The sequence below is a fragment of the Rhinolophus ferrumequinum genome, chromosome 21, assembly GCF_004115265.2.
Source record: "Rhinolophus ferrumequinum isolate MPI-CBG mRhiFer1 chromosome 21, mRhiFer1_v1.p, whole genome shotgun sequence".
In the NCBI taxonomy this organism is placed as follows: domain Eukaryota; kingdom Metazoa; phylum Chordata; class Mammalia; order Chiroptera; family Rhinolophidae; genus Rhinolophus; species Rhinolophus ferrumequinum.
The window spans coordinates 50,603,033-50,725,918 of NC_046304.1; the positions used below are offsets into that span (position 1 = coordinate 50,603,033).

A 122,886-nucleotide genomic window follows, 5' to 3' on the forward strand; every position below is an offset into this window, starting at 1 on the left:
TCAACCACATTTTTATTGAGCACCTGCTATGTGCCAGTCACTGTACTACCCTGTTTTCCCAAAAATAAGACCTAGCTGGACAATCAGCTCTAATGCATCTTTTGGAGCAAAAATTAATATAAAACCGGGTCTTATATAAGACCTGGTATATTATATTATATTATATTATATTATATTATATTATATTATATATTTATTATATATTTATTATATTTTATACTATATTATATTATATTACATTACATTATATTTATTATATAAGACCCGGTCTTATATTATAGTAAAATAAGACCGGGTCTTATATTAATTTCTGCTCTAAAAGACGCATTAGACCTGATTGTCCAGCTAGGTCTTATTTTCAGGGAAACATGGTAGGTGCTGGGATTAAAAAGACCCATCCTCAGGGTTCACAGTGCAAAAAGGAAGAAAAACCCCTAAACAGGTCGTTTCAAACCAATACAGTAGCTTGAAGCTGCACGATTGGGCAGGGGCACTGCCAGCGATCGGGTGTTGGCATTGTTGGCAGGTGGGGCTGGAGAAATGGATCGACTTGGGCTGTGGAGCAACGTGAGAGGCTCCAGTCTGAACACACATTTATCAGCGGCACTTGAAAGATTGAACGCGGGGGACTGGAGGGGTCAGATTTGCGAACCAGCGTTTCAAGAACAACTGTGACAATTCGAGTGCCTACTCCATGCCAGGGTGGTGCTCGCCTCTTGATGGGTATTACACGGTAAGGTTTAAGTAGCTCTCCTGAGAACACTCAGGGACCCAGTCTTTGCTGGGATCTCTCTCTGGATACACGTGGGTGTTGATGGGGAGGCTGCGGGGACCGAGTGAATGGCAGACCTGGCTTCGGGCAGTTCTTGGGCCCATCTCTCGCGCTGGCACAGGAAGGAGATAGGCAGGCGGTGCGCCCAGCCATCGCGTAGACCCACTGCCCGGGGTCTGGAGAAGGGAGGACAGCGATCCCGGCAGGGGGCTAAGAGGCCACCCCATGCCAGGGCACGAGTCTGGAGCTTGGAGGGGTGGGAAGGCGCCGCGCCGGGGCTTGACTGGAGTGAGAAGCAACGGCTCCTCCCCTGCCCCGCCGCGGTCCGTCGGGGCGCTGGGCTGGGCGCCGCGGGAGCCGCAGCCTTTTCCGGGGGGCGGGCCCGGCGGCGCTCCGGCTCCTGCCCCGACAGGTGCGCGCCGCGTGCAGGAATGCGACCAGCCTGACTCACCAGCGCCTCCTTCCTACCTGCCGCCGCCCCATAAAGCGGTCCACTCCCCTCCCCGCCGCCCGCCCCCACTGCAGCCCGCCCTCCCGACAGTCCGGTTCGCCGCGCCCCTGCAGCCCAGCCGCCGAACAGAGTTCAGCGCGGGGAGGGCGCGGGTCCGCGCCGAGGTAGGTGCAGCCTCTCAGCCTGCAGGCGCCGGGGACACGGGCGCAGAGCGGGAGGGCAGTAGCAGGTCGTCGGGCCGCACCACGCTCGCCCCTCCAGGTCCCAGAGCAGCCAGGGGTAGGTGCCCATTCTGGGACCTGGGAGGGAGGAGAAGTTGAGTGCCCACCCCAGCCTGGTCCACTATGCAGGGGAGCCGGTTGGGAGGGCCGGCTGGCTTTTGTTTCCCGGTTCTTCACTTTCCTGAAGGCTGGCGGACTCTAGCCCCTCTGCCTGTGTTGCCCAGGGCAGGTGCCCAGCCTGCCAGGGTGTGCCCAAGGGGCAGCTGGGGGCAAAGGGGCAGAGAACTGGAGAAGGCTCTTGGCTGTCAGACCTCTGGGCTAGAGGAGGGCAGCAGGGAGAGAGGCCTGGGTGTTGGGTGGGTGTTGGGGAGAAGTGGGCAGAAACCAGCTGCAGCTGGTAGGCGTACTGGGCTGGGCCTCTCGGGTTTGTAAAGACGGTGGAACAGCCCCATAGAGGCAAAGGCCCTTCCTGTTGGACTGGACAGGGCCTCTTTTATGCGGTGCACAGTCCAGCTGGGGTCTAGGGAGTCCCTGACTCTCCTCTTTTGGCCAAGCACATGCCTGCCCTCCCCACAAAGCCAGCTCAGGACACCCTTCCTCCAGGAAGCTCATCCAACAGCCCTGGGGACTGTGCCCACCACTGTAATCTGCTCGAGTGCCTGCCCCTTTTCCCACCCACTCGGCCCCTGGGTGGTCCTCTGATTGTGGCTCTAGGTGACTTTCTCCGGCAGTGGCTGGACTCCTCCTCCCACTATGGCCTTGCCATACCCTGAGCCTGAGGACTGAGCACAAGTGCCATGGTTGTTACTGCCTCTAACAGAGCTGGAAGTGAAGGCTGAGGGTCTCCACCCTGGGGGTTGAGGGGAGAAAGGAGAGCTTAAGGGACAACGGGGAAGAAGTGCCTGTCTCCTTGACCCTGATTTCCGTGGGAGAGAGCAGCCGAGGGAGCAGAAGATGGGAAAGCAGAGAGAGAGCTGTGGTGGGCAGGTACAGGGCTAAGCTGGGGTCCCGTGGGTTGGGAGGGGCGGTGGGTGTGGGGAGAGCCTCTGAGTGTGTGGGTGCATGTCCCTGTGTGCTGAAAGTGACAGCATTCAGGGTGGCAGTCACATACTCCCGGGACCGGGCTGGTACATAAAAAGGCCCAACAACCTGGTGGGGCCCAGGGTGGCCTAGAGAGTGCCCCGTCCAGCCCTCCCTGACCACATCTTCCGATAAACCCACCACCGTCTTACGTGAAATCTCATTTTTTTAACATCGACAACTACTTTTACAACTTTTTAAACACAATTTGAGTGCATAGCTAGCCTGCTGTCATTTTATAGCCTTTGAGGATAACATGGAGTTTAAATGGGGGTCCATTTAAATGGGGGTTTAGACTGCTGGGGTCCCATCCAGGCTCCCCCACTGCTGGCTACGGGATGGGGAAGCCTGGCAGCTTTGTGCCTTGTCTCCTCATCTGGGGAGTGGGGATAATGCAACCTCTCCCACTGGGTCTCTGTGCAGAGTAGATAACAGTCAAGTACATGAAGTGCTGGGCTCGTGCCGCTGTGTGCCCAGTCTGTGGGCACCAGAGGATGAGTAAGAGCCAGCTCAGCCCTGCAGTGCCTGTACCTGTGTGTGTAATGGTGCCTCAGGGAGGCCCAAGTCTGCAGCCGTATTGTGTAGCATGTGGGTGTGGTGCCTATGCCCCAGGCTGCAGGAAAGTCATTTCCCCCAAGGAGCGCTCCCTCCGCTGGCTCAGGGCTCCCTTATCCCAGCTGGCTCTGCCTGTGGGTGTGTTGGAGCGGCCAGTGGCCTCCTGGGGACTGCATGCATGGGAGGGAGGGAGGTTATGCCTTTCTGCCCCCCCCACCATGGGCCTCCCCAGCGTGCTAGGGGCCTCAGGGGACTGTCCCTGCCCCACGAGCCCAGGATTGAGAAAGGATGGGGGGGGGTGGAGGTGGGAGGCAGGGGGTATAGTGTGGTCTTGGATCACTGGGGGACTAGCCCTAGAGAAAGAGGCCAGGCTAACTTCCCACAGCTCTGCAGGCCTGCTGGCTCTGGCCAGTCCCTTTTCCCGAGGCAGCAGGCTGCCCATCTTTTAAAAGGCCTCAAGGATACTAGTGTCTGCCCTGAAGACCACTGATGAGCTGAGATAGTTTAATAGTGACCCCAAGGCAAATGGTGCTCCTGGGGTGGCTGGTACAGTGTATGTGTGTTTGGGAGCGGTGGGGGTGGAGAGGGGATTGTAATCTAGCTCCAAGCTAACTTTTGAAAGGGTGAACTGCCCAGAGGCCTCGAAAACTCAACTCTGGGGCAGGCAGAGATGGGGGTACGGCAGGGAACCCCACCTCTGATGGGCCAGGCAGCCATTGAGGAACCTGCCTCCTCCTGCCACAAGCCCCATATATGGAGAGGGACCCCTCTCCTCCTGGCTGCACCACCCTCACCAGAGGGCAAGTGGGCCAGGAGAGGGAGGGGTCAGGAAGGTAGAGCCAGGCCCTCTAGAGGTGGCCCCTCTATTGGGTGGCCGTACCCTGCCAAGACTGACCCAGGCCCACTGGGGTCTGAAGGGCAAAGGCAGAAACAGCCCTGCCCTCAGGGACCCAGCACAGAGACCTGGCACCAGGATAAGCTCCAAGCCCAGAGTCTTCAAAGGCAAGAGGGTAGGACCCTCCCTGGGCAGGCTGCAGGCCTGCAGGCGTGTAGCCACTCCAGGGATGGCAAGGAAGGGGGCAGTGGAAAAGAGGAGTCAGAGGCCCTGGGCACTGCCACTCGCAGGCCGGGTGGCCTTGAAATATCATGGGAGCGCTCAGAGCCTCACTTTCCACACCTGTGCAATGGGAATGGTAGCCTCTTCTGTGGAGCTCTGACAGGGACCCAGTGAGCTGATGGCACAGATCAGAGCTGTGGAGGTGTCGTGTGTTAATTATTACTGTTATACAGGACGAAGAGGATGGCAGGGCCACATCCCAGCCCATGGACCAGGCTGCTGCTGGCAACCCTGCTGAGTGTCAGCTTCCCCGGGGACATGGGTGAGTCTGGCACGCCCCTGCAGCACCCCTCCTGGTGGGGGCACACCTTCAAGGCACTGCCCTCACATGGGGACTTTTCACAGGGTGTCTCGCCCAGATACTCACTCAGCTATTCAACAAACCGACCACTGCACACAGTGAGGGCTGGGGATCCATGAGCCTGACAACACCAGGGGGTGGCGACTTGGTCTAGAAGAGAGAGGACACCCACCCAGAGCAAAGCACTCGTAGGATGTGCTGAAGCCTCAAAAACACAGTCAGAAAGTTTTGTAGGAACTCGGAGGAGAGAGAGAGAGAGATAGACCGGTGACTCATCACCTGCTCTCCAGGTGCCTGTGGTTGGCAAATGGCTGGAGCCAGCGCCTACCCATGTGGCCTGTCGGCTGGGGCCACGTTGATAGCGTGAAATAGACTGGGGGGGGCGCTATTTACACCCTGGAGACGAGCAAATGCTGCAGGTCAGGGCTTCTGCTGTCTCACCAGAGCCATTGTTAAATGGTGACAAGGAGCCATTGCCTGGAGCCCAGGAGACCACCCCCTGTGCACACTGGGTGCACACAGTAGGTCCTTCCTATAGTTTTACCTGAACAGAACCGGGGGGAATCCCAGTAACCTTTGGGGAAGCTCTGGAGTTTTACCTCATGTATATATACATACGACCTACTGTGTGCCAGGCCTTGGGTTAGGTACTAGGGACACAGCAATAAACAGAACAGACACAGTCCCCTTTACTCTGGAGGAGTGGGCAAGAGGGACCACCAGGGTGTCCCCGCCAGCAGATGGGCCAGTGCCTCTGTCTCAGCCCCCACCATCCTTCCCTCTGCACTCGGGTGGGAAGTTCCAGGTTTGAGCGCTGACTTTGCCCGTTTCTGGCTGTCCGACCTGGGGCCTTTGTTTCCTCCTCTGTGAACGGGGAGAGACGCCCCGCCTCTCAAGTGAGGATGCTGGTGGGGAAGGGCTCGGTCTTGGTGAGGTCTGTCTCAGTGGTCTGCCCGTCCCTCAGCAAACCGCTGCAAGAAGGCCCAGGTAAAGAGCTGCACCGAGTGCATCCGTGTGGACAAGGATTGCTCCTACTGCACCGATGAGGTGAGCTGCTGCCGGCTGGCCTGCCGTCGTTAGCCGGCACCATCTCCCCAACCTGGGTGCCCGCGTCACCACACCCTACCCCGGCTCTGGCCAAGTCCAATGAGCCATACCCTCTGCCCAGCCTCAGGGAATAAATCCAGGGTTGGGACAGCCAGGGGACAGGCTGCTCCCCTTGACCCCGTCTCCTTCTGGCCAGATGTTCAAGGAACGGCGCTGCAACACCCAGGCAGAGCTGCTGGCTGCGGGCTGCCGGCCGGAGAGCGTGGTAGTCATGGAGAGCAGCTTCGAGATCACAGAGGTGCCCGGAACTGGGGTCACGGGAAGTGGGCCGTCCATGCTCAATGCTGGCTATCTATGAGGGTCCATTGTGTCCCCAGCTGGGCTGAGAGGCTCCCCGTCAGGTCTCTGGAGTGACCCTGAAGCCAGCTGTCCCTCTCCCCTGGTCACAGGAGACCGCGATCGACACCACCTTTCGACGCAGCCAGGTGTCCCCGCAGGCGTTGCAGGTCCGCCTGCGGCCGGGCGAGGAACGGCACTTTGAGCTGGAGGTATTCGAACCACTGGAGAGCCCCGTGGACCTGTACATCCTCATGGACTTCTCCAACTCCATGTCTGATGATCTGGACAACCTCAAGCAGATGGGACAGCACCTGGGTACAGCGGGGCCAGCATGGAGGACAGAGGGGCAGGGTGGCCTCACCCAGCTGCTGGGCACCTGCTCAGGAGGCCAGGGCTCAGGACAGCTGCACCCAGCCCACAAGGAAGGACTGGACATCAGAACCGCCCCCTCAGTAGTCCCCACATTTTCAGGGCGGGGTCCTCAAGGTCTGGGACTTCAGAGAAGGCTACCTTCTCCAGCTTGCTCCGTGCCTGACTCTGGCTTCCCCCAAGTCCCGTTTCCCTCATCTGTAAATAGGGACAAGGGCTACTGTGAGCATGAATTGATACCCAGCATGCAAGGCGTTGACAATGGTTCCCCCCACCCTTCCTCCTTGCCCAGCCAGCCCTGGTCCCCCGTGTTGATGTGGGGATGTCCGGGCTGAGCGGCTCCCTCTTTTTTCTGTTAACACCCAGCCGAGGTCCTGAGCCATCTCACCAGAGACTATACTATTGGATTTGGCAAGTTTGTGGACAAAGTCAGCGTCCCTCAGACAGACATGAGGCCTGAGAAGTGAGTGACGGGGTGGGCAGGGGTCCTGGCCGTGTGGCCCACCTCCTCTCCACCCAGGCACTTCCAAGTCTTTTGGCTGAAATGAGCCAAGGGGGTGGCTTCCCAGAGAGGGAGGGCACGGGGGAATGTGGGGTCTTCTCCCCCTGAGTCTCTCTCTCCTTCCCACTTCTGCCCAGACTAAAGGAGCCCTGGCCCAACAGTGAACCTCCCTTCTCCTTCAAGAATGTCATCAGCCTGACAGACGATGTTGACGAGTTCCGGAGGAAACTGCAAGGAGAGCGGATCTCAGGCAACCTGGACGCACCCGAAGGTGGTTTTGATGCCATCCTACAGACGGCCGTGTGCACGGTGAGTGCCAAGGAGGAGCCTCCCAGCCTAAACGAGGGCTGTGCTTCTCCACAAGGGCACGAGCCACCCGCTGGCCTACTCTGGGGTCAGGCAGAGGCCCCCACCCCGCTGAGACAGGCTCCAACACTCTGGGTGGCTCTCAATTACAGTCCGGGTTTAGATGTGCCAGGAGCCACGGTCCCGCAGCCCGAGCATTCACAGCCTGCTTTTTTGCACTGGCCATCGAGGCCGACACGAGTCCTGCACGTCTGGAATCTTCAGTGTCCTGAGGCCAGCCTCCCACCCAATGTCTCCATTAATGCCAGTCTCCCAGAACCCATAAGCTGCTCAGTCTCCAACTGAGCAGGGTAGCTGAAGAGGGTACTTCTTTTTATGTACGCATCAATTTTTTCATTTTGAAAATAATAGCCCCGTATAACAATTTGGAAAACAAAGAACAGAAATTGCACATCATATCCCGCTGATAGTCAACCAGCATATTTTGTTCCCTTTTCCTTATTTTATGTAGCTGGAGACTGAAACTTGCTTTTTTGTTTTCACTTAACGCTATCCTAAGCGTTTTCTCTTTTGTAAGACACTGTTTTCAAAATCACCCCGCATATTTCCTAACAAATTGCCACGTACTGCTGTACTTTATTTAACAGCATTTTCCTTTAAAGTGACATGCGATACATTTTCCTGTGCCGTTAAAATAGTCTCGAGGGTGCTTCAGACCTTGTGAGGACAGTCAGATGGTTCAGCCCTTGCGTGGTGCCCACTTTGTGCACAGAGCTGCGTCCATTTCCCGTTGCCCATCACTGGTTTCCGGTTTTCACTGTCATCACTCCTGTGCTGTCGGTTACGTGCGTCATTCATGATGGTGGCATGCTGTTCGCGCTGTGGCCTAGCAGAGCCCCATGTTGGGACCCACGTCCGCTGCCCACATGACACTGCAGTGCATGTCGTCAGCAGGCAGCCTGCTCAGTAGGCATCCGCTCCTTACTGTCCCCAGGGTGACATCGGCTGGCGCCCTGATAGCACCCACCTGCTGGTGTTCTCCACTGAGTCGGCTTTCCACTACGAGGCTGACGGTGCCAACGTGCTGGCCGGCATCTTGAATCGCAATGACGAGAGGTGCCACCTGGACGCCACAGGCACCTACACTCAGTACAGGGCACAGGATTACCCGTCGGTGCCCACGCTGGTGCGCCTGCTTGGCAAACACAACATTATCCCCATCTTTGCTGTCACCAACTACTCCTACAGCTACTACGAGGTATGTGGCGGTGGCCTGGGCCTCACTGAGCGAAGGGAAGGCGGGTGAGGGGGGTCCATGGAGCTTCTCAGACACCCTTCCTCCCTTCCTTCCCTCCTTCTCCCATCTTCCGTACGCCCTCCCTCATTCCCCCGCTTCCTCTCAAAACCTCCAGGGTGTGCCCTGGTGAGGAGGGGAGGTGATGTGTCCATCAGCCAACCCAGGTGACGGCTAAGAGGGCAGGCTCTGGAATCACCAGCAGGTTCCAGGCCTTAGCGGCCCCATCTGCAAAGTGGGGATAAGCCCAGAGCTGTGGTCTGGATTCAACGAGATGATACTTGTCAAGGCTTAGCCTGGGGCCTGGCATTCTCTCCTGCAGAAGCTGCACACGTATTTCCCTGTGTCCTCGCTGGGGGTGCTGCAGGAGGATTCGTCCAACATCGTGGAGCTGCTGCAGGAGGCGTTCAATGTGAGGGGCAGTGCAGGCTCAAGTCTGCGTCCTTCCGGGGCAGGGCTGGAGAGGAGGCCGAACGGGCAAAGGATGTCTCAAGTCAGGGTTGACTAACAGGATAGGCCAGTGAGGAAGGGTCCCTGGGGCCCTGGGGAGCCCAGCTGGGCCGGGCCCCAGGCTCCTGTGGGCTCCGCCATGTTGACCCCACACCCAGTCCTCCATGCAGGTGGGGGTGGAGCGCAGCCAGGCCAGGCCAGAGTGGATGAGCCCAGCCTCCCCCAGACCACTGATCACCTGCCCTCCTTTAGCGCATTCGCTCCAACCTGGACATCCGGGCCCTGGACAGCCCCCGCGGCCTGCGGACAGAGGTCACCTCCAAGATGTTCCAGAAGACGAAGACTGGGTCCTTTCACATCCGGAGAGGGGAAGTGGTACGCCTCCATGGGGGCCCCGGTGCAGGGAGGGCAGGAACAGCCCTGTGAGAGGGGATCTGTCTGAACAGAGGTGAAGAGTGTGGCCTCCAGAGTCAGACAGGCCTGGATGTGAAGGCGTCTGGGTCCGCCCCGTGGATGAGCTGGCACTTTCCTCGCTTGTCCATAATCTCAGCTGCACAGCAGGATTAATGTACATGGAGCTCAGAGCGTTGCTCCAATGAGTGATTGGGCCCAAGCAGGCTGTTACTGTCATTGTTATGATTAAGTAACTGTGCCGGGAAGAAGGACGCTTTCAGCCCTGAGGAAGGGCAGGCAGAGAGCCGATGTCAGGGACCAGGCACATCCTGAAGCTTGACGGTCAAGGGCCTTCAGGCACAACGGCCCCCCTGGTTGCCTGGCGGGCCGGCCTGGGCTGACAGTGGGGTCTCCGCAGGGCACCTACCAAGTCCAGCTGCGGGCCATCGAGGACGTGGACGGGATGCACGTGTGCCAGCTGCCAGAAGACGACAAGAAGGGCAACATCCATCTGAAGCCTTCCTTCTCCGATGGCCTCAGGATGGACGTGGGCATCCTCTGTGACGTGTGCTCCTGTGAGCTGGTACGACACGGCCCCCCTGGATGGGAGGGAAGAGCTGAGCCATCCAACCCAAGCCCTGAGTAGGGAAGCAGAGCCTCCTGTGGCCACCTGTCCCTCGCAAGGTGCCCTGACAGGCCCCCCCATACACCCTACCATGTTTTTGTTTTAGCAAAAAGAAGTGCAGTCACCTCACTGCCACTTCCATGGAGACTTCATGTGTGGACACTGTGTATGCAATGAGGGCTGGTGAGTGTGCAGTACCCAGCAGGGCAGCGGGGCTGGCCCTGGGCACACCCTGGATGCCCGGCTGAGGGTGGGTGGTGGGCCATAGAAAGCGCTAGAAGAGGGCCACGTCCAGTTGTTAGGTGGATCCAGTTCAAAGCACTTTGAAATACATAGATACACAGACTATCACAGGAAAGACATACACGAATCGGGACAGTGGTGGCCGTCAGGGTGTGGGGATTGGGTGTTGGGGGACAGGCACAGGAGGGAGACTGACTCTTCACTCCATCCCTTTTGTACCTTTGGTGTTCTGAACCATGTGCACATATAATCTAATCAGAAATGAGCTCATAAATGAAGTGTAGTAGGGCTTTTAAAACTTCAAGATATTGAACAAGCCTGTCATGAGGAAGCGACAAGGGAGGGTGTCCCAGGGGACTGAGGTTTGAGTCAGCTCAGCCACTGCTGTCTGCATGACTTGGACCCACCGTGGGCCTCTCAGCGCCTCAGTTTCCTCATCTGTAAAATGAGATGGTAAAAGCCCCAGCCTTCTCCCAGGCTGTAGGGAAGTAAGTGGTTCCTCCCTCAGGAGTGGCAAAAACTGCAACTGCTCCACCGGCTCGCTGAGTGACACACAGCCCTGCCTGCGGGAGGGCGAGGACAAGCCATGCTCGGGGCGTGGCGAGTGCCAGTGTGGGCAATGCGTGTGCTATGGTGAAGGCCGCTACGAGGGTCAGTTCTGCGAGTACGACAACTTCCAGTGTCCCCGTACCTCTGGGTTCCTGTGCAATGGTGAGTTCAGCAGCCATGGCGGCCAGTGCTGGCGGTGTGGGACAGTGAGGGTGGCCTGGGTGCCCAGCCCCTGTTCTGCCCTACTGGTCTCTGGTCAGGATCCAGGTGGGGAGCGCCAGGCTGTGAGTCAGAATCCCCAAGTTTAGCCCCAGCCCTCCTCTGGACTCCCTGAGTGCTCCCCCAACTCCAGCCCCAACCTGGACCTCTCTCCCTCTCTATAAACTTGATGCCCAAGGCCAGCGTGACATTCCGTTTGTGTTTAGGACCCTGACTTCCCTGAGGTCCACCAGTCTGTGTCCACCTCCCTTCTTCACTCTCCTATCTCATTAGGGTGGGTACCACCCAGCTCCACCCTCAGGGGTTGGTGGCATATGGCATGGCGATCTTTCCTCTCTCAGAAGATGCTACATTTCTAGCAGGTGTGGCCTGAAGTTACATGTCCTCTGTAGCCCACCCAAGGCCTAACACAGTGTGGCCCAAGCCATGGGCACAATATCAGCCAAAGCTTCTGAGCTGGGCAGGAGTCATAGGACTGAAACAGGGGCCACATGGAAGGATTGAATGGTTGAATGGAGGAGGATGAATGAAAATCCACTCATCAAATACTTATTAAGCCTCAACTGTATATTTGCCACTGGGGGTCGAGCCCCTGCTTTTCTACCCTTTTGTCCATTCTTGCTTTTGTCAGACATCTCTCCTTTTCAACTATCCATCCCAAAGCGTGCTCGGAGAAATAAAAGGAAAAGCCAGTACATCTGGAGAAAGGCACACATTTGGCACAGGCAGGGCTTCAAGAGAAGAGGGGAGGGAGATGCTGGCAGGGGAAGGAGGCAAGGCCAGAGCACGAGGGGTTTGGCTTCCAGTCCAGGAAGCATCCAGTTCTAGTCTAGTTCAAACTTTTTCTTAAAGGGCCAGGAAATAAATGCCTTCAGGTTTGTGGTCTCTGTCACAACAACTCAGCTCTGCATTGTAGCAGAAAGCAGCATAGATAATACGGAAACAAATGAGTGTGAGTGTGGCTATGTTCCAAGAAAACTTTTGCAAAAACAGGTAGCGAGGTGGATTGGCCTGTGGGCCACTTAATCTAGTCTATGAATATTGGATTTTATCCTTTGGGCAAAAGGGAGTCGTTGGAGGTTTTGATTTTATTTTCTAGCTATTTGTACATTAACTTTTGTATCCAGCCACCTTGCTAAACTCACTTATGAAATCTAATAATTTACCTGGAGATTTTTCTTGATATTTTGTGACATGTTCTTGATACTTGCAAATAATGACAGTTTTAATTCTTACTTTCCAGTCCTCCTGTGTTTTATTTCTTTTTCTTACCTTATTACATTGGCCAAGACTCACTAGTGGTTCTTAAACAGGGGAGCCACATGACTGGATTTGTGTTTTGAGATGGTCACTCTGGCTGCAGAGAGGAAAGTAGAAGGTGGGATGGAGTGGGGACAGGTGGAGGGAAGGAAATGCCAAGAAATAGAGGAAGCGATGGCTCTGCCCCTGGCTGGAGACACCCCAGCTCCCGAGGCTCAGCTCCCCACGCCCTCCCGGCAGGTGCGCAGCCTGGACTGCAGGTCTGAATGAGCTCTCCTCTCCTGTTCCTCCTCTTCTCTGCAGACCGGGGACGCTGCTCCATGGGCCAGTGTGTGTGTGAGCCTGGCTGGACGGGCTTGAGCTGTGACTGTCCTCTCAGCAATGCTACCTGCATCGACAGCAATGGGGTAGGTCTGGGCGTGAGGCAGGCAGTACGCGGTGGCAGAGGGCGCCCCAGTCAGGATCACCTACCTTCTCAGGCAGGGATGGGGGTGCAGCTAGCTCACTCGAGCTTCTTCTTGCTTTAGGGCATCTGTAATGGGCGTGGCCACTGCAAGTGTGGCCGCTGCCAATGCAACCAGCAGTCCCTTTACACGGACACTATCTGCGAGATCAACTACTCGGCGGTGAGACCAGGATGGCTGGGGCGTGGGCATGGGAACCCTGGGCACAGGGCGAGGTGGACAGGAGGGAATGAGCCTGGTGCCACAGGAGCGAGCTGGGCAAGGGTGTGAGGTTGGGGGAGTGGGCCTGACAGAGGCCCACCCAGCACAGTGCCCGTCTGTCCCTCCTCTCCCACCAGGTCCGTCTGGGCCTCTGTGAGGACCTGCGCTCCTGCGTGCAGTGCCAGGCCTGGGGCACTGGTGAGAAGAAGGGGCGCACATGCGAGGAGTGCAGTTTCAAGGTCAAGGTGGTGGATGAGCTTAAGAAAGGTATGGATCAGGCGCCAAGGCCCAGGGGTGCTGAGAGCCTAGGCAGGAGGGAATCCAGGAAGGTAGGGGTGTCTCTCACATGGGCAGGGGGTATAGAGCAGGGCAGGCAGCTCGTAATCCAAGTTAAGAAAGATAACGCAGTCCAGACAGAGGTTCTAGACCTGGGAGGGGTCACAGAATCCAGGCAGGGGGCACATGGTGTGGCTGGGGCACACAGACCTGGGCAGAGGGCACAGCTGATTATGGACCAAAGAGTCTGGGGTGGGGGCACCAGGCTTGGGGACATAGCTGGGCAGGGACAGGAAAGGGGCACATACTTGGGCCATGAGGCTACACAGCCTCCTCTCTTCTAGGTCAGATCAATTTTCTAGAAGCCCAGCTCCTGAGTGATGCTCAGGAAGCGTGGGGGCGGGGGGCACAGGTTTGCAGCCTTTGAGCTCCTGGGCGGGGCGGGGCAGGGCCCATCCCTGTGTCAAGGGACTTGCATTCTTCCCCAGGGAGGTGCCTCCTGTCCTGCAGTGGGTGGGGTGGGCCCCAGAGGAGGGGACACCTCACCGGGCCCTGGGGTGCTGCGGGGTGTGGGGACTGCCCCGTTGACTGTCTGTGGGTTCAGCGGAGGAGGTGGTGGAGTACTGCTCCTTCCGGGATGAGGACGACGACTGCAACTACAGCTACACCGTGGAGGGTGATGGCGCGCCCGGGCCCAACAGCACCGTCCTCGTGCACAGGAAGAAGGGTGAGCTGGTGGCCCGTGGCCGGTGTGGGGGCCGCTCAGACCCTGGGGGGGATTGGGCATGGCCTTCCTCCTGCTCTCCCTCTTCCCTCCTAGACTGCCCTCCCGCCTCCTTCTGGTGGCTCATCCCCCTGCTCATCTTCCTGCTGCTGCTCCTGGCACTGCTGCTCCTGCTCTGCTGGAAGTACTGTGCCTGCTGCAAGGTGACAGCTCCCCCAAGGTCCCCACCACAGTCCCCCACCTCCCCACCAGGGTCCCCGTAGGTGGCAGAGGCCAGGCAAATCCACATCTTCTGCCCAGCTCTAGTGCCTTCCCCACCCCAGCCCCTCACCTCTGCCAACCATGAGCGAGCGGCTGGCTACCTGGGAGCACCTAGCCTGGCGTGAACCACACGCAAAGGGCCATGGGAGCCAACAGGGAAGGAAGGACACAGGAAAGCATGGAGGGGGGCATTGCATGGGCAGAAGCATCGCTCTGTAGTAACCTCCAGCATTGAGGGATATTAGCATGTGTTGCAGAGAAAGAGGTCTGTGATCAAATACATTTGATCTCCGGACTTCTGCAGGACTTCTCAGAGCCTTTGATCTACTTGTATGCATAGTGAAACTATAAGAGGAGCATGGGGAATGCAGTGCTTCTCAAATGGGTTTGATCACAGAACCTTTACAAAGCATCTGGCAGGACCGACCGTGCATCCCACGGCACAAATTTTGGGAACCCTCTGTGCCCATCACCCTCTTACCCACCCTGTTTGCCCCACACCTGGATCCTTACAAGTGCCTGGATATCCTGGTGTCTGGGGGAGGCACTGTGGCTTCTCTGGACCATTGGAGTGGGTAGGGGTGCTGACTGGAGGGGCTTACCTGGACTGGGAGGCTGTCCCAGCCCTCATCCTCACCTCTTGTCCCCTAGGCCTGCCTGGCACTTCTCCCTTGCTGTAACCGAGGTATGGGCCCAGCATTGGCAGAGGTGGTGAGGCTCTGATCACTCTTTCCCCCAGTTAGGGTGGAGGGGAAGTGAGGGCTGAGTCTGGAATTGAGGCGGGAGGCCCCGGGGTCCCACCTGAAGGGGTGTGGCTGGGAGGGCCCCATGCTGAGAACCCTGTCCCACAGGTCACATGGTGGGCTTCAAGGAAGACCACTACATGCTGCGGGAGAACCTGATGGCCTCGGACCACCTGGACACGCCCATGCTGCGCAGTGGGAACCTCAAGGGGCGTGACACGGTCCGCTGGAAGATCACCAACAACGTGCAGCGGCCTGGCTTTGCCACTCACGCTGCCAGCACCAACCCGACAGAGCTGGGTGAGGGCCAGGGCTGGGCACTGCGGTCTTGGCGGTGCCCTTGGGGCCTTGGGCATGCTCACTGCTGTTCCATCTTCTGGGATCACACCGTTTCTATTTTCTCTGGGTGTTGGGTGCAGGCACAGGTCTGGCCACCTTCTGTCTTACCTGATGGCTACAGGCCTCAGGTCCCCAGCCAGCTGCTTGTCCCCCATCCTAGCATGGCTCCTGGAGGGGGCTTCCGTGGTGACCGCTGTGCAGGGGCCTGACCACCCCCATCCCTGCCTGCCTTTAGTGCCCTATGGGCTGTCCCTGCGCCTCGCCCGCCTTTGCACCGAGAACCTGCTGAAGCCTGACACTCGAGAATGTGACCAGCTGCGCCAGGAGGTGGAGGAGAATGTAAGGGCCAAAGAAGCCGTTCCCCGGGCAGCCGGCATCTCTGGGCACGGGTGTGATACCAGTGGGTGGGAAAGTAATGGGAAAGCAGCTGCGGAACCTGGGTTTTCCGGGTAGGAAAGAGGCGCATCCTTGGACTTGTGCCTGGCATGGAGTCGTCCTGGGACCTGTTCCCTGTGAATGTTTCCTGAAGGGGACGAGGCCATGGGCATGCCCCCAGCCAACCCTGAGGGGTCCTCTGGGCCTGGATGGCTCTGGGTAGAGGCTCACCCAGGGCCCCGTTTCATGACCCTCCCTTGCCTGGCAGCTGAACGAGGTGTACAGACAGATCACAGGCGCACACAAGCTCCAGCAGACTAAGTTCCGGTAGGTCCTGGGTGCCCGGGATTGTGTGGGGGAGCTGCCCCAGGGACCGTCTGGCTCACGGGCCCCTCTTTGTGTCCCCACAGGCAGCAGCCCAATGCCGGGAAAAAGTGAGTTGAAGACACACAGGTTGGACAGCCCCAGCCTCAGCCACCTGCCCCATCTGCCCCCTACTCCACCCCCTCCTGCCCCATCTGCAAACCCTGGGAAGGGAGGGCCACATGTGTCTATCACGGGTATAGGACCTCCATTCAAGAAACAGTGATGTGACGCCCTCACTATGAGCCAGCCCCTGTACAAACAGGGAGACCACAGGGACCCGAACAGACGACCCAGGATCAGGGTGGCCCTGTGCCTGGCTCCATCCCTCCTCCAGGGTCCAGCAGGTCACACACCGCTTTCAGTTCCTACCCTGAGTCCTGGCCCTTCAGGGGGAGAGTGAGTGGGGCCTCCGTGCGCAGAGGACAGAACCATGCCATAACGAGTACAGCTCTCACTGAGCTCGCCACTGTCAGTAAGAGCCATGGAGAACGGCATCTAGAGGGCTGACGCTAGGCCAGGCCTTGTTCTCAGGGCTTCACGTGCATGGCTCTCTTATCAACCTTCTCATCAACCCAGTGAGGGAGGTGCCATGGCTGTTCCCGTTTTATAAATGAGGAAGCCACGGCTCAGAGAGCTGAAGTGACTTGCTCAAGGTTACCTGACCAAGATATAGGGCCAGGATTTGAACCCAGACCGTCTGGTTCAGCACCCACACCCTTCGTCTTTGCTGTCTTACATCTACTCCTTGTATCCCCAGCCCTTCTCGGTAAGGTGGGTGAAGGTAGCCCATTTCACAGATGAGGACACTGAGGCTCAGGGGGGTGCAGGGGCTTGCCTGAGGCCACAGGGTAAGGTGGTAGGACCAGCATGGGCCTCCGTGACTGCCTGGTTCTGAAGACCATGCACTTTTTACTGCCCTGCATCTTGTCCCTTGATGGGGAGAGGACAGGCCAGAGGTGGATAGGGACGAGTGCCAGCCTTCCAGCCAGCCTGACACCTCCCCACCTGCCCCGCCCCCCACCCCCACCCCAGGCAGGACCACACCATCGTGGACACAGTGCTGATGGCACCACGCTCGGCCAAGCAGCCCTTGCTGAAGCTGACAGAGAAGCATGTGGCACAGGGGACCTTCCATGAGCTCAAGGTGGCCCCCGGCTACTATACCCTCATTTCGGACCAAGGTAGGTGGGTAGGCTCCCCGCGTGGCACCCCATGTGGCCAATGCCCCACGTCTGACCACCTCCCAACGCCCACCCAGACGCCCGGGGCATGGTGGAGTTCCAGGAGGGCGTGGAGCTGGTGGACGTGCGGGTGCCCCTCTTTATCCGGCCTGAGGATGACGATGAGAAGCAGCTGCTGGTAGAGGCCATCGATGTGCCCATGGGCACTGCCACCCTTGGCCGCCGCCTGGTAAACATCACCATCATTAAGGAGCAAGGTCAGTCAGGGTGGGGGAGCAGGGGGCACAAAAGGGGCTCTGGGGCCCCTCGCTCCTCCAGGGATCCAAGTGGAAGTGGGGCCTGACTATGTGGCTTAGGCAGGTCACTTAACCTCTCTGAGCCTTGGTTTCTCCATCTGTAAAATGCGTATCAGGCTCTTGTGAGGCGTACGTGGCTGTACTGCTCTGCACACTGCCTGGTACCAAGGACTCCATGTGGCAGCTTCTGTTATAATCACAGGGTGCCAGGTCCTTCTGGAGCCAACCCACATCCTTCCCTGAGCTCACCTTCATGGCCGTTGAACTGAGGGGATTGAACGGCCCTCCTTAGGGTGCCAGGACAATCAGAGCAGGAAGGAACTGGGGGTTCATTTTGTCTGAACCTATCTATAGGGTAGGCAAGGCGTTGCACCATGGACACCCCAGCTGCCCTCCCTACCTGCTCCTTGGACTCAGGGCCCCCTCTCGGGTTGTACCCCTGACTAGCCTCCTTTCTCTGCCCTGACACTGTTCCAGGCCCCTGAACTTTTTCTGGAAGAATTATCCATCCCTTTCCTCTGCCCTGCCCAGAGAGTGGTGGGGTGAGGGTGACAAGCCAACTCCTGCGTTCTGGGCTGGACTGGGCCGGAGGGAGGGAGGGAGTTGAGCAGGGACGGAGGCTAGGACCCTACTGACTGTTGCCCCGGCCCCCTGCAGCCAGCGGGATAGTGTCCTTTGAGCAGTCCGAGTATTTGGTCAGTGGCGAGGAGCAAGTAGCCCGCATTCCCATTGTCCGACGCATCCTGGACAACGGCAAGTCCCAGGTCTCCTACCGTACGCAAGACAACACCGCAAAGGGCAACCGGGTAAGGCTCCAGCACAGGGCTGGAAGCACATCCCAGGGGCCCCGTGGGAGCAGGACATGGCAGCTGCCTGAGTCCTGGATGCTGGTGGCGGCTCTAGCTGGCCTCCCAAGGACATGTCCACCTGTGCCTCCCTCCCCGTGGCAGGGGTGTCTTGCTCACCAAAAGTGCCAGGGACACCCTGGGTGCCCCATCGCTGCCAGGGACTGAGGCCAGAGACATGTCCAGACCACTCATGTCCCCATTCCAACAAACCCTTCATAGAGAAATGTACTCTCCCTTCTACCCCAGTCTGGGGGCTTTGGGCTTCTTGAGGTGGGATCGCAGCCCCCATGTGCCCAGGGAGATGCCCCAACAGCTGTCACTGTTTTCCTGGCAGGCCCTACCTGGCCCAGGCTCACAGTTAGCCTTTCAGGGCAGAGGGTGATGTCCGCCTGGGCCGGTGTCCCCTTTATCACTGGGTCTGTCTCAGGGAGCAGCCAAATCCAGGTGGTGGATGTGCTTGGTTCAGCTTACAAGTTTGTTTGCCTGTTTTTCTGAATTTATTACCAACATTTAAAAACTAAAACTATTCATATAAAAAATTCACTCGAAAAGTAATAAAGTCTAGTCTCACCGAGCCCACAGGCCCCTTCAGCAAACACAGAAGAAAGCATGGGCCCAGCAGGCCCGAGCAGTTGGCCCTACCTGAGTCTTCTTTATACTGGTATGAAAGCTCTCATTACTGCTCCAATACTCCCAATAAAAATTCCAAAGAAGAATTTTATGTCCAGAAATTTCACTGAATGGGCCCTGTTATACGAGAGAGTCTGGCTATCCTATTATGCTTTTATAAAGATGCTTTGGTGGTATTTAACAATTTTTAAAATATTTTTATTATTTCCCAACTTTTTATTTTGAGAAACTTCAAACCTACTGAAAAATGGAGAAACTAATCAAAGTAGCACCCATTTACCCTTTACGTAGCTTCACCAATTGTTAATATTTGATTTTTCTCTATATATGGATGTAGGTATACATGCATGATATAGATACAGATATATCTGTAGATCTATAGCTCTAAATCTATGACTGTAGAGAGAAAGGGAGAGAGTTTTATTTAGTTCTGTTTGCTGAACTATTCAGAGTTGTAGACTCCTGTACATCCTAAACACTTCAACAGGCACCTGCTAACAAGGTCAGTCTACAAAACAACAACATAATCACCAAAGTTAAACTTCACATTGCACTAGTACCTAATAATTAGTCCATATTCAGATCTCCCCATGGCCACATGTCCCGATATGTCCTTGATAGCTTTTTTACCCCCAATCCAGGAGCCAAAGATCAGGCATTGCGTTTTGCTGTCATGTCTTTAGTCTCCTTTAATCCAGAAAAATTCCTTGGCTTTGTCTTTTATGACTTTGACATTTTTGAAGCGCCCCCCCCCGCCCCCAGCCCCACTCCCGTGGCTGCTTTTCTCACACTTGTTGTCTCACTTTCTGGGTTTTGTAGCGTTTGAATTTGCGCGGTGTTAACTACAGGCCTAACTAGCTGTGTCTGGAATTGAAATGTTAGTTTGGAGCGCCACCTAGTGGCTATGTGTGAGAGAAGGATTTCCCACACACACCCCCACGTTTCAGTTGATCCACTGCACACAGGTACACACAGACACTCTCATGCCGGGACACTCAGGGAAGCTCTGGGGCATTGAAAGTAGAAAGCTGGAGCTGATAGAAGTGCCTCACCCAGGAGGCAGGACCTGGGCCTGGCTGGATCCTAGACTTCAGAGCCATAGGGTGGGGGACAGACAGCTCCTCCGGCTCCCAGAGGGGCCTGCAAATCCCAGCTCCCCCAGAATGAGAACCTGCCTGTGTGGGACTCTCCAGATCTGCCGTGCACCCATCTCTCTCTGAGCCTTGGTTCAAATCCCAGCTCCACCACAACTACCTGTGTGAACTTGGGCAAGTTTCTTCACCTCTGTGGGCCTCAGTTCCTCCTCTACAAAATGGGGCCAGTAATAGCTCTGCCTCACGTTGCTGGGAGGATTACATTTGTAAAGTGACACACAGGAGGTGCTATATAAACTTGAACCACTTTGTGTCCACGTGGGCCAGTCTGTGTGTGATGGGCTCTGCAGGGTCCCTGAGGTTGGGTGGAGCGTGTGGCCGTGACTCGTTTCCCCAGGCCTGGTCTGACCCCTGCCCACTCCCAGGACTACATCCCTGCGGAGGGCGAGCTGCTGTTCCAGCCTGGGGAGACCTGGAAGGAACTACAGGTGAAGCTCCTGGAGCTGCAGGAGATGGACTCTCTCCTGCGAGGCCGCCAGACCCGCCGCTTCCACGTCCAACTCAGCAACCCCAAGTTCGGGGCGCGCCTGGGCCAGCCCCACTCGGCCACTGTCATCATCGGGGACCGAGGTGGGCAGAGCGTGGGGTCAGTTTAAGCAGGTGGGGAGGGAGGGCTGGGGCCTTCTCAAAGAAGGCTGCCTGTCTCAGCAAGTAAAAATGCAGAACGCTCAGTTCAATTTTAATTTCAGATAAACAACAAACACATTTGCACTATAAGTATGTCCCGTGCAATATTTGGGATATACTTATACTTTACAAAGTATTTATTGTTTATTTGAAGTTCCAATTGAACTAGGTGTCCTGCATTTTATCTGACACCCGTACTTTCACCCAGAGAGGCTGGGGTCATGCTGTGGCCACGCTGAGGGTGCCGCGAATCCCACCAGTAGGCCTTAGCCCTTTGACTTCAGCCTCAATTTCAACTAAAATGCAGGTGTTTCCGGAAGGGGTGAAACAGTTAGTTCTTATGGGTCCTTAGTCCCCAGTGTGGTGGTGTCCGTGAGCCCACCCCCAGAGGAGACTTGCAGGGGAGATGGGAGAGGCGAGAGGAATCTGGGGGGTGGAGCAATGTCCTCATGTGGAACATGCCAAGAGAGAAAGGGGGCAGACCACCTCCTCATTCCTCCAGAAACCCTCCAGGGCCCTCCACCAAGCTCGGCAGGATGGAGCACCAGTGGAGGCACCAGCCCCGAGGTGTCGGTTGAGTGCTGAGGAAGGATGGAGTCTTGCGTGTTTAACTCGGTCTCTGGCGCCCCCTGGTGGTCACGATGGGTTCCTGCCCCCCTCAAAAGAGGGGTTCTCTGAGCTGGCTGTCCTACCCTGACTTGCCCCACTACAGATGAGTTGGACAAGAACTTCACAGGCCAGACCCTGTCACCAATCCCACACGCTCGCGGTGACCTGAGTGCCCCACAGAACCCCAATGCCAAGGCTGCAGGCTCCCGGAAGATTCACTTCAACTGGCTGCCCCCTCCTGGCAAACCGTCAGGGTACAGGGTAAGGTGGGGGGTGATAAAGGTGCTGGATGGTGAGGGCTGGTACCCACTGGGGAGCTGGCCTTTCGAGGCCAGAGGGCCCTGAGGGAGAGCAGGCATACTTGGCCCTAGTGGGCTGAGCACGAGTGGACAGGGGAACCCCCATCTGTCCCCAGGGAATTTTCAGAGGGGAGTTTTCAGATGTTTGCTCTCCTTCCTGGAATGTGACCCCTCCCTCCACCCAGGAGACTCCCCTGTCCCCCTTACTGTGCCCAACCCCTACTGTGTGAACTTGGCTGGTCACTCAACCTTTTGCAGCCTCCATGTCTCATCTGTGCAAAAGGGGACAATAAGGACAGGAGGTCAGTGGAGGGACAGACAGCTCTGGTGTTTGCCCACTCCCTGTTGACCAGTCCCTCCCCTGGGAGCAGGTAAAGTACTGGATCCAGGGTGACTCTGAATCCGAAGCCCACCTGCTTGACAGCAAGGTGCCCTCGGTGGAGCTCACCAACCTGTACCCATATTGCGACTATGAGATGAAGGTGTGTGCCTATGGAGCACAGGGCGAGGGCCCCTACAGCTCCCTGGTGTCCTGCCGCACCCACCAGGAAGGTGAGGCCTCCCATGACCACCCATCTGTCTCCCAGCTACCCTGATGCCAGTGTGCCTAGCCCTGCCCCCTACCTCCCAGAACTCCACCCTCTCTCTGCCACTGACAGTTCTCTTCCTGCACCCCCATCTCAGTACCCAGTGAGCCGGGGCGTCTGGCTTTCAACGTTGTCTCCTCCACCGTGACCCAGGTGAGCTGGGCTGAGCCAGCGGAGACCAACGGCGAGATCACAGCCTATGAGGTGTGCTACGGCCTGGTCAATGAGGACAACCGTAAGAACCTGCATCCCTCCTTCAGCCTGGAAGGGGAGGGAGGCCACATTGTCCGGTCAGGGGATGAGCCCCACACGTCTGGTTGCCTGAGGCATCGTTAGGCTCGTGGGCCGGTTTGGGCCAGGTTGCGTTCCAAGGCCAGACTTCTAGGGCCCGTGCAGCTGGAAGGCCTGAGGTTATGCATGTGCATTGGGGTCACATGTGCAATGGGGTACCTTCCCATACAGGTAACCAGAGTGGCTCATTGTTACGCTGTTCTCTTAGAGCCAGAGTAGAGTTGCCAATTGAACGAAAGCAGAGGACACCCTGAATTTCAGATAAACAATTTTTTTTAGTACATTTCATGCCATGTTTTATCCGGCAGCCCTAGACCAGAGCACCTGGCAGAACTGTTATTTCTCCCCAGTCCTGGAAGGGAGGGAAGGGTAGGTGGCCCCTGCCAATTGTCAAGATGAGAAAGTATTGGAAGGAAGTTGGTCCCTTCTTACCTGGTGCAGGAACCTCCTCCTCGCACCCTCACCTCTGCTTGCTTAGTCCCAGGATGGAGAGCTCACCACCCTCATACAACCCTATGGCCCCTCAGTGGGTCAGGCTCAGCACTCCCAGGTCGTCCAGCAGGGCAGAGGGCTTTCGACTAGCCAGGCAAAGCAAGCACAACATTCTCAGCGGCGACATCACGTCCTTGGCTCATTCCAATTTTACATCACCTGGTCTATGCATGGGCCACTATTGGGACATCAGTGACCCTACCTTTAATCCCAGGAGTGACACATATCCCAATGAAAGTTCATCCCTGATGGTTTGAACCGTGACTTCAGCCTTCCCGGGCCAAGGGCAGCAACACTTTGGTGTCCTCTTCCCTTCTCCCACTAGATGACAGAGATGGTAAGGGGTGGGTTAAGGGCAGCCCCCATCTCGCAGTAAGAGATCCCCCCCAGGCTGACAGACCTCCATCACCAATTCTTTTGAGCACAGTCATTTTCTGGGGGTGGACATCAAGCTTATCGGGTGTCATTTTCCAGAACCCTCCTTTGGATCTCTTTGGAAACTGGGACGTTTTCTGGTCTCCCAGGTCTCCCAGTCTTTCAATATGGCAAAGCCCATCTCATCCTATCTGGGCCCAGGGACTGTAAACCGCTCAGAGCAGCTGGGGGTGTCTTCCTCCTTCCTCCCAGGGCTGTGTGTCCACTCTCCTAGGTGTGAGTGGAAAAGAGCTGCTTGGCCTTCACTCTTTGCTAATGTGACCCGGTGGCCCTCCTGCATCACCTCCACTCTGCCCTGACACTCGTAAGCGCTCACAAGCCTCGGCCGTTCCTGAAATACAGTTCCCCTGTGCTTTGCCATGTGACCACAGGACAGCTGGATGAGACAGTTCTCATGTCTCCACCTTCACTTTCTCAACAGAACATCTGAGTTTGGTTGTGGATAGTGAAGCATAGGCCACGAGAGTGCCCTTGCCACTGGAGCAAGCCTCTCCCAGAGGCACCTTAGACACAGGACCATTTACCAATCAGTAGAGGTGACACTGGGGCCACCTGGAGTCTAGTCCTGGCTCTGCCACTTAACTTAGCCATGAGCCCTTTGGAGAGTTGGTGACACTTCTCTTTATCAGTCACGCCCAGGTTCTCAGGGCTTGGCAGGCTGCAGGATTTCAATAGCTGCTCGCTCCCTGCCTTGTTCCCCTGACCCCCCTGGGTGCCATTCAGGGGCTGAGCGGCAGTCCTAAGTCGGAGGCAGGGCTGGGACCAGGCCAGAACCTGGATCACTGCTCTGAAGCACTCTCCTTGCCCCAGGACCCATCGGGCCCATGAAGAAGGTGCTGGTGGACGGGCCCAAGAGGCGAATGCTGCTCATTGAGAACCTGCGGGAGTCCCAGCCGTACCGCTACACAGTGAAAGCGCGCAACGGGGCAGGCTGGGGGCCCGAGAGGGAGGCCATCATCAACCTGGCCACCCAGCCCAAGCGGCCCATGTCCAGTGAGTGGTGGGCGGGGAGACTCGGGGCAGACAGGGAGGACAGGAGGCCGAGGCTGGGGCCCTGGCTCACCCCTGCCCACCCCTGCAGTCCCCATCATCCCGGACATCCCCATTGTGGACGCCCAGAGTGGGGGAGACTACGAAAGCTTCCTCATGTACAGTGATGACGTTCTGCGCTCTCCAGCTGGCAGCCAGAGGCCTAGCGTCTCTGACGACACAGGTGAGTGGGTTTGGATCCCCAAGAGGCAGGTGTGGGTCCTGGGTAGGGAGTGGGGCTGTCACTGGTGTCCAGAGAGAACAAAGGGGCCAGTGACCATTGGGCATGAAGGTAAAGACTAAAAGTCCCCTCCCAGCCCCAGACACTGTGCTGGTTCTGGATACACAGGGGACAAAGCCTACATGGCACACATGCAATCATGGACATATCTGTGCATGAGGACAGGGAGACAGACATGTGCTGGGGGCACATGGCTCACAGGTTCGTGCACGCGTGCGCGGGCTCATGTCCATGAGCCCATGTGGAGACAGCGTTTGACCGGAAGGCTCAACAGCTGTGCCATGGGGTCAGGATCCGCAGGCTGCCTCCCAGGGGCAGGGCTACGTGGGAGGAGGCAGGCATGGCCCACGAGCCCCAGAGCAGCCACTGGCCGTTCCTCCTCCCTCTGCGACTCCCGGCATGATGTGACTCTGCCCCTCCGGGCCCCCTCCCTGCAAAGAGTGCTTGCAAGGGACTCCCAGCTACTCAGTTTTAGCTCCACTGTGGGAATTCGGAGGAAGTGCTCACTGGCTCTGCCTGTTTTCTGATCTGTAAAATGGATGCCAGTCACACAATGCCAGGAGTGAAAAGCTTCCAGGATCTGTATTTTTTTTCCCATCCTTGTCTATGCCTTAGGCCATGGTGAACACACACCTGCCCTCACAGGGCTGAGCCTGGGCTTAAGGAACCCAAGTCCAAGGGTCTTGAGGAGTTTGAGGGTCTGAGGTAAAGAGCGGCTGGTATGACTCAGGTGCCCCAGCTCAGCTGCTACGCACATCACCTGTGATGCACTCTGGCTTCTGGAACTGTCCCTGGGCGGCAGGCGCGGGAGAGCTCACTTTCTCCATTACACAGACGGGAAACTGAGGCTCAGAGCAGGGAGCCCTCACAGCTGGTGATAGAGCCAGGGCTACACCTGGTCTCCTGGCTGCTCCAGGAGTCCTTCCTCACCAGCTGTCCTTCAGGCTGCACTGGCTCAACTGGGGGGCTCTTCTGCGCGCAGGCTGAGGGTCTCGCCTGTCGCCGAGTGCCCGGTCCCTGCAGTGCACCCCTTGCCGCCCCCCCACCTGGATCTCTCAGCCCAAGGACGGCTCACGTCGTCGTAGTGCCGCCGGCCTCCGCCCCGCCGGGCCCCGCCCGCAGCCTCCCGCAGCCGCCGGCGGTGCCAATGCGCCCTTCGTTGTTCCCAAGGCAGCGGCTGGAAGTTCGAGCCCCTTTTGGGGGAGGAGCTGGACCTACGGCGCATCACGTGGCGGCTGCCCCCGGAGCTCATCCCGCGCCTGTCGGCCAGCAGCGGGCGCTCCTCCGACGCCATCGAGCCGACCCGCAGTCCCCCGGACGACAGCGCTGACGGGGGCGCGGGGGTAGCAGTGGGGGAGGGAGGCGGCCTGGCCCGCGGTGCTACGCCCGGGCCCCCCGGAGGTGACCGGCCCAGACCGGCGCGCCCTGACCCCGCACCCACCTAGGCTCACTCGTTTGCTGCCCCAGGGTCCCAGCCTGAGCTCACTGTGACTAGGCTGCTCGTTAAGGCCCCCTGCCTGGCCAGAGGACGCACAGTGGTGCGGAGGCAGACCACCTGAGCCAAGGGACCTCCAGGGCAGGCGACTGATCTCTCCCCAAAGCAGGACTGCCCCTGGGGGCAGTAACCTCCATTACGATGCCTGCCCAGCTGGGCGCATACAACTTCGTGAGTCTGTTGTGTCTAGCGGGCAGGCCCTGCCTGCTACCCAAGGAGATCCCTCAAAGAGCTCAGGGGACCCGAGGGCAGGCATTTGGGTTCTCCCCAAGGCAGGGCTGACTGCAAGGGCAGTGAGTCTCCAGCTGGGGTCAGAGGTATTTGAACTGTACATAGTGGCTGCCAGGCCAGAGGATGTGAGCTGCAGAAGCCTGTGTGGCCCCTTGGACTCCTCTAGGGGCGTTGGGCCTGTCTCTGGTGGGCTGAGGGAGGCTGATTGCATTTATGCCACAGCCCCTAGAGGGTAGGAAATCCCGGAATTCCCAGGGCCACAGCCTGCCTGCCCCGAGGGGCTCCGGGTCTGGTACTGGCCTGTCCAGGTAACCCTGCTCTCCCCTACAGAGCACTTGGTAAACGGGCGGATGGACTTTGCTTTCCCGGGCAGCGCCAACTCCCTACACAGGATGACCACAGCCAACGCAGCCTATGGCACCCACCTGAGCCCGCACCTGGCCCACCGAGTGCTGAGCACGTCCTCCACCCTCACGCGGGACTACCACTCGCTGACCCGCACAGAACACTCGGGCACGCTGCCCAGGGACTACTCCACCCTCACCTCCCTCTCCTCCCACAGTGAGTACCCACCACCCACTCTGCCTCTCCCGCTGACCCTTTCTCTCTTCCAGCTCCTGGAGGCTTGGGCTGCTGGCCCGCCGTCCCCCCTGCCCAGCCTCCCAACACACCCATTTCCTGCCCCCTCAATTCCTGTTTTGTCCCACCCTAGGCCTCCCTCCCATCTGGGAAGACGGGAGGAGCAGGCTTCCGCTGTCCTGGGCCCTGGGGTCCTGGAGTCGGGCTCAGATGAAGGGGTTCCCCCCCTCCAGAGACTCACGAGACTCTATAATACTGGCTGGACAGCCAGCAGCGCCCTCTTGGGGCCCAGGTAGTACAAGGTGGCCATCCAGTGTCTCCACAGCTGTCCTGCTCCATCTGTCATCTATCACCCACTGCAGCCACTGCCCACGACCACCGCCTTCCCTTCCATTCCATCCACATCAGCGCTGACGCCTAATGCAGCCTCTGCCTTTCCAGGGGTGTTGGGCTGGGGTTGGGGCAGGAGGGGCCAGGCCAGCTGAGAAGGGGTGGGGCACTGGCCGACTCATGGTGCTTGCCCTCTCTTGGCACAGGCAGGGCCCATACCTACTCTGAGGAAGTGCGGAGGGTTCTGGGTGGCCTGGCCAGGGTGTTGCAGGTTGAGTGAGCTGCTCCGCTGGTAGTCAGTGTCGATGTGACATCTGAGGGAGGTCAGGCATAGAACTAGGACTCCTGCCCAGGGACCCCTGACTTGGGCTGACTGTGGCCTCCTTTCTCCAGGCTCCCGCTTGGCTGCAGGTGTGCCCAACACACCCACCCGCCTGGTGTTCTCAGCCTTGGGGCCCACATCTCTGAAAGTGAGCTGGCAGGAGCCGCAGTGTGAGCAGGCGCTGCAAGGCTACAGCGTGGAGTACCAGCTGCTGAATGGCGGTGAGACACAGCTGCAGGCAGGCTGTAGGAACGCAACCCTGCAAGGCCTGGCCCCACTTGTGACACACAGGGCCACCCAGCTGTGTGAAGAACCCACCCAAGTCCCTTGGACACTAATGCCCCCCACCCAGCCTCTCTGGGAGGGTCTCACTTCCATGCCCCCCACTGCCCTGCGTTGCCTCCTCTCTCCTGAGTCCTCAGCCATCTCCTGGGCCTCTGTCCAGGTCATTCCCTCTGCTAGATTTTGCCTAACAAGGCCTCACTGGCCTAGGAACCCAGGGCCTCTGCTGTCCTAGGAGATGCCTTTGTGGGAATTGGCCAGTGGCACTTCTCTAGGTACACACACTCGCAGTGGCATGACCTTGGGCCCATAAACGGCCAGAACATAGAACACAGGTGGGACTTCAGGCTCCACTCATCCCTTGTACAGTGTACAACTTAAACATCCAATTATATGATACTAGGCTGAGCCTAAACCACAGCTCAACTTGGGTGGGTGATGCCCAGGTCTTGGTGGCAGCCTGGGGAAAGAGCAGGGGCAGGCAGGGGCAGGAATGATGCTAATCCCTATCCCCTCTCCAGGAGAGGTGCATCGGTTCAACATCCCGAACCCCAGCCAGACTTCAATGGTGGTGGAAGACCTTCTACCCAACCATTCCTATGTGTTCCGTGTGCGGGCCCAGAGTCAGGAAGGCTGGGGTCCAGAGCGAGAGGGTGTCATCACCATTGAATCCCAGGTGCACCCCCAGAGCCCACTCTGCCCCCTACCAGGTGAGTTGCCTCCCCCAGCCCCTATGGCTGTCCCCCAACCCCCCCCCCCCATTTCCCCACTGATACTCCTCTGTGCTGCCCCTAGGCTCCGCCTTCACTCTGAGCACACCCAGTGCCCCAGGCCCACTGGTGTTCACTGCCCTGAGCCCGGATTCGCTGCAGCTGAGTTGGGAGCGGCCACGCAGGCCTGATGGGGATATCCTGGGCTACCTGGTGACCTGTGAGATGGTCCACGGAGGAGGTGCCGCCTGCCACAGGGTCAGGGGTGGCCAGGGGAGGGATAGAGAGGGAGCCACAGAGGCTAAAGGCATCTTCTCTGCCCAGAGCCGGCAACGACATTCCTGGTGGATGGTGACAGCCCTGAGAGCCGGCTGATGGTGCCAGGCCTCAGCGAGAACATTCCCTACAAGTTCAAGGTGCAGGCCAAGACCACCCAAGGCTTCGGGCCAGAGCGTGAGGGTATCATCACCATTGAGTCCCAGGATAGAGGTAAGGTGCCTGGCCCCTGCTTCGCCCCCACCCCTTCTCTGGCCACACCTTCTCCTGGCACCATCCCCTGACTGGCTCCTCTGCGCACTCCAGGCCACTTCCCACAGGTGGGTAGCCACCTTGGGCTCTTACAGCACCCACTGTCAGGAGAGTACAGCAGCGTCACCACCACGCACACCAACACCACCGAGCCCTTCCTGATAGGTGAGTTGCTGGGCGGGGTGGTCTCCTGGCTCTCCCAGGGGAGCAGAGCTAACGGGGTAGTGGGGCCGGGTCCTTCAACACCTCTTCCTCTGTAGATGGACTCACCCTAGGATCCCAGCGTCTGGAAGCAGGTGGCTCCCTCACCCGGCACGTGACCCAGGAGTTTATGAGCCACACACTGACCACCAGTGGGACCCTCAACACCAAGGTGGACCAACAGTTCTTCCAGACCTGAGCCCCCACGCCTGCCAGGCTGTGTCCTGGAACCTGCGTCCCCACCCCACCTCCCCTCCCTGGTGCTGCCTCAGCTACACCGTCCTTAGACCCCTGGTGGCCCCGCCCATCCACATACTGGTCACAAGGCCAGCGCCTGGCCACAAGGCAGGGAGTGGGTGTCCTCTATGAGTCATGAAGTGGGCAGAGGTCCCGGAAGGCCCTTCTGGCTGTTCCCCCATCCCGTCTAAGCCTATTTGTAACCAAAGAGCTAGGACCAGCATAGCAAGGACCCAGCTTAGTTCTGCACTTAATAAACTATTTCGCTACCACTTGGCCCTGCCCTGTCCATTCTGGGGCCTGCTCAGAGCAGGAAAGTGGTTCTGACACCCACCATGAGAGGCAGGCACCTATCAGTGATCCAAGGCACAAGTTTATTGAACACCCAGAGATGGAGGGCAGACGCCCGAGGCGTGGAGCTTCCTGACTTGGTGCCTGGCAGGCCCTGTGCCTGCCATGTGCGTCCGAGGGAAGCACCTCACAAGTGTAGCACCTTGGCACCGTCAGCTGCCTGGGAGAGGTAGAAGGTGGCAGTACCATTGTACTGTGCCTAGGGAGAGGCGGGTGGCGTCTGAGCACTGCAGGGCCCTGGGAACGTTTCTCCCACTCCCCCAGGCTCTGACAGTCGCCCACCTGTATGTGCTGCATGGCTTGAGAAGCAGTGGAGGCCTCCAGCAGGGTCACTGTGCAGCCACCAAAGCCGCCACCCGTCATGCGGCTGCCATAAACCCCAGGTGCAGATAGCGCAGCCTCCACCAGCTGGTCCAGCTCAGGGCAGCTCACTTCGTAGTCATCCCTGCAGAGGAGACAGGAATGGTGGGCATGGAACCAGCCCCGCCTGGCCCTGGGGACAGCCTGTGCCTGAGGTGCCCTGGCCCAGGGGGCCTCACCTGAGCGAGTGGTGACTCTCCACCATGAGGCGGCCAAAGGCTCTGTAGTCACCCCGGCTCAGGGCAGCCGCTGCCTGGGCCGTGCGCCGGATCTCTCCTACGACGTGCCGTGCCCGCCTGAAACCCTCCTTGCTCACTAGCTCTCTGCCAGCTGGAGAATAAAGGAGTCAGCAGGCCTGCCATCACCCCACCTCTGCGTCCCTGCAGGGATGGGGCACCATAGTTCCAAGGTGGTGGCCCTCGGGATGGGAGGCTGGCGGGGAGGGGCATGGGGGAGCCTCCAGTCAGCGACCTGCCTCTGACAAAGCTGTAGGTAGAACCTTGGGCTGGTGACTAAGCTTTCATTACCTCCCCTCTTTGTCAAGTGGGACACCCACCTCATTCAAAGTGCCATAAGGACCAAGCGCGCTAACATCTGTAGAGCTCCTAGCAGGGCGCCCGGCATACAGGGGGGTGCTCAATAACCAGCAGTTGAAGCCCCGACTCTTGATTTCCAAGGTGAGTGGGACACCATGCTGCCTTCAGGAGGCCACCACACAGCAGGAGGGAGAAGAAATCCTGTTTATGCTGGAACCATGGAGCCTCCAAGGGCTGGGGCTCCGGAGTGGGCGAAGGAAAGAGCCCAGGCCAAGGTCAGGAGGCAGGGCTCAGGGCATTCCAAGAACCAGGCTGCCCCACCAGCTAACGTTGAGGGGGATGGGCAAACTGCAGCCGTGAGCACGAGGACACCTTGCTACTTGATTCCCTGTGTCACAGAGGTTTGGGAGGGACGGAGCTGAGCTCTAGCAGGCAAGTGAGTGCCTTGGGCAGAAGGCCCAGGCTGGGAGAGGTGGGCTCGAGGAGCCCAGCCTTCAGCTGTTAAACAGAGACCAAAGGAAGGAAAGGAAGAGACAGAGGTCAGAGACAAGAGTGGGAGGGGGAACAGTGAAGACTCAGGTGATAAGGGTGAGGAAATAACAAACAAGAGGAAACCAAGAGACGCCTGTGGGGGCAAGGATGACGGGTTCCAGTGGGCCAGAAGGATCCTGGACCCCAGGTGGAAACGGGGGGGGCGGAGGGGGAGGGGGCTGCAGCCTCAAATCTGAGTCCTTAGTGGGGCACTGGTGGCAGGTGCCGTGCACTGAGGACAAAGCCTGGGGAAGACACAGGCAGAGAAACAGGACGGTGAATGAGCAGATCCGGCCACTGATGAGGAGGGGAATGTCATCTATAGAACCCCTGGGAGTTATGGCCCCATAGGAGAGGGACAGGCAGATTCAAGGGACTAAGAAATGAGTGGAGATGAGAAAGTGAGAGCAATAAGATTAGTACCCTTCCAAGACTGGGCGGAGAATCTTCCAATTGTAATGGAGAGGAAGGGAAGAAAACGGGCCATGTTTCAAAGTACAAGGGGAAGAGCCAGGCAAAGGCCAGGAAGGAGGGAAGGTGTAAGTGTGTGGGGGCTGCTCGGAGAAGGCAGGTGGGAGCCCCACCCCCAGCAGTGACACGGAAGGACTGAGGTAGACAGGAGGGATGGCAAGTGTTCAAATGCTGAAACCTCGGCCAAGGTCACCTGCAGATTGCAGGCAGGGCTGCTCTGAATGTGACAGTTCACCAAGGACAAGATGGTCCCTTGGGGCTGGCCAGTGTCCCTGAAATGGGCACACCCACACTGCCAGGAAGGGCACAACTCCCAACAGCAGCAGCATGGTCTGGGGGTCAAGATTGTGGGCTTCTGGGGCCTGCGTTCAAGTGTCAGCACTACCACTTGCTGCAGACTCCCCATTAAAAAAACAAAAAACAAACTAGTATTCTGCTCTATAGAGCTGTTAGAGAATTACATTCATTAATATTTATACGACCTTCAAACTGCTAAACAGACTACCTTCCTGACCATGTGTAGCAGGGACCTTAAAAACACATGTATCTTTTTACACGAATCCTACTAAAAATCTAATCCCGAGAACATAAGAGAAAGCAGAGACTTATGTATAAAACGTTCATCAGTGTTAGGTGTGATTATCAGAAAGTAAATTACCACGCACCTGTATGCTGAAATACTACGTAACTTTTAAAAGTCATGTTGATGGGTCTTTCATGGCATAGGAGAATGTTAAGTTTAAAAAAAAAAAAAGGCAAGTGACAATGTTGTATATACTCCACTTTGAAAATACAGACGTAAGTAAATCCTGGGACTATGCTAAAATGCTAATGGTAGCTATCTCTGGGTAGTGGCCTTGTAGTTTATTATTTTCTTCTTCGTACTTTTCTGTATTTTCCAGAAGTACAGTGGAAATGTACTTCTTATTAGAACATACAATATTAAGATTTCAAGCAGCCCTGCTGAGGTTGGAGCCGTAGGTTATAGTGTTTGGGCGAGTGGGCCGAGCTTGGCAGAGGTCTCTGGAGATGAGGCCCTGGCAGCCCCTGCAGGGTGCCCAACTACCTCCAGGAAAGGGCACACCCAGCCAGCTCTCACCCTCCAGCTCTTCCAGCTGCACCTCCCGAAGGCTCTCCTTGCCCAGCGCCCGGGCCACTTCTTCGCACTGGCGTCGCCGTAGGGGGTACTCGCTGGAGCCCAGTGAGTGGCGGACGTTGGAGTTGGTGATTAGGACAGCCAGCTTGGGGTCCGACAGTGGCACCAAGCTTGTCTCTAGGGACCTGATATGGAGTTGGAATGGGGTGATGATGAGGCCAACTGTCTGCTTGTCATGCCCGGCAGTGGGCATACTCCCCAGAAGCTCCTGATTATGAGCAGGAAGGTACAAGGGGAGCCCCTAACCTGCAGTCAATGAGTAGTGCACAGTCCTTCTGCGCCAGCAGTGCGATGAGCTGGTCCATGATGCCACAGGGCACCCCTGCGAAACTGTGTTCAGCCCGCTGACATACCTGGGCCCGGGCGGCTACTGCCCCCGAGTCTGTGGCACAGGACGAGATGGGGAGGTTGGGGCCCAGGAGGGGGCACAAGGGCTGTGTGGGTGGAAGCAATGGTAGCTCCAACAACACTCCAGGGAGATTCCCCACCCCCTCCCGAAGCCACGACAGAGGAAGAAGCTCTGATCAAAGGAGACCTCAGGGAAGGAGGGTTGGGTTGAGCGCTGGGATTTAGGAGGTACCTGGGCAGAGCTGCTGCAGGAAGGTGTACGTGGCCACTTCCAGGGCTGCCGAACTGGACAGCCCACCCCCCAAGGGCACAGAGCTGACCACCACTGCACTGAAGCCAGGGAGGGGGGCAGCTGCAGGGGAAACAATGGGTGATCTTAAGTTGGGCTGTGTGGAAAGATGGGCACAGGAAGGGCACATATTTCGGTACGAAGGGAAGCAACTGCCTGGTGGCTGCCTCCAGGGATAGGTCTCAATTATCAAAGGCCACCAACCTGCTGGGCGAAGGGGCCCACCGCCCTCCATCCTTCTATCCTGAGGTTCCTGGGACATAGTCTTCCTAATTCTCCTCCTGGTTTAGGGCTCTGGAAGCCAACAGTTAGGGTTTCAATTCTGGCTCCTCCAATCATGTAATGGGCAATGCAGGGCAAGTTCTAGAGCCTCTCAGGGCATCAGTTTCCTCATCTGTACAATGGAGATGCTCTACCCTAGCCCACAGTGGATTAGATGAGCTAATGGGCTTACTGGCTGACAGGTGGTGCTCCTGGCACCAGCAGGAACTTGACCCAGGCCAGGCCCCATACCTGGGTAGTGTTGAATCACACCCTTGACATAGTTGGCCCAGCGGGGGGTCCCGGGCTCCAGTGACCGCTGGGCTGTGGGCAATGGGAACTGCAGCCGCCGGGGCTCGTCAGCGTCCTCAGAGGTGGTGAGGAGGGAAACAAGGCCATCTGCCCGGGGGCTGCCCACTAGCACAGTCACCAGCTCCAGAGCCTGGCAGGAGACAAGGAGTATGCAAAGCTTCCACCAGCTAAGAGATGGAGGAGTCCCCTCCAATACTAAAGTTCTGAAGAATGCGGGGCCTGGGACAGACAGGAGGGTGACCTCCAGGCTCAAGAGGAAAGGAATGAGAGTGTCTCAGGAAAGAGCCAGAGTGCTGAGCTGGCCTTGGGGGCTAAGGCCCTGCCCCCTGGGTTTTCAGGGGCGGGACCAGTGCAGAGAGTGCAGACCTGGACTCTGCCCTGAGCATGGGCTCCCAGCTGTGGGACACGGGAGAGAGTGAGTCAAAAGGAAAACAGAATCAGAGAGGTTCCATCTAAAGCCTTCCCAATGTGGGGCGAGCCGGATCCACTCACTTGCCAAGTTGCACAGTGGGATGGAAAGAACCCCAGGCTGAGAGCTGGGAGGCCTGACTCAAGTTGCAGCCCAACCAAGCACCAGATGACAAGCTGTGTGACCTTGAGCAGCTCACTGGCCTCCTCTGGGCCTCAGTTTCCCTCTCTGTAAATTCAACGGGCTGGGCGAGGAAACAGGGCTCATTCTCCCGGGGTCTGTGGGGCCTCACGGAGGTCTGAGCCCCAAGTGCCTCCTTCCGCATGCTGCACGCGGGCGGGCGGGAGAGGGAGAGGGGGAACATTTGAGATGGTTTCCAGGTTGCTAGCCAGGATCAGCAGTCCACCGAGGGCGAGGGCGGGCTTGAACGAAGAGGCGTAGGCACACCCCCTCCCAGCCCACTTCCTCGAGGATTCCTGCTTCCTCCCTTCCTATGTGGGTAATGCCCCGTCCCAGGGTCTCTCCCACGTGCTTGTCCCCCAAACTCCGCGGGAGTTGAAGTTCGGTGCGGCCTGCCCAAGAGTCCACGCGAAAACAAGGCACTTCCCCGCGCCCCTCACGCCTGCCCTTCCGGCGGGGCGGCCGGGGCCCCAGGAGAGGCTCGGGGTCCCTCCCAGCCCCTCACCATGGGCAGCACCAGGCCCTGGTTGTAGTCCGTGTGCTCCCCGATGAGGTTGACGCGGCCCGGCGCTGACACCGCCAGCTCCGGCTCGGCCCCGAACTCCTCCCGGAAGGCCCTCCGGGCCTCGGCCAGCAGCTCCCCGACCTGGGGTTGTCTCGAAGCGGCCATGACGCTCGCCCTGCAGCTCCGCTGGCGCAGCCGGGTCGGCGCGGGATGCTCGGGGCGGGGCTGCGGCGGGTGGCGTGCATTCCTGCACTCGCCGCCCTGCCCGGCCGTCCGTGCGCGCCCCCGCCCCGGCCCCGCTGGCCCCGCCCCGGCCCCGCTGGCCCCGCCCCGGCCCGCCCCGCCCGCAGCCTGGGTCCGGGTCCGGGTCCGGGGCGCTGGGCGCGGGGCGCGAGGCGCGAGGCGCGAGCCGGGCGGCGCACTTTGGGAAAGGCCGCCGGGCGCCCATTGGAGTGGGTAGGGCCCCGAGCGGTATTGGCCGGACTGGGAGGTCTGAGCTGCGTTTTGTGGCCCTGTGCCCCTCTCTGTGCCCACACCCACCAGCCAGCCATCCACCCACCCACAGCCAGAGCGACCAGGCTGGCGTCGTTAACCTGGGTGTCCAAAGAAATCTCCTAGGTCCTAGAGTCCTGCAGCTGTGAGAGGTCACCAGCCCCTCTAAGAGAGTGGACTGGCACTCAGTATAAATAGCGATAAAGCCAAGTTGGTGGTGACAAGGGAGTCGCTTTCTACAGGCTCCTGGGGTGGACGCGATGTCACAGCTCCTAGCAATGCAGGACTGAAGGAGGGTGGCAATGGACAGCAGTGGGCCCAGCCCCTCCTGATAGGACCTACGCAGTTGCTAAGGTAGGTTAGGCTGTTGGCCCCAGCAGGGTTTGCTTAGGGCTGAAGGGAATGGCAAATGGCAGAGGAATAAGAGGGTGATAGCTAAGGATATCAATATCAGTTCTCTTTGTGGTGAGGAAAATGCTCTAAGATTGACTGTGGTGATGGCTGCACAGTCCTGAGCCCAAATCTCTGCCCTTACTAATGTGTGATCTCAGGCAGATGACTGGACCTCTCTGAGCCTCAGTTTCTCACCTGTGAAATGGGGCTAGTGATTCCTCCCAATAGACTTATAAAAGGAACTAAACGAGATCATATCCGTTGAGCGCCCAGCCCAGTACCTGGCACTTAGTAAGCACAGGATAAATTTTGCTATCATTATCAGTCATCCATAAATTCAACAGACATTAGTGGACTCTGCTGAATGCAATTGGCCAGACAGATAAAAGCTTCAGGCACTCATGTTGTGGTTGGGAGGCAGACACACTCTGGCCCCTCCAACTTTGACAGATGTTGGCACGGAGGAGTAAAGAGCTTTCTGGGTGAGAGAGGAGGAATCCTGACTGCTGAAAAGCTCACACAAGTGTTTTTTATCTCCGTTGTTTAATTTTGATTGAAAACACATCCATTTGACCCATCTTCATTCTTTGTATAATTTCAGTTCTTGGAGAACCTGGATTTATTTGAACTAAAAGGAAAGTGCTCCCGTTTGTTCAAGATGGACTCTGAAACATTGATTTTATCTGGGAGATGTGTTTACACTGAGGTAGGCTCAGTTTTTTAATCCCATGTAGCATATTACATGAAGTTTGTTCAGAAGAAAGCGTACCTTAACCTTTGACTCTCCCTCCCATTTCCTGGCCAGATGTCACAGGATTGGGAGGAGGTGGCACCTTAATGGGGACACTGCACCCCAAGATCTGTGCTCTGTTCTGCCGGCTGAAAAACTCACTTGTATCAGCACTGCAGAGCCACCTGTCACATGGGACTGAGACATCATGATAGCATTCCCAGTAATATCCACCACAGGGCCAAATTATCCAATGTAGGGAGTATCACCCATGCCAGCCAGGTGCCCGGTAGCCTAGGTAGGCCTAGAAGTCACCAAGGCACCTTTGTCCAGGCCATGGTTAAACCTGGCCCACCACTGACGACAAGCACTCCAGAAACACCTCTTCTCTCCCAGAGTCTGTGTCTGCCTCTGCACCCAATTCTTAGCCCTTGGACCCTCCCTGCTAGATTCGGTCTTCCTTCAGATGATGGAGGTCTGCACGCTGCATGCAGCTCTGGCTTCACCATTGCAATCAGGATCTGGTTCCCTAATGGGACTTGGGGCTCCATCTCCCAAGCAAATATCTGCAGACACGGTCTCTGAAAGTGTTTGCTCTCAGCAAATGACCCACCCTGTCACCCATTCTGGGAAGTTCTTTTTGTTGTCGTTGCCAGAGGGTTAACCTATCTCCTAATTTGGGCCCCCTTTGCCTTTCTGGAATATTAATGATTACAGCTTAAGAGGTGTTGGTAATACTAGTCTGGAGTTTGTGGCAGCCCTGGTGCCAGGCTGGTACACAGCCCGTGGGACAGTGCTAATTGTTTACTACCAGAGTCTGTTCTGATTGGCCTCTGACTTCTGTTGTCAAATATTTTAAAGATCACCAGACTTTACGCAGATTACTTCATTGAATCCTTACCAGCCTATCGGGTAGGCACTGTTTTTATTCCCATTTTATAGATGAGGAAAAGAAGCCCATATGGGTTAAGAAACTCATCTGAGTGGCAGAGCTGGGCCTTGAACCTGGGTCTGTCTGACCCCTCAGCCCATTCTCTCAGCCACCACCCTGTCCCCACGAGCACCCTGACCCACTACAGCCTCTGCTTACTAAAAGCGTTAAGATCTAAACCTCAGCCTCTTAATAAAGAACAGGAGGGACAGCCCCACTTCCTACGTGGAACACTCCCAGTTTGGAAGCCAGGCCGGTAACCAAAGCTCTTGGGAACAGGACTGGCCACCTGTGCCAGCAGATCCAGCCAGCTGTGCTGTGGGGCTGCCAGGACCATTCGGGTTGGTCAGCAAACATGTCTGGAGCCTCTGCCATGTGCCAGGCACAACTCCAGAGGCAGGCAAGATTCAGGCCTTGCCTTTGGAACACCAGGAGTTTTTTTTGTCCCTCCCTGGCCTCAGATGCCCCTGCTAAAAGGGATCAGCTGCAGGACATGTCTTTATTTGGTTCCCCCACCATGTCCCTGATGTTTCTGCCCTCTAGGCTGACCACCACCCTCTCAATGGCCAGGGAGCAAATCCAGATCTACAAGACGCAGCTGTCAGCTCAGGGCTGTGGCTCTCTTCCTGCACTTCCACTGGGCACTGCAGCTGGCCCAGGCCACCAGGCCACTGAGATTGAGCAAGAGGACTGAGACTGGCCAAAGACAGGGTGCTGGGAGGGAGAGGACTATAGGCTGCAGGAGGACCCTCAGCCCTGTGATGCCTGGGCCTCGGACCCCCTACTGTCCTCTCTGCTGACACTCTTGGCTCTGCGCTAGGAGATGAGGAGCTTATGGGAAAGGTCCTGGGGCCCAATATGTCCAACAGAAGGGGTGGGAAGGGAGTAGGGGTTAGTAGAGCCCAGGCACCACCTCCATGGGGACGTGCGCAGTCGCTCACATACCCCTCAGGTAAAGGCCACCTGCCCTAAGCCTGTAGCTCACTGGCCTCTTCCCAGAGCCTTGTTACCGGTCCTGGTGTGTCTGAGATGGACTTCTCCTTTTCTGCTCACCGCCATTTCACTGTGTATATTCCCAGAACTGCAGTTTCCTGAACAAGAGAGAAGGCCCCAGACCCTGGCATCTGACCAACTGTGCCCCTCTGCGCCCCTTCCCAGGTCATGTGTGGCATTATAGCCCCTCCAGGAGCCACACCTCACGCAGTCCCCTCCTCCTCTTGCTTCCCTGGTAAGGGGGTCACTGCAGAACATCTTAGCTTCCTCTATGGGGAAGAGCAATGGGGTAGGTGGGGGTGGGGGTGAAAGGTCCTTTGCTCGGGGCAGAAGGCTAAGAGGTGCGGCTCCGGGATGTGTCTGACCAACAATCCTGGCCCTGCCCGACACCGGGCATGGTGCTCAGATGAGGACACCAGGACAGGCTCGGGGCACATCACATAGAAGTCCTATGATGCTGCTTGGAGCCATGGTGGTGTCAGGGAGGGATCCCTCACTGCCAGGGGCTGCTGGGCAGTCAGCAGGACCACAGGGAGCAGGCCCCTCACAAGAGGGGAGTCATGGCCTCGGGCCCCTCCTCTCAGCACAGACTCTCTGTTTATAAATTGAAGCCATCCCAGCTGCCCCTTAGCCCTCAGCCTTGCGGATTTCCCTAGACCTGCTGACGAAAGGGTCAGGGAGCCAAAAAGTCAGCCACCTGGCCCAAAATGGCACTTAGCCTTCTCCCTGGGGGTGCCGCTGGATTTGGGTTAATCTGGGCAGGGGCCTGGTCCTTCCCCTCTTCCTTCCTTCCTCCCTTCCTTCCTCTAGCTGTACCCTCCAGAGAGCAACCGGAAGCCCAACTGTTTGTGCCAAATTTGCTGGCCAGAGCCCAGGTCCATTTGGATGGAGTGGCCCAGCTTGGTGACATCCCTGAGGAATGCCCAGAGGGGTAGATGAGACCACCATGGGAGTGGGGGAAGAAGCTGTGGGTCCCAGGAAAGGTGCAGCCAGCTCAGCTATGGTCGCAGATCAGTGCCTGGGATGGGCTGAGGGAAGTGGGCTACGATGGCTCGGTGAGGTGACTGGGAAGTATTCCCAACCCAAGGAATGGGGAGTGTGGGAACAGAGCCAGGAGTGCAGTTTCCAGGCTCTCGGCCTCACGTGGAAAGGTGCTGGCTCAGGTAGTAAATGGCCATCAACTGTGATTGGATGGCCATCAGCTGTGCAGCTGTGGCTAGTTGGCCGTCAGCTGTAACCAGTGAGCCATTGGCCACTAACATAACTGCCGTGGCTACGCTAGCAGCAAATGGGGGCTAGCAAGGGCGGGTTGCAGTTAGCACGGCAGGTTGCAGAGTGCAGAGAAGTGGACGGCAGGTTGCAGATCGTGTGGCTCCTGCTTTCTGTGTCTCCAACCCAGCCGCCAGCGAGATGATAGTGGTATGACTCCCCTATCTATGGTTCCGTGGGTGTTCCTTTTTGGCCTCATCGTATCCTGTGTTCTTATGTGAGGAGCGGGACCAGAGACCCCGCATGACTCCCTGCATGACAGGGAGGTATGGCTGGGGACCAGATGCCCCAGGAGACCAAGGCTTTCATGCCTGGTGGGCCACACCACTGCCAGTGATACCAGCACTGCACAAGGATGTGGTGAAAACCGAGCACCTCCCCTTGTCTGTGGCAGATGAGGTTGGTTGTAGGCCTGAGGCTCTGATCTCTGGCCCTCGGTTGTTGCTCCCAAACACCGGCTGGCCCCATCCTGCAGAAACTGAAGGGCAAGCCCGAGTTTCCTGCTGACCCGATGGCACAGTTGACAGGACCATGAACACCCTCTGTTGCCCTGCTGCCCTGCCTGAAGGTGACACGTAAGGGGCCTGCTTTCCAACTGCTGCATAGACCCCAGCCCTAATGCCTGACACCAAGCAAAGGCCGTGCCTGCAAGGAGTGTGGGGACAGAGTCCCAGAGAGCAGTTTCCAGGCTCTCGGCCTCAAGTGGAAAGGTGCTGGCTCGGGTAACAGATGGGCCATCAGCTGAGACTAGTTGGCCGTCAGCTGTAACCAGTGAGCCATTGGCCACTGATATAACTGCCGTGGCTGAGCTAGCAAGTGCGGATTGCAATTAGCAAGGGGTTGGTTACCAGAGAAGTGGACGGCAGATTGTGGATCGTGTGGCTCCTGCTTCCTGTGTCTTCAACCCAGCCGCCAGTGAGCCGATACTGGTATGACTCCCCCATATATGGCTCTGTTGGTGTTCCTTTTTGGCCTCACCATGTCCTGCTTTTTGGTGCGGGGAGCGAGACCAGAGACCCTGCATGACAAACAGCCAGGTAGGGACAGCCCCAGTGGTGTCCACTGTTGGGGAAAGCTGAGGAATGATTGAGGAAATGAGTGGGAGTGTCAATTTCCAGTCTAGCCGGTCAGCTCAGAGCCTGTTTCCTCACACTGACATAGGTTAGGCGGCGGCAGAGGTCCCTGGCTGGGGGCGAAGAAGCAGTGGGTGAGGCCTGTCTCGGGGACTAGGGTGCTCCTTGCTGGCCAATCCCAGTTCTGTTCTCCTTCCCTCTGTGGATGTGTGATGGGGACCGAATGAATTTTTTTTTTGAATTGGGGAATATTGGGGAACAGTGAGTTTTTTTCCAGGACCCGTCAGCTCCAAGTCGTTTTCAATCTAGTTGTGGAGGGTGCAGCTCACTGGCCCATGTGGGTATTGAGCTGGCAACCCTGTTGTTCAGAGCTCACGCTCTAACCAATTGAGCCATCTGGCTGCCCCTAAGTCGTTTTCAATCTAGTTGTGGGGAGCTCAGCTCAGCTCCAGGTCAAGTCATTGTTTTCAGTCTGGTTGTGGAGGGCGCAGATCACTGGCCCATGTGAGAATCGAACTGGCAATGTTTTGTTTTGTTTTGTTTTTCACTTTTGGTACATTATGTATACAAGTAATTTTTTTAAAAAATGAACCAATCTTGAGGGTGCAGCTCACAGTGGCTCATGTGGGGGATCAAACCGGCAACCTTGGTGTTATTAGCACTATGCTCTAACCAACTGAGCTAACCAGCCTGAATCTTTTGTACAAGGACAGATCGATCCCAGGGAATAAACTGGGTTTGAAGTGCTTGCCTCTCTATACCTTTTATACCTTATATTTTGTTATTTGGAGAGAATTTGTCTTGTCCCTTAAATCATCTGGTCCACATACCAGTTCTCAGATGAAGCAGGGAGATTGAGACCCAGAAACATGGGCCCAGGGAGTCCACAATTACAACCGACTGCGTAATAGAGGAAGATGAAAAAGTGTGGAGGGCAGCGGGGCCGCCTCATCTGGCGTGGACTTGGCCTCTGGCCAGCAATTCCACAAACACATGGCCCTTCAACTACTTTCCCAAAGGTACAGCTGGGGGCTCCATCCACAAGGGTGATGGCTCGATTCAGTCTCCTGGGAGCCAGCCAGCCATCAGGACCTCAGGCAGTTCCAGCTCTCCTCTACTTACCTGGCTGGCCAACACTGGTCTGACCTAATCGGGACAGTTGACAGTGAAGAGAGGGACTATTAATATGCAGGTTCAACAGGCAAAAATTGACAATGTCCCCACCGAACTGTGACACATACTACTTTAAGGATGGGTTATGTCCCACCCCCTCACCCCCAGCTGAGTCAGAAGGCAAGGTTTTTCTGGACATTTCCCAAGAAATTTTGTGAAATGTTATCAAATAAAGACCATTAACAAGATGAGAAAGTCTCAACTTCAAAAACTTTATTTTTGTCTCATTTATCAAGGGCACAGGATACCTTCATCAGCTTTTGCTTTCCCCCTTGCAGACTCTCCCTCCCATCACCTATACCAAGGGATATCCTGTGTAGGCAGCTTCCTAGAACCAAAAAAATGTCTGCCTTCCAGGTTAAGTGTGCTCAAGTCAAGTCTGAAAGTACAAGTTACACTAAGCAACAGATTGCAAGCTGCCCCCAAAATTCAACAACCTTCTATATCAGGACACAGACAAGGGGAGAAGATTGAAGTGTCACCCACTTGGGTTACCACAGATAGTAACTCAACAGTAACTCAAGCTGCCTCATAACCATAGCTGCCTCATAACCATAGCTAAGTTTCTACTTATGTTCACGAGTGCCACACTCGAGCACAGAACACTCCAATGCCTAGGATTTCAACTTCCTTCAGAAACCTATGAGGAAGTTGTCAAATTGGTTAATTGTTCCAGAACTGGTTATATGATGGACCTTTTAGAAACACCCCCTAAGGCTCACTAAATTACCAAGACTTCCAAGCCTACTCTAGCTTGCCTCTTTTCACAAGCCCTTTAAATTTGAAACTAATCCTATCACACACACACACACAAAAAAAAACATCAGGGCATGTCTTTCTACACTGCAGCTTCAGATATACAAGATGCTTTTTACCTGACTGGTGGCTCTTGTGCCCATGTCCTGCTGACATTCATGTATTATGCTTTACTGCTGGCCATTGTTGGTCAAGAAAACTAGTTTTCTTACTGAAAAGGCAGCTTAGACCAATGAGTTCTTTACCTCTGGGCTTGTGTTAAAACAACTTGCTGTAGAGATCTATGAACATACTTCAAAACGTAGTTCATGGAACACATCTCAAATTCGAGCCCTAGAATTTTGAAAAAATTTACTTTCCTTGGCATATGTTGTTCTTTAAACAAATTTTTATTCCTTGACAATATGGGGGAGGGGGAAGCATATTAATACCAATCATGGCATTTTTAGAAGACGGCCTTTTTACATGCTTTCTGTAACTATTTTTGCAAATAAAAGATTCATCTACCAAACAAAACCTAAATAAGCTAAACTCAAACGTTAGGATACAAAGAACCTAGATAATGGATTAAAGATTTGTACATTCAATTTAGGTTTTTGACACTTATAGTTGGATAAACAAGTTTATTTGTAAATTTAGTCAACATACATAATTGACCTAGAAACTTCAATAGAAGGATAAATTTAAAAACCACTTGAAGACCATCTCTATAAAGTGATTTTCCCAGAACCATATATATACCAGATGTAACCTAACTGGATGCCATCTTAACTGGCAGAGGTTCAATAAGCTGGAGCTGTGTGCCCCTCCCCCACCACAAGTTTACTCTAAGGGTTATTATAATACAAACTCCACAAGGAAAAGAACTTAGGTATTGTTTCCTCTTGGTAGAGAAACTCAACCTAGTTATGAGACCAACCACAACACAAAGAAAAGCTGCACTAACTAGTTCAGAATATTAGTAACAGGTGATGCTGGTGTGAATAACTTGTAGTATTATATTCTAGAGCCCTTATAAATAAAATTCCCCCATTAGTGTTTGCATTATCAGCTAGAGGGTTAGTTAACACGTGGTAGAATGAGGACTTATGCAAGGTATAATGCGCAAAGCATTTTACTACTATGAAAACAAGCGCAGCCTAGTTAGGAGAAAACCAACTGGACTCTAAATTACACACACCTTAATGACAAGACTCCCCACCACATGTGAATGTAAAACATTTAATTTAAAAATGTTGACACTACAATATATAAAATAGCTATTATAAATGCACATAGTGTATTCTATAGCTGCCAGGTTTACTTTTTTTTTTTTTTTTTAAGGAAACTGTAAGTTACACTGTGGTTAAGACTTGTATCTTCACCCTTGAAAAAGCCCACATTCTATCACAGTGATGCATGGTCAGACTTAACAGCCCCAATTGTTAAAACACTTGGATCAAGTCATAACCAGTTTTATTGCAAAAGGACCCTGTACACATTTATCAATTCTAGTACCTTAATATCTACCCAACAAGTCATTAACATACAGAAACATGCATCATGAGAAGCAAGAAGTATCACCCATCCCTTCTGCATATCAGCAACTTGTCACTCCTGAGCAACAGCGCTCACATCACTGAGGTCTGTGAACAGTCACTTTTCGCATTCATCCTGAGTGAAAGATGGAATGACTTAAGTACAAATGCAACATATTATAAACAATTTCTTACAAAAAAAGTCACAAATTAAACCAAAGTATTTTACAGAATTTACTACAAAACACCGTAAAAACTGCCTTCACTTAAGCTCTCTCCCCCCGTATCCGGCGAGCCAACTGGATGTCTTTGGGCATGATGGTGACTCTCTTAGCGTGGATGGCACACAGGTTAGTATCTTCAAATAAACCCACCAGGTACGCTTCGCTAGCTTCCTGTTGAGGACAAGAGCCACACTATTAAACTCTTCGAGAAGAGAAACCAGCCACGAGCCCTCCTGCCCCTACCAGGGCCTTTGTCGTCTTACCTGAAGCGCACCGATGGCGGCACTCTGAAACCTCAAGTCCGTTTTGAAATCCTGGGCGATCTCCCTCACCAATCTCTGGAAAGGCAGCTTCCGGATCAGAAGCTCGGTCGATTTCTGGTAACGACGGATTTCTCGAAGCGCAACGGTCCCGGGCCTGTGCGAGCAGGAGGGTGTAAACGGACACCAGTTAACTGACAGCGCCGGCACCCTACCAAGAACCCTAGAATTCCCGCACGGCCCAGCGCCGCCGAGTCATTGTTTCCCTACAGCCTTGCCTACCTGTAGCGATGAGGCTTTTTCACCCCGCCGGTAGAGGGAGCGCTTTTCCTGGCAGCTTTGGTAGCCAGCTGTTTGCGGGGCGCTTTCCCACCAGTGGATTTACGAGCAGTCTGCTTGGTTCGGGCCATTTTCTTTCACCTAAGGAACACATCCATTACTCCCAGGCCGCGGCACTCGCCTGGGAAGGGGGGGCGCCAGTCCCGGAGCCCCTGCCTGGCCGCCTCCTCGCACCCCACCTCGCCGCGGCAGATGGCCGAGGCCGCCGCCGCCTCCTCCCCCTCCCCTAATGACTCAGGCTGCGAGTAGCAGCAGCCTCCCCTGGGAGGGGGGGCGCGGGGAGGAGTCACTTCTCCTCCTCGACGGGCGGAGTCCCGGCTGCCCGGAAACCCAGCGTCGGGACCTCTGAATCACCAGCGGGAAAGAGAGGGAGACGAGGTTCAGGAACTAAGCCCCAAGGGAAAACCTCCCGGCCCCACACCCACCGCCAGCTGCCCAAGCAGCCCGCACTAACCCGCACTCGGCCCTCAACGGCCGCGGCCCGCGGCCATCAACGGCTGGCGGAGCCTCACGTCACGAATAAACCCATGAACACTTACCCAACGCCGAAGTCTTAGGCCGCTTATCCTGCTGCCGCGCCGCTTCTGCCGCCCAACGGAGAGCCGCAGTCGCAGATGAAAACAAAGAAACTACTCCGACGAACGACCAAACCGCTCTGCTCCAAACCCCCCCCAATGTCTCCGTTTTTATACCCACGCTTCACGCTGCGTGTCTGCGTCACAGGGCCCTCATTTGCATACACCAACGACTTTTCCTATTGGCGGGAGCTTTCGCCGGCGCGTTGACATCCCCCGACACAAAGGCCGTGCTTCGGCCCCGTTCCCTGATTGGTGAATATCTAGGCCGCTGATTGGCTCTTAAAGTGGCCTAACTATTGGATGAAAGCAAAGAGAAATGGGCGAATCAGAGTTTAACACTAAACGGCTCTTCTGATTGGATGAAATGGAACTATGTTTGGATCCTTCCCTTGGTTCCAAAGCTCTACAATAGAAAGTCAATGCAAATGAACTGCATTGGTCCCTATCAGGACTAAAGAGTCTGGATGGGCAAAAGCCCAATATTCTTTGCATCAAGCAATGCAATCAATGGAGGAGAGGTTACTTTAATGAAACTTTGGTAAATATTTTCCAATGTAAAATAAAAATGTGTTCCCTGTGATTATTTACTTTTCATTAACATTTGGATAGTTTTAATTCGTTTTATGTTGTTGTTTTTCCCAAGTTTTATTCAAGAGAGCTCACACAAAATATATCAGATGAGTTTTCACTCGTTTCAAAATTTTGGTAGTTATGTATGCAGTGTAAATGAGAATTAGAATTCAGTAAATCAGGTGATATTACCAGATATTTTATTTATCATGCATATATATTTTAACCAAAAAGCAGTTCTTTTGTCTGGTAGGGTGGGGAGGGGTAAATACTAGCTACAAATGCCAATAAAGTATTTTATAAGTACCATTTTGTATGTTCTTAGGCCATCACAAAATGCTTTGTGATTTCACTATGTTTAGAGTTAAACAAATAGTAACATACCAAGCAACATGTTTTTGGATTATGTAATTCAACTGAATGAAACGACTACAGCCAAAATGGGAATAGTCCTATGACAGCATTTTCATGTCCATAAAGAGTAAAGGAAAGACAATTACATTTAATATGTGCCTTGGTGTTTAACGGTATATCCTGGAGGTACTACTGAAGAAACAGGACAAATATATAAAAATGGTAATCCCTATCCTTGCCTAAATAAAGGTCTTGGGTGAGTTGGAATATTCAGTACTCTAGTGACTCAGGTATATAAAATACCAAAACAAGCTTAAGGTTAAGACCAGCCAAACAAAGCTCAGAAATTGAAATAAAGCCTTGGACATTCTACTCCATAGTTCTTATTCTGGATTCACTGAATACTTTAAATTATTAAAATCTTTTTATTTTAGCAAAACCAATTACATATAGATTTCAACTCAGAAAACTATTACACCTAAATACAAATACCTAAAAAATTTACTTGTGACACCAAGTCTTCTCTCAGTATCAGTAGTTAGTAAAAAACGCACAATTTGAAAAAGCAGTTACAGTGTTGGCCCAATCTCTAGTACCAAATTACTCTATTTCAGCCCTTTCGATCATAACACTCACAATATGTATTAATGATCATATATTTAAACTTTTATGTGATAATTTAATCAACTTTAATTTCTGCCTCCTCAGAGTTTAGGTTAGGGTAAAGATTAAGCTTTCTAGTTCACTCATGCCATGCTGAGAAGAGAAAACAAGATGGAAGTTCTTGCCCTGTTCTCAAAACCTGTGAAAAGTGAAGAAACAAGGCACGCTTACATCCCACATAGGAGACTGTCAAGTACTCTGGATGTAACCAGAAAAAAATACCATCATCTTTTTTCCACTGTTCAAATGGCCTGGAGAAGGAATGGGCTCCTTGAAACACCCCCTTTGTGTTCCAAGGCTTTTCTAGGAGATCCAGAACTTTGTCCCATGCTTCCTAGAAGAGAGACAGTTATTTTTTTCTGTTTTGCTAATTATTAGAGAGGAACTAAAACTGCTCCAAGAGAAACTAGGTAGGATTTACGTTCACCCATTTAAGGACAATTCGTGAAAAGTTTGTCCCTCTTACCAGGCAGTCACACAGGTTAGTTTTTCTTTGTCCTATAAATTGGTGCAGGGGAAGAAAAGCAACAACAGGAAATGAAGAACTGCAAATGTTTATACAATCAAAACCATGCAGAATGTGATGTAGGCTACTGTCCTAGTTCCTATTCTGTCACAGACTTGCTGAGTAACTGTACAAGTTACTTAACCTCTCTGAGTTTCATTTTCCTCTTTTGTCAATTAAGCAGTTTGGATGACATCATCTCCCAATTCTACTAGTACACACTTAATTCTGAAGCTCATGATATACACTTATTTAAAATTTAGCACTATGAACTGTGTATCTTCATTCACATCACACTCCAGTATTTTGGGTTGAACATATAAGCCAATTATTTGGATTTAATAATACGATCAAAATAATACACTGCAACTTTTGTCTTTTTTCTAATTTTTCATCTTCCAATGCCCCTAGTGGTTAAACATTTGGCCTGTTTGAAAAATACAAATTTCTTAACTTTGTAGGCTATTTTGGCTTCTGATGTAAGGTTACTGGGAACTAAATAAAATAAGTATCATTCTTAAACATGAACAATTTTCCATTCACCCCACACTCCCTCACTCACGAAATTATTTGGAATGTGTTTCTTTAATGAGATTATCACTATTTAACATAATCCCATCTAATAAAATACAAATCAGTCTTAAAAACAAGGGATTTAAATAGATTAAATATGGAGAACAAAGTTAAATGGCAAACGTTAAAATATGAAGAACTTTGTAAAGCTCACAGATTCAAATGCCTAGGTCTGGGGGAACTGGCTTATTTTACAAAGGCCACAAAGTGAAAAACAGCCCCACTGGTGGGAAGCTGGTAGGGGTGATACTTTTCCAAATAGAAAGGGTGCCGTTCAGAGCAGGAAACTGGAGTGAATTATAAATCGCGCCCCCTACTCAAACCCAGGCTCTTCCACTGGACACTATGTGATGTTTCTCAACACCTCTGCAACCTGCCAGTGTACCTGAGACTATTCTAGACGGAGATTAAATTCGTCCTTGGCCCCTAATGTACTGGAAACAAGTTGGTCAGGCCAGGTGTCGAGTTGAGAAGAGAACCAAATCGTGGAGTTCCAGGTTTCAGGGTTCTTAAAGGTTTAGGGAGCGCCCCAGCAAAGACGCGGGAACAGAGTATTGTGTCGTGTAGCTCTTCTTTAGCAAAGCTTTCTCAAGCTGACTTCCAGCAGGCACTTTCCTTCATGTCTCTGAGGTTAGTCCCACTGCAGGAATAAGGAGGATGCTGGCGCATTCCAGGTGCCTGCAGCACAAAGACCCAGAGCCAGGAACGGGCGATATAGATCCTTAAGCACTGCTCGGGGCCGGCATCAGAACCGAGCCCAAGCTATACCAAGTCTGGAGGCGAGGTAATTATTACACTGTTGGCAGTAAAATTATACTTGGAACTGTTTCACAGAAGTCGTCAAGGCCTACCTAGCTCTGGGCCCCATCTACTCCAGGGGCTCCAGTTTCAAGGAAAGGTACCTCTACGAGACTGAAACGCGTTGGTAAAAAAAAGAAACGCAGCCGGACTGCAATTCCCAGAAGCCGTCGCGGGTCCTCAGCATCCGGGACATCGTCTGCAACGATCCCTGGGCATTGTGGTCCGTTCCTTTGGCAGCAACCCTCTGCCGACGGTAAAATTCCAGCCGAACCGGGAACCACAACTCCCAGCAACCCTTGCTGCCGTGCGGGGGGTCTTCACGTTCTCGTGGCGCGGCGCAGGCGCACTGGGTCCTCGGCGCGGACCGCGCAGACTGAATAATAAAAGGGGAGCGGCGAAGAGGCAGGAAGACAGGACCATGTCGAAGGGCCCCGGGCCCGGCGGCTCCGCAGCTTCCTCGGCGCCCCCGGCCGCTACCGCTCAGGTGCTGCAGGCACAGCCCGAGAAACCGCAGCACTACACGTACGTAGAGCCCCCCCCGCCGCGCGCGCACGCCTGACGTCAGCGGCCAGCGTGAGTCACGCGCGCAGTGAGAGCGCGAGGCGGCTTCTCCCTCCCCCCCCTTTTTCCTCCGGCCCGGCCCAGACCGGTTCCAACCTGCTGGGGCCGGTCCCGACTGCTTTCAGCTGCCACCCGTTTCTGGTCGGGTGGTGAGGCGGGAAACGCGGTCGCCGCCGCCGAGTGGGGAAGGCAGGAGTGCGGAGTGCACACATCCTAGGCCAGGGCTTCAAGGCCTGACTGTTCCTCAGATCATAAACCACAGTACCAGGCTCTTGCGGGTCGATAAGCAGGCCAAGGCACGACCAGGATGAGTTCCTTAGGGGCCAGCCCTGCAACCTCCTAGGAGTGACGTTTAGCGTGAAGTCTAGTACGTCGATCCCTGTACTGTGCCGAGGAGGCCTTTTGTGTCCCCAAGGCCCGTGTGTTGTCCACAGAGGCTAGTCTTGCTTAAGTCACCTAAACTGTTGACCCAGCCCGACTCGGGGACCCCGCGCATGAAGGAATGAGTCTGTCCTCAGGCCCAACTTAAATGTGGTATCAGAGAGCGAGCTCCAAATGCTGACACTACGAGAACCCATTAAGATGGAAAACCACTTCCTGGGAATCTATTTGTGTCTAAGTGCCTCTGTCTTTTTTCTCTCTATTTCCTTTCAAGGCACATTAAGCAATTACCTAGTGCTAGGTGCTTTGGGAGAAAGGCACAGGAAAAGAGGCGGGCCCTCTTGTTAAGCAAAATGTTGGTTTCCATTTTCCCTGATGCTCCTTGAGGGCCTCTCATCCCCATGGGCTCCTGAGTGATGTGCATGTTTAGAAAGATCCCCAAGTGACCTCCGGCTTGCTGGAGGTTTGGAACCTAGTGGGGTTGAACAACGCCTAAGACCCACACAGTACGGCTGCCTGGTGAACCGAGAGCAGGAAGCTGGAGTAGAAAGAACTGAAAGTAGACAAGGAGGAGCTCTTGTCTGTCACTCACAGAAGTAAGACCCCCTGGGAAACCGCTCTGGGATTGGGGAACATCACTTTTAGGAATTGTATTGGTTTCTTTGTGAGATTATCTGCTATTGGTAGAAATGATTTGAAGCTTTTTCTTGACTACAGTCAGACTTATGTTAACTTGCTGGTCCTTTCTTACTGGAGTTCTTTCTGCAATCCTCCCATTGTTTTGGTGAGATGGTCTTACCTCAGTTGAATGGTGCCGTCAAGCAACAGTATGGCCTTGATTTGGAAATCTGCAAACTTCACATAATTGGAACTTCTTCATAATCTCTGGTTGCTCGGGTGCCGTTTTTCAGTAAAATACCTGTAACATTTTGAGTAATGGGAGTCTCAGTTTCAGCAACCTCTGTTTCTATCTTGTGTTGTCATTGAGTATACTAATGAATCTATATCAGAAAGACTTGCTGATCATTTTGGAAATGAGAGATGAAAAGGCAACAGCTGTGTAAATGTTAGTATCTGAGTCTTTGTCCACTTGATGCTCATTTGTTGAAAATCTGTCTTTTCATTCCTTAAGGGGTAAGTGTAAAATAACCAGTCTTGGCTCCTTGAGATGGCTCATCGAAGTTTGATTGGGTAGTTGGAAGTTATAGGTGTTCCCATCTCTTCATTTTCTGTTATCTTTTCATTTGTGTGTGTGTGTGTTGTGTGTGTATCGATGTTAATATCTCCAAAAATCAGAGATAGAAATCAGTTGTCTTCCTTGGTAGATTTATGGGCATTCAGTAGCTGTGATGATTTGGAAAACTTCATTCCCTTGTCATCTCAGGTCTGAGGAGCAGGGAGCGTGAGGGCACATGATGGCACCAGTACACCTGTTGGCTCTGATTTTTTTTTTTTTAAGGTGAACCCATTTATTGCTTTTGGGAGTTAGGAGACAAGAGCATTTTAATGTTGATTTCAATATTTGTTATAAAATTTTGAGCTGCCCAGCATTTTTTCATTCTCCCTTGCAGCGTGAATTTTCAGAATTTGTTCCAATCTGAATATTGCCTCATCTATTGTATTGATCCAATTCTTGAATACAGATACAGACCCCCTTTTTTTGAATGTTTGTATTTTTTTACCTGTCAAGATTTTTTTATCTTTTAAAACTTTCTTATACATTAATTACATTAATTTTGTGTATTTTTTTTTGTGGCTGATACTATTTGAGAGTATGTGACATGCAATAATCTTTGCAATAATCGGGAAGAAATTTGCATTAAAGTTGTCCCACTCATAATGGCAGACAATCTTGGCAAACACAGTTGAATCCACCAGAAGCAAAAATTGCCTTCCTGTTGTATGCTTGCCTTCTTCCCTTTGTTCTTGTCCCACAACTAAAGGCCTAGAGTTTGAGCCCTCCTTGTCCTAAACCAAGAGGATTATCCATAACATAGTTTGAAGGATAATTATTTTGTTGGTGTTTTTTTTTCCTAATCTCTTGAATGATCTCAATTTAAGGGAAACTTTGAAATAATCCTTTCAGCAAGCACTTATGCTAGACCTGAGAAATCCAACCCTGAAAACAATTATATCAAATTTCCTCTGTTGAACAGCTCCAAGTACGTGATTAGCACTCTAAAATGACAATGTACATGTATGTATTAGTACTCTTCCAACACAAGAACCATGTGACCTCTTGCTAGGTAATTTGTCTTTTTATTTGACAAAGACTAAATTTCATCCAGCTTTATTCAGAACAAGTCAATCATATATACTAAAGAGTTTTATAAAAATAGATTTAAGAATGGGAAATTTTGGAGCGATTGCATTCTGAAATATATCTACACATTTAGCTAACTTTGGGCTTTTTGTTGTATAACAATTATGTTATTATTTTGACCCTATAAGAACCTCAAAGACATTAAATCATTTTTGGATTCCTTTACCTGCAGTTTATTCTCAAACTTCTTAATGTCCTTGTATTAAAGGAAAATGAAATCCTAGTTTAGTGAAGGTTTCTTGGAGTTTTCTGGCCAGTGGGTGGTTTCTTATAAGTAGAGAGAGGATAAATACTTTATAGTGTCATTTTAATTTAAGATTCTTTCTTGGACATCTTTAAGCAAGGATAATGTAACAGTACTTCCATAGATAACAATTTTGAGGCAAATTTGTTAGTTTATACATAGTAGAAATGTCATGAACTTAACTTGGTTGCATCTGATTATGTTTTAGAAAATCCAGGAGATGAACATGTATTTAAATTATTATTGCAGTAAAATTGTAAATACACTAATAGAGTACAACTTGTTATACAACAGAAGTTACTGGAAGCGTTGCTTAGAAACTTCAGCAAGAATGAGTTAAGTTACCAATAAACATTTCTGGGTCTTGTTTACTTGTTTATCAAGTAGAACTAATTTCTTACAGGACCAAAATTAAGAGCTCATTGTGGCCTTCAATCAAGCCCACAAAACCCCCATTAATAAGTGTTAAGTGCCCATGCTAAGGGTAGACTCAAGCTTAGTATCTAGTTGATATTTGCTATAATCTAAATTAATGATTAAAGTGAAGATTTGCTTAATGGTTAAGTTTTTTTGTTTTAATCCAGCTATGTTAGATACTAAAGAAGGCTTCCCCACAATCCATATGCATCTGCTTTGACTGGTGGTTTCTATCAACCTACAAAGACTGACTTATTGGTGAGGGCAGCTGGACAACTCTGAGATCAACTTAGAGAAATCCATCTTGGGCACACTCTATAAAGGAGCTCCTTCTCTGGAAATAGCACCCCAGATAAGTGCACAAAAGCAAGACACCCTCGTGGACCTACTTCCTCCCGCTTTCAACACCCTGATGCCTGAAGGTGAGGTCTCCTTCCTGTGTGTCTTAGAAGCCATGAGCTCACTTAGGTAAAGAGAGCCCTGCAACAGCCAGAGCACCACACATATGCAGGCTTTCCTGCCAGACCTTTGCCTAAAAGGTTATTTTTCTCATTCGGAGAGACTCTAGGTCAGAAGAGTGTTAAAAGTAAGGTTGCATTTATAGCTACATTACTTTAAATAGTGGACTGGTTTAGGATTATTTTCCCAAATGGGGCAATATTTGCTTAATGATTAAGTTTTTCATTTTGTTTTTTTTTTTAATCCAGCTATACTTGATACTAAAGGAGGTTTTCGCACATGTGCATCTTCTGTATTTTGAAATTGCAACTATGGACAGTTATGGCTAATCCTAGTAGATTGTCTTCCCTTCTTTTAACATCTTGGATGAATTTGGGGCACACTAATGTGTTATGTGAAGATGGATGTTGAATGTAAGTTTCTCTGCCATTCTTAGCCAATATATAAAAATTACATTAGCCTAATTGCTAAAAATGCCAAAAGTTTGGGTTCAGTATCCTTCTGGGCAATGTAGCTTTCTTGTTTTCTTACTATGTAGATACCCTGCAGATTCACCCCAGCCAACCATCTTAAAATACCTGCCTGGGCAACAGAGATATCTGTGGAGAAACTTTGGGTAAAATCAGTGCATATGATAATAGGTATGGGAGATATTTATGGTGTGATGGAAATGTTCTGGAATTAGTGATAATGGTTATACAACATGGTAAATATACTACAAACATTGAAATGTATACTTTAAAATGGTGAATTTTTATGTTGTGTAAATTACATCTCAATTTTTTAAACAAAAGAGTTGAAAAAGATCAGTGCCTGAGTCTGTACTACTGGAGAGGCTTTAGAGCACATGGCCTCTCAGGGCTTGGCAGCATGGATCAGTCCGGGAAAGCCTGCAGTTTGTGACAAGCTCCTTGGCACCCTTTCCCCAGCCTTCTCTATGGCTTAGTCCCTGTGTATCCATTCTAGGGATCCCCCCCGTGTTGTATGTCTCTGGAGATGCTTTTGAGATGAGTGAATACTCAGCAAGTTTGAGACTCCTAGTTGTTGGTAGTTGTACTTTAAATTGTCTCTTAATTGACAGCCATTATAAGGAACAAGCATATTTTTCCCAATGCCTTTGTAAAATGAATTGTATTTACTTCCTAGGGTGGGTGGGAGGTAGAAGAGAAGGTTGCTGTTCTGCTAAAATGTAATCGATTCCATTCTTCAGATATTGTGACGATTGTTTTAATGTTCACATGGGCATTTAAAGCTAGGCCATGTGTTTTAGACATTTAAAATGATGTCAGTGACTATAATATTTTAGTTCAAATAATCACAACAAACTTTTTATTATTTCTCTATAAAATCCCTCAACTTTCACCCCTTTTTTCTTTGCCAGTGTGTAGAATTTGACAGCAGTATCAAGAGCTGATGAGGAGGAGAAGATGGAAAGGAGTCTAGCGACTTAAAAAAAAATCTCATAGCGTTCTCTGTGAGGTGACCTTTTTCCTGTTGGTGGCTCAATTTATTTAGGAAATAAAGAAGATACTAAGGCCTGTGACAGTATCATCATGTCATATCTGAGCTTATTGAAATGTTTCCTCCCTTTTCTCATTCTTTATATCACAGTTTGCTTTTTGTGTTCTCAAGTTGACTCATTTGTTTCCTATTAATATGTGAAACACCATATGGCCACCATAAGTCCTAACAAAATGATTTATCCTGAGGAAGGGGAAGGCCCATATCCCCACCTTCCTGTGAAATTTTGGCCTATTCACAAAACTATCCCCATTGAAGAGAGGTAGTTATGCTTACTTAGAAAAGAAGAGGTTGGTACAAACCTTTAGTGTGATATTTTATGACGTAAAAGTTTTGATAGTAGTTTTTATATCTGAGCTTTCATTAGTTTTGGTAAGAACATTACTATATCTTTTTGATGTCACTTTTAGTGCTAAGAGGTGCCAGGCATTTTTAGCCTGCCACTTTAGGATTTGTGTAAATCAAACCTATCCAAACGTAACAAATTAGAAACCCATACTTGCATTTTCTTTTTAAAGAAATACTTGTATTTTTTTTAAAAAAACCCCAAAAAACAAACTTAAATTGTATTATTGAACCAAGAGTTCTTTATAATAAATACATAAAATGAATATTAAATATCCGGTAGAGCATGTTAAAGTTAACATTTCTTTTTTTATTTTTAGTAACTTATTTTGTGGTATTGTAATTATGGCCTGTCAAAAACTTCCTGACATATTTTGAACAGCTTCCAGAGTCACTTACTTGCTGCTACTCTTGTTTTCCCTTTAGCTCAATTAAGAAAAGCATAGTTAACAGTCAGCAAGGTGTTTAAGAGCACTGACTCCAGGGCCAGGCTGTCTGGGTTGGAAGCCCAGCTCCGCCACTTACTAGCTGTGGGACGTGAGCAAGTGACTTCCCTCTTTGTGTGTCACTTTCCCGAGGATATGGATAGTACCTGTCCCGTGAGGTCGTTATGAGGATTGAGTGAGTTAATAGACTACATAAAGTGCTGAAAACAGTGCCTGGCACTTAGCACAGGGTGAGTACTGTTCTTACCAGTATTTGAGCAAAGCCCAAGTTCCTGCTTTCAGTTGCATTGCTGCTTCCTTCACCAGCCGCGATCAAATGCCTACTTTAGCTACATCCACACCACAGCAGATTCTTCAGTGCATAGGGCACACGTGGGTCAGTATTGTCTTCAGAGAGCGCTCCTCTCTGCCTTGGCCATTTGCATTTTTACTCCAGTCGCCATTCTTCATAGAGCCTCCATCAGACTGCCAGGATATTACATGATGGAGTTGGGCTCTAAACGGATCCACTCTTCCAGGGCCGACGACTTTGTTGTACAGAAAACAGTGTACAAAATAACACATCGATTTACATGTAATACTAAACTGTTTCATCACATTGGAGGCCATCTGTGTACGGAAGAACTTTGACTCAAGTCAAGGTGTTACCTAATTCAGGGAGGAATGAACCAGAGTTTCAGTATTCCTCACATATTCTCCAAAATCAGTGACGTGAGTGATGCCTCCATGAACTTTCTGTCCTCAGTTTTATCAGCTCCAGGATCCTTAGGTCAAGGGGACAATTATAGAAAGAAGGAACCGGGGACACATAGGATTGCTTAGGCACCAACATTCGACCGTTCATGACTCCCATTAGTTCTTGAGGCCAGGACAGCTCACAGGTGTCCGACTTCTCAGTGAAGAGTGGGCTGAAATCATCTGCCAGCGAGTGGCTCCCCCACCTTAAAGCAGTTGCTTACTTAAGTGCTTGTAGCACTTGTAATGTGGGTTCCTGTGCATGTATCTGTGTGTTAGGATAGAGTCATTGTTATTTCGGAGGCTATACTGGCCTTACTATGTCTGCTCTTTGGCTAAAAGCCAGTTATGGGATCAAGGCCTGCCTTAAAGATTCAGACACACTCAGAAATTCACTAGATACTTATTTGCTTTCCTTTTCTGCCAGAATTTTCTAAGCCAGGACCACTTCAGAAGATTTGGAAGCCAAATCTCTGTAGCTGTATATCACTTTATCAGAATTGTCCAAATATCTGCCAACCACCAAGTGTAGCTTTAATTTGGCCTTGTTTTTTAAAAGTCGTTGTTTGGGAACTCCCACTGGTGTGGTTATTACTACAACGTTATTTAGTTTCTGGGTTACGTGTGATGTCAAATCAGAATATGAATGTCCTTATAAACATTGAATTTAGAACTGCTAGCAGTTTACCTAAAGCTCTTCAAAAATGAGAAAAGATTTTTAGCCAATTGTAAGAGATACACACACACACACACGTACACACTTTGATAAGTAATTTAGTATTCTTAATCTGCTTATCTGCTCTTATAATCTCCTTAAAGTTAAAAATATATTTTATTCTCAAACTTAAAAATGAAGTCTTTGATAAGCCATGAAATACAAGCCCTCTGATTAAATTTCTTTTTAGGAGTTACGTATGGGGAAGGAAAGTCGCCAGTAGGGTTAAGATGAATATGGGAAACAGTAGATTACAGATAAGTGTCATTAGAGCCTTTGGATCCTACAACATAATGGTCAACAATGACTGGGTTTTTTGGGGATTTTTTTTGTTTTGTTTTCCTTTGCTAGTTGCAGCATCCTATCACATCATAGTTAGATTTCAATAAAGACTAAGAACAGGACCACTTATTTTCATTTTAAGAGTCTGTTTCCATGATAAAAAGTGTATACTGCTTGAAAAAAATGAAATTTAATTTTTATAAGATTAGCTGTAATAAAGATGAATATTGGTGGTTATTAGGGATATGGGCACATCTGTCATGTTGCCAGATCTCTGCGCCCCTTGCGTGAGACTGGTGAGCGGCAGGGTCCCCAGGAGTGGGTTTCTCCGCGTGGCCTGTGACCCCCTGGCTCTGGGGCATCCAGGGTGAGTGTCTTCTGTTGGCTCAGTCCGTCGCCTCCTTTGGGGGCTCACATATTGCTCCTCACTATGTATATGGGATTCATCTAGTCCTGAGCAAGCCTGGAGCTGTAGTACCCTCTCTTCCTGGTGCTTCTCCAGAGGCCATCGTTGTCATGCCTGTTTGCCTTTTTATTCACATCTGACCATGCTACACGTGTCCAAATCAGTTTACAATCATAAAGAGGGTGACATTCTAATAGCCATCCACTTCACAAAAAGATTCACCACAGTTCACTTTTAACTTAGGGAACTCTCCTGCCTGATTAGCAACATACATCTTTCACATAATTTTGAATCAGGATAGGTTCCCTGTCAAGTTGTCATGAATATTGTGGATTCCTTTCCTAACAATTTGTTTTTTAAATTCTAAAGGTAATGAATCACAGTTACAGTAAAGAAAAACCAAAATAACCCCTAAAGTCAGTAATACTGGATTTTTTTTCTTCTGCATATAGTTGACCAACTTGTAGTTCAGCTACATATCCTTATATTTTTTTCTTTGATTTAATATATCATAAGTTTGTACCCAGCTTTCGCCAAGTAGTGACTGTAATACTTCTTAGTTGGAGGAAAGAAAAGAATACGTGTCTAGTGATCTGCACACATTCTGAGCAGCAGTTACAGAGCAAGCCATCCCACCTGTCAGCAAGTGAGGCTGGAGACCTCAAATTGACTGTCCCGGGTGAGGGACAAGGCTATGCCGCCTGGGGGGAAGGTAGCTGGAGAAGTTACTGCTTGCTTTTTTAAGTGTGTTTTTCCAGGACCCATCAGCTCCAAGTCAAGTAGTTGTTTCAATCTAGTTGTGGAGGGTGCAGCTCACAGTGGCCCATGTGGGGATTGAACCAGCAACCTTGTTAAGAGCACCACGCTCTAACCAGCTGAGCTAACCGGCCACCCCCAAGTTACTGCTTTCTTAATTGCCAGGAAAAGCATCATAGTCAGAGATCAGAGTTCCTTCTCTGTTTTTCTGGGTTCAAGTGCATAGCTGCTGTGGACCAGGCTAGCTAGCACCACTTGGGATGCTTTATGCTTTTTCTTTTTCTTTCAAGACAGACATGTCTTGAACACCTGCTACGAGCCGGCTCTTCAGGGGAACATAAATGAATAGACATGGCTACTTACAAAGCAGTTAAAGTCAACTGTGGTGGGGGCCATTCCAGCTGTATTCACACGGTGCAGTGGAAGCATGGAAGAGGGGACTGCGCAGGGTCAGGGAACCCCCATGCAGAGAATAAGCCAGAAGGCTGATCAAGACACAGGGAGCAACATCAAAAATATGGAGGTGTGAGAGGAGGCTGTGGCATGTTTGGGAATACCAGCTCTTCAGAGCAGAGGTTGGCACACTACAGCCTCTGTGCCACATCTAGCCTGCCGCATGCTTTTGTATGGCCCATGACCTAAGAAGGGTTTTTACATTTTTAATTATTGAAAAAGAATGTCATGACACATGAAAGTTACAGAAAATTCAAATTTCAGCATCCATAAATAAAGCTTTTGGAACCCAAGCCCATTGATTTACATATTTCTATGGATGCTCTTACACTAACTGCAGAGTTCAGTAGTTGTGACAGGGACCCTACGTGGCACTGGCATCGCTATGCATTCCTGATCAGTGCACTACAAATTGCAGTGACACACTTATAACTTGCAGTGTTTCCACAGCTCTCTGTATCAGCATACCACAATGTTCTATTTATTTTTTATTACCAATACCAACTTATGCCAAAACGAGTGGAAGAGAAAAATGGACTTGGAATGTCATGTTTTTAGGGCACAGTGGAGTGTGGATTATTTTGTTACCTAGTTAGATGGCAAAACTATCTTTAAAAAGAAACTGCCAAAAGAATCTATCGACATTACCAGATTAAGCAGTCACAGTATTCCCAACTCATAGGAAGGCAATAGTCAGAAGAATTAGAGAATTTTAAAGGTACAGTTTCATCAAAGAATTTCTTCACAAAAATGAGGCTACAACTCGCAGTAAGTTTCTGAGTGGCTCATTTATTAGCTGAGCAATGAAAGCCGTTTACCCATACTGAATTAAACTTGTTGATTGCAGCAGCTGAAATGTGTCCAGAAAAAGCAAACTTGTCTAAGAGTGTTAGCCTTTTGGCAAGAACAATTACTCCAAATGTTGAAGTCTTTGGGAGCAACATCAGTAGTCAATTAAAAAACAAAGCAAATGACTTCGTGTGGTTTTCCTTAGCTCTTGATGAGTCAACAGATGCTATTGGTGCTGTCCAGTTGTCTATTAATGGAGTTGCTGCCATGTGTGAAGTGACGGAAGAATTAGCCTCTGTGAATAGTCTGCTCAAAACTACAGCTGAGAATATGTTCCCCAAAAGTTAAGGAAACACTGATTGAGGACAACCTGAAGTATAATCTGCTACTATGTGTTCCAACTGATGAGTGAGAATATGTGTGGAGCAGAAAAGGATTTAATTGGACAAATTTACAAAGCTTAGGAAAATGTAAAGTGTTTAAAGTCATTGTATTATTCAGCAGCAGGTACTTTGCAGAAGATACTTGAGTCTATCATGTTACTGAACCATTAGGATCAGTGCTGAACTCCACTCCCTCTTGCGGACTAATCATCGATTTCATGAATTTTTGTTAGAAATAGAAGCTGAATATTCTGTCCAACAGCAGTTTGGTGGCTTAGCAATGGTAAAGTTTTCTTGTAATTTTTTGAGTTGAGGGCTGAGGTTGAAACTTTTCTGAATGAGAAGAGTCATTCTTGGCCACATTGAACAGTGAATGGCTTTGAAAATTAGCTTTTGCTGCAGACTTCATAATGTTTCTCAATAAATTCACCCTAACATTACAAGGCAAAACATCGCTTGTATGCAAACCTTACATTGCCATAAAATCATTTTGACAACTGATGTTGTTTGAATTATAAGTCATGTCAAACTACCTTAAACACTTCCTGTGCTGTCCAAAGTTAAAACAAAGGTTAGGTCTCCATTCTTTTTTTATTTTTTTTAATTAATTAATTTTTTTTTAATTGAGGAACAGTGTGTTTCTAAGACCCATCAGCTCCAAGTCATTGTCCTTCAATCTAGTTGTGGAGGTCGCAGCTCAGCTCCATGTCCAGTCGCCGTTTTCAGTCTTAATTGCAGGGGGCACAGTCCACCATCCCATGCGGGAATTGAACCGGCAACCTGGTTAAGATCTCGAGCTCTAACCAACTGAGCCATCCGGCCGCCCCAGGTCTCCATTCTTAACACACATTTACCGTGGATATGATTTCCAGACACAAACTACAGTTCTAGCAGTGATTTTGCATCTTGATAGGAATGCAAAGGAAATTTGCATATTTCAAAATCCATTTATCTGTGCCACTAAGGAGTTTACACCAACCCTTCAAAGGGAAGTGGTTTAAAGGTAAATATCAAGATTCTTAAATGTCTTCTAAGAGACAAATATGCTCAGTCATGTTTGTGGAATGATAACTATTTATTTGGCAGTACCTAAAGTTACGCATATGTGAAAAGACATTTTCAAAGATTAAATACATAAAATCTTATAGAATTAGCATTAATAGATGGACATTAGTAATTTTGATGAAAGGGAACCTCAACCTGGCAAATGTTATCCCCCCCAAATCCATCCTTAGTAGTAGACCTGTATTACAAAAAATTGTAGCCAATTATTATTATATTTGGAATTTCATCAATAAAAAATTTGTGGAAATTTGTTTTCTCTCTTGTTATGTAAGTACCTACATAAAATAGCCTCAATCTCGTCTCGTGGCCCTCAAAATCGAAAATAGTTTGCTGACCCTGCTCTAGGATTTATGTTGTTGGGGAGGAGAGCAGGTCAGTGGCAGCAGTCAGTAAGGCCCTGCTAAACACTTCTAGCTAAACACTTCTAGAAGCCTCGGGGAACTAGATACGGATTAGCATCAGCTACTGCATCCCCATTGCCTCTACACTTACATAGTTTTTCTGTCAGGCAGTCTCTCATACTTTTCTGTTTATTTAGGTTGTTCAAATTCTTACACTCCTCCCCAGAAGAGAATGAATCAGCCAAACTGACAAATCTGTTAAGTGAGATAATTTGGAATAGGATTTACAGTTTAGCTGGGAATTCAGCTGGTAGCCGCTGAGCACTTGATTTAACACCTTGTGAGTGATGTAATTGCGTTGTTAATTTAACCCTTTCTGTGTCATCACTGTTGGTTTAGTGGGGCAAATGATTGGATTTAGATTTCAAGTCTGATTTTTGCTGTGTTTTAGAATTTTGGAAAATAAAGATAATCCAATAAATATTGAAAGTATAATTTGATTTTTAAAAACTGGATACGCGTATTTGATTTTAAAAGTTTTTAGAGAAAAGTATTCATCGTTTTGTAAAGCAATTTTGCAGTGTGATACATTTTGATGCCGTCTGTAAAAATACTGGGAGAAAATTTACCAAAAGGCTAATAACATTATTAGTGGTGGTATTAAGGGTGATTTTGTCCTTTTATCCATTTTCGAATTGTTTTTGTAAGTGGGCATGTTACTTTCATAATCATGTTTTACATTTATAAATAAACCATTAATAGGATAATTCATTTGATGTCCTAAAAAGGAGTGAAACATGGTTTTGATTTAAAGTCTTGCCCCAGTGAGGCAAGAATGAAGAGCTGCCCCTCAGTCAAGGTGACGCTCTGACCAATTGCAGTGTCCCTCCAAGCTTTGCCCAGCGCTTCTACTGGTCCAAGGTGTGGCTTCTCTGACAGATCATATTTGCTCAGGGCCTGAGTGGTTTCTTGACTCAGCCTGGTCACAGCAGGTCACTGAGGTCTCTTAATGCAAAGCTGGTCTAGGTTCATGGCTTTTACTTTTGAGTGGACGTATTCCTAGGAGAAGGGAATATGAAGAATTTAGTCCTATAGCCCTGTGCCCTCCCAGATCTTGGAGAGGATAGTTGTCAGTCTTCCCTCCTCGGTTAGACCCCAGGACTTCTTGGGTTTCCTGAGAGCACGTGGAATTGAACAGTGAATCTTAACCTATTTAGTTTCTTCGATCTTGTTCTTTCAAACCTTTAAAATGGAAAGATGGATTGGAGCTTAACGGAGACAGTTGTGCATTTCCATCAAAGACTTATGTTTCATTTCAACCCATGAAAATAGAAACAAGTGATTTCTAAGTGGTGGTCTCCCTGCCTCTGGGCACTGCATTGCCGGTTTGCACAGATTGTTGTGGGAAAGGGAGAAGAGAAATTCTAACCAAACATTTTGGTTCCTAGGTAGTGAATGGTAAGTTTCATTAATGACTTAAGCAAAAGTTAGAAATGTCTCATCTGTTTATAGTTGAGCGTGGGCTCTGCCTGCCTAGATAGGGCCATTTGTCTCCTCTCATGAGGGGCTTTTCTGCAGGACGGTCTGCCACATCTGCTGAGTTACAAGTTTCCTGCGCTGTGGTGCTTTTCGCAAGGGAATAGAATTTGGCTTTCAGCTATCAGTGCTCTGCCTGCTGGCAGCATCATGAAACTATTGTTTTGTGGACTTTGCCCTTTCTGTGACGCTTTTATTTCTTGTTATAGTCATTCAGCAAACTTTGTCACTGTACTGAGTTCTTACCCGCTTGCTATCAAGGACTTTATAAATCTAGTAGTAGAGAACAATGTACACATTATTGATATGCATTGCAGGCTGTAAGAAATGTCTAGAGAAAGTGCTGTAAAGACTTAGAGATGATAGCTTTTAGCTGGGGATAAGGGCAGGAGGGGAAGGAAGAGGTCAAGGAAGGCTTCATGGAGGTGGTGGCATCAAAAGACTCATTATCATTGAATTCAGCCTTGAAAGATTTCTACAAGTAAGGAAGGGCACATGAGCAAAGGTAGGGAGGGAAGTTAAAGCTCTATTTGCAAGACACCAAGGACTCCAGTTTTACTGGCTGGAATGGAAAGGAACCCAGGGAAATGAGGCTGGAAAAGTACACTGGGCCTGATGTGTAGGGCCTAGAATGCCACACTGAATAGTTGGTGCTTACCAGTGGCTACTGGAGGAAGCTAAAGGCTTTTAAGAAAGTGAGAATTGGGTTTAGGAAGAATAGTGAGCACTGTGCAGCATGAACCGGACAGGGGAGAGGCTGGAAACAAGATCAGTTTATCAAAAGGAACCACGTCCCTGACCTGTGGCAGTGGGAATGGAAATGAAGAGACTCAAAATGGGGTAATTTGTTGCCTCCGTGTCTGGCCTTTTCTGTGGCACCCCTGCCATCGCATGTGGCACTATGGACATGGCTCCTCCAAGGAAGCTGGCTCGCCAGGACTTCTCTTTCTCCAAGAGGACAGACTGCAAAGTCAGGATGACCACATCCCAGAGTTCTGACTGCCTCCTGGGTTTTCCCTGAGGCGCTGACGCCAAGCAGACAGGCACCACTCTTAGGGTTGCCATATATAGCAGATAAAAACACAGGATGCCAGTTAGATTGGAATTTCAGATAAATCACGAATAACATTTTAGTGTAAGTATGTCCCATGGAATCTTTGGTTTATCTGAAGTTCTAGTTTACCTGGATGTCCTATATTTAATCTGACAATCCTAACTACTCATTCTGCTCCTGGGTTTAGCTTCCTGCTCTCCCAATTTCCCACCTGAGTGAGTCCCCTAGTGGGTCCAGAGTCAGGCAGAGCGTGTGCTGCCTAGGAGGGATCAGTGTAGTTTGGGGGATGGCTGTCCCAACTCAGTGCCAGGGTTTGGTACTTGGCCTGAGGTGCAGCTTTCTGTCTAAGCAGGCAGAGGGTGACAGGAAGAGAGACCTTGTGTTCCAATGCCAAAAGGAACAGGAGAGCATCGGGCTGGAGGGAGGCTTTCAGGTTTGCACCTGGTGTCTCAGAATGCACCTGGGGCCTGGACATGATATCCCTGAAATATGGTTCCTTCTACACGTCATTTCATCCTCGTTTCCACTTTCCAGTTCCTCTCCTACCCCACTCATCCCACAAAGGTACTTGGAGCTCTTCACCCAGACGTACTGTTTCGAAGGTCCTACGGTTCCCTTTACCTCAAATACTCTTCCTGCATTCTTCACCCCCTAGCACCTCCCTTTCCCTTTCCTCTTCCTCTGCCCCAGCCTGGGTCAAGGATCCTTACTCTGGGTTCCCAAAGAACCCTGAGCAAACGTCCCTCATAACTTTTTCCACACTTGATTGATTCCACCTGCTACTGGTGTGTCTCCAGGGAAATATGGGCTTTCTCAGGACAAGGATGTGCTTCGTCAGCGCCCACCACCATGCCTGCACTTAGTAGGTGCTCAATAAATACGTGCTAAATGGACAGCAGGACTCTATTTGGAAGCTTCACTGCCCCTAAAAACCCTATTTCTGTCCTTCAGCGAGCACCCAGCTCCAGCCCCCTCCCAGTCCACACACCTGGGCACTTCACAATTCAAGGCTGGGAGGGTTTTTCGGCACATTTTAGCGTAAAATAAAACCTATGTGGAAAGTCTCAGCCCTGGACTTACCTGTCCCCCACTTTCCATATTCCCAGACTAGTAAGGCCCTGAATGTCCTGGCATGAGCCAAAGACCTGGGCTGGACCCTCTCGCCTTTGCACCACGTCCTCCAGCTCCAGGAGCTGCTCTACGCCTGGACAGTTGTTTCATGTCAGGTTGTTGCTCCTTCCACACTCGCTTCTGTGCTTTCCAGGACCATCCTTCTCCTCTCTGGCATTAAAGGCCCTCTATCAAGCCGTTTGTTGCCTGCGTTGTTAGGGCATAAGAGAATGAATAAAGAGAACTGTGTTGTCTGCCTGTGGGGGTTTGGGGGGTGGGTTCAAATCTACGGAACCCTCCACTTGGACACACAGAGTGAACCAAAACAGATGGATGGTAGTTGTATAAGGGGTAAGTGGGTCTGGGGCCCTCCATGGGTGGTGCATGGGAGAGGAGCTTTGAGGGTGTCTTAGCTGTTAACATGCAAAAGAGGGAGAAGAAGCCTGGAAGGAGGCCAAAAGGACAGAGTCTCCAAATCCCCAGGTTAGTCAGGATGTAAAGAGCCCCAACTGCTGCAGGTCCTCATTGTGAGACAATTGGGGGCAGGCCAGGCTGAGAGGGAGTCTCCAGATGCTTCCAATATGAGCTCCTTCCCAGACACCTGGATGTGCTACCGTGTTTCTCCGAAAATAAGACCTAGCCGGAACATCAGCTCTAATGCATCTTTTGGAGCAAAAATTAATATAAGACCCGGTCTTATTTTACTATAAGACCGGGTCTTTAATATCATATCATATCATATCATATCATATCGTATCTTATATTGATTTTTGCTCCAAAAGACTCATTAGAACTGATTGTCCGGCTAGGTCTTATTTGTGGGGAAACACGGTAGGAACTGTCTCTGGGAGGAGGTAGGCAGACAGGGCAGTAGTCACCTGAGTCAGCAGTACAGAGGGATGCCTTGTGACCTGGGCTTTCAGCTCCAAAGCAGCAGCCTCCCTGGCCCTCAGCCTGGAGCCCCAGCCCTGCTCCTGGGACAGGTGAGGCCTGCAGGACTTGGCAGGCAGGTCTGGGCAGCAGAGAACCCTGCAGGAAGTTGGAGGCTGCTTATGCTCTCGTTTGCAGCTCCCTGCCTGGGAAACCTCAGGGAGGGCTCAGAGAACCAAGCCGCTGCTGATACCTTCCCCTGGTCACATGGCGGACAGCCAACCGCTGAGGGCTCTTGTGGTCTGTGATTCCAGCCCTTTGGGCTGGCTTAGGTCCAGTCTTAGCTCTGGGCCTTTTCCGGTGTCCCAGTGAAACTAGCACCCCAAAGCAGGGCCCTTGGGGGACGTGGTGGCTCCCTTCTTGCTGGGAAGCGAGGGGTTTCACTCTCCGCTTCCGGCCCACCCTGCACGGGGCCTCTCCCTGCAGGTACCTGAAGGAGTTCCGCACGGAGCAGTGCCCGCTCTTCGTGCAACACAAATGCACGCAGCACCGGCCCTACACCTGCTTCCACTGGCACTTTGTGAACCAGCGACGCCGCCGGTCCATCCGTCGTCGGGACGGCACGTTCAACTACAGCCCCGACGTCTATTGCACCAAGTACGACGAGGCTACAGGCCTGTGCCCGGAGGGCGACGAGTGAGTGCCCCCAGCCTGCCCTCAGAGGAGCCCTGTGTCTTCTGGGTCAGGTGCCCTCAGAATAGACCAGGCAGAGTCTGAGAAGCCAGCCCCGGGCTGCTTTTGGGGGACTGCTGCAGCCTGGCCCGCCTTCCTATGACCGGGACCTGCCTCCGGGGGAGGCGCCTTCTCCTTTCACCACTTTTGGGAAACCCTACACAGGCCTGTCTTCTGCTAAGCCTAAGGGCCACATCTGAACCAAAGTGGCTCCTTGGTCCCCTGCAGGTCACAAGAACCCTTTCTACAGCCCGCCACCACCCTCTCCATCTCATGCAGTCCCCGGCAAGGCTGGCTGTTTAGAGACACAGAGCCACTGCAGTTGCCCACTTCGCTGACCCTAAATATTTTATCACAACACTCTGAAGAGATGGCACAACACAACCAGGGAGGTGGCAAACCTGGCAACATCACTGAGAGGGGACGTTCATTAACCCTGCTTGTCATTTGGTTAAGCTTTGCAGAGATGGTGCTGGGAGGCGTTGCTGGGCTTCTATGGGCCCGAGTCACTGAACCACCCGGCACCAGCACCCCTCTTTCTCAGAGGTCAAGGCTTGCTGACCCCTCCCCCAGCCTAATGAGGCACTCAAGGCATGAGACCTTATGCCTCTCCTAGAAGCCCCGATCTGGGCAGCATTTGTTCCCCCAGGAGTGCTCCCCTCTGGAGCTTCTCCTCAGGATGGCCCGCGGCCCCGGCTGAGTGGCCTTCGGGAATACCAGGCCCTGTTGGCCCCCCTCAGGCCACAGCACCCAACTGGCCATAGCAGGGTGGTTCTACCTCAGCAAGGCTCTTCACTGCTTGCCTCCCCTTGACCCACCACCAGGGCAGCCTTCGGTCATAGGGAAAGAGTGGGGCTGGTTGCCCAGGCTGAAGGGGGCAAAGGTGAGTGACCCCAATTTCCCTGTTTCAGGTGCCCATTCCTGCACAGGACCACAGGGGACACCGAGCGCAGGTACCACCTGCGTTACTATAAAACTGGAATCTGCATCCACGAGACAGACTCAAAAGGCAACTGCACCAAAAACGGCCTGCACTGCGCTTTTGCCCACGGGCCCCATGACCTCCGCTCCCCTGTCTACGACATCAGGTGGGCTGGATACCGCGCTGGGCTGATGGCTGTGGGCCGGGGTGGGGGCCTGGCTGCTGACACAGTGAGTACTGCAGGTGGAGAGCAGGGCTGGCTCTCTGGCTCCTTCCCTCTCATTCCCCTTCCCGCTCTCTCTGTCTTCTCCTCTGCTCCCAGGGAGCTCCAGGCCATGGAGGCTTTGCAGAACGGCCAGACCACAGTAGAAGGCAGCATAGAGGGCCAGTCGGCTGGGGCCGCAAGCCACGCCATGATAGAAAAAATCCTCAGTGAGGAGCCGCGCTGGCAAGGTAAGGGTGGCCACACAGATGGCCAGGCCCCCTCCTGCCACGTGTCTGTCCCCACCCCTCTCCAGCCTATAGCTGCCCTCAGGACTTGGCTCACCACCATCTATGGCCTCCTCCAACCTAAGCCACCCCCTCTGCCGGGAGGGGCTTGCCCCCTCGTCCCACCTTCCATCCACAGCCCCGTCGTTCAGGGGTACTTCTAGGGGAGTTTCCCCAGATGCATCTTGCCCTGCTCCCATTACCCCAGGTGCTCCCCAAATCCCCCGGGGACTTGCATACATACAAACATACTTGCGCTCGTCTATAAGTACATGTACGTGTGTTCTCGAACTTCCTAAGAGCGCCCTTTTTACCCTGTGAGCTGTGAGTGTCTCCGGTGAAGGACGGTGTCCACCTTACCTCTCTCCTGGGCATTGGCCCATGAAGAGATGGCTCTGCTCCTACCTCTCACAGAAGCCTCAACTCCTGGACCCCTTCCCAGTGGCTCTCCTCCTCCCCCACCCCACCCACCTGACCCCTGCCTCTGGCCCCTGTGCAGAGACGGCATATGTGCTGGGCAACTATAAGACGGAACCGTGCAAGAAGCCCCCACGGCTGTGCCGCCAGGGTTACGCCTGTCCCTACTACCACAACAGCAAGGACCGGCGGCGGAGCCCCCGGAAACACAAGTACAGGTCCTTTGGCCCAGGCAGGCCAGCGAGGGAGGGAGGGGCGGCAGGGGTGAGGTCCCAGCTGGGCTGCTTCCCCTGTGCTCTCAGGGAGGCCGGCCCTGGGGATTATAGGATGGCCCAGGTACCAGGGAGTGGGGGTGGGAGATAGTCCGGATGGCTGAACGATAGGATCTGCCAGGACCCTCCTCTGGCATGAGATGAGGATCTTGGGTCCGACTATCTCTGAGACCCCTTCAGTTCTGACCCAGAGGGATAGCTGCTAGGGCCAAGCCATGGTGTAGAAAATGTGGTGGTGGCTACAGCTCCGCTCCCCTCGGGCTGCACAGTGCTTGTGGGAGGACCTGGCTGAGGGACAGAAACAATGTCCTTGGTGATGCAGCCCAGCTGAGCCAGAGCAGCAGAGCCCAGCTTCTGGCCCTGTGAGGCAGGGACACCAGAGAGGGGCCCTAAACAGGGATCTAGTTGGCATCCCCAGAGCCTGATCTCCCCTCCTGCATCCATCTGACCCACCCTCTCATTGGACCAGGTCGTCTCCATGTCCGAACGTAAAACACGGGGATGAGTGGGGAGATCCCGGCAAGTGTGAGAATGGAGATGCCTGCCAGTACTGCCACACCCGCACGGAACAGCAGTTCCATCCGGAGGTGGGCCTCGGAGCAGGGGCTGGCGCCCTTTGAGGGATGTGGGTGGCTTAACATAGCCTCTTGGGGAGCAAGGAGAAAGGAAAGGAGGGTCTGGGCAGATGCTGGCAGAGCCCACCCTGACTTTATCCTGCAAGAGGGGTTTGTAGCCACAGGCTCCCCAACAGGCAGTGCCTAAAGGGGCCCCGAGCCTTAATCTGGCATCTTTTCTAGTTCCGAGCCCACACTCACCAAGCAGCCCTCTGCTCCCAGTTTCCCCCAGGCCTCCTGACATTGAGGCATGGACGGGGCCTGGGGACCTGGCCATCCTGGGTTTTGCACCACTCATGGTGCTTACAATCCAGTGACATCCGGATATAAAAAGTAAGAAAGGCCCTAACAGTTGTCCTGTTCCAGGCCAGAGTCTAGGGTGGCTGCAGCCTCCCTGACACAGTTCCCCAGCCCACTGACCCTACAGTGTGGCCCTGAGCCATGTCAGTGTGCCGAGATCTTGTATAGGGTCTATAGAGGCACACACTGTCCCTTCCCCAGTTCCACAGAGGCCAGCACACACCAAGATAGACACACGGACAGAGACTATCTTATGCGAGCTGCAGACAAGACAGCGGGTGGGAAGTCAGACCCAGCATGGATCCCTCTGAGTGTGCCCTGGGGGGGCAGGTGCTGCCTATGATATTGGCTCCCTGCGTGCCCAGAGGCACATTCGGAGGTCACCGCCCTGGCCGAGACCCTGAGTGCAGAGCAGCATGGAGAAGATCCCTTTGAGGGCTAGTTGGACCTTTGCCCCCAGCAGGGAGGGAGTCCTTGGCATGGGGACAACAGTGTCTGCTTTAGGAGTAAGAACTTGGTAGGGAGAGACTTAGGGAAGTGGCATGGAATGGGGAGGAGAAAGAAGAGATTAGAAAGCAAACGCACCCATGCTGAAGGCCCCCATGCCAGTCTGTCCCTCTCTGCCCAAGCCTGATCTGCCTGTGCTCTGCTCTGTCCTTCCAGATCTATAAATCCACCAAGTGCAACGACATGCAGCAGTCGGGCAGCTGTCCACGGGGACCGTTCTGCGCCTTCGCCCACGTAGAACGTATGCTGAGCCCCTTGCCCTGAGGCAGTGCCCTCTGCACCCTCCCCACCCCCCTCATCTTAGGATCAGTCAGGCAATGGACCCTCGTTTCAGCCCGCAATGGCCCTGTCCCCACTGGAAGTCCCATTTCCCCCTCACCTCCCTGGAGCTGGCCTCAAAGCCCTGGAGTTTCCACGGTCGTGAGACAGAGCAAGGACTGCTCCGTCAGGCAAGGGAAGGCGCCCTCCCAGAGCTCACTGGGCAGGTCCCAGCGCCCTCCCGCCGCACCCACGGCAGACATCACTAATTGAACTTGACACTCTATCCTGCTGAGCCCGCTAAGCACAGAGCTGTCCAATCAAAATATAATGCAACCCCCTTATATTATTTTAGATATTCTAGTAACTGCATTTTTAAAAAAGCAAAAGAAACAGGCTAAATTAATTTTAACAATCTATTTTTACTTAATCCAATATAAAACAGTATCATTTCAAAAATAATCTATATAAACAATCAAGACATTTTACTTTCTTTTTTTCAAACTGTTGTTGAAATCTGGTATATATTTGAATAGCTGCTGCACAATTCAGTTCAGAGCAGCCATATTCTGAGTGTGCACCAGCCATGTGTCACTTGTGGCCACCGTGTGGGACAGCGCAGCCTGACTGTCATCCACATTGCACTCCAGGCCACCACTGCCGATCTCAGACGGAGCTCAAGTTGCAACCTGTGTCCACCCCAAGACACTGCTCTGGCTGTCCTTCACCCCTTCCCAGGCTCAGGCCTTCTCTCTGGGATTAGAATGAAAAGTACCCTGAGGGTCCTGGGAGGGGACAGCATGTTATTGGCACAGAGGTGGTCCCCAGCCCTGGGCACTGGAACCACTGAGGGAGGCAACACAGAGAAGCCATTGAAGGCCTTGGAGTCGCACAGATCAGGTCTCAAAGCCCAGCTCTTCTGTTTCCTAGCTGTGTCCTCTTGGGAGATTTCCCTTGCCTCTCTCAGCCTCAGTTTTCCTTATCTATAAAATGGAGACCATGATGGGACTTAACGTCCTCTAGTCACTGAGAAGATTCACAGTGAATACAAATTGCCTGGCACCTAGGAAGTGCTCAGTGTACGATAGTAATAGAAAGAAGGTGGGAGCTTTTCCTTTATGTACAGGAGGGATGCGTGGTCTCCTTTGAAAGAGACCCAGATGCATTTGTGGCTCAGGAGCCTGCTGACACCCTTCCCCTGTCTCTTGCAGAGCCACCCCTCAGTGATGACCTGCAGCCTTCCTCAGCGGTGTCCAGCCCCACCCAGCCGGGTCCCGTCTTATACATGCCATCTGCTGCCGGAGACTCGGTGCCCGTGAGCCCCTCCAGCCCGCATGCCCCTGACCTCAGCGCCGTACGTGTCTGTCCAGGGGCTGGGTGGGCACCATGCCTACCCAGGAGCCAACACCTGCCTCTCATGTCCCCGACCCCCGTCCTGTGTTTGGGGAGGAGGCCCTGGTATTTGGCCTTGGAAAAGGCCCTGGTTCTGCCCTTTCAGCCCCAGGGTTCTTCTCTGTCAAAAGCTGGTGGCAGATGGGGGGTGGTGTCCCTATAGCCTGTGTTAGTCAGTCTGGGGTGAGCTGGTAGAAGGGACAAAGCGTTCTGTCACCACACACACACACACGCACACACGCACACACTTCCCTCACGAGGTTCTGGGTCCCCTGGGTGGATTTTGCTGCCCATTGGCAGATGACAATGGAACTGAGCCCCATGCTGAAGAAGCCGTCTCTGCGGGGCTTGGAAGGTAGACAGTGCCCCCGCCTGCGTTTTGCCCACCAGCCCACTCCCTTCCATCTCTGCAGCTCCTCTGTAGAAACAGCAGTCTAGGCAGCCCATCCAACCTCCGTAGCTCCCCTCCAGCCTCCACCAGGAAGCCCCCAAGCCTGGAAGGTATCGTCTTCCCTGGGGAGGCCGGCCTCGCCCCTGGCAGCTATAAGAAGGCTCCGGGCTTTGAGAGGGAAGACCAGGTGGGGGTCGAGTTCCTGAAAAACTTCAAATGCCAGGTAAGGGATGTGAGGGGCAGCCCAGTGAGGTTAGCCTTCTGCACAGAGGGCTGTCCTAGGAAGCCCTGTCCTCACCTCTTGAAGGCTGAGCAGAGTAAGGCCGTCCCGTTTTACAGATGAAGACAGGAAGGCTGGAGAGGCCAAGCACCTCACCAGTGTCACTGAGCCATGGCAGGGATTCCTGACCCCGCATCCAGTCTTTTCTGTGCCCTGTGCTGCCTTGATGGAGTGGCAGGGCCCTGGGGAGCAGGACAGAGGGGTCCCTAATGAGCTTACCTGAGGCTTGGAGTCACCTGGGCGGAGAGGAGCAACCCTGATTCCTAGGGTAGGGAAAGGAGTAGGGGTGCGGAGGGAGAGCAGGGTGCATGTGTGTGAAGGGCGATTGCATGACAGGCGTCTGCCGCCGCCCTGGGCCCTGGTGCCTGCAGCCTCAGTGAGCCATGGCAGGTTGACGCATAGGAGGACTCCTGGACTCGGGGCTCTCCTTTGCGCTGCATTCATCTCGTGCTCCCTGACCTTTCTCTCAGGCCAAGTTAAAACCCCACTCGCTAGAGCCCAGGAGTCAAGAGCAACCTCTGCTTCAGCCCAAACAGGTACCGAGCTCTCAGCCTCCTCCTGGCCCCTGGCACCTGCTGTACACAGGCCAGGCCCAGAACCCCCGGGGGCTGCAGGGATGGGAGGCACTGCTTTCTCCATAAGCTGAGGGCAGGACTAAGGAGGGGCCCCAGCCCCAAACCCAGAAAGGGTGGAATCAGGCCCTGGAGCCCCTCACCTCCTGGACTGACTCATCAGTGAGTAAAAAAATCAGAGTGTCTACAGTGTGCCAGGCACTGGACTATTTCTCCCTCCCCTATGCAGGACTTGAGAGGTGAGTGGGCCCTGAAGCCTCCAAAGCAGCCCCTCCAACTCCAGCCTCTCAACAAAGTGTCAAGTGGGGGGGACCCCATATAGGCATGGAGGCAACCAGACAAAGGCTGGGTGCCCCACATCTTCTGCCCCACCCAGTCCCTGGCCAGTGACCTCCTGGGCGGGCATCCCATTGCCTTTCCTCACTCTCGTTGCAGGACGTGCTGGGCATCCTCCCTGTGGGCAGCCCCCTGACCTCAAGCATCTCTTCTAGTATCACCTCCAGCCTGGCAGCTACTCCCCCTAGCCCCGCTGGCACCAGCAGCGTCCCTGGCATGAATGCAAATGCTCTGCCCTTCTACCCCACCAGCGACACGGTAGAGTCGGTCATAGGTAATTAGGCCACTTCTGTTGCCAAGTCCAGGACTGTGTCTGGAGTCAGAGATACGAGGTCTCCGGAGTGAGACTCAAACCAGCATAGTGGTCACTCTAGACTTCTAAGTGGGGGGAGTCAGAGGTGGGCACTCTGAGCCTTTGAGTTAAAGGGAAAAGGAGCCCAGGGTATCGGGCCGAGACTAGCCCTTATAGCAAATTAGAGATGACTCTTCTCCTGGACAAGTGCAATCTCCTTCCATGATGTCATTCAGCCCCGACTCATTCCCTCACTAGGTTTCCTTGTGCAGTGAACAACCTGCACAACTGTCCTTAGAGTTCCCGGTCATTGGAGGTCACGGCTGTTCTCCTTCAGCAGTCATTTATGGGGCCACTTTGTGCCAGGTCCCATCGTAGGCATTGTGGTTACAGACATGAAGACATGCTGTTCTTGCCTTCAAGGAGGGACAGTGCTCCCACCCTTCCAGTCCATTTCAGCAGAGGGCAGTGGACATTTTCGAGCACCTACCACGCATTAGCCACCGAGGGCCGAGACGAACATGCTTTCAGCGAGCTCAGGAGGGAGACATACAAACTGTATCATCAGCAGACAAGACCTCTGTCAGAGGCAGAAACCCTGGATTGGGACTCGATTCTCCCTGGGGTTATCAAAGAAGGCTTCGGAAAAGAGAGCCATTTGAGCTGGACTTGGCTAGGCAGACAGTGTGGGGGGTCGGTGTGACAGGATCAGCCCAGTCACGGGCCGAGGCTCGAGAGAGGACAGGTCCATGTGGGGCTTGAGCATGAAGATAAGACGGGGACAGGAGGTAGTAAAGTGCAGGTGGGTCCAAGAGGTGAGGCCTGGAAGCTCGGGTGTGTGACCCCTCGGGAGGCTGGCCGGCTCACGCCCTGGTCGCTCTGTCCCTAGAGTCTGCCCTGGATGACCTGGACTTGAATGAGTTTGGGGTGGCCGCCCTAGAGAAGACTTTCGACAACAGCACAGTAGCCCACCCAGGCAGCATCACAATTGGTACTGGGCTGTGGGGGGCCCGGGGGCGTGGGAGGGCTCCTCGGGGTCCCCGCTTGGCATGGTGCCACGTGGCTGCCTGCCCTCACTCGGCCCGCCCTCCTGGCCTCTCTTGCAGGCGGCAGTTTGCTGCAGAGCTCTGCCCCCGTGAACATCCCCGGCTCCTTGGGCAGCCCCGCCTCCTTCCACTCAGCATCCCCGTCCCCTCCTGTTAGCCTCTCCTCACATTTCCTGCAGCAGCCCCAGGGCCACCTGAGTCAGTCAGAAAACACGTTTTTGGGGACCTCAGCATCACATGGATCTTTGGGTAAGAAGGGGTCTGGCTCCCTGAGACCTGGGGCAGGACCTGGGCTTTTGGAAAGTGCCTTTGGCCGTTTTGCACACGGCTAGAGGTAGTGCAGAGCGGAGGCTAGAGCAGGGGCTCTGGGCTTGGAGGAGAGTCGGTCCCCTGTTCCACGACTCCCCTAGCTGTGTGATCCTGGACAAGTCACTTAGCCTTAGTTTCTTCTGCTGTAAAATGGGTAGAATGGCAGCACCCAACTCGTTAGGTGGTGGTGAGGCTTAAACAAAGTAACTGGAGGGAAGCGCTAGGCACAGGGCCAGTGCACACTGACAAGCAGTGGCCTCAGGGCCACCAGGGCCTAGTTCTGCTCTTCGTGCCCGTGTGGCAGTTCTGCCCAGGCCCCCGGAGCTCCCGGAGGATGGAGCCCTGGTCTCCGGGGGAGGCAGAGGTGACAGACATTAGGTCACAACAGCCAGGTTCACAAGAGGCCCAAGGAGAGGTCTGAACAGGCTCAGTCCAGGCTCAGGGTGGCCTTCCCGCTCCAGCCCTGAACACAAGTAGAAGGGTGTGGACTAGGGGTTCTGGAAGGCACATCGAGGCATAGTGGTGAGAAGCATGGTGTGCTCTGCTACCACACACTGGGTCCTCGTCCCCTTGCACGGGGGGCGGGGGGGCTGGTGTGACTCTTTGCTGAGGTAACAGACATAAAACACAGCACAGTGCCCAACCCACTGCCTCTCCAGCAACAACAGATGCTACTCTCACTTCCCCGCCCGCAGCAGCTATTCAAGGAGCTCAGAAATACCCTCCCCAAGGGTCCTGGGCGTCCTGGTCACACTAAGCCACTGAGCCGCGCTTTGACTTTCTGACCAGGTTTAGGAACTTCCCTGTGTCACTCTGAGGTCAGGGCAGCGCACTGTTATCTTAGCACCTTGCCAGTTGTGAAGCTGTTTGTCCTGTCCTGGTCTGTGGCGATGCCATCAGCTTCAGATGCGTCGTGTTGTATTTGTCTGACTCATTCCACGTTCTGGCGGCATCTTGACTGCAGCCCTACCGTGTTTTCCCGAAAATAAGACCGGGTCTTATATTAATTTTTGCTCCAAAAGATGCATTAGGGCTTATGTTCAGGGGATGTCATCCTGAAAAATCATGCTAGGGCTTATTTTCTGGTTAGGTCTTATTTTCGGGGAAACACAGTACTTACTGGCCACAAACCATTCTTTCCCCACGCAGTCACTGAGCACAGTTTTATAGGCACACCGTGAGCTCCACAGTCCTGTGGGCATGGAGCCCTGGGCGGGGGAGGCAGAGGTGACAGACATTAGGTCACACTTAGAGACTGGCGCTATTGTGTGGAGTCTGAGGGCCGTGGGCTGGGATTCAGAATAATAGGGGGGACTTAACCTATATGTCGCCAAGAGGGCCCTCTCTGAGGAAGTGGCTCCTCTCCAAGACAGCCAGTGCCACCTGAGTGTGGAGGAGACATGCATGGGCAGGACTTGCTGCGGGGATAGTGTGTCGGTGGTGACCCCGAGTTACCGCCTCTGGGACAGGGAGGCCAGGCTCAGGGACAGCCCCCCGCAGGATCTCCACACAGGAGCGGCTGTCCTATTGTGGGGGCACTTGTGTTATTGGAGGACGGACTGTGCTAAATCCATTTGTTTCTGGAACATCCTGGCTGGATTAGTGGGAAAGGAAGCAAGGAAGAAGTCATTAGGTTAATATGTGTGGGCAGAAGGAGGCCAGAGGTGGATGTTGGTTCCCCCCGGGAGACCGGGATTGCCCTGGGAGCCACAGAGCAGGGACACGTGGTGTTGTTTAAAGGCAAACATCTGTTGGGTGAGTGGGTGGGTGGCTGGGCGGGAGGGTGAGCGGCAGCGACTTTACTGGAAGGGGTAGGCGCTGAGAGTCCGAGGCCCTTACTATGTACTGGCTCCGTCACTTACTATTGGTATGACTCTTGGTGACACGTTTTATCTTCGTTTCCTTGCCACAAAACAAGGGGGATGGACCCAGGGCTCCCTGAGCTATTCCTGCTCCAGCTGTACTGTCATCTGAGGTTCTGGCCTCTGTCTTTTCTACTGAACCTCCTCCCTGGCCTCACGTCAGGGTGCAAGGCTCCCCTACACAGACTGCTCTCCCTACAGCACCCTCCATGCCCCCTGTATCACCCTGTGTCCATGATGGGAACCCCATTTTACAGAGGAGGATGCGAGACTCAGAACTTGAGTGGCAGCTGATAAGTAGCAGGTGGCACTACAGTAGCTCTGATTGAAGTGCAACACCTACATACTCCGGCAGAACCCTCTGCCAGGGCTCCCCCAGCCTGGCCTGCACTGCTGGCGCTGTGCACAGCCCCAGGGAGCCCCAGGCAGGGCTGGCCAGGGCCCTCCAGAGCGCTGATGTTCCTCCCCTCCCCGGGGCAGGTCTGAATGGGATGAACAGCAGCATCTGGGAGCACTTTGCCTCTGGAAGTTTCTCCCCAGGCACTTCCCCTGCCTTCCTGTCAGGGCCGGGGGCTGCCGAACTGGCCCGGCTTCGGCAAGAGCTAGACGAAGCCAATGGCACCATCAAGCAGTGGGAGGAGTCCTGGAAGCAGGCGAAGCAGGTACTGGGCCCCCACGTCCCCCCTTCCCCATGCTCTGGTGGCATCCCGTTCGAGCCCATCTTACACAGTGGGCGTGGGTTGGGGAGGCCAGGGGTCCCGGAGAGAACAGAGCTGAAAGTCAATTTTGTTCTCTCTCCACCTGTGGGAAGACTTGCCTTGGCAGTCAGGACGCTGGGGTGACTGGTGTCCCAGACCTGGAACTCCCTCTGTGGTCTGGTCCCACAGCACCATTTGCCTCCCCGAAAGCCCTGACTCTCCAGGGTTCCAGCCTGGGTTCTAGGCTCTGTGCTGGGCCCAGCCCCCTTCCCCACCCACAAAGGGTCTCTTGCACGTCCTGCAATCTCTTCTCTGCAGGCATCGTCAGCGTCTTCCCTGCCCCTCCCCAGACTGCTGACCCAGCTCCCATCAGGCCCAGCCACAGCTACAGTGGCTCATACAGGCTCCCAGAGATACACTCTTGGGTGCAGGGGGGCAGGGGACCATCGTGACCAGATGCTGCGTATTGGGCCCACAGGCTTGTGACGCCTGGAAGAAGGAGGCCGAGGAGGCTGGTGAGCGGGCCAGCGCAGCAGGCGCTGAGTGCGAGCTGGCGCGGGAGCAGCGTGACGAGCTGGAGCTGCAGGTGAAGAAGCTACAGGAGGAGCTGGAGCGGCTGCACTCAGGGCCTGACCCGCAGGCCCTGCCCGCCTTCTCAGACCTGGAGGCCCTCTCGCTCTCCACCCTCTACTCCCTCCAAAAGCAGCTGCGGGCCCACCTGGAGCAAGTGGACAAGGTGAGCCCGGGAGGTTAGGGGAGCACTGGGTGGGGATGGACAGTGGCCTCAGCCAGTGTTTGGACCCTGGTGGGTCCACACTGCTCCAGGGATGACCCCCTCCTTCTGAGAGTCTCTGTCGAGCCCCTGGGTCAACCCAAAATGCTGGAAAGCTGGAGAAGGTCACTCCCCGGGGAGGTGGATGGTCCATGCCACCCCAGCACTTTTGAGGGCAGGCACTGGCCTGAGCTGACCCTCAGGTGCCTGGGCCCTAAGTCACATCCTGACAGCTTCTGTGAGCTCTACCCGGACCAACAGACATTCCAGGATGGTTAGGTCCCCAAGGCTACTCTCTGCATTCCTAGGTGCCCTGCTGGGCCCCCAGGGGGAGCCTGGCACAGTGGAAAGAACATTCTTTCCTTCGCTAGGCCTTTGGCAGCCAGGCCACCCCCGCGCCTGGGCTCTGACTCCCCCACACTGATCCCGCAGCCAAAGCTGAAAGCCGAAATAGGAGCCTTGAGGTGATCGGCCTGAATCTAACCCCGCTGTCTCACTTGTCAGCTGGGTCCTGCGGGCTCTGCGCCTCACTTTCCTCATCCCAAGGGGGCTGAAGTGAGGGTTGAGGGAACGTGTCCGACCCAGGGCCAGGGCAGCAACGGAGACCAGGCCAGTGACCACGATGTCACTTTGCCCGCAGGCTGTGTTCCACATGCAGTCGGTGAAATGCCTTAAGTGTCAGGAGCAGAAGCGGGCGGTACTGCCGTGCCAACACGCCGTGCTGTGCGAGCTCTGTGCCGAGGGCAGTGAGTGCCCCGTCTGCCAGCCAGGCCGGGCCCACTCCCTCCAGTCGTGACCCTGCAGGCCTGGCTCCGGCCTGGCTCAGATCTTCTCACCTAGGACTTTTTAAAGTATATATATGTATGTATGTATGTATGTATGTATGTATGTATATGTATATGATTATGGAAATGTATACATTTCTGTATGTGTGCAGGTATGCGTGGGCGGCCAGTGTGTGAAGTGTCTGTGTGTATATCTGTATTTGGATATAGACACACACTTTAAAACAGACTTACCAAGCACTTTTTAAAAGAAGAAACTATTTTGCAGTCCTCCCCCTGCCCACTCCCTACCTTTCCCACTTTCCCCTCTTCTCCCACCCGCCTTTTGGCAGGGAATCTGTTTCTGTCTTTTTTTACGTAGGAACTAACTATTTTTAACTTCTTCCTGGGGCCTGAGCAGGGAAGGGTGGGGAGTTAGAAGGGGCCGCGGGGAGGGGACAAGCCTTCCGGGCAGGCCCTGTTCACCCTACCTCCCCAGGCCGGGGTGAGGGCAGACCTGGTTCCCAGGTGTGAGGCCTGAGGGGGTGTGCTGCGGGTCTAGACCAGCCTAGCTCCTAGGTTTACCAAATGTGTATTCAGTTCAGGGCTGGTCGACCCAAGCTGCGGGGCCAGCCCTGCTCCCCACTCTGGGCCCTTGAAGCCCCTCGAGGGGCAAGGCCCGGGAGTGCTACCCCTCAGGTTCCTGAGGTCGGGGGTCAATCCTTTCCCCTGGGTTTCCAAAGCAGCCTCCCTCGCCCCAGGGCCACCTACCAGGTTGGCATTGCATTCCCCGTCCCCCCTTCTGGCACAGCCCCTGTGCTCTCCGCCCCCTCCCTCTGGCAGCTAGCAGGGCAATGGACGGGGAGGAGCTGCGGACGTGAGGACCAGGGGGTTCAGGCCCTGCCTTCCCTGCCAGGAGGCGCTCCGTATGCATTCCTTGGTGCTCTCCGAGTGCAGCTGACGTTCTGCCCCGTTTGGAGCAGTCGCCTGTGTGCATGTGTGTGCGTGCCTGTCCAATGTATAGTGTGTCTTAGCTTCCATTTTAAAAATTGTTCTGTACAGAGAGATGCATAGGGGTGGGAGGGCAGCGCGGGCAGAGGGCAGCCACCCCACTCCCAGCGCTGGGTGTCTGGGGTGGGAGCAAGAAGGCTGCAAAGGGTCTGGCCCCAGCCTCCCCTCCCTTGGGCTCAGCACGAAAGGGCTTTCAACGAATTAAGTGAAAACTTTTTTTACAAAAATACAAAAATCAACAAAACTCCAAACCTATTGGAAATAAAATATGAACTTGCAATGGTAGCATGTTTAGATGGGGTGAAGAATGGGGCCCCAGAAGAGGGCCTCTGAACTCTGAGGTGGGCCAGCTCGGCTGTCCCATCCCAGGTGCCAGCCCCACCTGGGCTGGGAGCCCTGCCTCAGCCATGGAAACAGGTTTGTGCCCCCACCCCTGAGCTGTGGCCAGGCACTGCAGTGGCCTAGAGGCTCCCTGGGCCCATCCAGGCTCCTAGACAGAGCCTGTCTCTGCCAGTGCTCTCTGCCCCAGGCCTGCTGTGTTGATGTGATGGGGGCCGAGACCTCTGAGCCCTGCCACTCCCCTCTTCAGGCTCTTTCAACAGCTGCCCCTGGTTGACTTAATGTTGTTTTCCAAAGGACAGCAGGGGCCCTAGTGGTTTCTTAGGAACAGACACTGCCTTCTCATAAAAGCAGCAAAAGGAAGGTGGGCCCCCAAAGCGTCCTGCCTTCCACCTGAGCTCACTCCACCCTGCCCCTAAGGGCTAAGGGTCTCAGCCTTGGAGCTGCCTCCCTCCCCACTGCCCTCAGCTGGCCTGTTCAGTGGGCTCTTCTCTGTGTGGGTCTCAGCGGTTCAGAGCTGCAAGGGGCCGTGTGGATGACCTCAGACCTCCTACCCATTGTACTTGTGCGGTCTGAGAGGTTAAGTGACTCAACCAAGGTCACAGCTAGGATGCCAACCAGCCTCAGGCTCTGACTCCCAGCACAGGCTACCTCCCCACAGGCAGGGCTGGCACCCTGCTCCTCTAAGCCCTACGGTTTAGGGCATGCACTGAGCCTCAGCCTGGGAGTCCCCCGAGCCCCCGGCTCCTGGTGCCCCCCCTGGAGTTCAGGCCCCTGTTCTAGGCAGCAACCACAGAAGCGGATGTGCGTGGTAGAGTTCTGTTCAAAGCCCTTGGCCCAAACACCAGTAATGCCAGTTGCGCCAGCACCTGCTTCTGCGTCACACCCCCCCACCCACACCCCTGCTTTGTAAATGGGGGAGTGAGCGGTGGGCCAGGCCCCAGGGCGGGGGCTGCTCATGGTGTCCTGAGGGCTGGGAAGGGCGTTTGTGTGGCCTGACTGATCTGGGCCCCACTGCAGGCCAACAGTACTTTTTCTAAGAGGACAATGGATTGTTATTTTTCTTATTTTTTATTTTTGCTAAGATACAAGTGCCTGCTACTGGCCCAGGGAGATGTCCTCAGTAGATACGGTTAGCCAAGCTGCCCTTTCTGCTTCCGCTCCTCCATGCCAGCCCCACTGCCTGCCAGCTCTCACCTATCAGCCAGAAGGTCCCTGGCACTAGGCTCCTTAGCCTGGGTGTTGGCAACCTCCAGGAGAGGACCCAGGCTCCTTTCATTATGGTTGCCACCCCCACCCCCCGGGCAGCTGTAGCCTCCTCTTTGGCAGGGCCTGCTCTCCCTCAGGAGGGAGGGAGGCTCTGCACACAGCCCTGGGATGCTGAAGAATAGGCCTGGTCCCCACCCCATGGCTGGAATAGGCATGCCGGGAGACAGATGGCTGAGACCCTGCCCTGCCAGAGCAGCTTTTCCCAGAGCAGGAGCAGGAGAAGCAGACAGCTGCCTCCCCTCCCCCAGTGCTGGGGTTGGCAGAAGGCTGAGGCCAGGGCGGGAGGGAGGAGGGAGTATAAATACTGCTGATAGTATAACCGTGGGCCCCTGCTCGGGCAGGAGACCGGAGAGGGTCTGCACTCGGGGCCTTCTGCATGCCGGTGCTCCCCAGACCTGCAGGGCCCTTCGAGTGTGAGGCCAGGCTGGAGGGATCCACTGTGGTGGGGAGAATCCAGACCTTAGGAAAGTCTGTCCTACCAGGACTCATCCCCATCCCCAACCTCCACTGCTATCGCCCTGGCCGTGGGGCATGCTGGGAGGCCTGCTTGGCTCGCTGCCGCCGCAGCTTCACAAACACCTGGGCCTCGCGGTCACCCTTCCGGCTCTCCAACAGCTGCAGGATTGGGTCCCCTGTGAAGAGAGGCATTTGGGGGTCAGGTTCTGCAGGAGGGGCGGTGCCTGGGTAGCGGCAGGGAAAAGCTCTGCCCATTCTCCAGCCAACCTGGAAACTAGTGATGGATCCACACCAGCCAAGCTCATGAGGCAGGACAGCCTGACGACAAGACTGGAGACACCCTCGCCACCTCTAGCCAGAGGGCGCTGGCTCAGACACTGACCCAGTTGCAGTACAGGAGGCTAGATGTGCCTCAGGTTGCGACTATTACCGTTTTATATGAAAACTTCAGGGTAGCTAGTTAACCTTTGTGCCACAGTTTACTCATCTGTAAAATAGCAATTATCTGCTTCATTGGGTGGGGGTAATGATTCAAAGTTAATATATGTCAAGTGCGTAGCACAGGTCCATAAGTGCACAAACATGACCTATTATCAAGATCCAGTCCCTCTCCCCAGGTAAATTTGGTGACATTCCCCCACCAGAGAAAGTCACACTACACTTGGCCTAGCTTAAATTACACTGACTGAGATCTACGCAGCCACACAAGTCACCATGCTGGCTCCACTGGCTTCCACCTCTGAGGAGGGATTCCTCTGACCCCAACTTCACCTTCCTGGGGGCCCCTGCCTGAGCCTTTCCAGGCTGTCCCTCCCCGGCCAGGCCCCACACTCCACTCGCAGCCTCATGGCCACTGTCCTGCCCTGGGGCTCAGACCTACCATTGGACATGGGGTAGGTGAGGGGCAGGCGGGTCTGAGGCACCGCCCCAGGCTCCTCTGTCCCAGTCAGGCCTGGCACCGAGCGCAGTGGCAGGAAGGCCTCCCCTTCCAGGTCATCAGCGCCCAGCGTGTCATGGTCCAGCACAGTGAGCAGGAGGCACGCCCCGTCCTTCTGGCACGACTCGGCGGGCACCAGGCTGGGTGGGGGACAGAGTCAGGCTCAGCTGCCCACCCCCCACTCACATGGGCTCACCCCGACAGGCCAGCGCTGGGAGAAAGATGCCACAGACAGGTGGGGGGATTGCCAAGTCTGTTCTCAGCCTGGCATAGCTCAGGCCACATGGTCTGATGCCTGCCCTGACCGTGGGCTGATGCTTTAAACCAGGGGGTCCGCCTGTCTTAGGGAACAGAGGACCTCAGGACCTCCTGGAAGCAACACAGAGTTTTCTCCCACAGTCATCCTACCTCCCAGGGACCAGGTTTGGTACCTATGCCAGCAAACCCTTGTCCTAGAAGGCCCCTCCCTGGGACCCAAACAAGGTCGCTTCAGGGGAGCCCCTTGGTCCCAGCAGAGAGGAGCAGGCCTGAGGCAGGTTCAGGGCTGGGAAAGTGTGGCAAATGTGGGGACCCACTCACAATTCAAAAGTCTCATCAAACAGCGGGTGAAGGTCCTTCTTGTGCTTTTGGGTCTCCCGGGGGGCCAGCTCAGGGAACTCGTGCCTGGGCTCCAAGGTGAGTTGGACAAAGGGGTCACTGGAGCCTGGCAAGTGACCCAGGGAGAGGATGATGGCTAAGGATATCCTAGCCGGCCGGCCAGCCCCCACTCCCTGCAGCTGTGCCCCGCTCAGCCGCACTGCCCCCTCGTGGTCATCCGGAGGAATGCACCTAGTGCTCCTTCAGAGGACCCGAGAAACCCAGGGACACGGAGGGGCAGGGCGGGGACACGGAGTGGCCACTGAGCAGCCTCCACTCACCATTGGAGTCCAGAGGCAGCAGGCTGGAGGCGCTGAGCAGCTCCACACGCAGCTTCTGCTCGGAGGCGCTGTAGGAGGCCTTGACCGTGACAGCCCCGAGCTCCTCAGAGGTGGTTTCTGCCTGGGGGGTGGGGCACGTGGGTAGCGTCAGCGGCTGGGGCAGAGCAGGTGAAGCGGGGCTCCAGGTGCACAGTGAGTGGCAGAGGAAGGGAGCCTCACCTGCTGCTGGATGCGGCTGCAGAAGTACTTCTGGATGAGCTCCCGGCTGGAGGCCGCCTGCAGCTCCAAGTCCCTCAGCAGAGCCTAGGAATGGGGCCCAGCCGAAAAGTCACCTGAACTGTCCCACTCAGTCACAGCCCAGTGCTGCCCTTCAGGAGCTCCCAGCCGAGAGAGGAGACATCAGTTTGACACAGAAAGCACTGGGTGGGCTTCACAGGTATGCCACCCCTGCAGTCACACCCCCTCCACTGTGCTTAGAACCTCAGCTTGTTTTAATGCCCTGCTGTTGCTGTCTTAACACTTTGAATAATTTTTGAAAAAGAGGCCTACCCCACCCCAGGCACACCAAAAGGCCCCTACCTGGAAGGTGGCCGTGTGTAGGGCCTCGGGCGGCAGGCCACAGCCCTCTGCGTAGAAGCAGATCTCCAGGTTCTGGGGGTGAGTGAGATGTCAGAGGCGCCCATGCACACGCCCAGCAGGGTTATTATTGCTGTCACTGGTATTATTACCTGCAGCGCGATCTTCAGCCTGCTAGAGGCCAGGGGGCAGCTCCGCTGGGAGGTAGCCATGTCCACCAGCACCGTGAGCGTGTGGGTCCAGAGCAGGGTCAGAAGGCTGAGGTGAGGTGCCGAGGGATGCCGCGTACAGAACGGAAGAAGGAAGAAAGGAAGCAGATGTTCTCGAGAAAGGGGCAGCCTCATGGGACCCAGGCCCACCCACAGCTCCTCCCCACCTCTACCCTCCACCCCACCTGCTTCACAGGTGAGCCTGGGGGCAGGGCCGCAGGCAGGCAGTGGAGTGAGGGCTGGTCCCCTGAGGGAAGGACAAGCAGAGGCAGAAGGGGGCCAGTCCTTTCTAACACGTCTCCCAACCTAGTGACAAGCCTTCTCAGGATTATCAAACCCCAACAAACAAGGTGTGGAGGAGGCTGGTCCCCCAGTGACAGAATCAGGAGTCAAGATGGAAATGGCCAAATGAATAGGATTTCAGCGCGTGGCATGGATAAGTATCTGCGACCTCCGGGGAGAAAAAAGCAGCAAGCCAGCCACATTCCTGATAACTACCTACCTGCGATAACTGAAATTGCACATGTCAAAGCAGACTCAGGCAGGTAATTACAAAAAACGCCTCATTAAGAATGGGGGAGGTCTATATTAAAAGTAGTTCATTTATTCGACATACTTAAATGTTTATTATGCACCAGACACTGTTCTAACCCCCACTGCACCACCTGGAGCAGAGCAGAGCTCCTGGCAGAGGGACCAGCAGCCTCCTCGGGCCCAGAGTCACGTGGAGGACCTATCATCATCAATCACTGTCACCATTGTCACTGCAGCTCACAGACCACTTCCTTTGTACAGGCACTGCGCTCAGCATTTCATGTGACTCCTTTAGTCCTTGATAGAGGCCAGAACTATGACCATCTGCACAGAAATCTTGAATAATCTGCTCAAGGCCACTGACTGACCAGCAAGGAAGCTGGAGTCTGAATCCAGGCTGTCCAGAGCCCAGGCCCTTGACCTCTTCCCCTGCTGCCTGGTTTGTTGGGCCCCTGCCTTGAGAGAGAACCTAACCAGAAGTTTCCCTGGATCATGGGAGAGGAACACCAGTTGCCTGTAATGTTAGGAGGACAGAGCAGCAGTCAGTGAAGCCCCAAAGATGGCCCAGGGCTAAGGCAGAAAGGATAGATAGGTTTCAGCTTAGCCTAAGGTGAGGGAGTGAGCTCCCTGGCCCTGGGAGGGAGCATTTAAGCAGAGGCTGGTGGCATCCTCCCCTGAGAAAGGCCGGGAAGGAGGGGCAGGGGGAGGAGTACAGAAGGGGGTGAGTGCCGCAGGGCAGGCGGCTACTGCAGACCTGCTGAAGTTCTCCTGCACCAAGTTGGTGTTCATGTAGCAGAGCTCCACCTCCAGGAACTTCATCAGGGGCAGAATGGCCTGAGGAGAGGGGCGGGCAGCACATCCAGCTCTGGCCCATTCCAGTCCCACCCCATTCCCTGGCCCTGACACGGGGGTAGAAATAGGGTCAGGAGTTTCTGTGTGCATCCTTCTGGACGTCTGCGGGAGCTGGTCTGCAGGAGCTGGCCCTCCAGCCACACAGGCTTCCTCTATCGCCCTTGAACCTGCCCGGCATGGTCTCAAGGCCTCCGCCCTTGCTGTTCCCTCTACTAGAAAGCCTCTTGGCTCCTTCTCTTACTTCCTTTAGGTTTTGACTCAGTTGTCACCCACTGAATGAGGCCTTCCCTGGCCACCATCTAAAAATACAACTCTCTGGCACTTTCTAGGTCTTTTTTGTTTTATTTTTCTCCTTAGCCCTTATCATTATCTAACACACCAAGTGTGTGTGCATATATATGTATATATACTTATACATATATATATGTAATGTTTATAGTAACAGCTATAGCTCTAGTTACATGTACTTACTTAGCTCTTCTGTCACCTCCCCTACTAGAATGTAAGCTCTAGGAAGGCAGAGATTTTGGTCATGGTGTTCACTGACTCAGTGCCTAAATCAGTACCTGGGTACTAAATAGTTGATCAATTAATTCTCCCAAACCATCAAAGGTGTGCATTACTACCCCCACGGACCAATGAGGAAACCGAGGGCAGCTGGCTTGCATGAACAGGACAGCTGTGCTGGTAGGCAGGTGAAAAGGATGCACGCCCAGGTCTGTTTGGCTGCAAAGTCCAAACCCTGCCCCACTACAGCCCCCACACTAACCATCAGTGCTGGAGAGCCCGTGGAATATCCCAGCCCTGCCCCCATGGCATCCAAGGAGGAAACAGGCCCAGGAGGGAACATTCGTTGCCCAAGTCTGGGGCACTCACCTCTGACGCCCCATGACCTTCGGCCCCCTGCCCACCCTGAGCCCCTTTGCAATTCCAGAACCCATAGAGCTGGCAAAGGTCAGCGAGCAAGGAGGGACACTCACATCCTCAGGCAGGACAGAGTCCCTGACACGTACAAGATTCTGGATGTGCTTGGTGATTCCCACCTCCAGCTGGGGACACAAAACAGTAGGAGGAAGAGCAGGGCCTGAGTTCAGGTGCAGGAAGGGGTGGGGGCTGGACATCAGCCCAAGTCCTGCGAGGGTGGGGGGGCTGGGGGAATGGGAGGGCGGGCTTCAGGCTGAGGAGGGGTGGGGCGGGGTCACTGCGGAGTATGGGTCAGACCAGGTACCTGCTCTGTCAGGGTACGGACCCCGCTGCGGATCTCATGGCCCAGCCCAGCCAGCGCACCCTCCAGCTGGGCATGCAGCGTGTTCTGTAGCTGCCCCTGCTCCAGCACGGCCCCGACCCGCTGCTCCAGGGCCTCCCACGCGAGCTGGGTAGGCAGCTTGCCAATCACCAGCCGCAGCTGCTCCATGTCATTCACCACCACGCACAGCTGGGGGCAGGCACAGGCACAGGGATGCAGGGCCTCCCCCATACTGCCTCTCAGGCAGCCTCTACCCTCACCCCAGCCCCTAGCCCCCAGCTCCCAGCACTGGCCCTTACCATATTGGCTGCCTGGCCCTGGTCCTTCTGGCCTGCAGAGAGCTCACGGGCCCTGGCCTTTATCAGGCTGCAGTACACCAGGGCCAGCCGACAGGTGTCCTGGGGTGGGGTGGGGATGGTCAATGGAGGGTGCCCAGGAGGAGCAGATGGGGGAAGGCATGGGAATCTCAGTGACTTAGGGGGTTTAGGACACAGGCCTTTGGAGGCTGCTGGGACAAGAGCTTGGGAGAAACAGGGTGGGGTGGGAATAAGGCGGTCCTAGACAGGTGGGGAAGGACGCGTGGAAGACCCTGCCCTGCACCTCCACGAACTTGACGGTGATCATGAAAGCCTCCTCTGGATCGGGCCAGTCCAGCTGCCGGGCAGTGTGGCTGATCTGGGCGAAGCACGTGGACAGATCCACCGCTGACGTGCTATGCTTGGTCAGTTCACCCAAGGGCACCAGCTGGGAGATGGGGAAGCACGCAGAAAGGAGGGCTCAGGGCTTGCGGTATCCATGCCGCTCCCTCGCTCTTTCCTTCCGCAAGCGTTCAGAGCTTCTACCACCCACAAGCAAAGAGCTGGGCAGGGAGCTACAAGGGGATCAAGTAAGGCTCCGCCCAGACTCCCCAAGCAAGGATCAGTCTAAAGGGAGGCCACAGTTAACGCCCAGGATATTAGGACGCAGCATTTTGCATACAACTGGCTTCAAGAGCACCATCGTTCATCGCAGGTTTCCTGCTTCTGCACGTCCTGGGGTCCAAGCAGAGCCCAAACCCCATCCCCAAAGCCTGGACCGGTTTCCAGCTCTAGACCCACCTTAAAGCCAGGACCCCGCCCCAGCCCAGGCCCCGCCCCGCCCAGGCCTCGCCCCCACCTTGTCCATCTGTACAGCCCGCTGCACACGAGCCAGGGCCACGCTGTAAGTCTTCTGTAACCAGGAGGGGATGGCCGGCTGGAACCAACGGTGGAAGCCGTCCAGTGCTAGGACTCCGTCCCTGGGGAAAGCCGGAGCTCAGCCTGGGGAAGACCGGAGCTGCGGGGCCCTCCTAGACCCTCCTGTCCACTGCGCACCCACCCGCAGCCCGCTTGCCGCCCACCTCTCCGAGGGGGCCGGGCCCAGCTGGCAGAGCTCCCTGAGGCTGATGTAAAGTTGGAACAGACTCTCGCCCATCTCTGGGGACACAGGGCTGCTCACTGCCGCCGCCGTGTGGTCCTGCACCCGCTTGGCCACCTGTGAAGGGACACTGAGTTGGGCAGGGCTCCAGAGCCAGGGTGGAAGGAGTGGCCTGGAGACATGCCCAGGCAAGACTCACCAGCCACTGCAGCTCCAGGAAAGCCATGGAGAAGAGGTTGATCTTAAGGGCACTGTAGGAAAGGCAATGGGTGTGACCTGGTGGCACATACTGGGGTCCCTATGGTCCCCGTTCCGAGCCTCTGTCCCAGTCCTTCCCAACCCAGCCACCTGCTCACTTATGGAAGATCTTGTTCCACGTGCGCTGGCACTGGTGCAGGTCGCCAATGATGTCCTGTACCAGGCTCAGCAAGGCCTTGCCCACCTCCAGCATGCCCTGGCAGGGACACAGGGGAGCTGAGCAGGGCTGTGAGAAGCGGGCGCCTCACCCCCACTCACCACCCTGCCTGAGCCCCCTCACCTGCACCATGGGCTGATGCTGCTGCTGCTTCAGGTGGAACCATTCGACGGTGCCACTCTGTAGGCAAAGAGACAGTGAGCAGGGCGGGTAGCTAGGCCCAGGCACACACTGTCCCCATCCTCAAGGTGGGGGCCATACCCGTAGTGCTTCGGTCACCAGGTGTGGCAGTGGGGCGCTGTCAGGGCACAGTTCTCTAAAGGCCTTCATCTTGCACATCTGTACCAGGACCCTGTGGGGGCAGAGAGCCTGCTGCCCCATATGCCCCACTCAGTCCAGCAGGCCTCCCCACCTCTGCAGGTGCCCCAGCTGTTCCCTAGCCCCTGACTGCACTGACCTGAGGAGAGACTGCAGCCGGGCTGGGGAGTCGGAGACGGATAGGGGGAAGACAGACCGGAACCTCCGGATGAGGGAGAGGCCGTAGGCCAGCAGGGAGCTGAACGAGGTGGCCAGCTCCTCCAGCTGCAGGCCCAGGAAGATGCCATGAGGCCAGAATTGCATTATGGGCCCCGACAGCCACTCCCACGCCCCCTTGCTCACCCCTACCTGCCCAACACCCCTCACCCCAGCCCAGCCCACCTGTTCTGCCTTGAGCCGGCCCTGGATCCACTGGTACTCCATGCTGATGATGGGGTGCAGAAGGCAGCTGCTGGGGAACTCCAGGCTCTGGTAGACACGACTGTAAGCCAGCCACTGCCTGCAGCAGACAGGAAGCTCAGCCCGGCCAGGTGGGCACCTCCCTTCCCCCTGTTCTCAAGTCTCAGGAAGGGACAGTGCCTCCCCCAGCCCTGAAGCCTCCTGTGGATCGCCATCGACCCCCCGCTGAGGCTGAAAACCAGTGGCTGAAGGTAACCTCTAGGATTTTGGTGTTCCCATAGGTGCTTTTCAAGTGTGTAAATAATCACCCATCTCTTAAATTAGGATATTTATGATTTAAAAAGTCAGGCTTTCTTGCTTCTTTTGAAAAATCAGATTTGGAGATTTGAGCCTTCTCTTGCACATGTGGCAAACATCAGCTGTAACTGCCCTTGAAACAGTTCCGGGGAGACTTTCCAGAGGTGACAATGGAGCTGAGACAAGGCTCGAGTGGGAGGATGGGGGAGAAGAGTCATCCAGGGCCAGGCCTCGGTATGGCCCCCACCAGAACATAACCTGCACGACAGGCTTGGGCCCTGTGGGCACACTAGGCCCTGGGCATGGGTGCCTGCTCCAGTCTCCAGCTCCAGCTGCATCCCCCCACCTGTCCAAGTGTGGGTACACCTGCCCACAGTCCTAGAGCTGCCCTTCTCCCCCAGCTTCCTTCTGCCTCCGACTCAAATTCCAAGTGCCAGCCCCAGCCCAGGGCAGCACCCACTCTCATTGCTCCCACTGGCCGGTGTATCCTACTTCAGACTCCTCACGTGCACTGAAATGTCTGTGGGCTCACGTGTGCCCTTGCTGGCCTTCCCACAATCCACTGTGGCACTGGGATGACAGGCCTCAAGGCAATGGCACTGGGGAACGGGGCTGGGGACTGGGACAGGGGCAAACTCAAACGCCCAGAAGGACTCAGGTGATGTCAGGGAGTAAAGTGGCCTGAAGACAGCTGTGACGCACTGGGGAGGACATGCTACTTTGCTCTGACCACTGCAGCCCAGCAAAATGACAGCCCTGTGATGCCAACACTGAATCTTTCTCACAAGAAGCTGGAGATGTGAATCTGCAGATTTTTTTAAAGTTGACGACTGACTAAAAATTAAAACACACAGTTTGGGCCAAACAGAAATCTGTCCAGGTTAGACTTTGAGCTGCCAGCCTGTAGGAGGGCAGGCAAGGAGGAAGAGGGTGGTGTACTCACGCCATGGACTGGTGGAAGTCGGACAGGTCCTTCTGCGTGGCATGGAGAAACAGGATGGTGTTAGCCTGGGGACTCAGTGACCCATCCCAGGAGGTACTGCCTGCCTGGGGGAACAGGTAGAGGGGTGTCAGGACCTGGCAGGCAAATTCTGGCCCTGCCCAGCCAGCCCTAGGAGGGCAGTACCTGGTGCTGGGTGACCTCGTGGGACACAAGCTGCTGCAGCAAGTGGAGATGTACCACGTAGCTGGGCTTGGAGCGGCTGGCTGTAGTGGCTCTCTGCAAAGGGCCAGTACAGCCGTGAGCAGAGGACCCCATGCCTGGCGCAGCCCATCCAACCCAGCTGGGCCCCTGGCCCTGGTCCCAGACCTACCCTCTTGTGAATGAACTGGAACTGAAGGTGGCACTGACCGCGGTCTGGGTAGGTCTCAGTGCAAGGCTCCAGAGGGTACCACTGATCCTCCCGGCAGCGGAGGTCCTGGGAGGCCAGCAGACAGGAGAGGCCCACACCCGTGAGCCGGGGCAGGGAGTCAATGGCAGGCAGACCCCAAGCTCTGTTTGGTGTAGACGCAGAACTCCTCCCCCGAATCCTTCATGACCCCCTTCTGCCTCTCTCCTGGGCCTCTTTCTCCCCCACACTCACCTGTAGCCTCAGCACCACGTTTCCCAGAAAGTCGTCTTGGCCTTTGTCCTTCCGGGCTTCCTTGAAGATCCTGTCCCAAGCAGGATACATGAGGGAGATGGGCCAAGAGCCTGAAGGGGTCAGGCTGGGATCTGCCCCTCCCCGTGGCCATCAGGCCGGACAGAGCCTGCAGCCCAGCAACCAATGTACGTGATGGGGGAGGGCAAAAGGAGCCCCCAGCCTTCTCTAGGGACCTGCGGCACTCACCTTCGCAGCCCATGCAGATCTGTGAGCTCCCCGAGCTTCTGCCTGACAGATTCCACAGTGTCCAGGTCCCTGGTGGGGCAGAGGTTTGAGCTGGGGGCACAGAGGGTGTCCTCACCCCTGCAGGAGGAGGCCCAGGCGCCCTCACCCCCAATCCCTTCCCACCCCACAGCAGGACATGTCCCTCACCACATGTCCAGATGGAAGCTCGAATAGTTTATGTCCTCAAACTCCCTGTAGAGAAGAGGGTATGGCTGAGGGCAGATCCTTGGTGGGTAGACCCCTCCCTCCAGCCAGGCCAGGGCCTGTCCCTCAAAGCTGCCATCCTCTCCATGGAGTCTTAGCACCTTCCTGCCAACTCCTCCCTCCCTCCCAACTGCAGCCCTCCCTTCTTTAAGGTAAGGCTTCAAGCTACCCATCCATCACCCCAGGTATGCTGACCCTCGGCACTCATCAGCACATGTGGCATTTGTGCCACTGCTCTGCACTGTCTGGCCCCCTGTGTCGCCTCTGCCTCAGGAGCAGACTCCTCCTCTGGTCAAGCCAGGCCCCCTCCCCCAGGCTGGGAAGTCCAGCTGATCTCACTAAGGGATTTCCACCACTGAGAGTAGCCCCAGATGCCCAGACAGGGTGAGGGCGGGGGTAGGGCCACGTACAGTATGAAGGTCTCGTCCCAGACAGGGTTGAGTGTCTGGGCGATGACCTGAGTGCGGTGGGTCTGCTCCTCTGGGATGGTGTGCTTCACCACAGCCTTCTGCCGCCGCCGAGACCCAGGGCTGCCCCCCGGCACGCCCACCCCCTGCTCGATGCCCAGCAGGCAGTAGGGGTCACTGAACCCTGGGGAGGATAGGAGGATAAGGCAGCCAGGGCTTTGGCTGGGTTCCCTGGGAGGGTCCCGCATCATCCCCCAGCCTGGGGGCAGAGCCCATCCCGACCCCAGACTCCAAGGGCAAGGGGTCAGCGGCACTGGGGCCAGCCCCAGGGGACGTTTGGGAGATGGGAGCTCCTGCCCATATGGGACAGACTGTGATGCAGGGGAAGGAGCCAGGAAGAAGGCCTTCAGGGCTCCCCACCGCCTACTCACCGCTGACATCCTTGCCCAGAATGCCCTTGGCTTGTTTCACTGTCGCCTTCAGACAAAATACTGGCTTCTGGAGGGATAGGGGAGGGGAGCCTGAGGCCCAGAGGGAGCTGGGCTTCCCAGTCCCATCCTTGCCCAGGATGGCCCTGAACCAGGGTTACCTCAAGCTCCCGGACCTGCTGGAGCACCTGCTGGTGTTCCTGGGGCTCCATGTGGAAGGCCTGGAGGGGAGGAGTTTGGGAGGCTCAGGGCACAGGTTGGGGGTGGTGGCTAGGCAGGGAAGGAGGACTCCTGAATCCAGGCTGCAGGGGAGGCGGGGGCTGGGCTCACCTCCTGCAGGTACCGCAGCAGTTCAGACGACTCGGTCACATGGTTGGGCTCAGGTTTTCCTAGGCGGTGCAGGACTGTGTAGAGGGCTTCCTCGTAGAGCAGGGCCCGCTGAGACATAGCAGGGTCACCTCAGGAAACCCCGTCCACCCACCACGAGGTCTGAGCCCCACCAGCCAGCTACCCCTGGCACCAGCACCGTATGCCCAAAGCTGTGACAAGATGCCCACACATGCCGTGGAGGGGAGGGGTTTGCTGCCATCAGCCTCGGCCGGGAGCCAAGGGGGCTGCTTCCCAACACCTCTCTGTGCCCCCACCAGTCCGATTCTTACCTCCTCAGGGGAGAAGTGGTGGGATGGAGGCTCGATCTAGGGAGCAAGATGAAAAGACGGTGTCCAGGGGGCCTGGACCAGGGCCCGAACAGCAGGAATGGCGCCTCACAGAGCAGCCCCAGGCCCAGGCCCAGGGCTGCGGGCCCAGCCTCCCACCCCACCAGTGCCGCACACCTGTTCCCACAGCTGGCCTCCTGGGTGTCCGGACCCAGGGCCGCCTTCCTCATCCCCTGGCCTGCCATGGCTGAGGTCCATTGGTGCTCCGCTGCCCCAGCAGCGTGAGCTCTTGGCACCCGGGGCCCCCACCTCCCTTCCTTCCCCAGAGGAAACAGCACTGCTTATCAAGCGCCACGCTCGGCACCCCAGCAGCGGAAGTGAGGCCCAGCAGCCAAGGTGGGAGACTGGGGGTCATGTCAAGTAGGCTCGGGGGTTGCTCAGCTGGTCCCCAAGCAGCCCAGCAGAGCAGGGACACTCCCTTTGGAACTGGAGGAGCAGAGGATGCCCGGGTCGGCCCCACCAGAAGGATGAGGCTCAGACCCCAAACCGAAGGCCCAGGGCGTCTCAGAGAACACATGGCAGACCCTACTCTGCTGATCCAGAAGGCTCTGACCAGGGGAAGGGGTAGGTAGGGAAGGGGACCACACCTTCAGCTACAGCCCGTGAGAGGTGGGGCCCCACACCCTAAGACCACAGAGCCCCACCCAGGCCCGCTCTTCTCCCCGCTGCGGTCACTCCTACCTCCTGAGCCTTTTGGGGCAGGGGATCCTGCAGATCTCTGACCCTGCGGCGCCTTATCTTGATGGCCTGGCGCAAGAGGGGAGGGCGCTGCTGGGAGTGGGAGAGGAGTGTCGCCATGGCGGCTGGCTCTGCCCTTCCCCTTTGCTGTGCCTTCTGCTGCTGGGTGAAGATAGTGAAGCCACAGGATTATGCAAAGAGCCAGGGCTGCCACCCCGTGCCAGAGGAGGGGGGAAGAAGGGTGGGTGGGGAAATGGCCAGGTCAGGGTTTCACCACCTGAGGCCTCAGCACCTTCCTCCCTCCTGCTGGCCAGGCCGGAATCCTGGGGTGGACTCGGTGGGCGGGTCCAGCCCCACCCTACCCTCCCACAAACGCCCTGGGGAGGGTCCAGTGCTCCCTAGCAGGGGATGCCAGGGCAGGCCAGGCAGTGGTCCTGCCCCATCTCGGATGCTGTGCTCAGCTGGGCAGGGGAATGAGGGAAGCTGCCCTAAATTTGGTGGGGTTCTCACCGACAGACTTCCCCGAATGGGCCCCAGACCTGGGGTGGGGGTGGACAGGGCACAGGGTGGAGGCTCCAGAGAGGCGTCTCCCTGGCAGGCAGCCAGCGGCTCAGCCTGCTCCACTCCACAGGTGACATTCCACCAAGGTGACAGGGCCAAGCTACACCACGCAGAGACAGCCCTAAGGTCCCTGCCCCCACAAGGACAGTCTGGAGAGTGCTCCCTTTGAATGTCCTTGTAGGGATTTTTGCCAACCCCAGAAGCTGCTGGGTGGGGATGGCCAGAAAAGGCTGGGAGGTGGTGCTGCCTAGTCTCTGAGAGGGCGCCTTGGTCCTATAAGGACAGGAGAGTGGACACTTCAGTGCTCAGCTTTCTCAGAGCTGAGACCTGCTGACGCCACACCCAGGGCCCTCCTCCAGGCCAAGGCCCAGGTGGGGGAGGGGGTGGGGGCAGGTCACAAGCCTGGACGTGGACTTCGGCTGTTTCCTATCATCCCCTGCCCCTGGGCACCAAGGTTCACAAGCAGGGTGGCATGGAGAGTGGGCCAGGCTTCACAAGCTGGGACATGCTCCCCCTGGCCATGACTGGGACAGGGCCGCACCTCTGAAGCGGCTCCAAGACAGTGAGCACGGCAGCCAGGCCACAAGAACTCGCATCTAGCAAACCGGCCCCAGCCTCCAAGGCCTCCCACCCAGAGCAGTTGCTGGGCTGTGCCAGGCCCCAGAGGACTCTGGATGGCCACAGTTGCTGGGCAACCACTATGGAATGGAGACATGAGGCCTTAGCATCCCGGGCCCAAATGGGCCACGAGAACAAGGGACTCTCACATGGGGAGGGAATACAGTTTCCCCAGAGCCTCCCCGGGGGCCCTCAGCAGCCAGACAGCTCTCCTTGGTCACCACACAGAGCCAGACAGGGTCCAGTTACTTCATTTTTACTACTTCACATTTTCAGCAAACAAATCCAAGGTGCAAACAGGGTTTATTTCACATTAATATATTAACTGGTTGTGTTTTTTTTTGTTTTTTGTTTTGCTTTTTTTGTCAAATAAATAGGGAATTCTCTTTAAATAACATCTCTTCACTTCACAGCCAGTCCAGGAGCAAATGAGAGCAAACTTTAGTGCATCCAGGGGGCATATCACCAACCAGGCATGAAGCTTAGAGGAAAGAGGGCAGGCTGAGGGTCAGCATACACCCAGGCCAGGCCCCCAGGGGTCAGGGCCTTTGCTCCAGCCTGCCCAGCAGCCTCCAGATGGCAGCATGGGACAGACATGCATTCTTCAGTTCCAGAAGCTCCTTCCAGAGGGAAAAGAGAGGAGGCCAAGGGGAAAAAATTCCAGAAACTCTAGCAGGGAAGCAGAGGGCTCCCTCCCTGAGCTGCAGCAGCCTGGCCTAATGCCACCCAACCCTTGGAAGTTCATGTTCAAGCTCCAGAAGTTGCACAGCAGTGGCAACAGAATGACCCAGGACAGAGCAGGAAAGGGAAGGCAAGTGTGACGGGCTGGCGGCTGGCTGGGAACGGAATGTGGGCTGACAGTCCGGCGGAAGGTGGCTTCCACGGCTAGGCACAGACCAGAGTGACGGGAATGTAAGTAGGGCTTGGCAGGGCCCTCGGGAAGACCGGAGGCTGAGGGTAAAGGGGCTACCAAAACGAGGGAGCTGGACTGTGGTGGCGAAGGTGGCTAGAGAGTCCCCTGGGGAAAGAAACTACGAGAGCAAGACAGGAATGAGGGGGACACCCCACGCTCCTGAGAGCCCCAGAGATGGTACGAGGGAAGTGTGCTGAGTGCGTGTGGGCACATGAGCAGTGTGGGAAGCTGGAGGCGCAGCTTGAGTCAAGGGGCCCCTCCCTTCCGTCAACGCCAGTTCCTGTTAAGTGTTTTATAATCAGACCTGGAGGAAGGACAGGCTCCCCTATTACCCCCCACCCCAGACTTGGCCCCAAGGGGAGGGGAAGGAAACAGCGATGAAGGTAGGAGGCAGGGGTGAGGGGTCTACTGGGTCTTCTTATCTTCCGGCGGGTAGTAGGGAGGTGGCGGAGGCTGGTTCTAAGGAAGGAAGAAAGGAAAGAGCACGTTAGAAGGTTCAAAATGAGCCGAGGTCTCCCCCGCCCCTGAATTCTATTCAACTGTGGCCACCAGGCTCACATCCCTGCTCATGTCCCCACTCACCGTGGGCATGTACACGTTGTGTGGGTTGCCCGGGTTGTAATAGGCGCTGGCAGCTGCTTCTGCGGCCTTGGCTTCAGCTGCAAGAGCAAACACACCCAGGGTAAGCCTCCTTTCCTCTTCCAGCTGCCCCTGAGCTGCTCTCAGCCCAGTGACCCTGGCCCCCACTGCTCAGGGTGGCTGGTGCCAAGGACCCAGTTTTATCGCTCAAACAACGTTAACATTTCCTTAGCACCTTTTCAGTCTTTCCACCTTTCCCCCTCTACTCCCCACCACAACCCCACCAGGTGGTACTGTCACCATCTGTTTGTGGCTGAGGAGTAGAGGGACACCTTCCCAGCCCCAAGGCACACGACTAGCTAAGAGTGGAGGGCTGGGATCTAGCTCTTCACCCCCAGGCCACCGCACTGCCAATGCCCCTAGGGTTCACCATTTGGAGCTCCTCGCCGGCCTATGGCCATGCTCTGACACTCCCTGCAACCACAGGGAAAGGGCTGATCTCCCAGGACTACTAGCAGCCTGGGGCCTCACCTGCAGGAGTGGAGGGGACATCAGGGCCACTGACTGGCGGTTCCATGGGCCCAGGGTAGGGCGGTGGTGGGGGCTGCACAAATCCTATGGCCCCGTCCATCATGGGAGGTCCTGGATAGAATTCTGCTTGGCAAGAGAGTGACACGGACCCAGTGAGCAGCCCGGCCCCGGCTCCCTCAGCTGACACCCTCCCGGCCGTCTCCAGATCCTCTGTTAGTCCTGAAGCAGATTACAGAACAACTCTCCCCTCTACACCACCCTGGCCTGGGTGGGGGTGGTTAGTGGGCAGGTGGGGTGAGGATGGGCAGCAAAGGACACACTCACCAGGTGGGGGTGGTGGATAGGGGTAGCCAGGAGGGCAGGGGTACATTCCATTGGCGACTGGCGGGGGATAGACATAGGCCCCGCTGGGCAGGTAGGAGTACCCATAGGCTCCAGTGGGGGCTTCGCCTCGGGAGGCTATAAGTACAAGGGGAGAGAGAAGTGAGTGTCTCGGGGCTGGGGAAGGGGCGGCCCCACCCCTGCGAGGGGAGCTGCAGGGTCCCAGGATGTGCACAGCAGACATGCCTTATCTCATTCCATTCCGCGACCCACCCACGCTTGGTCAGAATAAGGTGAGGAGTCAGGATGGGGAGAGAGGTCAGAGCTGGGAGGTCACGGGCAAGGATGGCTGGCTGGCTGGAGGGACAGAGAGAAGGAGGGGCTCAGGGATGGAGTAAAGAATGGAGCTGGGTGAGCCTGGGGAGGAGATGAGGATGTCTGCTGAGCGCACCCCTGATTTTAAAGGCTTGTCTAAACGGTGGCTTAATGGTTGGGTATTTGTTTGTTTTTATGAGTCCACAGTAAAATGTTCTTGAGTCCAAACTGCTTTGTCAAAACGTCCCATACCCACTCTGGGCAGGGGAAACCCACACTTCCAGGTACAGGACACAGCGCTGCTAATCACAGGCTCCCTTCCCACCTCCCAGCCCAGGTCGGTCTGCGGCCCAGAGACTTCGCTCTTGTGTACTTAAAAACAGAACAGAAAGTAAACAAACTCAAACAAACAAAACCTCACAACGCATCAGTATGTCGTTTGCCCCTGATTTTTAGAGCCCTGCTACCTTGAGATGCCATCTGTAGCATCCGTTGTCCAAACTCGATGGCACCCCCTGCCATAAAGGTCAACTTGTAGGACGCAGCTCCTTCCCAGCCACCTGAGGAGGGCACAGGGCATCAACAGCTCAGGAAAACAACATCAGTTACTCCGGTTACTCCGCGGAGATGGCCATTTGTCCTTTTCCAGGTCCCCGTCCTACGCCCTGGAGGTGTGTGAGGAAAGGCCTGGCTTTGCAGCGCCTCAGTCAGGTCAGAACTTCTGCCCCCACACCAGCGCTGCAGACTGCCTGCCTCACTTTTGGAACTGGGGGCTTTGCCTTTCTGGAACAAGCTTGTCCTCCCACTCTCAGCCCTGTAAGTACATCTGTACTAGGGCCTGCCACCCGCAGTAAAGCAGCTTCCCCGGAGCAGATACAGTCAGCAATAACTGACATTCAAGTTCAGAGCAGATCTCATCCTGAGGGGGTCTGAGGATGGACCTCTGGCCCCTCCAGCCTGACTTCTGCCAAAGGGGAACCATGAGCAACTCGACAGCAAAGCTGGGGCTGGCTGGGTGTGAGGGGGAGGCAAGTTGGTTGCAGAGGTCCTGATGTCTGCAAAAGAGCCTGGCACTAAGCAGGACCTCTCGGGCACCAACAGGGGCAGCTGGCTCTTCCTGGCTCTAAGAAAAGGCCCTCCCAAGAACCTGATACAGTTCCTTCCCACACCTAAAAGTTGAACACACTCGCCAGGTCACAAGCATTTTCACTTAGTTTGCAGTCATTTTGTTGATTTCACTCTCTGAAATGGTGATCTGAGTAGCCATCTTTAACGCCGTTCGTTCTTATCAACCCAAACCCACCTCTGCTGAAAAGCTGGCAGCCCAGATGTCGGTCTTGGCAGCTAATCCAGAGCCAGCAAGAGGAAAGGCTAGGGTGCTAAGGGTCCAAAGAGGACGTCTTCAAGGCGACAGTCAGAAGCGCCCCAGAGCACCCCTCTGGAAGCCCTGTGTGTGTCTGAGCCCCCGCGTCACCCACCTCCTGCCTCTGCCTTCACTGTTCCCTTGATGTAGTTTGCACCGAATACAGGTTGCTTGATCTCACAGTCCTTCATCAGATAAAACGGCATCATGAAGGACTGCATAGCGTCTTTCCCCTTGGACACAAAGATGACCTGCAGGGAGAGAAGACGAGAACCATCACCATCCAAACCACGGCCTGCTCGGCCATCACTTCCTGTGTGTGATCAGTCCCAGTGCGGGACGGGCTGCCCGAGCCAGGGCCCGGCAGCCTCAGAGCTCTCTGCACCAGACACTCCCGGAGAGAGCCTTTTAAAGTAAAAGGCCTTACTTAGAGAGGCCAGACATGTGTATTCACAAGAAAAATGTGCGTCTCACAGGTAGCATATGTGAGGACAGACTGTCGTCATTTAAGTGGTGGTGAGGTGGTGGGTGTGTGTTAAGTGGAAGGGCCTGCCAAACTGAGGCAGGGGGATTCCGGACGGGGGACGTCTAGCCCGAGCTTCACAGAACTGACAATGAAGGAGTGGCAGGAGGCATGAGAGCCTGGAGGGAGGAGGAGGCTGTCGCAACCTTCCCTCAGACTCACTGCCCCAACAGCAACAGGACTCGCATAATGCGCTTAGAGAGCCTTCTGTTTAAATCCACATTTCTCTTGGTGACTGAAGATGTCTCTTGAACCACCAGAAATGGGGTTTTGAGCCTCCCGTCTCCGCTAAGTTCTGGTGGTTAAAACTTGAAGATGCACTCCTCTCTTCCAACCATGTTAAGTCTAACTCGTGGGTAGCTACAGCCCATGATCCTTCTCCAAGAATACCCATCGGTATTTCTCTGGAAGTCTCTTAGCGTCTGCCCGGGGAACTCTCAGGCAAGGCCCACTGTGCAGTTTGGCATGTCTCACTCTGCAGGGTTTTGCCGGGCTCTCTGCCCAGTCCAGAGGCTGTGGCCGTGCTACTGCATCCTGTTTAGCACAGTTATCACTCTGGATGTGCACAAAGACCTCACAAGGCTATCTTACAGAAAGCAAATTAATAAGAGCCTCTCCCCTCCAGGCCCAGGTCAGCCCAGCAGCTGTATCCAACTACACAGAGACTTTATAGCAACAGGTCTGGAATTTGCATGGATTCACTGCCCAGTGGTCAGTTCGGGTTTGCAAAGAGGCTGGTGGTACTAGAACCCAGAACATATGACAGAGAAACACCCGGAGTGAGGAACTAATGTTCACCAGGTTCAGAAGCCAGTAGAATCAAGAGGCTGAGGCTGACCTAAAATGCACATCAGCCTCCAGGAGCCACAAGCCTCCAAACAGGAGCCACCATGGTGCTGTGCAACTCACCCGGTAAGGGGTAAGGTAGATGGTGCCTTTCTTGGTCCCTTTGAAGGCCTCTGGCACGTTCTTCATGTCATTGAAAGTGAGTTCCACATGGTCATAGGACATTAGGATGCTGTGATGAGAAAAGACGAAAGTCCCTGAGACAGTCTGGAGCCATGATCTGTTTGTTACCCCATGGACCGGACCCTCCTGGCAAGCACGTGCCCGGCAAGCAGGTGCCCGGCATGTCGTCTCTTATAACAGTTTTCAACACTGTTGCAAGGAAACTATTAATATAGCCATGGAAGACATGAGCAAGTTGGGGTTCTACAGAATTCCCCTGAACCCCACTTATACAGCCCCTAGGTGAGCAGCGCAAGAGAGCAGCAGGGCTCTAGCGATGCCATAATCCCGCAGATCAGGTTAGATTATCTGGGTTAACTGTTTTCTTCTGAGTACTTATGATAGGTATTCTGTTTCTGTTGGTTTGTTTTTTAATGCTCACGTATGTAAATGTTCCAAGACATGACTCTACACGTTACAAAAGGGCTGACTTCAGGGTTCCTTTAAACCTGGGGCTCTTAAACTGTGCCTGCAGAGATGTCAATCCAGGACGCCCTTGAGATACTGTATACAAGCATTTTTCTGGGAAAATCCATAGCTTTCATCACTCTCAAAGGAGTTCATGACTGGAAGAGTAAGGTTTACTATTTTACACGTCAAATTTAAACACTAATTTAAACTGTATACACATTTTTCCCCCAGAAATGAGGCTGAGGCATTTTCTGAAACAAGGCACACCATTATTTAGCAGCACTGAGCCCTAAGCCAGATAGGAGGCACAACAGGACAGATACATTCTTGTCCCAGAAAAGTCTCACTGAGAGTAAGAAAAACATGCCCAGTCCCAGGAGATGTTACCAAATGACATCAAAAGTGTTTGTCAGGCCCGGGACTGGCTCGCACACAGAAGCTCCACACTGGAAGTGACGTGAGGTTTCTCTGATTATAACAAGATTGGTCTACATTCACGTGGTTCCATTTGTCTTCCTCCTCCCAAATATCACAACTTTCTTCACTGGAGAGGACTAAGTGGGAAAGAGGACTGGTACCAGAGAAGAGAAGTACGGCTCAGAGAAAAGAGGTCATTTCCAGGCGCAGGATGCTCTGGCCAATCTTGAGCAGGTAAGATGGAGGGAAAGTCAGCATTCTCAGGTCAGGGTACTCTAGGCTTCTCTGACTCATCAATCATTCCCAGGTGATAGGCCCTGGGCTGGGTGCGGCCTTAGCCGGCTACAAGGCTCTGATCCCACCAAGTCTCCCCTAGGGACTCAGGTTCTTCCTAAGCTCCTTCTGCCTTCAAGAGGCGCTTCAGGGTTAGCATAACTCAACCAGGGCTGGCTGGTCCGATTCTTAATGCCCAAGGAGCAAGGGGAGAGAGAAGCCATTCAAGAAGCTCAGTTGTTGAAGGAGAGACAGAACTAATTGGAGGACTGGTAGAAAGAATCCCTGAAATTGGAAGACCTCTGCTCTGGAGCGTGACCCAAGCCAATAGGTAGTCAAGAGAAAGGCAGAAACGGACCTTTACAACTTTACAAGGACGGACACTGCCAGGAAATGTGTTAGACGTCTGACAAATGTTATCTATTTAATTTCACCGCTGGCCTGTTTCTCATCTGAGAAGTTCTGGAATATCATGGAAGCCTATATACTGGTAGTTTCACCTATTTGGAGTCAAGACTCCTTTTCTGGAATTCCATATGTTACTTACACCACTGTGATCTTAAGCATGTTACTAAACTGCTGTGTGCCTCAGTTTCCCTGCACGTAAAATGTGTATAACAGTGTCTGTTGCACAGGATTTACCTATTAAATAAGGCAGCAGAGGGCAGTGCCGGACACTAACAACGTAGTAAACGCCAAATAAATGGCAATTATTTTTGTCTAAGGCCCTTCCCATCTCTTAAAGTCACCCACTCTGGGAAAGGGGCTCAAGTACTACCCCTAGGCCCCACCTGTCTCCCCAAACCCCGTTCCCGATCAGCCGCCCCACCGCCATCCCACAGCTGATCGCGACATCCTGCCCCTCCCCCGCGACCCACCCACCTTCCTCCAGCCCCACCCCCAGCCGTTACCCACCCCCACCGCACCCCATTAGTTTCCCCTCTTTGTGGGCTTATTCCCCACAGTTCACAGCCCATAGCCCACCACCCACACTACCGACACCCTCCCTACGATGCTCCGGGATCCTTCCGCAGTGTTTTCACCTCTCGGTGTTGTTAACGATCACTCCGCCGCCCTCCGAGTGATTCTTGTTGAGCGCCATAGTCTCTCCGAAAAGGGTCCCGAGACTCGTAACGCAGTACGCTTGCGCCCCTCTTCGGCCCGCCCCTAGTGGCGTCGTTAGTATTAGAGGCAACCAATCGCAGCTCTTGAGTGGAGGCTGGAATCACCTGATCTCGAGCGTCACGTGGTAAGAGTTTACTCCCTCTCCCCCTCCCTCCTAGTTTCGCCCGCATCACAAACAAGTTGAAGACAACAATTCCCAGAAGACAATGCTCCTTCAACCTCGAGCTCTCCCTACGATAGTGGAAGGATGCATTCTGGAACTTGTAGTCTCCCAGACCGTAGGCCTAGATTGACTCTACATTGTACAACTAATCCGTCTGTACACTCCCCACCCCGTCCTCAGAGGAACCGGTATAAACAGTTGGGCGCGTCACAGAGGAAATTAATCGTAAAAGCCCTGGACTAACAGAATGGGAGCTGTAACCTAAACCTGGTGTGTGGAGCGCTGAACAGTCACCGGGGCATCTTCATTCACTCAACCAATGTTTATGGAGCACTTACTATGTGACTGCCCCCGACTTGGGTAGTCACTGAGCCATATAGATAGATGAGTGCAAGACCCAGTCTCTGTCCCAGGACATGGTGGGCTGGCTGGCTGGCAGGGAATAGTCAGGAAAAACTGCTATCCTTTTCATGACATCAAACCCAGACACTCCGAGATGGGCGGTGAGAATCTCCGTGTGGGGAAGAGAACCTGGACCTAGTACCCCGACCTGATCCCCGGAAATTCCTTGTCGGGTGGGATGCTCCTCCCCCTCACTGCCGCCTCCACCACAGCTGGCCTCGCGGTGGCGCTGCTCCCTCTAGAATGTTCTGGCTTGGCGATCCGCCCGCCCTGCAGCATCCCGGCTGGGAGATTTAAATAAGACTCTGAGTAACTGAATGGAGTTAGGCACAACATGAGACGGGCAGCTTACAAAATTGGGCTGACTCATTTCAGCTAGTGACTTAGCACTCAGTGGGCAGCCCCCACTGAGCAGCTGTAGTTAGGTAAACTCCCCCACCTCCGAGGGGGATCTTTAAGTGGGGGAATGTGAGCGTCTCACTCCCCACGAGGCGGTGCTAGTGCATCTTAATCTGAAGGAATCAGGGTGATTTTAAGCAAAAGTTAATTTCCGACACGTGGTGGCCAACATCGGGATCCATCTGCGACTTACGTTTTGAGTGAGATTTCCTAGAAGAAGGATAGAAAACTAGAAAAGATTATGAAACAGGTAACAGCCTTCTGTGAGGTCTTGTGCAAAACCAGGTCGGACCTTCCAGGACAAGGGCAATGAAGTAGTGCATAATGGACTTGATGAAACTTGCCCCAAATGGTTAGGTTAATTTTCGCACGTGCAACCTATGCAGCTGTGGAAAGGAATGAAGTCAAATTCTACGTGCTGGTATGGAAAGATCGCCAAGGTTTGTTAGTCACAGAATGGTGTATAAAAAAATAGGATCAAGCTCTACATCTAAACTTTCTGGAAAGATCCAGCAGACATTGTTTTTGGCATTATTCCATTGAGGCACGGGTCTGGGAATTGGGTGTGCATTGCATACTCTTGTGTAGTTTTTTTTACTGTGCACGTTACAAATATTAATAATGAATTTCGAAAAGACAGAAAATCCACACAGTAATGGGTATGCAAGAATGACTGCTCCAAGGGCCATAAAAGGGAAGGTGGCAGCAGTCCTGTCCCACCAACCTTTGCTACACTTGGTTGGTGGCAGAGGTAGAAGCAGGTTTTGTCAGGCCTGAGGCTTACAATTATGGAGGACCTTCTTAAGAACTAAAATATGCAGTCACAAATATGCAATGCTGCGGCCACCTGGAGGCTTCTTACAGGAAGGGAAATGTGATAAAGAGGAAGTCAGAGTGGGGAGAGATAGCAGGCTTAACTGACTCTGCCTTAAATGTCCAACTTTTGCAAATTTTAAAAAACATATGACTATGAAACAGAAAGAGAAACACACATGACCATGTGGACACTGTTAGGGCGGCTCCCAATCCATAGAGGGGGCGGATGGTTTCCAGTATTCACCCTGAGCGGCTCAAGGGCGGTTCATTGCTGAACCAAGTCTTCAGCAAAAGGCTCCATCTGGGCCCAGGTCTCAGAATTCAGATCTCTCCTGCCTTGTAGTCCACACAGAATCTGCCTGTTTCCAGAAATGGTTCCTTTTCAATGAGGTGTAATTGTTCCTGTTCTCCAAACCCAAGCTTCTTGAGTGGTGTTCTGAGGGAGACATACTGGCTCCCCTCACTCCAGGAAAGCCAGATGGGGTCCAGGGTGACAGGCCCCCTGGATCGATCAGTCACCTCTTGACTCCCAAGAAGTTTTATCTCTTTGCCCCAGTGAGCAGAACGAGTATCATTTGTGCTGCACAAATAATCATTTTCTATGTGTGCCATGACATCAAAAAGGTTGGGAAGCAATTTACCAGATGCCTTTCCTCACTCATTGCAGGACATGCTGGGCATCCTCCCTGTGGGCAGCCCACTGACCTCAGGCATCTCTTCTAGTATCACCTCCAGCCTGGCAGCTACTCCCCCTAGCCCCGCTGGCACCAGCAGCGTCCCTGGCATGAATGCAAATGCTCTGCCCTTCTACCCCACCAGCGACACGGTAGAGTCGGTCATAGCTAATTAGGCCATTTCTGTTGCCAAGTCCAGGACTGTGTCTGGAGTCAGAGATACGAGGTCTCCGGAGTGAGACTCAAACCAGCATACTGGTCACTGTAGACTTCTAAGTGGGGGGAGTCAGAGGGTTGGTGTTTTTTCCATCTCTCAGCCAAGAAGGGAGGCAACCCTTCTTGTTCCCAGAGCAGGCTTGTAGTTTCTCTAACAATTGTTCTCAGCACTGGCTGAACACAGAATTTGCCGGCTACCCTGAAGGTACAAAGGCCTAGGCTTTTGTCTGGAGGCCAAGGCCTGTTGTGTGCAGCTGTGGCTGTAGGAGTCAGAGGGCTGGGGCTGCAAAAGTGGCTGCACCCAGAGAGGGAAGGAGTGCTTTCCAGAGGTCAGGGTCAGGAACAGAATTTGGGGGATTCTCCACTGGTAGGACCCCACACACACAGCAATCCCAAGAGGTATGGGTGTGGTCACTGGGGCCTGAACACCAGGAACTGTGTTCAGGAGGCAGAAACCATCCCGCTTATCTGAACAGAGAATTTACTATAAAGAATTAACATATGGGGCCAGCCCGGTGGCTCAGGTGGTTGGAGCTCCATGCTCCTAACTCCGAAGGCTGCGGGTTCGATTCCCACATGGGCCAGTGGGCTCTCAACCACAAGGCTGCCAGTTCAATTCCTCGAGTCCTGCAAGGGATGGTTGGCTCCGCCCCCTGCAACTTAGATTGAACACGGCACCTTGAGCTGAGCTGCCGGATGGCTCAGTTGTTTGGAGTGTGTCCTCTCAACCACAAGGTTGCTGGTTCGACTCCTGCAAGGGATGGTGGGCTGCACCCCCTGCAACTAGCAACGGCAACTGGACCTGGAGCTGAGCTGCGCCCTCCACAACTAAGACTGAAAGGACAACTTGAAGCTGAACAGCACCCTCCACAACTAAGATTGAAAGGACAACAACTTGACTTGGAAAAAAAAAAAAACTCTTGGAAGTACACACTGTTCCCCAATAAAGTCTTGTTCCCCTTCCCCAATAAAATCTTTAAAAAAAAAATTAACATAGGTATAAAGTTGGCATGTCATTTTAATGTTAGGTTGCTAGGTAACTGAAAAAGTGAAACAGAAAATTCTGAGGTGTCCCAGAGGTGCACGAAGCAGCCACCAGCCCTAGGGCTGGGGACCAAAGGGCAAAGTTGGAATTATCAAAACACAGAAGCTTGAAGGAAGAGCCCCGGGGAACTAAAACCCAACCCTCTGACGAGGGGCCATGCCTGCTGGTGGTGTGTCTCAGAAGGGGGCTCCAGGTGGCTGATTCTGCAAGGTCTGGAAAAATAACAAACTGCTTTTAGCTGCTGCGAAGGAACTGCAGCTGCCGGGGTGAAGAAGCTTTCCTGTGATGATGGTGGAACAGCCAGCAGCCAGGAAGACAGGGGCCTGTTCTCCTCTAGGGCCCGTGTGGGCAGGGCAGCGGGCAATGGAGAAATGTGGCCCAGGGTTCCAGCCTCAGCATTGGGGAGCTGAGTTTAGAGTATGGGAGTTATGGAATGAATTGTGTCCCTCTCCTATAAATTCATATGTTGAAATCCTAACCCCTAGTACCACAGAATGTGGCCTCCTTTGGAAGTAGGGTTTGTTGCGGAGGTAGTTAAGATGAGGTAATTAGGGTGGGCCATAATCTAGTGTGCCTGCTGTCCTTATAAAAAGGGCAAATTTGGACACAGATATGCACACTGGGAGAACACCATGTGAGAAGGCAGAGATCTACAAGCCAAGGATTGCCAAATATTGTCAGCAAAACCTGAGAGGGGGAGAGGCCTGGAACAGATTCTCCCTCACAAGGCCAGAAGGAACCAGCCTTGCCTGCACCTTGATTTTGGCCTTCTGGCTCCCAGAACTGTGAGACAACACATTTTTGTTGTTTAAGCCACAGATGGTGATACTTGGCTACAGCGGCCCTCGCCGACTATTGCAGGGGGGTTGGAGCAGAAAGACAACAGTTTGGTACAGTCCCCAAAGCTTGCTTGGCCCAGGGGAGAGGAGGCTCGCCATACGAAGACCACTTGGGCTTGGACAGTGGGCATCTCAGCAGCTGCCCCAGTACAGGGAAGATTTCTACCTTGTGGAGAAGCTCTCCTATTCCATGGGACAGTGTAAACCCCAGATCATCGCTCTCCTGAGGGGAACGACACCTCAGCCCCGCACCACCACCAAACATGCCGGAGGTTGAATTTCTTAGCCTCTTGGCAAAGGGCAGCTCATAATAAATTTTGATTCAGAAAAAATACCAAAATTGACATTTCTTCTATCTGAATGTTATGAAACAAATTCATGCTTGATACATAGAGTTTTTTTGTGTTTTATTTTCACTCAGCCAGTGGTCATCTTTCTTTTTTTTCTTTTCCCCCCCCCCCACTCCGATTCAAGCCCTTGTTTCTCAGTCTAGTTGTGTAGGACCCAGCTCCCTGGCCCATGCTGGTGTTAGGAGCCTTGCGCTCCCCCCGGCTGAGGCAGTCGGTCACCGGTCATCGGCTGGCCACTCACAGTAACTCTCAGCTGCCGGCCACTCACAGCAGCACACAACAGCCCAGGTGGCTCACCCCAACGTCTGGCTGCTCACCGCAGCCCAGCTCCAGGGGGAGCCGTTGTTCACAACCTTAGGTGTAGACGGCACAGCTCACTGGCTCATGTGGGAATCCAACCTCAGCGTTAGGAGCATGCAACTCTATAAACACCTGAGCCACCAGGCAGGCCCAGTGATCATCTTTCAAATAAGCCAGGAAAAGAAAGAAAACTCGAAGTAACACTCCACTTTCTTCTGTTCGTTTGCTGTTGGTTGGTTCAGCTGTGAGGAGAGAGTGACAGCTGCCATGTGAGGCACTGGTGACGTGGAAGGGAGCTATTCTGGGGTGGGTCATTTTGGCCATGGGTATTTCAGTAACAAGTTCCTTGCTTCTCCATCAGGAGGCAGAGCCAGAACACGTCTGGGGCTGTTTCTGGTTGCTATGGAGATGAGCCCCACCCTGAGGTTCCCAGTCCAGACCTCCCAGCACTGTCAAGTTCAATTTCCCCAGACGCAGCTACAAGGCCTGTTTTGAGCAATTCCTTCTCTGAAAGTGTTTACACAAACCTCCCTTTCCACTTCTGTGCAGCCCAACCCCAGAAAGCCAGAAAGGTGCAGAGTCACCTCCGAAGGTGCCCAGCCCTGAGGAGCCATGCCTAGAGGGAGCTCAGGGAACGAGGGACCAGCAGAGGCCCCTCCCTGGGCCCCTCCCTGCTATTTCTGGGTCCTCCTTCCCAGTCTTGGGGGAGTGGGGGGGGGCTCCTCTCCATCTCCCTGGAACGATGCCAAGTGGGGTAGCCTCAGTCCTTCTCATCCTCTTTTTTCTCTCCTTAAACCCATTTCTCACCAAAATTACAGAGTGATTTTACACTTTCAGATCTGATTGCATTGTTTCCCCATGTGAAACCCTGCCATTGCTCCTAGGAAAAGTCCGGAATCCTTATTAAGGCTCTGCCCTGCCATAACCGGCCTGTCCACCTCATACTACTCTCTCTTCTTCCTACAGGATGGCCCCCTGCATTGCTCTGGCCCAGTCCGTGTCCATGCCCACCCTTTTTGTCTTGCTGGCTCCTCCTCGTCCTTCAGATCTCAGCTGTCCCTTCAGGGACGTCGTCCCTGGAAATGTCCCTCTGCAAACCCTATTAGGGCCCCTTCTCATGGCCATTATCTTTTTCCCTCAGTCTCTTGGAATTTGTGTGTTGTTCTGTTTTGTAGTGTAGGAGAGGCAAAACTTTTCATCTTCTCTCTTAGGGTCTCCCGCTGGGCTTGAGAATTTAAGTGACATAAGATAGAGTAACAGGAGAAAAGTATACAAATTTTATTTTTCCAGGTACATGGGAGCCTTCACAGGAAAATGAAGACCCAAAAGGCAGGTAAGCCTAAGTGCTTATATACTAGGTTGAACAAAGAGTAGTAATTGTGGAAAAGTAACTAAAATATACAAGGAGGCTAAAGGAAGGTTATGTTAACAAGGCCGGTCTGTACAGCTGTCTCTCGGCCTCAGCACCCCATCTCTGGTCTCTGGTGATAAGGTGTTCTTTTCTTCCTGCTGTAGGGCAGGCATCTTCTATACGGGAGTTCTTTCTCTTCTTTTCAGGAAGAAGAGGTCAGAATGCCATTCTTTTTTTTTTTTTTTTTTTTAAGATTTTATTGGGGAAGGGGAACAGGACTTTATTGGGGAACAGTGTGTACTTCCAGGACTTTATTCCAAGTCAAGTTGTTGTCCTTTCAGTCTTAGTTGAGGGCACAGCTCAGCTCCAGGTCCAGTTGCCGTTGTTAGTTGCAGGGGGCGCTGCCCACCATCCCGTGCGGGAGTCAAACCAGCAACCTTGTGGTTGAGAGGATGCGCTCCAACCAACTGAGCCATCTGGCCACCCGGATGCTGAGCGGCAGCTTCATCCACTTCATTCTAGTTGCAGAGGGCGCAGGCGCAGCTCGCTGGCCCGTGTGGAAATCGAACCTCCGCCCTGTTGCCCGGAGCTCGCGCTCTAACCAACTGAGCCACGCATCCGCCCCCAGAATGCCATTCTTGCATCTGTTGTTTTTCAAGGCTCTTTAGCTCAAAATAGTCAATATACCAAACTGGCATATTTTGGGGAGGCATGTCCTGACCCCTCAGTGTACAGTTTGGTGGCACTAAGTGCATTCATATTGTTGTGCAACCATCACCATCATCCATCTCTAGACCTTTTATTCCTCCAAACTGACATTCTACCCGCCATGAAACATTTCCCCATTCCCCTCTCCCAGCCCCTGGGAACCACCCTCCTACTTTCTGTTTCTATCAATTTACTTCTTTTAGGGACCTCATATAAGAAGAATCATATAAGATTTGTGCTTTTGCATCTGGCTTGTTTCACTGAGCATAATGTCTTCAGGTCCATCCGTGTTGTAGCAAATGTCAGAATTCCTTCTTTTTTAAGGCTGAATAACACTCCATTCTCTGGACAGACCACATTTGCTTATCTGTTCATCTGTGGATGACCACTTAGGTATTTCCACCCTTTGGCTACTGTGAATAATGCTGCTGTGAACATGGGTGGACATATATTTCTTCAAGTTGCAGCTTTCAGTTCTTTGGGGTGTGTCCCCAGAGGTAGAGTGGCTGTCCTTTTCTTTTATAGCACTTCATTCTGGCGACAGTTATCATACAGCTGTTTGTGTGGTTCCTCTGAGGGCAGGGGCATCTCTGTTTGGGTGCCTCACCACTGTATCCCTAGCCAAGCACAGTGCCCCACACTGGATAAATATTGTTGAACGAGTGAGTGCAAGTTTCCAGGCGTAGCAGGTGGGGCAAAATGTAGTGTCCTGGCAAACTTAGGTCTGGCTCATCTTGGTGCCTGAAGAACAGACTCGGGGACCTCCTGAGGACTGGCAAATCTTCCAAGAGTATCAATTTTACTCAATTATTCAGAGGAATAATAATAATAATAATAACAATAGCACTTATTGAAAGCTCACTCTGTGCCAGGATCTGTGCCAAGCACTTTGGTTAAATTATCTCATTCAGTTCTCAAAATCATGCAATGCGATCTATTCTTATCTCTTTTTTACAAGTGAGGAAACCAAGGCACGGAGGGGCTAAGTACCTTGCCTAAAGGTACACAGCTAGGAAGTGGCTGAAGTGAAATACTTAGCCAATATACTCTGATTCCAGAATTCACACACAAAACGATTGTTCAGTGCTGGGGCAGAAAAGCATTATATTTATATATATATAAATTATATACATATAATATATCATATATATTATATACATGTATTAAAGCAAAATCAGAGATATTATGGAGTAAAATTCAAAATTTGTATGTCATTTAAAGATAAAATACACAGGACATCAAAGCATATTTCCTGCCTCTTTGGTGCTTGGTTTTATGTACTTCTGAGTCTGGGTGTGATCTCCAATCTGGGCCCTTCCCTGAGGGCACTGAGGAAAGAGGCGGAAGCTTCCACCCTGAGTGAAGCTGATGAGAACCACCCAGGGCCTCCAGCAGTTTCTATGCATCTTCTAGAAGATGTGACTGTGCAGAAAAGGGTGTGACTGACCTCATGTTCCTGATTTTGAACGCTGGCATCAAAGGGGAATGTTTGTGTTGGGTGTGGGGGTGAATGCAACACAGACCCTGCAAGTAAATGCTGTTTCCCTCCCTGGGGAAAACCCAGCACGGCCCAGCAGAGCCTCTGCAGACCTCAGCCCCTCCCATCTCAGCCCCATCTTCCTGGCCAGTCCTCTTGTTTGACCGCAGGCTGTGTCCAGCCTCACCAGGTGTCTGCGAGGAAGGGAGGTGAAGGAAGGCACTTCTGTGAGTGTTTTCTTAGGAGGGGCTGGAGGATGGGGATGAGCAGGGAGGGAAGAGGATGGTCTGCCTCTCCCCTCCTGGTGTGTGGAGAGTGGCTGGGAGCAGTGAGGGGTGCACGACCCAGCAGTCCGCAGCTGCCAGGAGGGAGCGATGCTGAAGTCCACTGCTCAGTCTGTTGTTTGGAACTCCAAGAGCCTGTTTTCCCACAGAAACAAAGCTCAAGTGGAGGTTGGCTCCCTGCCTGGCCCAAAGGAGCCAGATTCAGCTAATAGCGACACAGCCTCAGAAGACCCTTCACGTTCTCTGCCATTGTATTGTCTGTGACTGGCAGGGGTTCTGGCTGGAGCTTGGGAGACCACATATCCTGGAGCAGCTCCACCAAGGGCTCTGGTGGCCATGGAAACTGGGGCCCTGCAGAGGACAGCTCTTACACAGGCAATAGCACTGGGAAGCGGTGTGTGAGTGTGTGTGTGTGTGTGTGTGTGTGTGTGTGTGTGTGTTTAGACATTTCTAAGCACAGGACACACCTAAGCCATGGAGCATGGAGCGAGCAAGTGTCCTGGATTGGGCAGCTTTGGGCAACTCTTACACGTCTCTGTGCCTCAATTTCTTCATCTTGAAATAATTATCATAGGTTTGGACTAGATTGGTAGTTTTCTAATATTTTTTTCTTTCTTTCTTTCTTTTTCAATTTTATTAGGTAACTGTTTTTTTTCCGGGATCCATCAGCTCCAAGTCAAGTGGTTGTTTTCAATCTAGTTGTAGAGGGGCGCAGCTCACTAGTCCATGTGGGACTTGAACCGGCAATCTTGTTGTTGAGGGCACGCGACTAACCACCTGAGCCATCCAGCCGCCCCATATATATATTTTTTTTTTTCTTTTTATCAGCTTTTTCAAGCAATCTTGGGTAAAATCTGCTCTAATGAAAATGTTGGCAGGGGTGGTGAGGGGCTAGCTTCCCCCTCTATTTCCCCTTCCCACCCTGCCAGCCTGCCCCCTGACTTGTGTAGCTCCTCGGAACTCCAGGTCTTCTCAGAGCATATTTGAAAGGTCACTAGACTGGATTCATACACACGAATAGAGAGACATACACCCAGGCAGACACGCAGACGTACACACTAACACACACACAGACACACACACACACCGTACCCAGACACTTACGCAGACGCACAAACACAGAGACACACCGTCCCTCCAGCTCTAGAAGCAGCCTAGAGTCACAGAGGAAGTGCAGGCTTGTGGGTAACACTCCAAAATGGGGATAACACTGAAACCTGGGGTCTGGCTCACCCAACCGGCCCCTTGCTAGCTGTGCCCTGGGGGTGCCAATCTGTTGGTCGGAGCTGTGAAGCTGTAACGCTGGGATTGGGGGTGGAGATGCACAAAGTTCCATGAGCCTTTGGAAGCTGGAAATCACTTTGCAAGTGGCAGGGATGCTGTGGTTGCAGATTGACCAGTCAGGCCTGAACTCCAACCAGGAGGCCCCAGTCCGTGGCTCTCTGGCTCACATTCTGTGACGTGACAGGGCCCTGCAGGGTCAGGGACCGGAGGGTTCTCTGCAAGGGAAGTGTGTGGGGTGGGCAGTGCCAAGCTGGGGGAGGAAGAAATGAGACAAAGTGGGTGGTGGTATGGTGGGAGGGGCTCTGTGAAATGTAGGAGGCTCACAGCAGGTGAGGGGACTCTAGGAAGCCCTCTTTGACAGTCACAGAGTAGGGCCCCCGCCATGGGCCCCAGTGCCTGGGTGAGCTGGGGGCCCTTGGCTGCCAAGGGAACCTCGCTTTGAACACAAAGCACCGGAGCAAGGAGGCCCTGCCCGGAAAAAACAACATCCTGGCTGCAGGGGCAGAAGCGGGGCTCTGTGGGAGGGGCTATTTTTAGCTGCAAAGGCAGCCGGGGCAGGACTTGTATGGCCTTGCTCTCTAGCTGCATAACTCACCCATTGTCCTGTCTGACCTTGGCCATGTACTGAGAGGCCCCTGTCTGCCCTTGCCTTCCCTCGGGCCTTCTCTGGCATGCCCCGGGGCCATAAAGCACCAAGGGAGGAGCGGGCTGGCCTGGAAACACACTAACCCTGTAGCCTCAGGGAGCAAGCCTTCCCCTAGAAAGCTGAATTGGGGCATCCTAGGCAGGGATGGGGATTCTGGGGCAGCAGGGGGCAGTGGGCCTTCCTGAGAGAGAAGCAGCTCTGCTGGGGTACAGGGCATGGGTCTCCCCATCCTGGAGGCTGAGCACTGTTCCAGCCACACAGCTGGGTGTGGAGACGTGAGGCAGATTCCAGAGGAGGACACAGGTCCCTTTACTGTCCGTGTTCTCGGCTCCAGCCACACGGTGGGCCAGCTCAGTCACATCCTTCATAGGCTGAGAAGGTGTGTGTGTGAAAGAAACTCTAGTTCTCAGACTTTCTTGCCCACGCCCAGGAGGGAGTGGTGCTCTGCTCTTGGGGGGAAGTGATGTCTGCACTTCATCCTGGGCACAAACACTATAAGGCAGGGCCAGAACTAGGCTGTGGCATTGAGGATGAAAATAGCTGATGGGAACCAGGACAGCCAAAGCAAACACTTGGGCAGCCAGAACGACTGGGGCTGGACCCCCATGGGAGAAGCCACCTCTAGCTGCCTCTGCCCAGAACCAGGGAATAGTCTGCCCCAAAGGGCTCAGGCTCTCCCTCCCAACAGGGATCCTGGCACCAGGGGCTCCGTTCCCTTCTGTCTTTCAAGAGAGGCTCTTAAAAGATAAGAAATACTAGGAATTCTTGGTGGGTGAAGGATGGGAAAGGGAGTCTTTCATTCAACACGTTTATTAAGCACCTACTATGTGCCAGGCACTGTCCTAGGAACCTAGAAAAGGAGGGGTTCTGTCCTCCTGGATCTGTCCCAGCTGTGGCTCCCTGTCCTGGAAACAAGGCCTGTGGGGGAACAGGGTCATTTGAAGGGGCCTGGGGAGCCTGTTCCCTGGGAGGTGGATGGCCAAGTGTATGGCAGGCGGAGGCCTCTAGAAATGAGACGGCTGGTGCCTTCCCTGGGGCAAGCCGAGGGTGTAGAGACACAGGGTACCCAGGAGCTGAGACAGCCGCAGGAGGCCCAGGCCCCCAGCATCACCTCCTCTTCAGCACAGATATGCAGGACTTCTTGAGGGGCCCGATCTGCAGATGGGCGTCCACACTCTCCAGGAAGAAGGCAGGCTTGAGCCTGCTCGCAAAGAGCCCAGAAAAGTGGCTGTCCAGGCGGCTCTGGAAGGGGTCAATGGGGGAGGCCGGGGGACCACTCCGCCGGGCCCGGGTCGCCTTCAGCCTCCGCAGAAGGCTCATCTTGCCATCCCGTACGGCATAGAAGACCAGGGCTCGGTCGGCGTATTCCAGGCATATCCCAACCGTGGGCGAGAAGGGGTGAGGCAGCGTCGCCTCCAGCCCATGGAACCAGACCGAGAAGTTGCGTCCATTCCACTGTAGGCAGCAGGAGTGGGCGTTGCGGCCAAGCCGGCCCCGGTCATAGGGCTCTTGTGGGGAGAAGTCTTCAGCCATGACCCCTACGCTGACCCAACCTTCGATGATCTCCACCTCCCAGTAGTACGTGCCTCGGTCCAGGGCACCCTCGCCTAGCACCTGCTCACAGTGGGTGAAGCGGGTGGGCGACTCAGGGTAGTTGATGGGACATAGCACCCTTTTCACACCTTTGGTTCCAAACAGCTGCAGGAACTTGTCTGCCGTGTCACTATCCAGGTCCACGATGTAAGCAACTGCTCCCAGGGAGGGAAGAGAGACGCAGGCCTCAGGCCAGGCTCAGATGGGATGGCCCCTTCCCTATGTACCCACCTCCCCAAACACAGCCTCTCCTCATCTTTGCAACCAGAACGACTCATCCTTGCTGGAGAGCTAGCCAGGAGCTGGCCTAGTTCAGCCAATGAACAAGGGAGGGGAATCCAAGAGCTCCTGTGCCAGGGTCCGGCCCAGCAGCCGTCGGAGGGCCCAGTGAGTGCAGAGGGAAGAGCCCAGTGTCTACTTACACTTGAGGAAGTAATCCCTGGATACCTCACTCTCCAGGTGGCCGGTGCTATCAGGATCCTGGGACTCAGCATCTGCTACAGAAGATGAGACACTGGGGAGGGGGTCTCCCCAGCTACCTGGGGCTGGGTACCCCCTGCAGCTGTGACCCCAATTGCCTCTGCCCCCCAATTCCAACCAGCATCCCAAGTCTCCTGGGACAGGCACACACCCAAATATGGCACCCTGTGTTCACATGCATGCCTGGTCCTCAGGTACTCCCCCCTGCTCCAATTGACCCCGGGCCCCAGCCCCTCTGAAGCTAGAGGGTGGGCTAGGAGAAACCCCCTCTGCCCTGTAGCCTGTGGCCAAAGGGGCTGACTGGTCATTATAGGGTGGTGGCTCCAGTCACTGGCAAGATTTGGGTCCCACCCTGCACCAGGCACACAGTTTCCATCCTCCACTCCTGAATGGGCACCCGGCCTGGGGGCCTGTGAGGGAAGACTGGGGAACAGTGAGTCACTTGGAGGAGGCACCCACCTTCCATGCTGAGCTTCTGCAGCCCGTCCTCGTCACCGCTCAGCCCCCGCAGCTGCTCCCACTGGCTGGCGCAGGCCACAGTCAGCACCTCTTTCACTGCCCTCACAGCTTGGGCTGACTTAGTGAAGCTGAGCTCCCTCGGGGGAGTGGGCCCAGGGCTGCACCCCTCCTCCAGGGCCAGCCTGAGCGCCAGGAGCTCCTGTGCCAGATAAATGCCCAGTAAGGCCCTGCTGGCCATACCTCCTCTCAGCTGGGGGGAGACAGCTCTGCCAGGAACTGTCTGGTTCCACTGTCTTCTCCTCCCTCTGCTTCCTGCCTAGCCCCCACCCCACCCCACCCCACATGCTCTCCCTCTCTGCTCCGAAGAGCTGCTCTCACCTGTAGGAAGCTGACTGAGTCGGCCTCAGGGACCCGACTGAGGTTGTGGCGGGCCTGGCTTAGCCTGCTGCGCTGTTCCTCCTGCTTCCGCAGGTCGCCCTGGGAGCGGCCCAGCATGGTGGCCTCCCCCTCATCGATGAAGCCCAGCACCTCCTCCTGGAACCCTTGCAGGGTGGCTGCAGCCTCCGCAAACAGCCTGCTCACCCTCTCCCGTTCTGCCACGGCTGCGCTCTGCACAGGACGACAGTGGGGACAGCAGTGAGGGCAAAGAACATCACTGTTTGGGCCCCATCCTTCCCAGACCCCACTTTCCCAATCTGCCCTGTTGGGGAGACAGAGAGTCCAGCTCGAGCTGCCCTGGGTCTATGTCAAGTCAGGGGAGAGGCTCAGGCTCAGTGGGCCGGGCAATGCCCTGAGCACAGGCTTCCTTGGACTGGACTGGATCACGACACTGCCAGGAGCCTATGGCAGGAGGGGGCAGGGTTAGGGTGTGGTCTGCCCCCGATGAGGGCCACTGTACTGACCTTGATGAGGCCACTGTACTGACCTTTCTGAGGGCCACTGTACTGACCTTGATGAGGGCCACCGTACGCCGGGACTGTGCAATGCGGGCGCCCAGCTCGTCCATGCGTTCCTCCACAGCACTCAGAACTTTGGGCTGCTCAGCCTGTGGATGACACCCTTCATGAGGACAGGGTCTGGCAGAGGCTACAGCCCTGCACTGGGGTCCCAGGCCTCACCAAGGGGTGGGAGAGAGTGAGCCAGGAATGGTATCTATGCACAGGTGGGACTGGGAGTGGCCATGATGTCCCCATTATGCCAGCGGTTCCTCAAGCCCAGGCTGGTGCCATTCCCAAATGCCCAGAGAGAATGCAGGCTGGCTGTGGGTTGTCCACCTCCCTTCTCTGACCAGTGGACCAGTACAGGGCCATCCACGGTCCTCAGTGTTGCTCACATTCATCTGGGAACTTCCATCAGAAGGGAAGAGGCACAGAATGAGAGGGGCTGCACAAGAGGCAATCAGCTGATCTGGGGATCTCTGTCCCCAAAGACTCTGTGCCCCCAATCCAGGCTTGAAAAATGGGGATTCCGGGCAAACCCCCTGGGTCTTATGAGTCACCGCTCCAGGCAGGAGAGACGGAAAATCCCAAGGCTGAGGCGCCAAGACTGGGCGGGAGGCCAAAGGAAACTGGGGGAGGAGGCAGCCCGCCCAACTGCGCGCATATGCTCTAACCACGGCCCCCCGGAACAGCTGGACAGAGCGGTCTGTGTGCTCAGCCGCGCTCAAGTGGCCTGCCACACCCATCTAAACCGCCTGCCTCAGGCCTGGGCACATCTGAGCTGGGACCCGCATGAGCCCGGCAGGCGCATCAGCCACGCTGCAAGTACCAGACGCCCAAGATCCTGGCTCCTTGCTGCCTTAGATCCGCACCGCCCGCTGGGGCTTCAGGTCCCTTGCCCGCCCTTCGGGTCCTTTTTGTGTTCTCACTGGGTCCCCCTAACCCCCTATCCCATCTTAAGCGGAATGACATTGTCAGGGCTGGAAGGGACAGGAATGATCCTCAAGTTAGAGGAGGAAGTTAAGACCCAACCCGGGAAGGTCCATGACCCTGGGCGGGCTCGAGCGGCGTGTCACCCGCCCCGGCCGGCCCGCACTCCCTGAGCCCTACCTCCTGGAGCGTGCGCTCCTGCTCCAGCGATACCAGCTCGTGGCCCCGGTGCTCCTGGGCAGCGCAGGCCTCGCACAGGCACACGCGCTCCGCACGGCAGTAGCGCTCGAGCGGCCGCAGGTGGCGTGGGCACAGGCTCTCCTCCAGCCGACGCAGCGGCGGCACCAGGCGATGGCCGCGTAACGCGGGACTGCGCTCGTGCGGGCCCAGGTGCGCGGGGCAGAAGGAGGCGAGGCAGGAGAGGCAGGAGAGCGCAGCGGGCAGCGCGGCACCCTCGGGGCACGCGTCGCAGCGCACCGGCTCTTCACCCGCCGGCCACGGCTCGGGTGCGCAGGGAGCCGACGGCTCCGGGGCGCTGGGCGGAGCGCTGGGCGCTGCGGGCTCGGGAGCCGGGGACGGGGCCCGGGCCGAGCCGGGCCCGGGCCCGGGCCCGGAGCCCTGGCGGAGCTGCAGCAGCTCGGACAGCGTGTGGTTCTTGCGGAGCTGCAGGCCGTCGGGGAAGGGCTCCTGGCACAGCGGGCAGCGGGCCGCGCCTCCGGGCCCGCCGGCGCCACCCGCGCCGCGGTGCGGCCAGAGCGTGCCCAGGCAGGCGAGGCAGAAGTTGTGGCCGCAGGGCAGCGTCACCGGCTCCCGCAGCGACTCCAGGCAGATGGGGCAGCTGAAGGGTCCGCTGCCGTCCATGGCTCCGCGGCCACCCGGGCACCGCCTGTTCTGCTCCCGCCTGGGCGGGACCCGGAGCGTTCCCACCACGGCGCCGCCCCCTGGGACCGAGGCCAAGGGTCCGGCCTCCGTCTGTCCACGGCTCGGACCGCCCCCCCAGCGCCACAGGCCTGCCCGGCGGTCCCGACACCCGGCCCCAGCTCAGTCCGTTCCGGGCCTCCTCTGGGCCCCGCCGGATTCCGAGCGGCTCCTGGGCGATGGTCCCTCCTGGGTCAGCGGGTGTGAGGGGAGGGCTCTGCTGAAAGGGGTGTGAGAGAGGGAGGAAGGCAGAGAATGCGAAGGAGGACACACTGGAAGGACCGTGGGACGGAGTTCATCCCTCTGTTACCCCTCCAACCCTCCCCCACCCATGGCCAGGCCTGGGGATCCCAAGGCCACTGTGTCAAGCCAGTACCTTCGTCCTGCAGACTTCTCTGCGCCGTTAGAAAAGCTCCTGAGCTGCTGAGTGCAGAGAAAAATAACTGCTGATGTAGGCATGTGTTTGCCCCTTAGCACTCTGTTTACCCCGAGTGGGGAACTTGGACTTTTCTAAACCTGAAACGGGAAGTTGATGTCACCCTCCAAGTCTCTGGTCCGAGGAGTTCAGTTCCAGGCCGTGCACCCTCATGGGCACCTATGGTGTGCCTGGCGCCCGGGGTGGAGGTTGCCTCAGTGGAGGCATTTGTTAAGACTCATCTTACTATGCACTTAAAAAGCTGCATTTTAATCCGTTAGTCCATGCTGATCTAAATAAGTGACTGGATAAATAAATACTGGAGGAGAATAGACACATTTCCCATTCAGAAAAATTGCAAATAATTTTTGTAGATACTCCGAGGTGGCAGATAACCTCCCACTCTTTAAGTGTGTGGGCTGTGCATAGTAACTTTCTTCCAAAGGGAGCAACAGAGTAACTTTACAGGGGAGAAATCTGACAAATACTACCTCAGCCAGGTGACCGAGGTCAACATCAACAATGGTATGTCCTATTGGTAGTAAGCTCCCTTGAGATGATGTGGTCTTCCTCCTCAAAAACCCATAAACCCATTCCAATTATGACTAAAACATCAGACCGATCCCAGTGGAGGAACAGTCTATAAAACACCTGACCAGTACCTCTGGACACTGTCAAGGTCATCAAAAGCAAGGAAAACCTGAGAAACTCACAGCCAAGAGAAGACTAAGGAGACATGACGACTAAATGTGATGTGTATCCTGGATGGGCTCCTGACAAAGGACATTAAGGAAAAAAGTAAGGAAATTTGAATAAATTACGGAATATACTTACTGAGAATGTATCAATATTGGCTCTTTAATTGTGACAAGCAAGTATACCACATTCATGTACAGTGTTAACAAAAGGGGAAACTGGGAGTGAGGTATATGGAAACTCTGATTATCTTTGCAACTTTTCTATAAATATATAACTATTCTAAAATTAAAACTTTATTTTAAGAATATAGAATAATGGAGGCAAATCTTCCTATCCTGAGGACCACGGACCTCCCGCTGATGAGACCCCAAAGTGGAAAGAATAAAAGGGTGATCCATCTAGAGTTGGGGCTTTACCTTTCTCACCGGGACGCTTCTTGAAGCCTGGTGCAGCCTACAGAAAGAACCCTTTTCAAAGTAATGCTTTTCAATGCATAAAATTAAATGTATAAAATTCCATGGAAACCAATTACATTGAAACACAGGTACAAAATATTAAGGAAACAACTTTGTGATAAAGTGATATATGTGTTTCTTTAACACAATAAATAACAAGATCTGATGGGGGCCTAACAGTAACTGTATTTTTTAAACAGTGATGAACATACATGTTATTTCAAGTTCTCTGTCACCACTGCCACATGCTATGAAAATATCTGTAATTTCTATTGATGACAAGTCACCGGTATTGCTAACACCACTGTGATGTGTCCTCTCCATTCATAATAGAAAGAAATGCTAAATTTCAGCTAGAGAACCATGAAAATGAAGCCAGAATCCAACCCCTACCCCCACCTCCAGAACTCCAGGTTAAGAATGTCTAATTTAGAAAGATGCTATGCAGAGCCTCCTGACATCCTCCCTGGAAGGAGGAAAGAAAACTAAGATCTATTAAGTATTAAAAGAGGTGCAGTCTATTCCTGGGGGATTTGTGGGAAAGGAGGAGAGGAATTTTGGAGGCCCTCGTGGAGGAAGTGGCATGTGAGCTGGGCTTTCGCAGACTGCTAGGACTTAGGCATGCAGAATTGAGGGTGGGAAAGATCTTCGGGCAGAAGGAGTAGCAGAGGGAGATGGCCTGGGTGTGCCTGCTTTGGCAGGAAGGCGGATAATGACTTCCATACGTTGGTTTCCACAAGGAGTACTTGATCATGACCATCCCTTTTGTACCAAGACCCAGTAACAGTTCAGAGGCTCAGGCAAGGGCGCCACCCTACTC

At 54.0% G+C, this 122,886-nt stretch overlaps 7 protein-coding genes across 21 annotated transcripts; 2 read left to right on the forward strand and 5 right to left on the reverse strand.

Moving 5' to 3' along the window:
* Positions 1-1,145: 1,145 nt before the first annotated feature.
* On the forward strand, positions 1,146-29,748 carry ITGB4 (integrin subunit beta 4). 5 transcript variants are annotated; one of them, XM_033089826.1, is made up of 41 exons: positions 1,146-1,387; positions 4,370-4,458; positions 5,462-5,544; positions 5,741-5,842; positions 5,994-6,198; positions 6,619-6,715; positions 6,892-7,063; positions 8,055-8,318; positions 8,677-8,766; positions 9,057-9,179; positions 9,616-9,780; positions 9,929-10,005; positions 10,574-10,776; positions 12,397-12,500; positions 12,621-12,719; positions 12,896-13,025; positions 13,639-13,761; positions 13,855-13,961; positions 14,671-14,704; positions 14,871-15,062; positions 15,337-15,440; positions 15,745-15,803; positions 15,887-15,910; positions 16,875-17,023; positions 17,101-17,280; positions 17,977-18,125; positions 20,317-20,521; positions 21,291-21,448; positions 21,858-22,038; positions 22,171-22,308; positions 24,102-24,284; positions 24,373-24,504; positions 25,732-25,962; positions 26,618-26,848; positions 27,000-27,158; positions 27,590-27,739; positions 28,322-28,510; positions 28,596-28,751; positions 28,835-28,999; positions 29,093-29,203; positions 29,299-29,748. In XM_033089826.1, exons 2-41 carry the CDS (start codon positions 4,380-4,382, stop codon positions 29,436-29,438), a joined length of 5,643 nt encoding a protein of 1,880 aa, XP_032945717.1. In that variant the 5' UTR covers positions 1,146-1,387; positions 4,370-4,379; the 3' UTR covers positions 29,439-29,748. The 5 variants fall into 5 exon arrangements, with proteins under 5 accessions (XP_032945717.1, XP_032945719.1, XP_032945720.1 ...); XM_033089827.1 differs by having other exon boundaries at positions 1,358-1,502; XM_033089828.1 differs by lacking the exon at positions 27,000-27,158 and having other exon boundaries at positions 1,151-1,387.
* Positions 29,749-29,831: 83 nt separating this feature from the next.
* GALK1 (galactokinase 1) lies at positions 29,832-35,449 on the reverse strand. The gene is made up of 8 exons (XM_033089831.1): positions 35,186-35,449; positions 34,032-34,221; positions 33,462-33,581; positions 33,128-33,263; positions 32,825-33,006; positions 30,367-30,517; positions 30,110-30,272; positions 29,832-30,026 (listed from the first exon to the last, which is right to left on the reverse strand). Exons 1-8 carry the CDS (start codon positions 35,348-35,350, stop codon positions 29,955-29,957), a joined length of 1,179 nt encoding a protein of 392 aa, XP_032945722.1. The 5' UTR covers positions 35,351-35,449; the 3' UTR covers positions 29,832-29,954.
* Positions 35,450-44,200: 8,751 nt separating this feature from the next.
* LOC117013282 (histone H3.3A) lies at positions 44,201-46,030 on the reverse strand. The gene is made up of 4 exons (XM_033090261.1): positions 45,875-46,030; positions 45,279-45,416; positions 45,000-45,153; positions 44,201-44,907 (listed from the first exon to the last, which is right to left on the reverse strand). The coding sequence occupies exons 2-4, from the start codon at positions 45,404-45,406 to the stop codon at positions 44,779-44,781; spliced, it is 411 nt and encodes a 136-aa protein (XP_032946152.1). The 5' UTR covers positions 45,407-45,416; positions 45,875-46,030; the 3' UTR covers positions 44,201-44,778.
* A 3,476-nt stretch (positions 46,031-49,506) lies between these two features.
* UNK (unk zinc finger) lies at positions 49,507-81,452 on the forward strand. Of its 5 annotated transcripts, none has more exons than XM_033090255.1 (18): positions 49,771-49,901; positions 53,473-53,727; positions 54,013-54,177; positions 67,058-67,267; positions 68,215-68,391; positions 68,548-68,678; positions 69,214-69,349; positions 69,873-69,990; positions 70,981-71,065; positions 72,294-72,436; positions 72,888-73,088; positions 73,616-73,681; positions 74,153-74,327; positions 75,235-75,336; positions 75,452-75,640; positions 78,043-78,224; positions 78,739-78,996; positions 79,673-81,452. In XM_033090255.1, coding segments are annotated over exons 3-18 (2,331 nt in total). In that variant the 5' UTR covers positions 49,771-49,901; positions 53,473-53,727; positions 54,013-54,175; the 3' UTR covers positions 79,829-81,452. The 5 variants fall into 5 exon arrangements, with proteins under 5 accessions (XP_032946149.1, XP_032946145.1, XP_032946148.1 ...); XM_033090256.1 differs by lacking the exon at positions 49,771-49,901 and adding an exon at positions 50,000-50,917; XM_033090258.1 differs by lacking the exons at positions 53,473-53,727; positions 54,013-54,177 and having other exon boundaries at positions 49,507-49,901.
* Positions 81,453-82,236: 784 nt separating this feature from the next.
* UNC13D (unc-13 homolog D) lies at positions 82,237-95,677 on the reverse strand. Of its 4 annotated transcripts, none has more exons than XM_033090250.1 (33): positions 95,545-95,677; positions 95,271-95,426; positions 94,533-94,568; positions 94,204-94,311; positions 94,035-94,094; positions 93,877-93,943; positions 93,449-93,629; positions 92,982-93,026; positions 92,796-92,864; positions 92,550-92,619; positions 92,280-92,384; positions 92,093-92,185; positions 91,910-92,013; positions 90,652-90,769; positions 90,410-90,534; positions 90,214-90,304; positions 90,076-90,132; positions 89,894-89,991; positions 89,737-89,788; positions 89,521-89,654; positions 89,298-89,418; positions 88,743-88,886; positions 88,442-88,540; positions 88,125-88,331; positions 87,877-87,945; positions 86,799-86,878; positions 85,454-85,559; positions 85,305-85,376; positions 84,945-85,028; positions 84,726-84,846; positions 84,388-84,511; positions 83,752-83,948; positions 82,238-83,047 (listed from the first exon to the last, which is right to left on the reverse strand). In XM_033090250.1, the coding sequence occupies exons 2-33, from the start codon at positions 95,385-95,387 to the stop codon at positions 82,926-82,928; spliced, it is 3,276 nt and encodes a 1,091-aa protein (XP_032946141.1). In that variant the 5' UTR covers positions 95,388-95,426; positions 95,545-95,677; the 3' UTR covers positions 82,238-82,925. The 4 variants fall into 4 exon arrangements, with proteins under 4 accessions (XP_032946144.1, XP_032946141.1, XP_032946143.1 ...); XM_033090252.1 differs by having other exon boundaries at positions 95,271-95,429; positions 95,545-95,660; XM_033090253.1 differs by lacking the exons at positions 95,271-95,426; positions 95,545-95,677 and adding an exon at positions 94,707-95,241 and having other exon boundaries at positions 82,237-83,047.
* A 1,009-nt stretch (positions 95,678-96,686) lies between these two features.
* Positions 96,687-104,291, reverse strand: WBP2 (WW domain binding protein 2). Of its 2 annotated transcripts, XM_033090259.1 has the most exons (8): positions 104,144-104,290; positions 101,901-102,009; positions 100,584-100,719; positions 99,573-99,665; positions 98,794-98,928; positions 98,470-98,592; positions 97,942-98,018; positions 96,687-97,818 (listed from the first exon to the last, which is right to left on the reverse strand). In XM_033090259.1, exons 1-8 carry the CDS (start codon positions 104,200-104,202, stop codon positions 97,765-97,767), a joined length of 786 nt encoding a protein of 261 aa, XP_032946150.1. In that variant the 5' UTR covers positions 104,203-104,290; the 3' UTR covers positions 96,687-97,764. The 2 variants fall into 2 exon arrangements, with proteins under 2 accessions (XP_032946150.1, XP_032946151.1); XM_033090260.1 differs by lacking the exon at positions 98,794-98,928 and having other exon boundaries at positions 104,144-104,291.
* An 11,687-nt stretch (positions 104,292-115,978) lies between these two features.
* TRIM47 (tripartite motif containing 47) lies at positions 115,979-120,900 on the reverse strand. Of its 3 annotated transcripts, none has more exons than XM_033090278.1 (7): positions 120,874-120,900; positions 119,760-120,717; positions 118,661-118,756; positions 118,090-118,320; positions 117,712-117,910; positions 117,195-117,269; positions 115,979-116,927 (listed from the first exon to the last, which is right to left on the reverse strand). In XM_033090278.1, exons 2-7 carry the CDS (start codon positions 120,438-120,440, stop codon positions 116,287-116,289), a joined length of 1,923 nt encoding a protein of 640 aa, XP_032946169.1. In that variant the 5' UTR covers positions 120,441-120,717; positions 120,874-120,900; the 3' UTR covers positions 115,979-116,286. The 3 variants fall into 3 exon arrangements, with proteins under 3 accessions (XP_032946169.1, XP_032946170.1, XP_032946171.1); XM_033090279.1 differs by having other exon boundaries at positions 119,760-120,714; positions 120,874-120,895; XM_033090280.1 differs by lacking the exon at positions 120,874-120,900 and having other exon boundaries at positions 117,195-117,266; positions 119,760-120,767.
* Between the last annotated feature and the right edge of the window lie 1,986 nt (positions 120,901-122,886).

Excerpts from the sequence above, each read along its gene's own strand:
- UNK (XM_033090258.1), top strand. The coding sequence starts at position 49,798 with ATGTCGAAGGGCCCCGGGCCCGGCGGCTCCGCAGCTTCCTCGGCGCCC. Across the intron at positions 69,350-69,872 it reads CCCCGGAAACACAAGTACAG|GTCGTCTCCATGTCCGAACG; the intron begins GTCCTTTGGCCC and ends TCATTGGACCAG. Across the intron at positions 78,997-79,672 it reads ACCTGGAGCAAGTGGACAAG|GCTGTGTTCCACATGCAGTC; the intron begins GTGAGCCCGGGA and ends CTTTGCCCGCAG.
- ITGB4 (XM_033089826.1), top strand. The coding sequence starts at position 4,380 with ATGGCAGGGCCACATCCCAGCCCATGGACCAGGCTGCTGCTGGCAACC. Across the intron at positions 6,199-6,618 it reads GCAGATGGGACAGCACCTGG|CCGAGGTCCTGAGCCATCTC; the intron begins GTACAGCGGGGC and ends GTTAACACCCAG. Across the intron at positions 12,501-12,620 it reads CCTGCATCGACAGCAATGGG|GGCATCTGTAATGGGCGTGG; the intron begins GTAGGTCTGGGC and ends TTCTTGCTTTAG.
- WBP2 (XM_033090259.1), bottom strand. The coding sequence starts at position 104,202 with ATGGCGCTCAACAAGAATCACTCGGAGGGCGGCGGAGTGATCGTTAAC. Across the intron at positions 99,666-100,583 it reads AGTGAAGGCAGAGGCAGGAG|GTGGCTGGGAAGGAGCTGCG; the intron begins GTGGGTGACGCG and ends TGCCCTCCTCAG. Across the intron at positions 98,593-98,793 it reads CTATCCACCACCCCCACCTG|AATTCTATCCAGGACCTCCC; the intron begins GTGAGTGTGTCC and ends CTTGCCAAGCAG.
- LOC117013282 (XM_033090261.1), bottom strand. The coding sequence starts at position 45,406 with ATGGCCCGAACCAAGCAGACTGCTCGTAAATCCACTGGTGGGAAAGCG. Across the intron at positions 45,154-45,278 it reads AAAAAGCCTCATCGCTACAG|GCCCGGGACCGTTGCGCTTC; the intron begins GTAGGCAAGGCT and ends CTGCTCGCACAG. Across the intron at positions 44,908-44,999 it reads CCGCCATCGGTGCGCTTCAG|GAAGCTAGCGAAGCGTACCT; the intron begins GTAAGACGACAA and ends TGTCCTCAACAG.
- GALK1 (XM_033089831.1), bottom strand. The coding sequence starts at position 35,350 with ATGGCCGCTTCGAGACAACCCCAGGTCGGGGAGCTGCTGGCCGAGGCC. Across the intron at positions 34,222-35,185 it reads AGGGCCTGGTGCTGCCCATG|GCTCTGGAGCTGGTGACTGT; the intron begins GTGAGGGGCTGG and ends GTCTCCTGCCAG. Across the intron at positions 33,007-33,127 it reads GCACTACTCATTGACTGCAG|GTCCCTAGAGACAAGCTTGG; the intron begins GTTAGGGGCTCC and ends ACTCCATATCAG.
- TRIM47 (XM_033090278.1), bottom strand. The coding sequence starts at position 120,440 with ATGGACGGCAGCGGACCCTTCAGCTGCCCCATCTGCCTGGAGTCGCTG. Across the intron at positions 118,757-119,759 it reads AGGAGCGCACGCTCCAGGAG|GCTGAGCAGCCCAAAGTTCT; the intron begins GTAGGGCTCAGG and ends TGTCATCCACAG. Across the intron at positions 117,911-118,089 it reads ACTCAGTCAGCTTCCTACAG|GAGCTCCTGGCGCTCAGGCT; the intron begins GTGAGAGCAGCT and ends TATCTGGCACAG.
- UNC13D (XM_033090250.1), bottom strand. The coding sequence starts at position 95,387 with ATGGCGACACTCCTCTCCCACTCCCAGCAGCGCCCTCCCCTCTTGCGC. Across the intron at positions 94,095-94,203 it reads TGCTGCGGTACCTGCAGGAG|GCCTTCCACATGGAGCCCCA; the intron begins GTGAGCCCAGCC and ends CCTCCCCTCCAG. Across the intron at positions 88,332-88,441 it reads AGGGCCAGGCAGCCAATATG|CTGTGCGTGGTGGTGAATGA; the intron begins GTAAGGGCCAGT and ends GCCTGCCCCCAG.